At 53.2% G+C, this 138932-nt stretch overlaps 8 protein-coding genes across 19 annotated transcripts in view; 4 read left to right on the top strand and 4 right to left on the bottom strand.

Moving 5' to 3' along the window:
* The window catches only part of snap25a (synaptosome associated protein 25a), a 23429-nt gene extending 19074 nt beyond the window's left edge, over positions 1-4355 (top strand). For both annotated transcript variants that reach the window (XM_086166723.1, XM_086166724.1), the window contains exons 6-8: positions 1007-1126; positions 1860-2004; positions 2649-4355. In XM_086166723.1, the coding sequence (XP_086022849.1) occupies positions 1007-1126; positions 1860-2004; positions 2649-2717 (334 nt within the window). In that variant the 3' untranslated portion in view covers positions 2718-4355. The remainder of the gene's footprint in view (positions 1-1006; positions 1127-1859; positions 2005-2648) is intronic.
* Positions 4356-8326: 3971 nt separating this feature from the next.
* On the bottom strand, positions 8327-20351 carry cnstb (consortin, connexin sorting protein b). Its single transcript, XM_086167177.1, has 11 exons — positions 20261-20351; positions 19235-19603; positions 17709-17818; positions 16455-16485; positions 13676-13762; positions 13477-13585; positions 11719-11740; positions 11561-11627; positions 11249-11484; positions 9591-9735; positions 8327-9494 (listed from the first exon to the last, which is right to left on the bottom strand). Exons 2-11 carry the CDS (start codon positions 19311-19313, stop codon positions 9286-9288), a joined length of 1095 nt encoding a protein of 364 aa, XP_086023303.1. The 5' UTR covers positions 19314-19603; positions 20261-20351; the 3' UTR covers positions 8327-9285.
* An 801-nt stretch (positions 20352-21152) lies between these two features.
* LOC147223050 (kinesin-like protein KIF26B) lies at positions 21153-44199 on the bottom strand. Its single transcript, XM_086167621.1, has 15 exons — positions 44034-44199; positions 43185-43531; positions 40637-41077; positions 38940-39061; positions 38382-38556; positions 35484-35693; positions 34591-34684; positions 33138-33409; positions 32754-32931; positions 32478-32625; positions 32086-32245; positions 28507-31588; positions 26133-26247; positions 24648-24798; positions 21153-23236 (listed from the first exon to the last, which is right to left on the bottom strand). Exons 1-14 carry the CDS (start codon positions 44197-44199, stop codon positions 24711-24713), a joined length of 5598 nt encoding a protein of 1865 aa, XP_086023747.1. The 3' UTR covers positions 21153-23236; positions 24648-24710.
* Positions 44200-45735: 1536 nt separating this feature from the next.
* hnrnpub (heterogeneous nuclear ribonucleoprotein Ub) lies at positions 45736-54161 on the top strand. The gene is made up of 14 exons (XM_086166828.1): positions 45736-46302; positions 47680-47794; positions 49524-49603; positions 49720-49859; positions 50193-50292; positions 51171-51283; positions 51406-51669; positions 51745-51864; positions 51952-52080; positions 52152-52320; positions 52412-52693; positions 52775-53052; positions 53340-53471; positions 53578-54161. The coding sequence occupies exons 1-14, from the start codon at positions 45867-45869 to the stop codon at positions 53641-53643; spliced, it is 2424 nt and encodes an 807-aa protein (XP_086022954.1). The 5' UTR covers positions 45736-45866; the 3' UTR covers positions 53644-54161.
* A 3513-nt stretch (positions 54162-57674) lies between these two features.
* lft1 (lefty1) lies at positions 57675-59449 on the bottom strand. Its single transcript, XM_086167318.1, has 4 exons — positions 59182-59449; positions 58791-59037; positions 58472-58711; positions 57675-58123 (listed from the first exon to the last, which is right to left on the bottom strand). Exons 1-4 carry the CDS (start codon positions 59447-59449, stop codon positions 57799-57801), a joined length of 1080 nt encoding a protein of 359 aa, XP_086023444.1. The 3' UTR covers positions 57675-57798.
* A 3828-nt stretch (positions 59450-63277) lies between these two features.
* On the top strand, positions 63278-118410 carry cdc42bpab (CDC42 binding protein kinase alpha (DMPK-like) b). 11 transcript variants are annotated; one of them, XM_086166619.1, is made up of 45 exons: positions 63278-63305; positions 63899-64183; positions 88261-88352; positions 91897-91980; positions 92726-92821; positions 93649-93797; positions 97952-98045; positions 98486-98686; positions 98776-98914; positions 99173-99282; positions 99374-99453; positions 100316-100494; positions 100577-100699; positions 100771-100904; positions 101086-101207; positions 101520-101640; positions 103077-103187; positions 104333-104580; positions 105623-105728; positions 106352-106476; positions 107067-107172; positions 107262-107410; positions 107494-107585; positions 107848-107924; positions 108084-108131; positions 109029-109067; positions 109791-109907; positions 109983-110066; positions 110150-110255; positions 110342-110478; positions 110561-110700; positions 110826-110907; positions 111081-111300; positions 111449-111511; positions 111595-111848; positions 111918-112042; positions 112592-112806; positions 112881-112978; positions 113100-113184; positions 113504-113627; positions 113908-114025; positions 114282-114402; positions 114477-114634; positions 115108-115182; positions 116306-118410. In XM_086166619.1, the coding sequence occupies exons 2-45, from the start codon at positions 64006-64008 to the stop codon at positions 116435-116437; spliced, it is 5457 nt and encodes a 1818-aa protein (XP_086022745.1). In that variant the 5' UTR covers positions 63278-63305; positions 63899-64005; the 3' UTR covers positions 116438-118410. The 11 variants fall into 11 exon arrangements, with proteins under 11 accessions (XP_086022745.1, XP_086022741.1, XP_086022738.1 ...); XM_086166615.1 differs by lacking the exon at positions 63278-63305 and having other exon boundaries at positions 63683-64183; positions 101520-101589; XM_086166612.1 differs by lacking the exon at positions 63278-63305 and having other exon boundaries at positions 63683-64183; positions 114300-114402.
* A 60-nt stretch (positions 118411-118470) lies between these two features.
* fzd3a (frizzled class receptor 3a) lies at positions 118471-131217 on the bottom strand. Its single transcript, XM_086166755.1, has 9 exons — positions 131017-131217; positions 129894-130299; positions 123187-123383; positions 122347-122809; positions 121966-122265; positions 121638-121889; positions 120151-120299; positions 119613-119870; positions 118471-119509 (listed from the first exon to the last, which is right to left on the bottom strand). Exons 2-9 carry the CDS (start codon positions 130089-130091, stop codon positions 119257-119259), a joined length of 2070 nt encoding a protein of 689 aa, XP_086022881.1. The 5' UTR covers positions 130092-130299; positions 131017-131217; the 3' UTR covers positions 118471-119256.
* A 3594-nt stretch (positions 131218-134811) lies between these two features.
* Positions 134812-137366, top strand: sf3b6 (splicing factor 3b, subunit 6). Its single transcript, XM_086166895.1, has 4 exons — positions 134812-134943; positions 135728-135846; positions 136406-136544; positions 137125-137366. Exons 1-4 carry the CDS (start codon positions 134914-134916, stop codon positions 137212-137214), a joined length of 378 nt encoding a protein of 125 aa, XP_086023021.1. The 5' UTR covers positions 134812-134913; the 3' UTR covers positions 137215-137366.
* Positions 137367-138932: the final 1566 nt, after the last annotated feature.

The following is a 138932-nucleotide window of genomic DNA, read 5'->3' as shown; positions in this document are numbered from 1 at the left end:
GGACGCCAGAAGACAAAACAACCCAGAAGATCCATCCCTGCGGCGTCAGGCAGCTCCCACCAACCCGGCACGCCGCCGTCCTCCTCTGCTGGAGGTCACATGGAGGTCCAGGTCACCTTAGGAACCTGATGGAGGCAGATCACTTTCCCGCCTTGTGGAACCTAATTATATTTTCTCAGATCAGTCAGAGCAAAGCTGGTTAGAGGAAGAAGGACTTGGACGGAGTGTCCTTGTGTGTGTGTGTCCTTGTGTGTGTGTGTGTGTGTGTGTGTGTGTGTGGAGGGGGGTTCCCTCTCAGCAGAGCCTCCATTCAGGCTGCTCCAGGACCTTCAGAGGGGTTTGTGGTGTCCAGGGTGGGTTCTAGGTTCTGGGTCCCAGAGGATTGACTCTCTCTGAACTTGTTTCTTCAGTTTTCTTCTCTTGCTTTAGTTCCTTCTGTCGTCCCTCCCATTGGTGTGTGTGTGTGTGTGTGTGTGTGTGTATGTGTGTGTGTGTGTGTGTGTGTGTGTGTTGGCCCAGAGCGTCTCCTTTGTTCTCTGTCTGACTGCGACATTCAGACTTATTTTTTGGGGGCTGGGTGGGGTAGGGGGTCATCACACACACACACACACACACACACACACACACACACACCCTCACCTCGGAGGCTCATAAGTGCATGTTTTCTTTTTCTTGTTTCTTTATTTTTGTTCGATTTGTTTGACCAGACTCATAGAAGGTCTGCCTGACTGTGCAGCATGTTCTACCTCCCAGATAGAACCCCACACATAATGCCCCGCCCCCTGCCCCCCCCCCCCCCATGCCCCCCCCCCCCCAGCCCCTCCAGTCCATGCCTGCTGTGCTTTGCTTCATCTAGTCTAGTTCCTCCTGTGGCTGTGTGCTGGATGCATGAACCAGCTGGCCTGGAGCTACTGCTCTGTAGATGTGCCTGTAGGAGAGCAGCCTGCTTGAGGCGACCGCCGGCGTGGCGCCGAGAAGTAACCCCACCTTCGCTGTTGGCCTCCAGGATGAAGAGCGGCGCCAGCAAGGCCTGGGGGAACAACCAGGACGGGGTGGTTGCCAGTCAGCCGGCCCGCGTGGTGGACGAGCGCGAACAGATGGCCATCAGTGGGGGCTTCATCCGCAGGTGAGACCTCCGCCTCACACACACACACACACACACACACACACACAGGTCAGCCGTGGAGGACATTGGGGCGTACTCACACAGGTCAGGGCTGGAGAACTAGACCGTCGTCACGATCATCTCGCTGATTCCACGTCGACGTGTCGGCAGCCCGAGAACCTCCGTAGACCGCAAACCGCTCGCTATTGGATAACAATGATAGCATGCTAACATAGACTTTATTTAAAAAAAAAACGCCATGGCTACATTTTGTTATATACAGTTACATACACTTCTATCGTCATCGAATTATAGCACTAATATTTAGCAACATATTAGCATTATATCGTTACATATATTTGTGTAATCACATATAGCTATGTATATGATAAAATGCTTTATAGTTCCATTCAGGTATATTAAGTTATATAGAATCACATAATATATTCATATAGCCTTGACTTTGACACTTTATAGTTTTATTTATATGTCTTATTCTCCCCCTCTTTTTTTTTTTACTGTTTTTTACAATTTCCTACTATTATTTATTATTGTTATGTTTTTACTTGAAACTCTGGCACAACAATTTCCTTCGGGATAAATAAAGTTGTTCTTATTCTTATATATTTACATGTAGCGGTGCCTCCAGCAGCATTGCTGTCCGCCAGGTTTGAGACCTGGTCCTCCATACACAGGTTCTCCAATACGCACAATTTTTACAGCATGGGTGTGACAAGCGTGCATGTGCGTGCAGGGTAACAGACGACGCTCGGGAAAATGAAATGGACGAGAATTTGGAGCAGGTGGGAGGTATCATTGGAAATCTGCGTCACATGGCCCTGGACATGGGCAACGAGATCGACACCCAGAACCGCCAGATCGACAGGATCATGGAGAAGGTGAGTCTCACTTTCACACACACACACACACACACAACTCTCAGTGTTTTGTGCTCTGGGTTTGGGGAGGGAGGAAACTTGAATTTTATAAAACGTGGATTTTCATATACTCAGAAATCTGATTTAAACAGCCAACAACAACGACTGTTAACAATGTGAGCCGCTGTTTGACGCCCACACAGTCCCGTTCCCGTTGCTGGTGACTTAAACCCAGAGTCAGGTCAGGGAAAGGTCAAACCAAGGCCATGTGGAGGTCAGATCAAGGTCACATTAAGGTGAAATTAAGGTGACGTCAAGGTCAAATTCTGTCAAAATTATTGACAGATCATAGTGAAATTGACATTATATTAACCCTATAACACTAATGTTAAAATAAGTAACACCATTGGGAGTAACACAATAACCTGGATAAAATACAGTTTTCATCAATTTATAGATGGGGTTAGGGAGGAGGGAAACAAACATACAATTAATAACATCAGTGAGCAGCCTGAAGCTTGCGTGGGTGAAAATCACCTGACGTAAATGTTCTAGGGTTAAGGTCAACTTATGTTCCCGTGAAGGTCAAGTGAAGGTCAAGGCTAGTCAGGGAGTCGCAGCTCGATAGGTGAGCGACTGATTCCCCCTCTTTTTCTTCGTCCCAGGCCGACTCAAACAAGACCAGGATCGACGAGGCCAACCAGCGCGCCACAAAGATGCTGGGCAGTGGCTAAGCGCCCGGGGCTCCTCCGCCCGCGGCTCTTCGTCGCCGGGCGCCACCATGCTTCTCATCATGATATTGACCTTCTAGGTTTGCACACATGCACATATCACCCCGCGGGCTCGCCCGCCCCTTCGGCCATTGTAAATGTTGTTCTGTGTGTCGTCCGTCTGGCTTTTTCAAGATGATTGTCCTCGTGAAAAGATGATTTCTTAAACTCCACGTGTCTTTCTTTCCAAAGGTTGTATATAGTGCTGAGTTGATGGCTCTCTGGCTCACATGTCAAGTTTTTATTCTCTCTATCAATATATTTATATATATATATATACACATATATATATATATATATATATATATATATCATATATTATGACGTATCATATAACACACACACACACACACACACACACATATATATATATATATACACATATATATATATATATATACATATTTAGAAAACTGCTTTGGATGACAAGTATATAATAGGAATGATGTTTGTTTTTGTTCCTTTTCTGAGTATCTGAGTATCGTCTTAGTAGAGCTGTGTCATTCCACGTAGCGGCTGCTCCTTATTTAGCATCATGGCGGCGGAAGTGAGATGGCAAAGGCGCGCAGAAGGCTCGCCAGGCGGCGGTTTGGCGGACAGCACTTAGCAAATCGGACAGGCAGAACACTTGCTCCTCCATTCGCGGTCATACTGAGTCATACTGAGTTACTGTTTAGACGATGTGCAACTAGACTCTGTAGCTGTATTAGACATTGCATTCCAAGTGACGTGAATTGTGCGTTCTCTGCATGACAAATGGTAGATTTTAGTCTTATAAATAAACCTGTCTGAAAAAAAAGCTATAAAAAATGCTAACACGGCAGTAGCGAATTGACGAAAACCGCATGCTCAGTATTAGGACACAGTGGATCGTCCCATTACTCCTGCAAGTTTGCAATAGTGCCACTTCTTTCTGTCTCGATATATTTACCGACTGTGACCATCTTGTTGTAAAATAATAATAATAAGGGATCAAAAAAGCGAGGGTTCGAGAAAAAACAAGAGGACTCGGGGGTTGTATTGCAAAAAAAAACAAAAAAACAAAAACAAAAAAAAACAAAAAAAAAAACAAAAGACCTGTTTTCTAAACGATTATGCAGTTCAGCGTTGATCGATGACATTACTCTGAGAGTGGAGGGCTGGTCGTACTGTAACATAGGTTTTGGATGCTCTGAAAAAAATAAATGAAAAAAAAAAAAAACAAACGTTTGCAATGTAAAGCAAAGACGCATATTTCTGAGAGACCTTACTTTTATAAGAGACTGTATCTGTAAGTTTATTCTCCCCATGTGGTTTGTTATTGGTTGAAATAATGAAAAACAAAGATAACTACACACTGAAACAAAAAAAAAACATACAAAAGGGTTTTGTTTTCCTTCGGTTGCTTCTGTACTTTAGAGCTATGCACACCAAATCACCAAAATGTCAAGTAGTTAGAGTTACGGTGATTCGATTCCCAAACCTGAATGACACAATAGGTTCAACTGTGAGATTGATGTCCTCAACGCATGTAATATTAAAGACTCCCTCTGTATCCTGTCAGTGTGTGAAGTGGTGGACATTTTGTAGCTATAGCTGATTGATTAAAAGTAATAAACCCGACCGTCTTCTCTTTCTCTTCATTGCCGCCGTCGCTGATTTTGCAGATTTTGGTGCGGGATCGTAAAATCCCTGCAGGTTAACGGGGTGCCCAAGAATAACCCATTTACGGCGGCTCATATTCACCCATTCACACGCACGCTCGAGAGGCCACCGACCCGTGAACCACACTGGACTCACACTGGAGGTTTATTCTTGACAATGCTCCTCTGTCTTCAACGTCAACATTCTTCATCACCGTCGGTTTCCACAAAGAGATGTTACAATAAATATGAAATTCAAGTTTTACGAGATCTTACCCAAATACGGGCAGATCATATTTATTTCAACTCAATCCTAAACTTCAAATCCACTCGATAAGTCTCAGAAGAACGAGGGATGGATGGATTAGTCATGAATTCTTCTTTTGCTTTGGGCTTGTCCCTTCAGGGGTCCCCCTAGCCAATCAGCCTCCTCCATCTAACCCTGTCCTCTTTCACTGTGTCCACAAATCTCCTCTCTGGTCTTCCTCTAGACCTCCTGCCTGGCAGCTCCAACCCAAAGGTCCTTCTACCAATATATTCACCATCTCTATTCTGTCTTGCCGGCTTGTCCGTCACCACTACAAATAAGAAGGAGCTCAGAGTTGATCCCCGATGGAGTCCCACCTCCACCTTGAACTTCATTACACCTACAGCACAGCGCACCTCTGTCTCACAGCTAGCATACATGTCCTGCACCGACCGGTCTAATATACTTCTCTGCCATTCCAGATTTCCTTATACAATACCAGAGCTCCCCTCTTGGCACCATGTCTAGGTCTACAAAAACACAACGCAGCTCCCTCTGGCCTTCTCTGCTCTTCTCTACCAGTATTCTCAAAGCAAATACTTCATCTGTAGTACTCTTCTTAGGCATGAAGCCATCCCTCTGCTCTGTCTAGTTTTCACTACTCTTCGCCATAACTTTATAGTATGGCTCATCAACTTTATCCCTGTATAGCTGTACCCTAATCCATTCATTGGAAAAGTCAAAACCAAACCTAAAACATCTGAAAACATTTGACCTGAAAACCCTTCAAATGGTTGATCCCAACATTCCTCAGGGTCCCTGCGAGAATACCTTGGGTAAGTCTAGCTCCATTGCACTTCTCTCTGCGGCCATTCTGAGAGAAGTGTCCTCAGTTTGAACGTCCAGAACATTCTGAAACGCTGAGCGTCCTCAAACTGTGAGCTGTACTGCTGAAAGAGACACTGTGTTTGAACAATGGAGGTTTGCACCATTATGTCGGACTCAGAAGACAAACATTCAGATGCAAGCAAAATGAAGACGCACTTCCACGCAGCTGCTGAGTCCTTCAGGCGTGGTGAAGAAATTCATGCCTGGGACTGAATTTCATTCAGTTTAATTCTGCAAAAGCTCACCCTTCAATTCTGTTTTTGTGCAACGTCACGAAGAAGAAACAGGAAATGAACACAAAGGTGATAAATCATACAATTTTAGCATTGAAGCGTGCCACACCTGCAGCTTGGTCTCCTCTGGATGAACCTTCTTGAAGAACACTTGTCCCACCCAATGATCCAGAATGATTGAACGGTGGTCCACAAAACTTACCGATAGGCCTAATTTTTCTTGTTTGTTATTGGGTTTCTTATACATCCGTACGCAGATGACACCCTGTGTATTCTTTGTTTTCATTGATCAACGATTCCCGCTGTGTTTCCTTCCTGCTCTAATTTTTCACAATGTTTGTTTCTTTTATTTCATCATCATCCCACGTTTTTATTCCTGATGCATTTTCATACTGAGATCGTGACGATGTTGTGAAGATGCATGAAGCAGGTAAGTCTGAGCTTCACTTTGAACTACTCCCTGCATGTTTTATGAAAGAAGCACTTTCAAAATGGCATATATTTGGGGGGAACATGTAACTTTGTAGCATAGCTTGCACAAAATCGAACAAAACGCCCCCTGATGAGAACAAGAACCACAGGAGCCCCACAGCGTGGATCCTGGAAGGATCATCCCCGGATCTGCAGACCACGGTTGGGGGTTCACTCACCTCACATTGTCCCTAAACGCTTTCAGTCATCTCTGCATCAAACATGCATTCTGTGTTATTACAAAAGTAAACGAGTGAATAGTTGGAGGTGTTGGTATGCAGGTGTTTGCCTGTGGAGGCTCTGGAATCATTCTTGGCCAAATCTTCCCTGGTAACTGGACTAGAGATACAAAACATTTGGAAAAGAGCGAATGTTTTTGGCTTAATGTTGTCGAACATCTGCATGATTGTGACGACTATATGCAGCTGGCCGCCACCGCCGCTTTCACGCCTGCCCACATCATTGTGTGTGTGTGTGTGTGTGTCTGCACAGCAACAATGGCGGAGCAGTGATGTGGGGGGGGGGCAGCCAGGGGGCGGAGCTTCGTGGAGAAACCACTGCAACTCCCCCCTTCTGACACAGAAACACAGAGGGTGTGTGTGTGGGGGGGGGGGGGGGGCATACACACAACCAGACAACACACTCTGCACACATAATGGCTGCCGTAATTTGGAACGCAGAATCTTGTTTCCAAAGCCTCCTTCCTCGTCTCCCCATGGAGATCCGAGACCTTCTGCATCTTCTGCATCGCATTGCGTCCTCAAAGGCAGGGGGACGACTTCTGCTGTCCCACACACTCCAATCTCCTCCAGGGCCGGGAAACACCGGCGCTTGAAGGACGCATGGGTCGAGGGCACGTGAACGTTCCTCTGCTTTCAGAAGATCAGGGTTCTATGGATACAGGAACAGCTGATAGTCAGACACAGATGGTTCAAAAAAGAGGCTTGAATGTCTTCACTTGAAGACGTTTCAGCCCTCATCCCAGAGGCTTCATCACTTCTATGCTCTGTGGGGAGTTTCCAAATATACCTGCCAGCGTTGTGGGCAAGGTCAGGTTATGGTGGCTCGCTACGCAAAAACGGAGGAGTTGATGGGCAGAAGCTACATTGAAGGAGATTGTTATGCTAAGCTACGGGCTATCGTTGGGTGGGGACAAAGGTACGACTTTTGGGGGTTTTACCTGGATTAGAATGTGAAACCTGATGGATCCCATGGACTGAGGCTCAGGTGGAAGATACCGCGGTTGGTTCTGGTAATGGATCTTTCCTGGTGGTTTGGAAGGTGCGTATGGGCCCGGTCCATCTTCCGCCTCTGAGTTTTGTGGGGTTTGAAATGTCGAAAACCCCTATGGATTTTCTCTGAAACACCAGCACCATAGGGTATGAAGATGTTCTTCTATGGGCCTCCAGGCCCGGTGGTCTGGAGGTCTGATCACCCTAGTTTGTGCCCAAGTAGGGTGGGAGAGGAAAAACTGGTGGGTGCGTCGGTTTCCTGTAAACCTTGGTGTCCTTTCGGATGCGAACGCAGCCGTCCAGGGAGGGGGAGCTCGCTTTCGATGACGTCCTCCCTCGTGAATTTAATGTGGGTTGAGGTGAGCGGTGAACGCTTCCACTTCATTCTGCTTGATCTTGACTCATGCGTCCTCTCCGTTCCCGGAGGAGGCCAGGGCTTCGCTCGCAACCTCCTCCATGTACTAAGCTTTTGACTTTGCTTTGTTTATCTTTTCTTTCTATCTTGTATTTTCTATTTGTTTCGTTCATGTTTGTTAAGATTCTTTGCCCTTGTCGTTTTCCTTGGGAAAATAGTAGTAGGAATTCTGTATCGTGTACCGTGAACTCTTCCTTCTTTTGTCACCATTTTAAAGAATGTCGATCAGATGTTCGGCCGGAGGAACGGGTTCGGAATTGTGAGATCGTTCAGGGGAGAACGTCGAGGTGTGTGTGTGTGTGTGAGTGTGCTCATTATTAGTGAGTGGGTGTGTGTGACGTGTAGACTTCTTCTGCAGCAGAGGCTGTAGATACCCAGTGTGCACTGCCCCCTAGTGGTGAGTTTGGTTGAATTTGTGTTCCAACCGACATGGACACTTTCAGGTGGGATGAAAAACACAGCAGCTGGAAACACCAGGAGATTTAATGGGATTCTCTTACGTACAATCCAACGTGAACCCGAGCGCGGGGAGGCCGACGCATCCGTCTCCACGGCAACCAAACAGATCACAAAGCACCGGGGCTCAGGGGGGAGAAATTAAACAGCAAACGAGCAGATGAGTTCCAGGCAGCAGATCAGCCTTCTCACGTTATCATGATTATTTCTAACTCCACCGTTGACTTGGTCTCCATCGTGTGTTGGTGTCCATCTCGTCCGGAGACCAGAGGCGAGATGTTCTGCGCTCCTTCCCGAAAAGAAAAACCGGTGAATCCTCAGTATTTTTCAATTCTAGATTGAATTCTGGCTCTCGCCCTGAGGAGCACGCCGAAGATCAGGGCAGAGCTGGGGGGGTTCACGCCTGCACGACGGAGACGGGGTTCAAATATCCATCACGACAGAAAGAACGAATATCGAATCCCGGGGAAGCGGAGAGGGTCAATGAGCTACAGCTGTCGCACCTTTCTACGTCAGGATAAGGACGGTGTGACGAGCCGGACTCCACCGGGAGGTTCAGATATCAGGTCACACACACATCTATTCATCTGGTAGTTTTCAATAAGCGGTAAAAGAAGAAGGCAGGCCTTCTAAAAGGAGCTCTAAAAGGAGCTCCCAGAATATGATATCCTCCTCCAACCTCTGATAAAACAAAGACCGGGCAGGCCAGATGAATCGAGATGTTTGTGAAGGATCCAATAAAAGCTGCTCTCGGTATAAAAGTCTGCTGGTCATAAAAACCACGGAAGGAGAACTTTGGCCGGTCCTCAGACACAGAGGTGCTGCAGATGTGGATGTGTGTGTGCAAGAGCGGTGAGCGCTCACGTGCTCACGTGAGAAGCTCCTCGCCTCCCATCAGGCTCGGTGTACCTTCGACCTGACCCGAAGGTCTCCTGAGATCAGAGCGAGGAGGCCCTCTGGGCGGAGCTCTACGTCCGAGGGGGAAGCCACTGTCCCAGTCCGTCCAGGAGCCTCCTCACGCTTGTGACGTAGAAGTCCACTTTGAGAGTGAAGTCGGTGCAGATGTTGGAGTAGGTGTCCACCAGGGTGCAGTAGAGAGCCGTCCCGCCCACACTGATCACCACGGTAACCAGGCACAGCAGCAGCAGGACCAGGCAGGAATCCCCCCCGACCTCATCTGGAGGAGAAGGAGTGTAGAGCTCTTGAGCCTGGGCTGGGAAGCTGCCGTGTGGCCTTCACCCAACATGAACCTTCATCCTACATGAACCTTCACCTTGCTCGGCGCCGTCGTCCGGCTCGCTGAAGCGGACCTTCCGCTTGGAGCTCTGGGTGGACCCCGCCGGGCCGGGGGGGGGCAGGCCGTCCAGGGAGGCCCTCCTCCTCTTCAGGATGGACACCAGACCGTCTGGAGAAGAACTCTGACGGGCACAGCAGAAGGCACAGCGTTATTTACCCGATAACCCCAGGGTAGGACCAGCGAGCTGAACCTCATTGTAAAGGACACATGACAGGATGGACCATCTGGAAGCAGATTTAGTGCCAGAAGATTCTTCTTAGCCTGTCCAGAAGGGTGTAGAATAATGTTTGTTTTACATACAGGATTATAAACATGGAACGCATCTATACATGTATATTTGTACGGCACCGGCAGAAGGACGTATCGTAGCCTGTAGCCGAGGTGCAGCTTCTCCTCCAGAGCTCGCAAGGTCACGCGTTATTCGTGAAGCCCCGAAGCTCAACCCAGCCGTCTGAGGACCATCCCTTGTGAAGAAGGTCTGGACTACACTCTTCAAGGTATCAACACAGGAGCGAGCAATCGGAGACAGCGGCGAGGAAACCACGGCGGCGCAGGAACCTCAGACTGATCCAGCTCAGTGTGGGTGGCCTTCTGCCTCGACCGCAGAAAAGAGAGAGGGCAAGAAAGAAAGAGCTCAAGGGTCTTTTTCGTGGTCTTTCAAGCTGCCAGAAATAGTGAGTAGAAGAAGACCTGGTGGTGAAAGTGCTCCGGGCAGATGTGAGAGGCCAATGAGGCCTGGGTCATGTGAAGGTGCGGTGATTGCAGATGACAGGAACCAGGTCTGTAGTTTGACTCTCCTCCCGTCTTAAGAGTCCAAACATGAGGGACCAGAAACCCAGCAAATCAGAACCACGGTGCTGGAACCCTCTGAGCTGCTACGTATCTCCACGCGCTGAGCAGAAACAATGATTGAGAGGAGAAACATCTCCAAGGAGAGAAACCAAGTCCAGGTGCCTCCAGAAGATCTGACGAGGACTGACGGCGATAAACGAAGAAAGACCTCTGACTTCCTGTCTCTCGCTGAAAGTGAGATGGTCTGAGGAAGAAGGATGTCTTCACCCTGAGAGACGTGATTTCACTGTAAAGCAAAGCAGATCCTCCCATTGGAACCTCCGACGTTACATAACTGAACCCGACTCCACTGGACAGGACGTTCAGTCTGATTTGTGCGACTCCGATTCCCTGCCCTGAAGGACAACACCAGGCCTTCACATGAGCTCAGAGCTCCAGGCCACACTGACTGATCTCTGGCACTGAGACGCTCAGGAGAACGTGGGCGGAGGGCTTTGGACCACGGAGTTAGAGATGACCTCAGCAAGGGAGGTTCCTCCAGCAGAAGGTTGCAGTATTTTTGTGAAAAGAGAAGTCCAAGTGCAGACAGAAGAGTCAGTGCTCCTCGCCAGACTCTTCTGGAAACCAAAGAGGTTCTTACGGTCACAATCCAACGCATTCGCTGTGGTACCATTTTGAAACTCAGGGGGAGACACTGAGATGTTCTGAGTCCATTCCAGGGCCGGAGCAGACTTCAGAGGTGGAACCTCATGACCTTTCTCTCAGGACCCATAGCTGTCTCTGAGTTCAGAGAGAACCTCTGAAAGCTCCTCGGTGAGGACGGACAAAAAGAGTCTTCCTACCCCCTCGGCGTGGGACAGCTTGGCCAGGTCCTTGTCCGAGGCCTGGGGAACTCCCGCCGGCCACTCCACCTTCACCTCCTCCTCCTCGGGCGTGTCCTCACATGGCTCCTCTTCTTCTACTTCCTGTCCTTCTTCATACGTCTCTCCATTCTCCCCTTCCACCTCAGACTCGCAGGTCAAACCTTCTACTTTGTCTTCATCCAGGTGAGCCATTTCTGGATCTCCGGGTGAGCCACCTGCAGACAGGAAGGGGCTGGTCACTCAGAACCCGCTGCTCCTCCACCAGCCGGGTCGGATCGAGAACATCTTTACCTTCTTCCGGGAAGGACAGCAACGTCTCCTCCCTCTGGAAGTCGTTCAGAGCCGCATCCCGTGTTTTCTGTGGAGTTCAAGGTGACCGCCGTTAACTCGCCGCCTCCTCGAAAGACACGGGTGAAGCATCGCTGCGAGGGCGAACCGTCACGTCTTACCTGCTTCGGGCCGGCAGCGGGTCTGGAGGACAGCGAGGGTAAACGAGAGAAGAGGGAGAAGACAGGGGGAGACGGGAGACAATGGCCAGAGAGACAGAGTGAGGTCAGACAAAGAAAACATGTGGTCTCTCCTGGAATTGGACCTCCTCTGTCCTCTGCACGGACTGGCTGAGGAGTGCAGTGACATACCACAGACTCAGAGCTTGGATGGGACAACCCCGTCTGGCATCAAGACATGGAGGAAATACCTTCGTCACTCCGAGACCCTGACCTGCCCTCTGGTGAGTCTGGAGTCTGGCGATTCCAGGGCTGTGTTTACAGTACTTCATAACACAGAAGACAAACGCTAAGAGCTTCTACTTACAGAAGATGGTCTGGATAGGCATCTGGAGCACATTCTGAGCACTTCGGATGCTTCTTCTAGAGAGATGATTCATGATCGAGAAAGACCCAAAGAGACCCTGAATGTATACAAGACCCTGCTAGCGAGACGGCAGGTTGAGCCTGAAGATGGGCGGTCCTTCCAGTAAACTGCTTGAGGGGTCACCCAGTGCTTCATTTCGGCCAAAGTCATCTTGTTCTCTCTGCCTTGTCAAAAAAAAAACCCCGATCAGCAGCAATGAATGAAGCCTGACTCGTGGGAGCAGCAAGTCTAGAACAGAAGTTCAAGAACACCTCTGGGGCAAACAGAAGGCAGAAGACCGGCAGTTTGGCAACAATATTTACTTGGATCTTCTGGAGGCCCCTGGACTTCCGTGTTCCTCCTCTGATTACAGTGGTTCTTCAGTTCTCACAGATTGTGTGGCGTTTGTGGCGTGGGGTTGGCGTACCATTACGGGAAGATAGCTAGGAATTTGAGCAGGTGATCCCCAGGCTGATGTATTTTGGGAAATGTGTTAGTTCACTTGGGCAGAAGCTCAGGTGGGTAGAGGTTCAGGTGGGCAGAAGCTCAGGTGGACAGAGGTTCAGGTGGGCGTCGCCAGTGGCCGAGCCTCAGGCCCAGGGAATTATCGCCGGGATTTGACAGCAAAATGTCACATCTATGAAGGTTCTCAGTCTTCCGGATCACTTGTTGTCAAATTAAAGCCAAAGAAAAGGCCGTGGGGACTGAGAACCTCCACTGAAGCTCTGAAAGCTGCAGTCAGTGTCACAGCATGTGGGAGAGCCAAACTCTTCTCCAGTAACCAAACAAAGTTTGGCCACCTCTCAGAAAAGGAGCATACAACATCAGGGAACCTGACATTGTCCTCTCTACCTGAACAAGCTAGCCCTTGCTGGTTAATTTTGACAGAAGTCCAGAGTGGACGCCCCTAGTTTCTGGTGACCTTCTGCCCCTTGAAGGTTCCCAGTGTGGAACACGAGGCCCCTCCTCAGGTGGAACACAGTAGCTCCACACAGACTCGTCGGCTTTTAGGCGTCACTCAGTGTTTCATTAGCTTGCTGAGCACAGTGAGCTGCATGCTTCTGCCACCAGGACTGTGCCATCTAGTTGAGACTCAAGGTTCTGTCAACATTCTCCCCTTCAGTTTTTCTGAATGTTTGTTTGTTAAAGCAACCCAACCTTCTGATGACTGCAGCAAACCCTCACACTGCAGAGGCCCTCCATGGATCGAGACTGGAGACTTAAATGAAAACCGAGGGCCGGAGAACGTTGGACTCGGAAAGTGAGTAAAGAGTCTCTGTCTTCTCCTGCAGATCTCTGCTTGAGGAAGGAGGTTGACAGTGTGATGGATGTGTGCAGACAGCGTGGTGACTCACTGGAGGTGCGTTCTGCAGATCTCCCTGAGGGCCTCGATGTGCTTCTGACCGAAGATGTCGGCATCGGCGGGCAGGGTCCTCTCAGCCTCCCTGTCTCTCCACTGGCTCTCTGGGGACACAGAGGCAACACAGCAACTCTTTGAAAGAAGCCAAAGCACAGAGGTGGAAGTGAATGTCCACGGACAGCGGCGGGCAGTACCCCAGTTCTCCTGCAGGACGGTGAGGTTGGAGAGCAGACGCTGGTGGTAGAGTTTCTCCAGTTGCAGGAACTGGATGGCCCACGAGTCTGTGGTAGCCGCCAATTAAAGACAAAGCTATGACAGGGAGGGATGACCTTCATTCACAAGACCTTCTGAGCTCTATGATGATGAAATGAGGAGAGCGACCAGGTTTAAAAGATCTCACGAGTAGATACATAATGGTGTGGAGAATCAGCAGCGAGTTTAAGCTCTGATTTAGCCATATTGAACTGGGTGTACTCTCTGTTGATGTCCCTGTGTCTGAGCCGTCAGTGCCCGTTGGAGGACAGGGTGACCGGGACCTGGACACCACACAACCCTGGACACCAGGAGACCTCCAGGCAGTGCCACAGGTTCCTGGTCAAACACACTGTGCCTAATTTCAAGTTCTACATCTGCTCAGCATACTGTCTCCCTTTCTGTGACACCAACAAGCCTGAAAATTGCATTCCTTAGGTTCAGGCACACTCACACACACACACTCACACACACAGATGTCTTTCAGCGACGCTGTTCCTTCTCAACGGATGACCAGATCATGTGATGGAAGCACCCACGTCCTGGATGTTCTCTGCTCCCATTCCATGCCATCATGTCATTAGTCACCCATCTTCACGCCATCTCATTCACACTCTGTGCACCACTTCTTCCCCTCACATACATGCACACGCTGACAGGTTTGATCTGCTTACAGTAGATTTCCATGAAGAGGAACATGATTGGTTGATTGGGTGTGTTTTGCTCAGGTGTCATCCCCACTTCATTCCAGTGTGAATGAATGAGTGAATGTCTCTTCGTGGACCTGAGGGAGCTCCAGGAGACCTGGTTGAACCATACATAGTGGATGGGTGGATGATGGATGGATGGATGGATGGATGGATGATGAATGAATGTATCTTCTTCTCCTTTCGGCTTTTCCCTTCAGGGGTCGCCACAGCAAATCAACCTTCTCCACCTCACCGTATTCTCTGTATCCTCCTCTCTCACACCAACTACCTTCATATCCTCTCTCACTACGTCCATAAATCTTCTCTTTGGTCTTCCTCGAGACCTCTTGCCTGGCAGCTCCAGTTCCAGCATCCGTCTACCGATATATTCTCTATCCCTCCTCTGTACATGACCCAACCATCTCAGTCCGCCTTCTCTGACCTTCTCTCCAAAACATCTAACATGTGCTGTTCCTCTGATAGACTCATTCCTGATCCTATCCATCCTGGTCACTCCCAAAGAGAACCTAGGCATTTTCACCTCTGGGACCTCTAGCTCTGCCTCCTGTCTTTTGGTCATTTTAACAGTTTCTAGGCCATACAGAATCACTGGTCTCATCGTTGTCTTGTACACCTTTCCTTTCATTCTGGCTGATAGTCTTCTATCTCATAGCACCCTTGACACTTTTCCCCACCCATTCCAACCTGCTTGAACCCATCACTTCACTCTCCATTGCTCTGGACTGTTGACCCCAAGTACCTGAAATCCTCCAGATTCTTGATCTCCACTCCCTGGGGCCTCACTGTCCCCCCCCCCCCGAGTTCCTCTCATTCACACACATATATTCTGTTTTTCTGCGACGAACTTTCATTCCTCTCCTTTCCAGAGCATACCTCCACCTCTCTAGATTTTCCTCAACTTGTTCTCTGCTCTCACTACAGATCAGTGTCATCTAGAATCATAATCCATGGAGATTCCTGTCTAACCTCATCTGTCAACCTGTCCATCACCATTGCAAACAAGAAGGGGCTCAGAAGTGATCCCTGATGGACTCCCACCTCCACTTTGAACTTCTCCGCTACCGTTACAGCACACCGCATCACTGTCTCACACCTAGCATACATGTCCTGCACCAGTCTAAATTACTTAGAATACAGTAATTTGGCAGACGCTTTTATCCAAAGCGACCTACAGTGGTACAGTAGTACTTACATACTACTTACAGTGGAGATGCCGGGGATTGAACCCAGGCCCTCATGCATGCTCTACCACTGAGCTACACGTTCACATACTTCCCTGCCATTCCAGATTTCCTCAAAATTCCAGAGTTCCTCTCTTGGCACCCTGTCATATGCTTTTTCTAGGTCTACAAAATCACAATGCAGCTCCCTCTGGCCTTCTGTGTACTTCTCTGTTCGCATTCTCAAAGCAAATACTGCATCTGTAGTACTCTTCCTAGGCATGAAGCCATACTGCTGTTCACAAATGCCGACTTCTGCTCTCAATCTAGTTTCCACTACTCTTTCCCATAACTTCATTGTATGGCTCATCAACTTTCTCCCTCTATAGCTGCCACAATTCTGCACATCCCTCTTATTCTTAAAAATGGGCACCATCACACTTCTTCTCCATTCTTCAGGCATCTTCTCACTCTCTAAGATCTTGCTGAATGGATAGATGATGGATGATAAATGGATAGATGGATGGATGGATGGATGGATTATAGATGGCAGATGGATAGATGGTGGATTGATGGATGCACATTTTGTAAGCATAAATAAGAAGGTGGAAAATGTGAATTAAGTGTCTGAATTGCAGCTCAGTTACTTTTGACATTTTTGATGTTCTTCTCTTGGTAAACACATAGATAAAGTGTATATGCCGGCAAACCCTCACAGAAAAGGACAGCGTTCACGGTCACTCTCTATGTGTGGATGTCACAGAAGTCCACCGCGGCAGCAGACCAGGCGGTGGTTGTTCAGGGCATACTCTGAGGCTCAGGGTGAGGAGGAGACCAGCACGCAAGGATACAGTCCCCGTTGGAGCCGAAGGACTCCGCCATCTGAGGGAGGAGACAACCAGGTGAGAAGACAGATGGGGCTGTGACATCATCAATATCAGATGGACCTTGTGACTGTTTAAGATGAAGCCTGTCCAGGTGGTCATTAAAAGGGCCGGTCTGAAGACCCCCTGTGAGGTGAGGTCATGTGGTCGCCATGGCGCCGTACAGACAAGGGGTCACATGGGTCACATGCCCCGGCTTAGCATGCTCCGCAGACTTTTTCCCAGGAGGTGCTTTTTTTGCTCCCACGCCATGACACTGCCTTACCGTTCATTTCATGGTTCCTCACACACACACACACACACACACATGCACATGTCTTATGTTCTGGTAGGAACTGATCACTGATCCTGATGGTCAGAACTGATATGTTAAACAGGGACACAGAATGAGCACTTTCTGCTCGAGCAGATGTTTGGTGAGGCTTCATGACGGTCTAGGTAGAAGGTGTCAGAGCAGAGAGACCATCTGCATGCAGGACTGAGGAGGTATGTAAACACCACGTCAGTGTCTGCACAGACCTTCAGTCTTTGGCTTAACAACACACAGGTGAAGGTGTGTCCTTCATGAATAACTAGTGGACCTGAGGACAGCCCAGATATCTCCAAGAGTGGGTCCTCTACCTGTGCACACGGGGAAACCCTGCGAAGGCTTCACAGGGTTGCAGCCTTCACTCGAGGATCAGCGAGAAGGTGCATCACAGACTCAGGTCTGCTGGTCCTCAGAGGTGGAACCCTCCGTCCAGAGACATCAGCCTCTATGACCCTCCTACGTCTGGTCCAAGAAGATCCTCGGCTCAGCCGAAGCCAAGATCAACTCCCCACATCACGGCAGGGCAGCATCAGTCACCCTCTTTGTTTAGGTCTGGGTTTTTTTGACAGGCGAGCTGAAGAATGGAGATCTTCAGTGCAACGCACCTGCAGGTGCAGGGACACCTGACCAAATATGGGCCTCCACGTTTGACAGATGATGCTGAGCAGGTTTCTGAAGAACATTTTCCTTGATGAAGGGCTTTTCCTGTTTTTTTTTAGAATCTGATGAGCTCCAGCTGCAAGAAGAAGCTCATGTTCATGTGTGGAGATCTGGTTTACATAACAGTTGTGGTCTACCTCCTCAACACACTGATTCATTTTTACCCACTAACGAGGATCCTGGGAATCAAGTGTGACAAGCACACACACACATACACACACACACACACAGACACACACGTGCTTCCATACCCGGTGCAGGCAGAGCGGCAGCAGTGTGTAGTCCTTGTTTTCTCCGAGGGTCTGCAGGGAAGCCAGCAGCTCGGGGCCGGGGGTGGCCGCTCCGTCCCTGGAGACACTTCCTGCACACAAACAGCCTTTGAGCAGCAGAACAGCAGCCAGCAGGCACCCTGGCCCTCTGCGCTCTCCTAAAAACCCTAACATGGAAACGTCACACTCGTATCCACGTTTGCAGCCACAGCCCACAGGATGCTGCAGCCTAACTGGCTGGACAAAGCAGCTTGGTTCCAATAATCACATTAATGACTTGAGTTCAATACTGATGGAGGCCCATGAAGCCTGATGTGATGCTAATGCTAATGGGATGCTAATGTCACATAAAACTAATGCTAATGTGATCGATGCTAATGCTGATGTGTTTGGAACTGATGTGATGCTAAAGCTGATATGACGTGATGCTGATGCTCATGTGCTGCTAAATTATGTGACGTAATGTGCTGCTGACCAATGTGATGCCAATGCTGATGAGATGTAATGCTGATGTGAGGTGATACAAATGCTGATGTGTTGCTAACTGATGTGCCGCTTGTGCTAATGTGATGCTAATGCTGATGTGATGTCCTGCTAAATCTGATGTGATGCTAAAGCTGATGTGATGCTAAAGCTGATGTGATGTCATGCTTATGCGATATGATGCTAATGCCAATGTGATGTGATGTGATGTAATGCTAATGCTGATGTGTTGCTAAAACTGATGTGATGCTAATGTCATGCTAAAGCTGATGTGATGCTAAAGCTGATGGGATGTAATACTTATGTGATATGATGCTATTGCCAATGTGATTTAATGTGATTTAATGCTAATGTGATGTAATTTAATCACCTTCATAGCATATGCTTCATATCAAACTGGTAAAATTGTAATTTAATGATCATCTAAAAATCCCGTTCTGGACCTTCTGTCTGAGGTTGTCCCATGGATGTTGTAGAAGATACAGCAGAGTGTGTGTCCCCAGCAGACATCAGCAGCATCTTCTCTAGCTCGGTGTTGATGTTTCCTGATCTCCTGGCAAAGCCTCTTTCACACTCCAGCGTTCTTCACACTAAATCTTATCCGCTGTGCTGCTAACATGTTCTGATATTATGGTCTGTAATTCTTCTGCCTCAGGAGGATTTCATCACAAACAAAGCTTCACACACCCCTTTGAGACCCACTGTGTATGCGTGTGTATATATATATATACATATATGTGTGTGTGCGTATGTGTGTAGTATGTGTGTGTGTGTGTGTGTGTGTGTGTTGGGGGGGACAGCAGTGGATGTGGGCGGTGCTATAGAAAGAGTCCACAGTCATCGCCATGACAATTAGCTGTTCTTACATAAGGCAGATTAAGGATCCAGCTGTGGAACAAGAGACGTTCCTCTGAGCTGGAGCCCAGATGGACCAGACTGGCTCCAATCAGCCTGTGTGTGAGTGCGTGTGCGTGCATGTGTGTGTGTGTGTGTGTGTGTGTGTGTGAGAAGGAGGCATGAAGTACCTGCGATGGCATTGATGAGCTCCTCCTCCTCCCTCTGGGAACCTGGACCCTTCATGATGCCGCTGTTCTTGTTCCCCATCTCCTCCTCTCTTCTTCTCAGACCTTTTTCTCAGAGGTCCTCAGCGGGGAGGCGTTCACAGTCCCCGTCTCTGTAGGACCAGCTGCTCGGTGGACGTATTCCAGAATGATCAGGAGAGCGAGGTCTCCTGCTCCGTGACCGACCTTCAAGGACCATGTGACTCAATCCTCCAAGTTTCTCCTCAGTGGTGGAGAATGAGGGCAGGCTGTGGGACGGCCACGGCGAAGCAGCAGAGCTCCCCTCGCTCCCAGAGGAGATTAGTCCCTCCTCCTGGCTCAAATCTGAGCTCGCTGTAGGAGAAGATGCATTTGATAAGAGAAGAATGAAGCAGTGAGAGGAGAAAATGAAGATCTGCATGCACAACACCTCTGTCACTGCCCGTCATTGTGTCCACAACATGGAGGTCCAACGTGGACCTCACTGTTCTCTCAAAGCCCTGGTAGAATCAGACTAGATGTTTCTCCTGGACTTTGGACCTGCTCCTCCTCCTGTCACTAACATCTAGAAGCAGATCCAGAAGTTGGATCCAGATGTTCCTCCTACTGGCAGCATCAAGTTCCACAGAGAGGAACATCATCATGGATTCATCATCGTCAGAACACAAGCATTTATGGGACATTACCGGGTGATTGGAGGCTCGGTACCGGTGTATGAGCGGCACACGCTCCGGGGGTTGCTGGGTGGGTAGGGAAAAATTACCGGGAAAAATACCGTTTCGGCACCGGGATATCATCGGTGCAGGATCGGGACGTTACTACGACATTACGGTTGATTACCGGTGCAGGACCGGGACGTTTGTCGGCACATGACCGGGGCGGGAGCGTTACAGTAACGGCGCATCACCGGTCCATCACCGGAACGGCACCGGCTCCCGCAGCGGCAGCCGCTCTCGACGGTCCCCGCCGGTACCGACGTGTTTCATCCGCCGCGCCGCTAGGTGCACTCACCTTAGGCCGGCTCCGGTTCCGGTACCGGACCATCACCGCGTCCTCCGTGCAGCTCTCGTGCTCAGTGTTTACGGTCACATCCGGGGATTCACGGCCCCGACTTGAGGCGGCTGCTGCTGCCCCCTATTGGCGGATGAGAGGGGGGCGTTACGTAACACACACACACACACACACACACACACACACACACACACACACACACACACACACACACACACACACACACACACACACACACACACACACACACACTTGATGTCAGAGCTGCAGGCAATGATGCTGCTCCTCTTCTTCAGCAGGACTCTGGTGAGGCTCAGACCAGACCAGAACTTCGGACCTTCAAGGATCTGGTCCAAAGGGGTTTAAAGCATGGATAACAGGAGCTGGAGTGGACCTCCTCCACCCCATGTTCTCCCAAACACCAAACATCACTCCAGACACCACCTCCACCAGTTCACCGTGCGTCCAACTCGGTGAAGGATGGAGGTCACGGCTGGAGGTCAGACCCCAGATCTTTCTATCTCAGCTGACTTTACTTGCTGGTTGCTCCTTGACCTTCTCCCGGTCCTGCAACCCACCAGCCTCTGACCCTGTGAGTGTGTGACTGCTCCTCATCCTCACCAGGAGGACATCTTCAGATGGGCTCAGCTGATTGGTTGAAACCCAGGATGAGGCTCAACACAGAGGAAGTGGGGCAGAAGGAGTGTGTGTGTGTGTGTGTGTGTGTGTGTGTGTGTGTTTAATGAGTCATCCAGGGCTAAACTCTGCAACACACATGACCTTCTAACCCAGAGCTGGAGAACAGCCTCCTCCAGTACTTTGGAACACGTTTGAGAACCAGGACCAGGAGCAGGGTGGAGTTTAATGTTCAGACGTCAGGATGTTGGAGGTCTGCAGTTACAAAGAGCTGTTTTATTAACATCCATGGATACAAACATCTACAGGCTTCACAAAACAAACAGACAGTTTCTGTGTGTGTGTGTGTGTGTGTGTGTGCGTGTGTGTGTTGCCCATGCTCAGGTGAATTCTCCTCCACCGGAGGACCTCATGAAGTACATTTATCTCTAGGAGCAGTGATGGGTCAGACAGGTTCCTGCTAGAGGACTCAAACCTCCTGTCTCCTCCTTCTGGACCCAAATCACAATAATGATGGAGAGCACCGGGGACCTTCATGAGGTGTGGAGATGTTGTCAGCACCCAGACCTTCAGCCGGGGTTGTGGTGGGATCGGGATCAATCTGACGCCTCTGGATCAGGATGACAAACGGTTCTTAAGGCAAACGTCGGTTTTGAGAAGGTCTCTGGATCTGATGGCAGCATGGAACCCAGCGTGGAGGTCATTCATCCGCCGCCGATCAATGCTGGGTCCCGATCGCACGGGATCAATAATGTCTCCCGGCCGTATCTGCGCACGGCCCTCCTCCTGAACCATCTCGACGATTTCATCTCCGACAATCGATCGGGAGAGGATCGATCCCTGACGTCGAGAAGGACACCGGTGACCCGATGGCTCCGGGTGGACTCTGAGGAGGAAACATGCTGTGGCTCTGCAGGACCTGACTCTTGTTGATCCCTGTCTCATCCCACAGAAGAACCTGGGTGTGAAGTGGTCACCCTGAGGATGTGAGGGACGGCTGAAGGACCAAAATGTCTCTGAGAGAGCTTGGAATCATAATTATAGGTGAAGTCATCAATCAATAAGTACATCAATGTCCCAAATGTCCTTTTTTCCAGGGAGCTCACGTAGACCACATGAAGGTCTGCGTCTCCTCCCTGGAGAGTCGGGGCCTGGACGGCGTCCGGATTAGAGGACGTCTCATGGAGCGAGTGGACGTCCGGCATCTTCTGATCTCCGCTCTTCTCCAGTCCTGCATCCGGTCACTGGGATGAAGGCTGAAGGCTGCAGGAGACAAAGGCGAGGTCGTCCAGATCTCTCCAGGAAATAATCGCAATCCTCAAAGAGTCCCGGAAATAATCCTCCCCGATTCCTCACTGACAAATAATACCAGTGATCATTCGTTCTGATGAACCAAAGTGAATCTCCAGAATCTGTTGCTGGAGATCCCTGGGGGACATTCAGGGTCTCCTGGTGTCTCAGGACCACCTTTGAGAAGAGCCCTAATCTGAAATTGGCATGAAGGAAAACAGTTCATTTCACAAGCGGAGGCTGCAGACACTGATAAGAAGACGGAGACCAAGACGAAGACGAAGAGGTGGAGATGCAGCACTTCAAGCAAAATGAATCAGAAGCAGAAGGTTGAACCTGAAGATGGAGATGGACAATGTTGGAACCATGGAAACACAACAGTCTTGCGGCTCTGGAGAAGCAACCTCTGAAAGGAGGGGTCCAAGTTGGGGTTCTGTAGGTATTCAAGTTGTTTCCTGTGTGAGATCTTCACGAACTGAAGTTCATCATGTGTCCTCCAGTATCAGACAGAAGCTGAAGATCTTACCCTGTGTGGCCGTGGAGGTTCTCAGTCCTCCTAGTCAATCGTTATCAAATCTCGAGCTGGCGACGGGACCTGCTTTCTCCCCTAGAAGATGTTCCTCCTCTCATCCCAGAAGCTCGTTGTTCTAAGTCACGAGTGTTTGTGATGGTCACGTAGAGGAACCTCTGGGCCGAGAGGAGGAACTTCTTGGAGCTCCGTGGAATGGAGAACAGTGCACGTCCAGAGCAGCAGGCGGAGGGGAAGGTGTGGGCTCAGTGAAGTCAGTGATGGGCAGAAGGTGCCTCGTCGAACACGGAAAGGTGGAGGTGACCTATTAAACTAGCTAACATTTCAGTTCTCGCTACAGGAGCCGGGGTTCCTCAAGGATCTCCTCTGTCACAAGTCACCATCTCTGGTGGCATCTCCCGTCGATGTTATCCGAGCAGGTGACCGCCTTGGCGTTGGCCTCCTCTCCGACCCAGATGTCCACCCCTCCAGGGCCTCCAGGAGCTCCGGGGAGTCCACGTCCAGCGTCCGCTCCGTGTCAGCTGCAGGAGCACAGAGAAGACACACTTCACCCATGAGTAAAAAGGTCCACAGAGCTGGACGGATCCTGGATCTGCACTTTGAAGAACATCACACATTCACAGCAGAGCTGTCTGCATCCAGACATGGACTCCTCTTACATCCAAGAATATCTGTATGCTCTCTTCAGGAGCCACAACCAATCATCTGCCTCCATCTAACTCTCAGCAAATCATCTGCTTCCATCTAGCCTTCTCCTCTCAGATCACCTACATTCCTGTCCTCCTCCCTTCCATTCATAAACCTCCTCTCAGGTCTTCTTCCAGACCTCCTCCAACCTCAGCATCCTTCTACTTCAATCTTCTCCATCCCTCCTCTGTCCATGTCCAAACCGCCTCCTGAACATCTACCACGTGTTGTCCCTCTGATGGACTCCTTCCTCGTCACTCCCAAAGAGAACCTCCACATCTCCAGCTCTTCCTCCTGTCGTCTCCTCAGGGTCTCCAAAGCAGGTACCATGGCTGCCGTCGCCTCCGTCTCCTCCACCTTTCCTTTCCTTCTAGCTGATGCTCCTCGACCACCCTCACCTTCCCAGATGAACCTGGAGGGTGTATCTTCTGAGACCGATGCTGGCAGGTCCAGAGGCGACCCTGGTCTCCATCCAGCTCCTGTCGAGGGACACGCAGTTCCTGCATCAGAGTCTTCTATTTGTGATGGAACTACTGGGACCAGATTGTCTCTTTTAAATCTGAAAGTTCTTCTAAAGTTGCAGGAAACGTCAGACTTCTGCTGGTGACACTTCCAACCCCACTCCTTGAAGCACATGGTAATCCTGGAGGTCCCGTGAGGTGTGATGTTGGAGGGATCTCGGTGACTTAAGGACGGATTAAGTGGGACTGAGCCTTCAGGGTGCTCCTCTTGGGATCTCGCTCGGGATTTGTTCCAGCCTCTGGAAGATCACGTCACACTCATCTGACATGAACCTCCCGTGACCCGAGCTTGGAGCGCACATCCATCGTCTCCAAGGCTGGAAGCATCGCAACCTTCGCTGGCGCAGAGACATCACTGCTGGACACCAGAGGGTCAGCATGGAGATACTGGATGCCTGAGGACAGAGGTCCGTTGGACTGACACATCCCTAACCGTCCAACTTAACCGTCAGACCTTCATCACCTCTCCTCCGAGAGGGTGTATGGAGACGTTCTGCACCTCTGGTCTCCAGAAGCTCAGAGATTCTGGAAGCCACCTGTCAGGTCCTGGGCTGGACTCCTGCAGCCTCCCCTTGGTGCTGAGATGATGCTTGAGAAGGTATGGGACTACAAACCCTAACTCTGGATGGCTCCCTAGCTCACACACACACTCACACCCACCCACTCACTCACACACAAGCACACACACACACACACACACACACACACACACACACACACTCACAATCAGGGCTCCAGGCGTCTAGCTGCAGCTCGAGGAGGCTTTGGACCTTCTCCAGCTCGTTCCTCAGAAGGACGCGTTTGGCCCGAGCCTCGGACATCCTCCGCTGCCAGCACTCCAAACACCCCAGCCTGGTGCTGAAGCAGGGAGGTCCCTGTGAACAAGCACACACACACACACACACACACACACACACATTTCAATAATGTCAGTAAAGCAGTTGATTAATGAGGAGGCGTTATTTGAAAGATGTTCTCCTTCTTCCTGCCTAAGAAAGTCCTGCCCTATTTCACTCCTCTCATTAAAAACAATAACATCTGCTGCACTCACACAAACACACACACACACACACCCATATATGGAGAACACACACTCACACACACTCTCTGGGGACCTCCATGTCTACAGGCTAATACGCAACTTGACTATTATTCCACTTTGGTTGCAGTGAGCCTTCGACATGATTATCTCCGTCATTTAAAAAGGGACTAATGAAAGTCTTTGTGGAAGCAGGGAGAGCCTGATGTTGATGTTTCCCTCAATATGATATCATCATCAGCGCAGAAGATGGTCTCCTCCTTATAGTGTGCATCTTTGTTCTCCCGCATTGACCCAGTTTCCCCCATGTGGTCATTAAAATTGTATCAAAGAAGCCGAGCCTGAGTCTGGGGGAGGTGGGTCTCAGGAGGCCGGGCCTCGTCCAGGGGACATCACATCACCAGATGCACCGCGTTCTCCTTCCAGGCGTCTCCACGGTGAAAGCGGGGAGGGGCGGCTTGTCAAATCTGTGGCGCTGCCTCTCCTGACACGGCGGCACAGAGGCCGCTAGCTCACGGCTCCTCCGTGTTTGTCCTGTGGTCTTTGACTAGAGTTCTCAACAACGTCAGCCTCCATCCAGGGAAACACAATGAGGAAGAGGAGCGTGACTAAGAAGCAGAAGAGCTCGCCTGACAGTCAGCAAGAAATAAAAGAAAATGACAAAGAAAGTAGATACAACTCTCTTCCAAAAGTATCTTCCGCTGCAGGCCCCTTCAAGTGAAGGTGTCTTCAGTTAAAAGAGGAACGCAAATATCTGAATATACAAACAATATACAATTTTCTTCTGGTAAAAAAATTGTGGTTTTGGTTTCATGTGCAGAAGTCAGAAGGTGTGCATGCTTTCCCCCTGCAGAGACATCCTTCACTTCTAGAGGTAAAACAAACTGTGGAGATGCACGTCAAGCAGCTCTGAATTCAAATGACCCTATAAGAACTCAGATCAACAGAAGTCAGATCACCTAAAGGAGGTCACGTATGTACTTCACCCCATGCCGAGAGGTGCTTTCCAAACCTAAAGCGGAAACATCGAGGTATGGATCCCCGCTGGTTTCCGATAGAGATCAACGAGAGGTCGGGTTTGACACCAGGCCCGCTGAACCTCCTTCAAAAATGAGATGTATGGCAGCACCTGCTCCGTTCTGCATCCGCGGCGCACCGTCAATCTCGTACACCTTGATCTCATAGGCCTCGGGGATCCCACGCTCCGGCCAGCGGGGTCGCAGTCCACTGGTGGAGCGCCGCATGGAGGAAGGGGCGTCGTGGGAGGGGCGGCGCTGGTGGGACCCTGGAGCAAGAACAATCACAAAGCAGCGTGAGCGGATGGTATGTGGCAGATCTGTAGGCACCACCACCACCTCCAGGAGGTCAAATGTACATATTCTCTTCAAAGTGCACAATCTTCCCTATCTTTTCCAACAAAAAGGTGGCCTTTTTCAGTTTTCAGCTTGAGGGTGTAGCACAGCTCCAAGGGGTCACGAGCCAGCCTTCTCCTCAGGTCTGTCCAAAGCCCAGATGGATGCTGAGGGCTGAGTCAGGTAAGGCGTACAACCTCAAACCTGTGGCGAACTAAATGCGTGTGTCAGGCCAATGGCTTCTGTCCCGAACGATGGAAGGCATGCCCATAGGCAGAGAGAGAAAAGTCCGGGACAAAGAAGTGGGACGATGACAGGAAAAGCTGTAAACTGGTTGACATGATGAAGAGGAGGTCAATCCTGGTCTCCTGGACACATATTCCAGCAGACCAGGTGACCGGAGGTGAAACGGAGGCGATGTAGAAGTGGTGGGCAGGTTTGGTATCCAGGATAGGAGTGCAGAGGGACAGATGGTGGTAGACTTTGCAAAAAGGATGGAAATGGCTGGAGTGAATACTTTTTTCCAGAAAAGGCAGGAACATGGGGTAACTTATAAGAGCTGAGGTAGGATCATGCACACGGACTACATCTTGCATAGACGAGGTAACCTGAAGGAGATCAGTGACTGCAAAGTAGTTGTTGGTGAGAGTGCTGCCAGACAGCATAGTATGCTGGTTTGTAGGATGACTCTGGTGACAAGGAAGATCAAGTGGACAAAGTGGTGGAAGCTGAAAGGGAAGGAGTGTTGTATGGTTTTCAGGGAGGAGTTGACAAAGGCTCTGGGTGGTCAGGGAGAACTTCCAGATGATTGGACAACTACAGCTAGTGCTGTCAGGGAGACAAGTAGGAAAGTACTTGGTGTGTCATCTGGAAGGAAAGTAGCCGAGGAGACTTGGTGGTGGGATGAGGAAGTGCAGGAGTATAGACAGAGAAAGAGGTCAGCAAAGAAGAAGTGGGACATTGAAGGGACTGAAGAGAAGACAGGAGTACAGATGAAGGTAGGGTTGGCAAAGTCACACCGAGATGGTTTGGACAGTGACAGAGGAGGGATGGAGAAAATCTGGGGAGATGGATGCTGAGGTTGGAGCTGCCAGGCAGGAGGTCTGGAGGAGGTTTATGGATGGAGGGGAAGAGGACAGGAAGTAAGACGGTATGCGAGAAGAGGATACCGAGGAGAGGGTTAGATGAAAGGGATGATAACCTATCAAATGTACCCGCATCTGATTGCACAAGCTGCACACAAACACAAAGTTACACACACACTCACACACACACACACACACACACACTCATACATACGCATTGATCATTTTCCAGCCTCTGTCCTGCTGTAGAGGTATTAATGATTTGAGCTTGTACATGGTGAGAAGAAGGTGTGACTGCATTCTCCTGATGTCTCAGATCAGCCCATTAAAGTGTTATGAGTCTCATTTCACACACAGAGCAGAATGGTGAAGATATGGTCCCAAGAAGTATGTTTACACGTTGTTCAGAGATCATCGGGAGAATAAAAGATGTTATGGGTCCATGGGTAGTGAACCACAGCTTGTTTTCACAACAAAACATCGGTGTGAAAACTGGAAATGAGACGAAGGTCGTCTGGCTGCATTCATCTCATCTGCTCTCCGGTACACCTCCCAGGAGTGGAACCACACATTCATGCAAAAGGTCCTCCAGAAAACATTTCCAGATGCACCAGATTGACAAATGAATGAATGATAAATGAATTGACGGCGGTGAAGCGCAAACACAGAGCTGGATGGTCTCCTCTGAGATCATGGTTCATCACCCGGCGGCTTCAACGTGCTTCACACTGGATGGCATTCACCCGTTTACACGCCGCGCGAGGCTGAGCAAACCAGGAGCTACGCGTCCTGCCCTAAGACAGTTCAGCATGCGGACAGGAGGCGCCAAGGATTGCACCGCCAACCCTGTGGTTGGAGGGAGGCCCGCTGTCGGCTGATGCCTCCCCACAGTGAACTCACGGGCGCGTGTCCTTCAGGTTACCGCTGTTGGTTCTTCACACACTTCCATAAGGCTACGAGCAAGAAGACCTATCATCGTAGACCCGTACGACCTCATCATACTTCGCCGAATGTCTCAAGCTGCGCTCGGCGGTCGGATATGGAACCGTCTCTGGTGTTGAGCCGCCTCGACACCGGCCGCTTGTGACTCGTTTACGGAGGTCCTACCTGGGTTGCCTCTCCTCCGAGATGATCTGCTACTGCGAGCCACGCTGAGCAGGGAGGCGCTCCTGTCGCTGACCGAGTCTCGGGTAGAGGTGCCGCTTCCTGTGGTCTCGCTGTCCCGCAGCAGGCTGTCATAGCCGCTGCTCAGATTGCTATTTCTGTTTGAGAAATGCAGGGACGTTTTCCCCATGGCTGGCGGCAGATCTCCACTCAGCACACTGGTGGTGTCACTCGCGTGTCCGCTCGTGTGGCCGGGTGAGCGGGGAGAAGTGACCCGGCTGTACGGGGAGGGAAGAGCATACATTTGGTCCAGGCCGCCGGGGGGGGGGCTGGCGGGCTTCTTCTTGAAGAGGTCTGCGATCCGGCCATTGGCGAATCCCTGGATCGCCGATTTGGAGGAGGAGCAAGTGGAGCTTTGGCTAGGAGTCCGGCTGATGGAGTGATAGGACCGCGGCGGGGAAGAGGAGAGAAAGGAGGACATCCGCTCATAGTTGACACCTTTGCTGTCGGGGGAAAGGCTGGCGCTGCGGTTGATGGCCTGCTGCAGGCATTTGGTGGGGAGGCTGAGGTTCTTGATACTTGGGGCGGACAGACGACGGACTTTGGGGGAAGCCATCTTTAGCTTCCCGACAGCTGAGAGCATGGGACGAGCCGGCCTGGAGGATTGCGGGGTGTTTTCCGAAGGTAGGGGATCATGACTCCGGTTAGGGTGTCGGCTCTTCCGGGGACTCTTGCCGGCTCTTGGCAAAGTACAGTCCCCTTCAGTGCTCCCTTTACGAGCCACCTTGCCAGCGCCTTCGAAACTCCCCTTGGAGCTCATCGAGGTGACGCCGTTGCCCCGGTCCAAGGACAGGAAGTTCCTCGGGCTCCTCCCGAGGGAACCGGCCCTGCAGGTCAGCTGCTCGAGTTTGATGTTAAAAAGCCTGCTGCTGTCGGTGGGGGAACTCGGCGTCCCGGGACAACTGTCGGTCTTTGCGCCGGAGTTCGAGAGATCGAACCACGATCCGGTACCCTTCGCGGGGGGGCTGCCGGCTCTCTGGCCGCGATCTGCTCCATGTTTCGGGGAGGACACGTGGAGGCCGTGGTTCGCCAGGCGGTGTCTGCCCTGCCTCCTCTCTAGAGTTACCCCTGGGCTGCACGGGGTGGATGATGTCACCCCATTGGAGTCTCGGGGGTCGTCCGTCACGTGACCAACACGGTGGCTTGCCTGGTTGCCGGCATTTTGCCAGCCTCTGGGCAAGCTACCCGTGTGAAAGGAGGCGGAGGCAGTATCGTGGCAACCCGGTGAAGCACAGACGATCCCGTTATTCCCCGTACGCCCGCGGGCGCTTTCTCCCCCCGACGACCCCCTCGGAGTGTTACAGGAGTAAACATGCCCGGCACACCCCGGGGGGATCTTCTCTGAATGTCTTGGCCTCTTTCCAGATATTTTGTTTTTCACAGTTTCGTCGCAGAAGGCCGAGTCCTGAAGCGCCGTTTTGTCGCTGAAAACGGTGTCACGTTTCACGTCAGGTTTCACGCCGACGGTCTCGGAGGAGCAAGGGCCGGTTTTCCTCTCGAGAACTCGCTTACCGTCTTGACATTTGAATCTCTTTCCTTTGAGCTCAGAAAATGTCTGCTCCCCTCCTGGGACGCCGTCCCGAGGACCCGCTTTTTCCTTTCCGATGTCCATGTCCGCATTTATCAGCATCGGGTTAATAAATGATGGCAGGATACCTTTGTCCCTTCTCGATGGACCCTGGGGGTTTTCAGAGCTTGTCTCCGTGGCTCCAGGATGGGGAGGTGCCATCCTGGTGATGCTGGATGAAAACGTAGCGGCAGATTCCTCACCGACATTGCTGATGATTCTGATCGGCTGGGAGCTCGCAGAGCCTTGGACTTGCGTCTGAGACTGCATGTCTCTGATACAAATGATGTTTCCTCCCGTCCTGCCCGCGCTTAACGCTCCACTGATGGTCACCTCCTCCACCATTGAAAAGACGAGTTCGTCCTGACCCTTCAGGTCCAGAGGCTGTTGAACTGTCACGGTGATGGTGGCCTTCATCTCCTTCACATCCTCCGCGGGGCGATTAGGTAGGACGTCCCCGACCACGACGGTAGTGGCCAGGGAATGTGAAGAGGAGCAGGAGGACGGAGGAGAGATGGGAGAACTTTTTCCAACAGGTGAGGTCCTTTTGTCCGGTTTGAACCAATCGGCTCCTTCGTGGGTCCCCCGGCGCCCGTCGGAGTTTGCGGCCTTTTCCTGTGGATCAGAGCCCTGAGATGAGACTTTACCGCTGGACTTTTGAGACCCGGTTTTAGGTGTCTCGGTGTGACAGAGGCTGAGCGTTTGGTTGGACGGTTCCTCGCTGGAGCTGGTCGCACTGCAGTCCTCGCAGTCGTAGAGACCAGAGTCCTCCCTCTGGAAACTGTCTTCAGGGAAGGAGCCGTCGGTCGGTTTCTCTCCGACGCACGTCTGGTTGCAAGCGAGCCTTTGATTCACCGTTTGGGCGGCGTCCACCGTTTCGGACGGTTTCCCGGTTCCTGTCCGGGGTTGCGATTGGCTCGAGACCCTGTGGACAGAGAGGGCCTTCGAGGAGGCTTTGAGGATCTCCGTGGTTGCTTCTTTTCCATCAATGCAGCCCAAACGTTCCTGAAGCTCCGCAAATGTGTCACATTTGAGGCAGTCCCTCTCCGGCTGCTTCATCTCTGCTTTTAGTGCCTCGATATGCCCTTGAATGGCCTCCTCTTTCTTCTTCTCTCCGTGAAGCTGAGGGATTCGCAGCAGCTCCTGGAGCAACGCCGCGAACTCCGGATCGTCCGTGTCGGCCTTGTGGGGGGGCAAAGACGGTATGATGGGTACAAACTCCGGCTGCGCCGACCTCGGGGCGGCTCTGGCCTGTATCAGCCCGTCCGAGTCAATCTGGATGACGGTGTCGCAGGACTGGTCGCTGCTGGAGTGTTCGTCCAGGTCCCGGCGCAGATGGAAACGACACACGTCGGCATCCACCTCCTCTGTGGAGTGGAAAGCCCGCAGAGACATTGGAGGACGTCCCCGCTTGTCTCGGGTCAGACTCCTTCCACACGGGGAACAGGAGGCAGATTGCTGTGGATCAGGGATGAAATGCAATGTTGGCAGAGGGACTCAAGTGTATTTGACGTACAAAATGTTGACTTATGAAGCGATAGCGCTAATGACTACAAGGTCGATGGCGCCGATCAGCAAGGCAACCTGGCCAATGGCCCTACGTTCATTCCAGATATCCAGATGGATCTGAATCATAACCAGAGTCCAAACACGCTAGTGGACCCAGAAAAAGTGCTGCGGGTCCTCACAGTTAGACTTCCTGCTAGAAGCTTGAATTTTAAAGTGAGACCCAGAAATAGGTGAGAGATGACAAGCTGTGGCTAAACCTAGCCAAAGCAGCGTTGTGCATTATTTACTCACTATTGGTAAGCCCTTGTGTTGAACCCGCCCGGTCCAAACTTGTGATTGGCCAAGTGCTTTCACATAGGGCAAACAGGCTGGGGATTTAAATTTGCTTTTAAGTTGTCAAGATTCTCTTGTTTGACAGTTATGACTTAGCAGAACATCTACTCTACCTTCGTCCTTCTTTGTGTCCTTCGGATCCGAGACGCCAGCTGGATCGTGGAGAAGGTCTCTTGGAGGTTTGCGAGGGAATTTGCAACCTGAGCAACAACCGTGACGTGGCAGTTTACGTGACCCAGGGCTTCTTGGAGGAGCATTGTCAGCTTACTTCCCCTGGACAGACACACAGCCAGCAGTCAGAAACTCCATCGCCAACAAGGACAAATGGAAATCACCGTCAGTTCATAACTGACGACACAGTTTGCGCGTCGGACCCCAGATCAGGGCAGACGCGGCTGAAGCTTCAAACCATAAACCGCCTCCACAAAATTCATTTTCTGCTCCTGTCTTGTCGCAGATCTTGAGTCGAGGCCACAGGGCAAGATCATCTCAGCTAACTCCTTACCTTTTGGGGACTGTTTTCTGTCCGCTCAGCAGAGCCAGGACGACGGGGCCCAGTTCCGAATGGGGAGGCTTATTTTTGCAGTGTCCAGCCCCCCCTCTCATGCCACTGCAGACATCTACCAGGGTCAGCTTGGTGGGGCCACGAGAGCCTGGCAGACAGGAGCCAAGAAAAAAAGCGGTTCAGAACGTCGACCTATGTGAGCGATGGGTTTCGAAGGAAGAGGTTCTGGGGAACCGGCAAGTTCGGGGAGACGGGTGACGAATATCTGGTAGCGACCTTTTCCAACGGCGCTGCTCTCTGTGCGAGGAGGCTGGACGTGGAGGGTGAAGAACATGATGGAGCTGTGGCACAAGAACGTGGTGAAGTCACTGTGGCGGCGTGCCGTGATGGCTGCGTCCAGGAGGGAGGCCGCGCGCTCCGCGGTGGGAGCCTTCACCCGGTTGTGGTTGCGAAGCTGCAGCCAGAAGGAAAAGTGGAGTGAAAGCTGGTTTGAGAGCCTCCTCTGACAGATCTGTGGAGAAGGTGCTTCCTGGATGTAAAGCCTGATCCTGTGTGTGTGTGTGTGTGGTGTGTGTGTGTGTACACTCTATATAACCAAGAGGTCTTCCTGCATTCTTGTAATAAGGGGAGCCTCCTTGGACCCTCACAGTCGTCCCCCACCTGTACGCCGTGGACGGGGTCGTCCTGCACCCTGATGTGGGCCCTGGGGCTATCTTGGATGCCTCCTGAGGAGGGGACCACCTCCCCCAGCAGGTCTCTCAGCGTGTCCTCCTCACCACAGCACAGCTCCACGGCCGACACGGACACACTCAGGTCCGTCCACGTCTTCTCCCTCCGCCGCTCGATGGCGCTGTAGAGCCAAGAGATGGCGCAGGGGATCAGGCCGAGCCTCTGGACGCTCTCGTCACCTCCCACCATGCTGGACCAAGACCCTGAGGATGCAGCGCACACACACACACACACACACACACACACACACACGCATCTGGACGTGAAGGTATTGTTCACAGGATGCAAGGAGAACAGCAGATCTACAGGAGTCACCCAATACCGCTGACCCACGGAGCAGACCAGAATACACACACTTTCCAGCTGGACAAAGAACACACACTCCCATCCTGGGCACGTTAGGAGACAAATACTGGACAGGTAATCTACTGGGTTCACTCAGGAAACAGGAACAGGACCCTAAAATCCACTTCCACTGGTGAAGATGTTATTTTGGTTCCGCCGTGGGTTCAGACGCTGTTCACAAACGTCCATTCCCTCCCTGATCGAGTCCTTTTTTTCAGCCTGTATGTGTGTATGTAGTGGATTGAATGAAGAATGATTTATTGTTGTAGAAATGTCCCCGCCCAGCAGACACTCGTCCTGGACGGACTGCTGTGGCCTCATCTGTGGGTTTGGGGTCTGCTCCGCCGTTCTCAGCCCAAATCTAATTGAAGCGGAGTGGGAGAATTGGTTTAGGCCGGTTAAAGGCCGAGCCGGCCATCCAGCCCCCAGACCCGCCCGGGGTGGGGGGGGTGGGGTGGGGGGGGGTGATTGATACCCGTTGGCCGGGAGCCACATGCACCGGCCGCGTAATTCAATCAGACTTACGGAGAGTGGCGTCATGTGAAAAAGCAGCTCCAAGGAGACCCTGCCCTTCGTGTGTGTGTGTGTGTGTGTGTGTGTGCATTCTGCAAACCTATTAAATCCCTAAGTGCAGGCTTCCATATCTCTAATAGCAACATTTTACAGTCCATTTTGCCGGCTGTCCCTCCTGAACTCCCAGCTGCAGCAGAGCAGGAGGAGATGTCTGAGGTTTCCTGCAGAACACGCTCCGGACATCTCGCCCGTCACACACGGCTCCATGCATAATTGATGACCGGGTTTTTATTTATAAAGAAAAGGGAGGCAGATGAATGGCGGTGAAAAGGGGGGTAGATATAGTAAAAGTGGAAGGTAGAGGACAAAAATGCAGGAGGAGAGGAGGGCGGGGAGAAAATGGAGGGAGTTAAGTGATGAAAACCTGAATAACTGGGGGTGGGAGGGTTCAAGGGGGGTGCAGATAAAAGCTTCCCCCCCTCCCGTTTTAAGATTTGAACCCACAGCCCATTACTCCATTACTCACCCACATCAGCACATCCCAAGCCCAGAAGGCAGCCATCGCTCCCGCTCAGCACACAACGGATGACGTCAACCAGGACGCCAGCGCCAGCCTCGGCCTGCGGGGCAGACGACCGCCGGCGTCTTATTACTCATGAATCACCGAAGGTACGCTCAGCAGCAGATGGAGCCGGTCCGAAGGTCTCCGCTCCCCCGGGCTCACGCGCTGTAAGCGGAGCTCGGAGGATGGAGAATGGAATTGACGGACTGAGGCGGATCTTCGGCGCCGGATCGGTTTTCAGGTCACGGGAGCGTCCGCGGGATGGCGCGGAGCGGGCGAGGAAGCCCGGCGGCGCTCAGACAGAAATCCCGCTCAGAGGCCGAGGAGCCCGGCGTTTGTAAGACGGAGCGCTGCCGGACGCATCGGGGTGTTCTGCATCGGCAGCCTGGACGTCACACAACTCTGAGCATCAGTGCGACCAAAACCTCACTACCTCACTCATTCAAAGGCCCCAACTCAGTCGTCTGTCACCCCATTTGCATCCTGTTACTTTTTGTCATTGCTATTCTCAATGCGTTTATGCTCTCATCCTTCTTGTTGTGGATTTGGTCGTCTATTCTCACACTTGCTGTCATCTTTTTCCATTCTGTTGTCTATTCTTATCCTTGTTGTTGTTCACCATGCTGTTCATTTATTTGTGGTCGTCTCTCTATTTATATTCATACCCAAATTTATTGATACTGTTATTGTTGAATTCCCCCTATGGGTATCAGTAAAGTATATCTTCTCTTATCTTATGTTCTGCACAGGGACTGGGCCCGGTCCTTACGTCGATGCCACCAAAGCTGCCCCACGCGACCCATACCTGCACGAAACCCATCGGACACATTGAGATTATCTCCAGAAGCTGAGCAGACCTGGCTGGACTCCTGAGGATAAGCGGCGTCGAAGCTGAAGGTCTTCAGCGGCGTCCTCCCGTCCCTGCCCGGCACGGCGCCGCCGTGACTCTGGTTCTGGAAGGCCGGCTCCATGACGGTGACCCTCCTCTTGGACGGGTCGATGGCGAGGACGGGGGGCTGGCCGCGGTCCTCGGGCCGGGCGGGGTCCACCCTCAGCACCACTCTGAGCTGGGGACAGAGGAGACACCACAGCTAGCCTGCTTCATGGAGATCTCATGTATGGTTGGAGCTCCTGCCTCAATGTGTTCAGCTTAATTAACACCTCCACGGTCAGGTGTTACCCCCCCCCCCCCCTCCTGACTCTGCTGCTGTTTGCACTTATACTTTTCACTCTTCATTCTAAGGCAGTGGTTCTTAACCTGGGTTCGATCGAACCCCGGGGGTTCGGTGAGTCAGTCTCAGGGGTTCGGCGGAGGTCAAGACACACATTGGTGATGACATCACTGGCCGCAGGTGATCACGCTACATAGCTCGGCCTATCCGTGCCGCGGGGATTTTGGCGCGCTCAGTTGTAGTAACTTGTGACTGTCGTGATGGTACGTCATGTGATTTCTTTCTTAATATTTTAATCCCTTCATACTAATTATGTCGGGCAAAAAAAGAAAGCGGTCGGAAGAACACGTACGATACGGATTCACATGTATGACGGAACCGGATTGGAATCGATGTCCTAACTGCATGATTTGGAATGACAAGATGAGCAATTCTAGTCCGGCACCGGCAAAACTAAGGGAAGGCTTCCTTCAGCTGCGTGGAGATGGGAGCTACAAGAACATAGCGCTTGCTGAATTCAAGGTGAAGGGAGCCAGATTCCATGAAAAGGCTACTCCGCCTGTTCTTTGTACCCATCGACGAAACGATCCTCGATCCAATAAAGAAGGGTTCGGTGAATGCGCATGTAAAACAGGTGGGGTTCAGTACCTCCAACAAGGTTAAGAACCACTGTTCTAAGGGAACGCCTCTGGTTTTTCGGCACATCCCTATATCCAGGCTGCTCCTTGCCTCCATACTAACATCTGCATGAGGAGCCCAGGCTGGAGCACCTGCATCTCTAGCCCGTCTTTACTCCAAAGGTCCGACGGTCTCCGATGGAGGAGGTGAACGGGTATTTGGAGTGATATTCGGGCTTGGATATTAGGAGTTACTTCAGGCCGACGCCCCGCTGCTCGGCGGCACAAGGCCGAGCTTCTGCGGAGCCTCGTCGTCTTCCTGAAACGGGAGCCTCGTGGAACAAAGACAAGAAGGACGTCCGCATCCCGTCTGTCGGCTTTTAATCCGCGGTCGGATTCGCGCGACACAATAATTCACGGCTGTGTTTTCCCTCTGCGTCGGAGAGGAGAAGGAGCTGAGATAAGACCTTCTCCGTCAGGCACAAAGGCAGGCGGGACACCGGAGATCCGCGCTCTTCACGTGCACGCCGATGGATCCCGCCTGCATGTCAAGACATTAATTCCTTAATGCAGCTCCTTGCGGGGTGGTGGCGGGGGGGCGGCCCTTAAATCCACCACCATCCTGACTGACACGCACTTAAAGAGCCTCCCGCCCGCTTCCTGCCGCTCGCAGAGGCGGCAGATAAAGGAGTGAATCGAGAATTAAAGCCCATACATATTTGATGAGCGTTCGGCTCCCCGATCGTGCCGATGGCGGCGGGCTGGAGCCGTGCGGGCCGGCGGTACATCATCTGCCAGCTTATCGGCCCCCGTCGGAAGAGTCCCGACTGGAAAAGCTCATGCCAGACGTGTCTCCAGGTCCTACCGAACAGGTTTCACACTCTGTTTGTGAAGCTAAATTATTCAGGATGCGCTTCGACCGGCAAACACTCGCATTTGGCCACGCCGCGGAGCCGAGCCGAGCTGAGAGCGCGGCGGGATGCGGTCCGTCCCGCTCGTCTGAAATTCTAGAATTAACCCCAGAGTCCATCTTGGACCGGGCAGGCGGCCGTATCGATCCGGGCGGTTTCCTTGGGGGAGCAGACAAGATGGAGGCATTATCCCCACATAACTGTATCATAACAGAGCCCTGACACTGGATCTGCCCCAAATGCACGGTGATGTCTTTACCAAGCAATCTGAGGTTAGAAGAGGCTTCCCAGATGCTTGCGGGTGAAGATGGGAGGAGCCAGAGCCTGCCTGCGTCCGCACGTTAAGGACGTCCGGGCCAGCTCCGACCCCGAGCGCCAGCTCCTCAAGGAGCTGTGAAACACGTCATGTTCCTTGCACGATGCCGCAAACCGTGTTTTGCCATTACAAGACAGAGCCGCACCGGGTCAAGGTCCCTTCATGCCGCCTGTGGTGGACGAGTCCACCTTCACCAGCTGCAGGGTCTGACCCTTTCTTCTTGGTCAACCTCCATTTGTCAGCTCGGTTTGAGGGCGCTAGAGCCAATCCCTGCCCGCCAAGGGGCCGCTCTCACTCACACCTGTGGCAGGACGCAGGAGAACCCTGAGAGAACACGCTCCTCTCACAAAAGCCCCGGTGGGTTGGACAATGCGAGCCCGGAGCCCTAAAAGCGCGCGAGACCTCCATGCGGCCGTGCTAATCGACACACCCAGTGTTACCGCCACATCCACGACCACGACAGCTTCATCGCAGGGACAGTACAATGCAGGGTGGAGGTGGATGTTCCACCTTCATGGTGTCTGCGGAGATGCTTGACACTGCAAACCCTTCACTTCTTCTCAGATGGCTGATAACATATGAATGTTCCTTCTAAAGCGTGAACAAATGACAGGCTGAAGGTCTGAAGCCAAATGCGGAGCTGCAGAATGGAATTATTAGCGGCATGTTCACAACCGCTCCCGGCCCAGAGAGGCTGGAGAGGTTCTGACAGAATGTGTCTCCTGCCACGTGCGGCTACCTTGGCAACACTGGACGCGTCCTTGGTCCTGGTGGCAGCTTGCAGCAGGCAGGAGGGGACGGGCGGAGGGTTTTTCTGGACGACCTCCCTGAAACAGGTGGAGAGATGGGCGGGGGCGGCGGGATCCGAAGCCTGGCCTCTCCTCCTGGAAGTCAGGTTGAGCTTCTCGGCCGCCCTGGAGGATGAAGGCACCGAGGCGTTACCGTGGTCTCCTCACGGACCGCAAAGAACAGGCCCAGAGGCTCACGCTGGACCTGCTCTTTGAGCTTATTGCAGTTCCTCTGAAAGTTTGCAAAGCCTGGTTTCCGTGCATATGGCAGGAACGGCCGGGGGGTCTTTATGAAAGGGAATCCGCGATGCATGAATCCCACACACCGATAGCACCCTAATGATACGTGAAGATGGAGCCACAGAATATGGAAATACACGGCAAAGCTCGAGGATGAATATTTTAGGAAAGTTTCCCTGATGCTGTTTTATTTAAGGGGAGCGAAAAGATGGATTTGTGAAGATAGCGAGGAACCGCAGACTCGTGTCGATACCAAGAGAGGACCTTACCTGGCCAGGAAGGACATGGCAGCCGAGTTAGCAATGGTGACCACCCTGGAGATGTGAGGGATCTTGGAGGTGGACTGAACCATTCCAGCCTCTCTGCAGTTTGAAGCTCCTTCACTGGTGCCCTGGAGGGAGAGATTGTGTTAGCAATACCCCAATACACACTGCAAACACAGTGTATGTGTGTGTGTGTGTGTGTGTGTGTCCGCGTGCAGCACCCGGTCCATCAGCTCGTCACATGATCACATATTTCTGTCCCACAAAATCATTTAAAAACCCAACAGTGCTTTTCAATCTGTGGCTTCCAGTAATGGAAGCTCTTCTTCCCCTGGTGTCCTTCTGCTCCTGGAGGCTTCATGAAGCCGTGGAAAGCGTCTTCATTCAGAAGGATATCTGTCTGACCTTCCAAACCAAGGCCGCCCAGGCGCCGCCACCTGTGGTGTCGCTGTGATTCAGCAAATGGCGCCGATTGGCAGCAGAAGTCACCCTGATTGGTTGTTCTCAGGACAGGGTGGCTGGAAGCGTGGTCGCAGGAGGGGCCTACACTCATCTGCGCTAAAGAGTTGGACCTCCAGAACGCCGAGAAGCTCAGAGACATTTCCAACATGGCCGCCTCAGGCTCCCGACGGTCTGCAAAAGGCCGTTGGTAAACGCGCCCTCCTCCCTCGCAGGGCCACGTGATGCAATACAGCATTTGCAGCCACTGTTGTTGCGGTTATGTGTCCATGTGTGTGTGTGTGTGTGTGTGTGTGTGTGTTTTGAACTATGACTCAGATAATGAAAAGGGCCCTCTGACACACACGTGAACGCGCACGCACATCCACTCAAGGGTGTGTGTCTACACACCCACACACACACACACACACACACACACACACAAGGCTCATCAGCTATTCTGGCTGCATGTGCAGTGGCTGGGATGAAGTCATTGAGGCTGGAGGCAAAGGAGCCCAGCGTGTTCTCCAGAGCGGCTCTCGGAGCGCGATAACAACATCTCCTTCTGATCCCAACCATGAGCGGCCAATTAGAGCCGGAGGACGTCCAGCATCCAGCAGATGCAGGCGGTTGCTAACGTGAGCGGCCGAAGGCGGGACGGAGGCTATCCTGCGCCTCGTCCTACCGTCTCCTTAATACACGAGGTCGGATTTGGATTTTTACTTTCTTGTCCTTTCGTTTTGCTCCGGTCGTCCTTCTGTACCGCCTGTCTCCTCTCCAGGACCGACTCCTCCCTCCACAAAGCCTGAATACACTGCCTGCCGCATGGCTGTAAATCCCAGGCAGGCTAATGAATTAGCAGGACGGGGAGCAGCAGATCAGTCCCACTCCAGAGGACCTCAGCGAGGATCACGCTTTACATTTTGGACCTGGGAGGTTGAGATGGCTTCCATCACACTAATGCATATCGTTAAATATGACTGGCCCTCCACACACACATACACACACACACGCACACTATTGATCACAAGTGCTTTCTGACTTGCTGGCTTTTATGACAAGAGTAAATTATGGGCTGATTCCATCCCATTAGCAAAAGTACTTTTAAACAATGTCTGGGCCGTTGGGCCGTGATGAAATCAATCTGTATCTGGCTGACACCGTGGGGGGGGGTAAAGGCCCATATCACTCATTAAAAAGCCGGGCAGGTGGGGGGGGGCTTGAGGATCCTGTGATTTAATGTTAAGAGGAGGCTTTCAAGGTACCTGACGGTGGGGGTGGAAGGTGACACCATCACTGCAGGACTTCACTGCAGCCAGCTGCTGCTGCTCCTCCACCCAGCGGTCCATGGTGAGGTTGGGGAGCTTCCGTCTGAGGGTCTGGGGGGTCCTCTGGGGGGTCCTCTGGGGGGTCCTTTGGGGGGTCCTCTGGGGGGTCCTCGGGCTCTGCGGGCTATGAGGGCCGTGGGTCTGACCAGGCGGCTGATGTGCGGACGTGCTGGTATCCCTCGCCCCATCGCCGTAGGGGGCCTCGACGGGCCGGCGGCGGCTGACAGCCTCGTGGACCGCCTCCTGTTTGAGCTGCCAAAGGTCGGAGCCGCAGGAGCCACAGGGAGACGGGTCCCCCTCCCTGTCCCGATACTCTGAGCTCCAGCGGCTGTGGATACGCAGATTATCATGGAGAAACGCCGGCAGGTCGCACGAGTCCTGCAGGACAGGGGGAAGACCTCGATTACTGCTTGACCAGCATCACGTCATACACAGGTACACACACACACAAGGAGGTTCTCCTGAACTGCTGATTCTTTAGCCCTCCTAAGTGTGTGTGTTATCTGTGCGCAACCTGGAAGCCCTGAGGCAGCACACCATCTGTGACAACCCTGCCAGTGGCAACGCACAAGTTATCGTTCCCACCACCATCAAGATGAGGATGGAGATGGAGATGGAGATGGAGATGGAGATGGAGATGGAGATGGAGATGGAGATGGAGATGGAGATGGAGATGGAGATGGAGATGGAGATGGAGACTGGCCTGACCTGCTTTCGGTACATTGCAGAGCAGCATTAGTGCCTACGCGGTTCATCCAGACAAATAAGACCCAAAAGCAGACACGGCTCATCTGCATCATTCCTACCCGCAGCTTCACAAATGATGACAAAGCGTGAGGAGCCCGAGGCAGGAGTAGGATATCTTAGCTTGCGGGTCCCTGGGCCACGGGAATGGCTTCAACTTGTCCTGACACCCTCATGGACCTCCAACTTCATCTTCACAATAGCTGACACGTGGTGGAGAAACAGGCAACCACATCTGCAGGGCCTTCCAGAGAAGGACAGATGGATCTTTGAGTCTGACATGGACCTCTTCAGAACATCAGCTGGCCAGGGACATATAACCGCATGTGCTGGAGAAAAGTCATAAAAGTGAGAGCTGAGGCCGGACCTGGGTGTTACAGAGGCCCCTGAGGGTCCACACATGAGTTTGTGTGTGTGTGTGTGTGTGTGTGTGTGTGTGTGTGTGTGTGTGTGTGTGTGTGTCCAGAAGAAGGTCCTCAGAGTACTGATAGCAGATGAAGTGATGTAAAGTGACACCATTAGTTAAGTGCAGTCTGGACCAATCACAGACAAGACCCCAGACCCTGCCTGTTACTCAATGAGCGCTGAGAGCGTGTGTGTGTGTGTGTGTGTGTGTGTGTGTGTGTGTGTGTGTGTGTGTGTGCGCACGCATATGTGTGTGTGTGTGTGTGTGTGTGTCTGTGTCTGTGAGTGAATGTGAGTGTATGAGTGTGAGTATGAAAGTATGTGAGTGAGTGAGTGAGTGAGTGAGTGAGTGAGTGAGTGTATGCGAGTGTGTGTGTGTGTGTGTGTGTGTGTGTGTGTGTGTGTGTGTGTGTGTGTGTGCGAGAGAGAGAGACAGACAGAGGTATATATAGAGAGAAGTGTTTTCTCAGTTACTGCTGTCATGTTGAGTTGTTGGCCTGTTGTGACTCTGTTGTCAGATCCAGCAGGCCTGCATGCTAACATCTCCCCGATCGCCCCGTCCCTCAGCCGCCCACACACCCCCTGCCAGCCCAGCTCCAGGGGGCTGCAGGACTACAGTACCGGAACATCTCAAAGCGCTGAGAGTAATGTTCTGGTCCACTCTAACCATCGTGAGGTAGGAGCCGAGCAAATCGTCCCCTGGACGTGGCGGTCACGTCGCACAGCTTCTGCGAGCCGATAAGGAACGGGATGGACCTTCAAAGCCGCCGAGGAAAAGTGACATCAAACCGCCACGCTGTTTCTCCCACATCTATCCCAGATCAATAACCTGCCAGGAGGCAGCGGGCTTATCTCCTTCAGCCTGGTGGTGGTCTCCACCGGGAGGACAGCGGTCCCTGTTGAGGGACACTATCAGATATTCAGTCAGCTGAGGTGTGTGTGACAGACGCGGGCTCTTTCCATCTGTAACGTGTGTGTTCCTTGTCTGCTGCGTCTGGACCAAACCACCACACATCTAATGATCTCCATGTGCCGCAGGCTGAAGGAGCCTGACCCGCTCGCATCTCTGATGTCTGCTCCCGGTTGCTCCGACTTCTCATCACACGAGAAAATAGAGTCCATGGGTCCAACCCCTGGACCGGTTCCGCTCCTCTCGCCGACCGGCAACGGTCCAGGAGCAGATCCTATTTTCTAAGTGAAGCAGCTATTTACCAGTGAGAACATCAACTCAGGAACCTCAACCTAACATCAGCCAACCTGCACATTTATTTGTCCTATTTGTCCCCCGACTCTTCAGATGTTAAGTGGCAGAAGCTCCACAGCGGCGTGCACTGACCTTGCAGGAGAACTGGTGGTGGACGGCCAGACTCAGGGCTTGTTTCTTCAGGGCGACGAGGGTCGCGGAGCACTTTTCGCAGCACGCAACTTTCCTGTCGAGGCGTCCCGGTCCGGACCTGTTGGCCGCAGCGGGCATGGTGCGTCCGTACAGCGCGCCGCCGCTGCCGAGGGACAAGACGCGCTCCGCCGTGGAGGGCGGTAGGGACCCGTACGCCGGGACCGCGTCTGCTCTCTGGAACATGGTCCGGTGCGGGTCCGTTGCGGGACCGGCCGGCGCCTCCGGGGATGCGGGCTCTGGGCGCTCCGCGGCGGGGGGAGCTGCGCTCCGCGGCGAGGGAAGCCGCGCTCCGCGGCGGGAACCACACCCAGGGCTTACCAACAACACAACTCTGGAGCAAAGTCCTCGGTCCTGGAAGAGCCCCCCCCGGTCCTGGAAGAGCCCCCCCGGTCCTGGAAAAGCCCCCTCCGTAGCAGGAAGCCCGCAAAAACTCGCAAAGCGCGCTCAATCTGTGCGCAGTTGCGGCTGGGCTGGACCTCCGCCTGCGCCGCGGGTCGGCGATGACATGACAACTTGTGAATATTTCAAAGGCTCTCCGAACAAAGACGGGACGATCTTCCGGCGGACTCCACGGTGGCCCCGGGAGTGGGGAGCGCACACCGGACCCTCATGGAGGACCTGGACCCGGAGCCGGAGTCGGAGAGGCGGTGTGAAAGTGCGCGCCGGAGGTGCGTGTCAGAGATGGAGACGGTCCGGACGCCCGGCGGGATCCGACCGGCTGTTCGGGCCGAGCCCCGCTGGAGGGCGCTGTGGACGCGCCTCCGGGGACCGGCCGCGTCCCGTGGATACCTGAGGAAACGGCCTGCGCTCCGGAGCTGCCTTTGTCTGCATTCGGGGCGGACGCGCGGCGGAGCGCCCGGCTCTGGAGGCGGGGAAAGCCGGCTCCGATGCCCACGCCGCGCCGAGGACTACAGCTCCCACAATGCAACACCGGCGGAGCCCGAGTGGAGCGCATAACCCCCCCACCCCAGCGGCCCACACTGGGGTCTCATAAAACTACAATATCCATAATTCACAACAACAGGACTACAACATTTACAAAATACACTATTCATACAACGCAATAACAAGAACACGACAATGTCCTAACAACAGGACTAAAGTATTCATATCCCATGGCACTAGGAAGATGACAATATGTATACCCCAGACAACATTACTACACTATTGTGGCGACCGGGGGCTTAGCAAAACAACAATCGGAGTCAAGAATAAATTGCTGGTTTTAATTCAACAGACAACAAACAGTGGAAAACTCAGGGAGTGTCTCTCTTGGTTGTCTTAAGGTGGGAGTGCACCCTCAAGTTCACTGTTAGGGCTAACTGTGCAGGTTAGTGTCACACATCGAACACAACATTGTACAATCATTCAACCATGGAGTTCTTTAACAAAAAACCAAGAGAACCACCCTCGACAGTCGTCATCATCATCGTAATCCGCAAAGTATTTTGGGGTTCCACTGGCCAGTCCCCGTCCCAGACTACAACATGTATACCCCACGACAATGCGATGACAGTCATACCCCAAGATCATCAGGACTACAACATCCAAACCCCAAGAAAAAAGGACTCCTCTCGACATTCATTGGTCATGGCTACAACGGTGACAACGATATCCACAGGCCAAAAGCCACTACAATATTCGTGATCGCACTAATCAAATCTCTCGCCAGCAGGACAACGATATTCGTAACCCAAAACAACATTGAGGCGCCAGGAACCCCCAAACCAAACAAACAAACATGGATCAGATTTGTAAAGATGTTTTTGTGATCATCAGGGATTGATGGGTAATGTCTTAATGGGGGTGAAGCCATGTAGCCATTTTTCATCATTTATCAGACTGGCTAAAGTGTCATGATCTGCGCAGTTTCATCAGCAGAACCATCAAGTTGTATATTTCCACATAAATGAGGGGTGGCGCGGTGCAGGAGATTGAGCACTCCTAGAGCTGAGCATTCCTGGTTCAATTCCCGGCTCCTCTGTTAGTGTCAGAAGTGTTGTTGAGCAAGACACTGATCCCCTGGTGCCAGTAGACAGCAGCCTACTGCTCATGGCTCATCCATGATGGGTTAATTGCAGAGATCTTTAATAGTATTATTAAATGGCTGCTGCCAGAGTCAAACGCAACGACTTTTCTCACTTTCCCATTGGCCATAGAGTGCGGACAAAGTGCACAATAAACAAATGAACAGAGTGCTGCTCCTCCCAAATGGAAGAGAGCTTGGTTTCAAGTTGATGACGTCACTGTGACGCCACGGTCACAGCCTTATTACGTCATAGATGTCATACTGCTCGGGTTCCTCGGAGCGTCGACTAGACCCCTGACTCCCCAACCCAGCGACCCTCCGCCCCGCCGCTGAGCGGATTTCCCGGCAAAGGGTGTGCGCCGCTCTCCGGGTAAGTACGGTATCCGTGCGGCTCGGCACAGCGAGTGCGCCGCTGTCTGGGTGATTACGGTAGCGGGCGCCCTCCCCCAGCGGCCCCTCTCGCCCGGACAGCCGCTGCCATTTAGCGCACTTCCGAGCCTCATCCGCTGACGAAGGCTGCCCGCCGCCGCCGGTCCGACGTCGTGTTCGTGCATTTTATTTAACACGGTTATATCCCCGCCAGACGCCTCGCCATGAGCTCCATCAACGTGAAGAAGCTGAAGGTGAACGAGCTGAAAGACGAGCTGAAGAAGCGCAACCTGTCCGATAAGGGCCTGAAGGCCGAGCTGATGGACCGCCTGCAGGCCGCGCTGGACGACGAGGCCATCGCCGGAGACTCCCCGCTAGACCAGGGGCCCGCCGGGGACGACGGCTTTGACCCGGCCCCCGGGCAGGAGTGCATGGGGGAGGAAGAGGAGGGCGAGGGTCCGGTCGAGGAGAGCATGGACGCCAACGAGGGAGAAGAAGCGGAGAACGGGGGCGACGGCGAAGCTGTGGCCGAAGACGAGGAGATGGGTGAGGGGGACGAGGACGAGGACGACGAGATGGACCCGATGCTCAAGGAGGACGTGGATGACATGGAGAAAATCGAAACGGAGGAGGGTGAGCCGGGGGACCAGGCTGCTGAGGGTGAGTCGCCCATATTGTCGACGAGAGTGGTCGGCTCAGGGAAACGTGGCCGGGCTTGGAAGTGTTGCCGCGGCGTCCCCGTTAGCCAGCCAGCCTGGCGGCTGACTGTCGCGGGGGGGAGCCGGCCGGGAGCCCGGCCTCCATGTTGGGCTAGCCAACGACACCGCGCAGGCTAGCACCCCGCGTTAGCTCGACGCAGACATGCTAGCTAGCAGTTTAGCATCGGCTACTGACATGGTGTTAGCGTTCTATTCTGTAAAGATAAATAAAAGCGGTCCGGCGTCACTGTGTTTATTCGATTTAATGACGTTGTTGCGATATATCTGAAGCAGGAAGGGCGAGATAGGCGTCGTGTTATCGCTGTAGGTCAGGGAACGCCGCGGGCTTTCGCTTTCGTAGCTTGCTAGCTAACGTCTCCTTTGTCTGGCGCGGCGCTGGCCGGTCGTCCGGCCGGCCGTTGGCCGGTTCACTGGTTCCCGGCCCGACCCCCTGACCAAGGACGTAGGGCGAAACGTTTTCTCGATTATCATGCTTAAAACGGATCAGCGTTTCACGCGGGACCAGAGAAGTCTGCGACCCGGTCCTTGCCAAGCTCAGACGAGCCAGGCGGCTGTACGGCCGTTACACACCGATTTGAACCGCTACTTCCGGCGTCCGATCGGCCTTAAGAGCCCGCCGACACCTGCCGCAGATCCGGATGGTTTTCTCTCTCTCTCTCCTCTGTCAAACACACACACACACACACACACACACACACACACACACACACACACGGGAACCTGTGAACCGGTTAACGCCAGGTTGTGGGCAGGAATAGGATACTTGGTAGGTACTTTCCGTTAAAAAGAGCTGCTTCTTCGACGGTCAGGCCGGTACCTCGGAGGGTGGGCTCCAGGGCAGATCTCCTTAGGCCTCTCCAGTCCCTTGCATGACGCTCAGGCTACAGTAGAGTTTCCCCCCCTCCCCATTTGAAAGATGAGTTCCCTCTGAGTCTATATATTAAATATTTGAGCCGAAGACCTCTTTATCAGGGTTAACATCCCATGTTCTCTGCAGAGACTTGTTTTCCCCGCAGCCCCAGCAGATACCGTTGGACCAGCTTGCATTGTAACCCGTACCTGGTCATTAAAGCTGTTTCAGTTATCGGCATATGATTGTATTGTTTTAAGTGTAACCACGAGGTGTCGCCTCTCATTTGCCTTTTGCAATGATAATAATAATAGTAATAATAATAACAATAATAACAATAATAATCATCATGGTCGAGTTTCTGTAACTAATGAACGGGCTTTGTGGGCCTCAACCCCACTGCCAGTCCGACCTCTCTCTCACACAAAAAGGAGCACCTCATTCTATATCTTTGTTCTATTTTCAAAGGGGATGCGGACAAAGACACGAATGCTGATCAGAAGAATAAGAAGGGTGTTAAGAGACGCCGGGAGGAACATGGAAGGGGCTACTTTGAATTTATTGAAGAGAACAAATACAGCTGGTAAGGATGGGACAGAGCCAAATGGCCTTCAGCATTCCTGAAGTGCCATCCGTAGCTTTGTTGAACAGTATTGGCTTTAAGTGCCAATGCACATATAACTAGCTAGAGGAGACCCCTCGTTCTCAAGCATTATACCATTTATTAATAACCCTACTTTCTCACACATGTCTTGAGGGTCCTCCCTGACCGCTACAAGAACCTTACCATTTACCTTCTATATGTTTGAAATTGACTGCATTCTGTAGCAGAAGTGCACCTATCAAGTCTCTCTGAATTTCCACATCTGTTCCTCATGCCACTTACGTTTTTTTGGGGAAAGCCCATTGTGTCCTCAAGGTGAACGAAGGCTGCGAAAAGAACCCAGAGAGAAAAGTAGCAGGTGTGCCTTTTTCAATGGAGGGAGGGTCCGGAGGAATAGCCGGTCAGGGTGGGAGAAGGGGTCCACTGCTGCAGGGTAGCACACCAGAACAAAATGCCCACAGTTGGGACGTCCACGGAGGAGCTCGCTAGTGACCGTCCATCGTTTTGCCTCGCAGTGGTTCTTTGTTTATTTTTTTTTTTTTTTGTTTGTTTGTTTTTTTTTCCTTCCTTTTTCTGTTTGGCGTTTTTGTATTTAATTTCTCTGGGTGTTTGCCGTTAAAATGCTATTTCTGTCTCATGTATCATGTCTCGTGTGTGTGTGTGTGTGTGTGTGTGTGTGTGTGTGTGTGTGTGTGTGTGTTACCATGGAGCGAGTGGAGCTGTATGCATTTACTAGACTACTTCAACCCCTGCACAGGTGACACCATGCATGGTGTGTGTTTGTGTGCGCGTTCATACATAAACCCAGTCCCCGGTCAGTGTACGAGCCCAGCTGACAGGAAGTAAGACCCCCGTATGTAAAGGGCAAATTGGGTAAAGAAGATAAATGAGGGTAGCTTGGGTTTAAAAGTGTCCCATTCCCAGTCAACACTACACACTTCTGCATTATTGTGAATCTTTATGTGTAACCACATGTCACAGAATGGTAATCCGTGAAAGCAGCCGTAGTTGTAGTGTGGGACACTCCCAAACAATGGACACGTCCCTATTGACCTGTGGATTTGAATCATGATGGGAATTCTGAGGGTTTGCCTCAGCTCATATCCCCACTGGACTCTTTAGCCGGACTAATAACCTGCAGAATTCCTACCCTTCTTACCCGGTTCGTCCAGTTTGTTAACAATCCCGCAGAGGATTTGGGTCTCTAATCTCATGCTACAGAGTTGGTAAGTTGCTGTAGCTCCTTCCACCTGACGCCAATTAGTAGCAGCTTAACGCGGTCACATTGTTAGTGTTAGTCCTGTAGCAGAGTGTGGAAGTCCATACCTTATTCAGATGTTTTAATGCTTAGCCAGCAATCAGGCCGACTATCTATGGTGTCCAGGACTGCCATGGATCACTCAGTCAGGTTTTCATTCTTTTAATCTCACCAAGGATGGCCTTGCATGCTCAGTCTAGCAGAGGTGCTGTGTTTCTATGTGTCTCTTATATTTTAGATTTCACTGGATTTTGCAAGGTAAGTGTCTGCCAAGGGGCACAATAACTGTTACCACCCACTATGGTTGGAGGTTTTTCGCTTCAAAATGCAATTTTCATTCTGTTCTTAGGACATCCATAAACCTTTTCTCCCAAGTATTTTTCAGCAAGTGGCACCCCTGCCGCTGAATGTCACAAATCCTCCAACTGATTGCCTTGGGTCTCTTTCCAGGGCCTCTTTTAAGTCTCCAGTTCCCCCATTGGAGGAGGAAGATGAGGAGTTTGACGAGACCAAGGTCTGCCTTGATAACTGTGAGTGGATCTTGTTGCTGTTCAAACACACACACACACACACACACACGCACGTACTCAGATCACCAATTATGCATCAGTGGCTCTGCAGGCGTTAAGTGCGTTTTCTGCTCCAGACAACTGCGACCTGCACTTTAAGGTGTCACGAGACCGCTACAGCGCCTCGTCCCTCACGATGGAGAGCTTTGCTTACCTCTGGTCGGGGGGCAAGGCCACCTATGGCGTGAACAAAGGCAAGGCCTGCTTTGAGCTGAAGGTAAAGGAACCACGAGCAGCGTGTTTGCAGTTGAAACGAGACCAACATCAAGATACAAGCCGGTGTAGTGTCCCCTCAGAAAATAGCCCGATGCGTCCCTGTAATGTTCAAATTAGAAGTCTACAGCAATGAGCATGTAAAGCAAATGTACCTCAGGTTTCCTGCTTGGTGGGAAAGCTCTTTATCAGCAGCGCTGCTGAAATAGGTGTTTCCTTGTGATAAGGTTCGGGTCGTCCGTGTCCCTCCGGGAAGATCTTGTGTAGCAACAGGGGATTACCTCGACGTGTCCACACATTCCCTGACACCTTTTGCTTGTGATGTCTCTGTCTACAGATCACAGAGAAGATCCAAGTAAAGCACATTTCCAATAAAAATACGGACAACCATGACGTGCAGGTGGGCTGGTCCCTGTCCACTGGAGCGCTGCTGCTGGGTGAGTGTATCGATACTTCCGTCACTGTACTGCTGGCTGCGACCCGCATCGGCAATTGACGGCCGTTAATCTGAACCAAGATGATTCACACCCCCGCTGACCCGAAGGCTCGTGGTAAATGCAAGCTACGAGGAAGTCAGACTTTGTCCTTTACCCAACTCCAGATCAGCTTGTAAGCGGAACTCGGGGAAAAAGTAAATGGGTCCACAACCAAGTGATATGTACCCATCTCCTCGCCAGCACGGCTGAGGGCCTTGTGGGGATTTAGGTGCTCCGACACACAAATAGCTTGAGTGCCCCCCCCCCCCGTACCATCTGTCACCTCCACGGTGAGCCAATGGTCAGAGTGTCCAAAATGACCCCTACGGTTGGGAGTTGCAGCAGCACTCGGGGTTTCGGTGTGTCGTTCACTCTCATCTGAACAGGCCAGGAGGAGCGTGGGAATGGAACCAGCAGCTTGTGGTCGCAAACAGGGTTCGGCTCCCTGGGCCTCGCTTTAAGCCCAATGTCTGTGTGAGACGGGTCAGTGCTGGCTGCAGGCAGTCTGTGAGCTCTCCTCTGGGTGATGCCTCGGTGGAATCACAGATGATGCTACCAATGGAGGAAAAGGAACAGAAGCCGCCCGCTGGTGTATTGTGTGTTTAGGAAAAGCCAGAGACTTTGGTATCACGCTGGTCCTCCAGCACGTGTCCTGGTCTGGTTTCCAGCTGTTGGCCAGCTGGTTCAGGAGCTGCATCCTGTCACCAGAGCGGCAGCAGCAGCTTCATGCAGGGACACGCCTGCATGTTTCAGTGGCCTGGACCTCCAGAGCCTGAGGTGGTAGCGATGATGTTTCCTTGTCCGTCTGTATTCACACACACATCCCTTTTCTGTTCCAGGGGAGGAGGAGAATTCGTACGCCTACTCTGGGAAGGGCAAGAAGACCACTAACTGTGTGACCGAGGACTTTGGAGAAACCTTTGAGGAGAATGACGTCGTCTGCTGCCTTATCGTAAGCTCCAGTCTCAGCTGTTTGGTGTTTTCTAAATACTAACCAGATTGAAAGGCGCTTCGATGTGCCTTTTAGGCAGAGCGACGGTTCTCTCAACAAACCACTTCCTGTCCCTCCTCCAGGACTTTGAAGGTGAGGATGTGGTGTTGTCCTTCTCCAAGAACGGGGGCGAGCCGGCAGTTGCCTTCCAGGTCAACAAGGAAGCCCTGAACGGCCAGGCTCTATTTCCCCACGTCATCTGTCACAACTGCGCTGTGGAGTTCAACTTTGGCCAGATGGAGACCCCTTACTTCCCCCAGCCCCCCGGCTACACGTTCCTGCAGCAGATCGCAGTGGAGGAGCGCGTCCGGGGGGTGGAGGGCCCACAGAGCAAGGCCGACTGCGAGGTGAGGGCGACCTCCTCCTGCCTCCCCGTGTCGCGGAGGTTCTCGATCCGCTTTGACCTTCCCTGTTCCCCGCAGATCATCGTGATGGTTGGCCTCCCGGGCTCCGGCAAGACCACCTGGGTGAAGAACCACATCCAGGAGAACCCCGGGAAGTACTACATCCTGGGCAGTGACACCATTGTGGACAAGATGATGGTGAGTTTTGTGTCCAGCTGTTGGTAGAAGGAAACGACCCGCCGATCGCGGTGCTTCTAAAACACCTTCCTCCTGCTTGTGGAACAGATCAACAGCCTGAAGCGTCAGTCCAAAGACATCACTAAGCTCACCGCCATCTCCCAGAGGGCGCCGCTCTTCCTGGGAAAGTTCATTGAAATCGCCGCCCGCAAGAAGAGGAACTACATCCTGGATCATGTAGGTGGATCATAGTGGCCGGTTGGACGGTTACTACCGGCCGGGATCTAATGAGCAGTTCCCTTCCCCAGACAAACCTGTCTGCCCCAGGACAGAAGAGGAAGATGTGCCTGTTTGCCGGCTTCCAGCGTAAGGCGGTGGTGGTGGTGCCCTCTGAGGAGGAGTACAAGCAGAGGGTCCAGAAGAAGGTGGAGAGCGATGGCAAAGAGGTGCCTGAACACGCCTTGCTCAAAATGAAAGGTAAGCGCAGCCGTGAGAGTAGAAGTCATTCTTGTTATTAGAGCCCGTCGCCGTTTCACTCTGCTGAACCTCTGTGTCGGGGGTCCGCCAGGGTTCTTCACTCTGCCCGAGGAGGGGGAGAGCTTCGACGAGGTGCTGTTTGCCGAGCTGCAGAAGGAGGAGGCCGCCAAGCTGCTGGAGCAGTACAAGGAGGAGAGCAAGACGGCCCTGCCCGCCGAGAAGAAGCCCAACCAGGGGAGCGCCGCGCCCAAGAGAGGCGGCGGGCTGCGCAGCGGCGGCCGAGGAGGGAAGAACCAGTTCAACCGCGGGGGTGGACCCGGCCAGAGAGGCGGGGGCCGCGGAGGCTTCCAGAACAGGGGTGGCTTCAGAGGAGGTGGGCTCAGAGGGTCGTAGCGGCCGCGCCTGCGTTAGCTTCCTCCATTGTCATCCTTACTTTTGTTCTCTGCTTCGGCAGCTCCGGGGCCCCGCGGAGGATTCAGCCGCCCCCCTCGCGGCTTCCTGCCCCCTCCGGCTTACAGGGGCGGGTTCGCCGGCCGGGGCAACTACAGCAGGGGGAGCGGCCCCCTGCCCAGCCTGGCCGGGTCCCCCAGAGGCGGTCCAATGAGGGGCAACATGGGTCCCAGAGGAGTGCCCATGAACAGAGGAGGCCCCATGAACAGGGGCGGCCTGAACAGAGGAGGAGGAGGAGGAGCTGCCATGAGTCGCGGTGGAAGCAGGGGACATCCCAACCAGGTGGGTCTCCTAGCAGCTGCTACCCTTTAGGGCCTCCGGACAGGGCCCGGTTTAGCCTCTCAGACTAGGTCCGCGGCCCCACGGCCCGTGCCTGAGAATCCAGCCACATGGAGCCATTTAATAGTGACCGAAACAGGAATCCTCTTTCAGGCAGTTGTGATTATCCATCTGTAAGTCTTTCATCCCAGTCCGGCGTTTTCCGTTGATTTCCACAACTGGCCAGGACCTCTTGCAGGTGTCTGACGGCCTCTCCTCTAACGCTTCGGGCCTTCCCGTCCGTCTCTCAGTTTCAGAGGGGAGGAAACCGAGGCAATTTTGGAAACAAAAACGGCAACTTTGGCAGCAACCGGACCAGTGGCAGCTTTGGCAACAGGAACGGCATGGACAAGGCCCAGGCCTTCAACCAGAGCTGGCAAGGGGTGGGTATCGGCCGACCGCACTTCTTTGCCCGAGCAAAGACGGGACCGCGTTTCGGCTCGAGGCTGATCAGAGCTCAAGTGACCCTCCGTCTCTGTCCCTTTGCAGTTCTGGAACCAAAAGTCCTGGAATTTCAAGTCCTGGAACCAGCAGTACCAGCCAGGGTATTACTAGGACTTAGGTTGTAAGGGACTGGTGGCCACACTGGGAAATACACTAGCCACGGAACATCTCCACCCCCATGTTTCTCCCTAGAACCAACTTTTTAATCGGCTCTTACGACCCGCCCCTGGCAGCAGAGCAAAGCCGCAGGACCACATTCCACTCGACGTGAGCGAAGCATCCCTGTCTTCGTGCCATGGGTTCCTCTTCATCCTGTCTCCTCCTTTTAATGACGTGCTTTTAAACTGTCGTACTGTTTGTAAACCAGGAAGCAGAAGCTGCCGGCCTGGCAGATGTCAACGTTTTCTTTCCCCGAGGTTGTGCATTTTATTTGCCGCTTTTGTTTCTTTTCCCTTTTTTGCTTTTATTGTAAATATTTGCGTAGTTTGTATGAGAACTTATGGATTGGTTTCCTAGCAGACAATATCGGTGTCGGCCCGCCGTCGAAACGGGAAGCAGCACGTTCTTCTTGTTCCCAAGACGAGCCTGTAATTTCATGGATGACAATAAACCACTCTCTGGCCTTTTTACTTCCTCCTGCTTCGTGACTGAACGGGTTCAAGGTGTAAACCACCTCTGAGCTGTGAGAGCGAGACCTCCGCCCCCTCCGTCCCTCATTTCAAGCCCTCTAGTTCCTCCCAGTATTGTTTTGGGAGCGGTGGCCGAGCTGCCTCCTGCGCTCCCGTTGAGTCCTCCCGTGTTGACAGTGACGTCCTTTGGACAAGGCTCGGGCAGGACATAGAGCCGCGGACCCCCGCCGCGCTACTGTGGCGGCGACCCGGGCGGCCATGCCAGCAGGACCGCTCTCGTTCACCAGCAACCCCTCCCCCCCCCCCCCCCCCCCCAAAAAAAAAGGGCTACCCGGCAGAGTGTCGGAGCTCCTGCTGGAAGAAGTCCCGTCTCCCGGAGTGACTGCTGGTCACCCCTCGGCCCTCCCAGCCACGGCTGGGGTGGGGCGGCGTGGGCGCTAAGTCCGACACGCTTCCCCTTGTTAGCTGATATTTCACGTGTAAATACCCCCCTCCGGACCCCTCCCGTCATAATGTGTTGTGAGGCAGAGGGTTAGTTGCCCGAGTAGCTGCTGTGATGGACGTCCGCCGTATTTAAAGTGCGCAGATCCCGCCTGCTCCTGCAGAGCCGGGGCTGCCACCTTAGACTAGAAACTGCGATGCAACTGTTTTTGTTTGTTCTCGGAGCGGCAGCGGCTCGTGGGACCCCTGAGCTCTGCTGTCTTTTCTATCTGACTCTTTTTGATATTTTGTGTTTTAAACTCTGGGGTTGTTTCTTTTTTTATTTGTCTCAACTTTATTAAAAGGTAAAGCTGACAAAGACCGGCTCGTTGTTCATGTGACCGCCGGCCATGTTGGCCGCAGAGATGTTTGGAGATGTTTCCTCTTGTTTGTCTCAGGCAGATTTCGCCCGGGCCGAGAACATCCGGCACCAACGCTCGGAGAAATGAAAACCGAAGTTGCTCGCCGGGCTCCTGTCTGGAAAGTGACGGAAGCCGCGATGCATATCTGACTCGTCACCTGCACACCAATATTTGAGACCTCCACCTGTAGATGTCAACCAGCGCTCAAGAGGACTTTTGCTTTAAAATCCAACCCTAGGGATGAAAACGTGAGCCTTTTCCTCCCCGCAGAGCCTTGAAGCCATGTCCTGTCTGTCCTCCGGGGGGTGCCACAGGAGCCTGCCGAGGCCCCGGCAATCGCTGCAGCTTGGAAGACAAACGTAGCCGTCCTGCATTGAACTTCAGAAGCGAGGAAACAAAGTCCAGTCTGCTGAGACCTCCTCACACTCCGGGTTGTCTCGGTACTCTGTCTACCCTCTGGCTGACCCCATATGTGGACATCCTCTCACATTAGGAAGGTGGTGTAGGCCCAAACACCATTAAATCTAGCATTTCATTTACTGCATGAAAAAAATTGGGTTATAATCTGGTATAGTTAATATTTTGGAAGAATTTGAATTAATGATGAATATTTTGGAATGAGTAGAAATGACTTAATCCTTCAGAAGGACTGAAGATTACCTGGAATTAATTCTTGTGCAATAATTAGGAATTGCCTTGGAATAAGTCATTAGGAACAAGGATAGTCTTAGAAGGATTCCATCCATCCATCCATCCATCTTCCGCTGCTTATCTGAAATCGGGTCCGGGGGGCAGTAGCCTGGCCAGGGAGGCCCAGACTTCCCTTGGTCCAGCAACACGGTCCAGCTCTTCTGGTGGGACCCAAAGGTGTTCCCAGGCCGGCCTGGAGACGTGGACCAGGCGGTCATCAGTTGACCGCTCCGCCCCTCTCTTCACCCGAGTGTCCAGGACATGGCCACATGTGCAACGATGCCACCACAAGGTCGATCAAAGAACTGTGACCTAAGGTCCAAGTGTCTGTTGCTACCGAGTGTCCATATGAACACCTTCATGCCTGAACATGGTGTTCGTTATGGGCAATCCGTAACGAGCACTGAAGTCCAGTAACAAAACCCAGCACTGGTTCAGTTTTGAAGGGCTATTCCACCCAACCATGTCCTTCCAAGTCACACTGTCGTTGCCACCGTGTCTCCCAGTATAACAAGCGCTCTCTAGCAACCCCCCTAAGGACCCCAAGAAGGGTGGGTGAACTGAACTGTTGTTGGGTGCATAGCCACAAACATCAGTCAGGACCCGTCCCCACAACTGATGGCGGAGGGAGGCCACCCTCTCGTCTACAGGGTTGAACCCCAACATGCAGGGGCCGAGTTGGGGTGCAATCATTATACCCACACCTGCCCAGAGCCTCTCACTGGGGTGACAACTTCAGAGTAAAAAAAAAAAAAAAAAAAGGAGTCCAGCCCCTCTTGAGAGGCCTGGTTCCAGACCCCACGCTGTGCACCGAGGTGAGTCCGGCTATATCCGGTCGGACTCTCTCAGCCCCGTGCGCCAGCCCAGGCTCCTTCTCCGCCTGAGTGGTGGCGTTCCATGGCCCAAGAGCAGACTTCTGCAGCCAAGGGTTGGACCACCAAGGTCCCCCGACCACTGGCCGCCTCACATTGCACCCGACCCCCTTGGCCCTTTCAGTAGGTGAGCCCAGGGGAAATGGGACCCATGTCATCCCTTTGGGTTGTGCCGGACCGAGTACCATGGGTGCAGGCCCGGCCACCGGGCGCTCGCCACCGAGCCCCGCCCCTGGCGATCCGCGTCCAAGCAGGGGAAAACTGGGTTAAATTCAGTTACTCTTCATGAGGGTCTTCTGAGCTACACTTTGTCTGGTCCCTCACCTGGGACCTGTTTGCCTCGGGTGACCCTTCCAGGGGCATCAAGCCCCTGACAACATGGATCCTAGGATCAAACCCGGTAAGGTGGCAGCTCGAGGACTGGAACTTGAAATAACTTTTCCAGTCCAATGTGTGTGTGGACCACAGATGCGCTTCCTTGGTGGAGGGGGATACTTCTCTGAAGGTGGAGCTTCCAGATGATGGTCTGGATGTGAGATACTGGGATCTTCTCGGGTTCACCTCCTCCTGGTGCTCTTGACAGGAACTGTGTGACCCCCCCCCCCCCAGTCAGACCTCCACGGGTCCCGATCTGTTTACCCCAGCAGCACATTAGAAGATGACGAGACCCCCTACCCGAACGGCAAACAGCACGGCGGCTTACAGGGACCACACAGGGTGCACCAGAAGGAACCAGGAACCAGGGCTGCTCAGCCCCGGGTCCACCTCCTCCTCATCCTCCTCAGCACTGTTGTGTGGAGCTGGAGATCAGCGCATGAAGGTAGGAGCTGAGAACCAACATCTGATATAGGAACTTCATTCTTTTAGATGACAATTGCTAACAGACTTCTGCAGAACCCACAAACCTTTCTATGTGTGTGTGTGTGTGTTTGTGTGTGTGCGCAGACAGGTGAAAACAGGTTGAGGCTTTTAGTGAAACAAAATATTTAATTCTTCTGGACGTGAAGTCCTTCATATTAACCGGTGTGACGACCCTTCAGCAGACTGGCTACAGGTCCAACACACACACACACACACACATGCATCTTATGGACATTTACAAAATATATAAAAGTGCTCGTGACAGGAAGTGGAGTGTGACGGCAGGCGGCGGCGCTGCGAGTGACAATCTTCCAGGGTTTAAATAGAAAGTACTAGAAGCGTTGAGGAGCTCCTCCGAGGACGCCCGGACCTTCACACGATGGAGACGTTGTCCATGGCGCAGGCGCAGCTCTCTACGATCATGTTGGGGAACTCTGCCACCTCGATCTCGGTGTAGTCTCCCTTTTTAACCAGGTACATGATGGGCAGCGGGGCGCTGTGGGCCACGCTGCAGCGTCGCTCGCCGTAGCCAAAGGTCCTGCGGGGCTGCTTGCAGCCGCCGCCGCAGCGGAAGGCCTGGAAGCCCGCCGGCTCCACGATCCAGTACTGGGTCCAGGTCAGCGCCCGGAAGTCGATGTAGTACTGCTCCCTGCAGCAGGCGTCCCGGGCCTGGGCTGGGTCGCAGTCACCGCGAGACCTGGGTTGGAGAGGGAGCGGATTAGGACCACACACACACACACACACACACACACACATGTGACCCCCTGATCCGTCCAACTTCTCAACTCCCAGCAACCCTGCAGACCCCTTACGGCCATGGCGGTGTGATGCTGCTCCTCATGTATTTGTTGTGTAAATACCTCACAGTCTCTGACCAATGGCGCAATTCTCTGCAGTCATTTATTTTACTTTATTTGTTGATCATTCGATTCTAAATAAGGATAATAACTAATAAAGTTGATTCTGATTCCCCCCTCCGGGTCACAGGTCAGCAGGCTGATATGGACCTGGAGGACCACCCTGGACCCTATCTCGTCGTTCTTACCCGAACTCCTCCAGGCTGAGGGTGTAGAGGACCAGCTCCGGCTTCCCCAGGCTGTTGTCGGCCCGCTCCTGGGTGGTGAAGCGCACGCTGCGGGCCATCTCCGCCGCCAGCCCGCCGGGACGCTCGCCTTCGATCCACACCTCCAGGTGGATGGGGGTCTTCTGCTGCGCCCTGGACCAGTACAGCACCGCTTGCGTCACGTCAAAACTCCGCCAGCCGCTGTCGTGGATGGGAACCAACCTGCGAACGGCGGACGCACGTCGGTTAGCGGGGGGGGGTCTGGGGTCGGGGGTCTGCGGGCGGCGGCCGCGTCTCTTACCGTGAATCCACCAGCGACGTCCGGTTGGCGCCGCCGGGCAGCTCCTCCACCCAGTACACGCTCACCCTGGCGTGGCTGACGGCGCGGTGGTTCTTCCGCTCCGCCGCGAAGCGCCGGTGGTGAGACGCCTTCTGGAACAGCTTGAGCTCGGCCATGGTCACCTCGCTGTTGTCCGGGATCCGCGCTTCCATGTCGAACACCATCCGGTGGCGGGTGGCGTCCGAATACACCGACTCCCCGGGGATGTCTGCGGGCGGGAGGGCGGACACCTTATTAGCCGGCGCGCTTTTACGCACGGGCCGCAACGCGTATTGGCATTCACGGGCGCACATGCACACACACACACACACACACACACACGCATGGACACCGACACACACGCTGTGCTTACCGGCGCTCCCCGGGATGCCCCGCAGGATCCCCGCCAGGCTCGGCAGGGACCTGCGTCTGCGGCTGTGGTGCTTCTTGAGGAGAGACGCGTACTTGTTCCTGACGTGCCCCGGGATCACCAGGTTCTCCACGTCCCTCTTGTGGATCTCGGGGACGTCGTCCAGGCCCAGGCGGCGCAGCAGCGCCTCCTTCACGTCCAGAAACGAGGACGCCTCGGCCAGCGCCAGGAGGACGGAGGCCAGGACGCAGCAGGCGCGGAGGAGGTCCATGAGCGGATCTTCGGTGAGAGGAGCAGCGGGAGGAGAAGGAGAGGGGCCGCGTAGACAGACTGTGGCCCCCGACCCTCCCGGACCCTTATATTGTCGCGCCCCCCCCCCCCTCCCTGGGTGATGGGGGCAGGGGCCTTTTCTGAACAAAGGTGACACATACATCCCTCCAGGGTATCCGAGGGCCCGGACTTCAAACAGCGTCCGAGGAGCACCACTTTCACTCCGGAGGTTCGGGTTCGACGGGACCGGCTCGGGTTTTCGGCCCCGATCGGCCCAAACGTCTTCTCAGCGTGGGTTCTTGGTGCCCCAGAAGGTCCCAGAAGATCCCAGACCGGCGGAAGGCCCCCGGGAGGCCGGGCCCGGGTCTTCACACGTACGCAGACGCACACATTCCTCCGGACCACGTCGGACCGGCTCGGTCCGGCGGCCGGAATCCGCCGAGGCAGGAGATCCGGGAGGCAGGGCGGATGTTTATTCCGAGGCCTGCGGCCGCTCGGGCCTCTTCTGGAGATTACAATTATTAGCCAAACAGACAGCTAATCCAGGGCCCGGGGCCGGGGGGGCCGGGGGGGCCGGGGGGGCCGGGGGGGGCCGGCGGATGTGGATTGGGGCAGGCTCTTCACAGGTTGGTGATTATCTGCCTTTGCCTTTTTTGTCACACAAACATTACAAGAGGCCTCTGCGGCGGCAGCGGCGCTGCCGGTGTGTATTGGCCGCTGTTTGCTCTGAGATGTCAGACGGGCTGAAGGGGCCACAGGAAGAGCGGATGACAGATGAGCCCGGCCTCCGCAAAGCCCCGCGCTCTCCAGACGCTCCGCGCAGAGGTTCTTCGACCTGAGCGCACCAGGAACCCGACGGCTTTCAGGTGCAAATCCGGCGCGGCCCTCGCTCCGCTCTTCCATTGTCCCTTAATGAGCCCATAATCTTAATCTCATTCCCAGTTACTCCTCCTCCTCACAACAAACATCTGCAAGTTTCACCGCAACGCTCGCTTCAAGATGCGGATTCCGTGCATCCACGACGAAACAGCGGTCCAGAAGGAAGCCTGGACCAGGATGAACCTGGCCTGGGGCGCCGATCTGTTTCATTTCGGACGATCTATCTAGTCTCAACACGACCGGTTTTAGAGGTCAAGGAGGTGACGTTTTGATAAAAGAGCAGGCTTTCGGAGCTGGCGGAGGGGGAGAAGGTGCAGGTTGAGTTAAGGGGTGGAAGCGGAGTTGGACCGGTGTGCCGAAAAGCTCGGCGTCTCCCGAGAGCCTCAACGAGAAACTCGGTGCGTTGAGATGTTCAGATGTGAGTCGTGTAGATTCAGAGCACCTCCTGTCCAGTGGGTGTAGCAGCCCTGCAACGGGGACCCCCCCAAATTACAGCCCCTAATTGGGGAAATGAAGCCTCCCCTGTGTGATATTTCTCAGTCTTCCTTCCTTCCCCTGTCAGTCACAGACTGGGCTGCTGGTTCAAAGCCCCCTCTGATGCAGGAGGTGCCATTTCTGCTCAATCAAAGGTGGAGCAGCTCCTTCAATCAACAAGGCAGGTGTTAATTAACACGCACAAATTTGCATTCAAAGACTGCGGGTTCAGATCCCGGCCCTCCGTTTGGGAGGCGCGGTACTCCCGCCCGGGCTGCGGGAAGAGAAGCTTCCAGCCTCCGGCGACCGGCGGGTTTCCGCACTCTAATATCCACGCAACCTTCGTGGACCCCCTCCACCACCACCACCACCACCACCACCTATCCCACCCACCCACCCACCCCGCCGTAGGGGGGTCGGGAGGGGGAGCCGCCGCAGAGTCAATATTGGCGCAGTCTTCATTCCCAGGAGGGTCCGCAAGTTACTTCCGGATCTGCGGCTGCGGCGGCGGATCTCCTCTGCAAATATTTGGACACACGAACACAGCTAGTTTGCACCATAATTCCCCCCTCCCGACACACACACACACACACACACACACATACACTAACAATGTCGGTCTGCGCAGGACCTCCACTGGATCTTTGGAGAACCTCTGCAGGACCTCCGGAAGTGTGTCCGGTCGCGGCCTGGGGTCGTCGGCGGGGACGGGATCGGACGAGACGGACCTGGGTCCGGGGGCGGGACAAGCAGGAGGACCAGAAGATCTGCTGCGGTCTAAGTGACGGCCCGAATCAAATATATTAAAAACGGTTCGGAGAACCGGAGAAGGAGGCTCGGAGTGGAGCTGCATTGATCATTTCGTCCACCAGAGGGCGCCACCGAGCCGCGGGGAGGAGCGGAGCTCCAGCCTGGACTCAGACCAGGTCTTGTACAATTCCAGGCTCCATCCATACTCTGGGGTTCAACTGAGCCCAGAGGGATCCCAGCTTTTCCATGCACCTTTTACCTTCCCTGCACTGAAGGTCGGCATGGAGCTGGACCAGGTGACCGTGCACCCCTGGATCAGGTATGGACGGAGAGGAAAGTGTCAGAATGTTGGATGAGTTTAGATGGGAGGCGTGTCAGGCAGTGCTGGACTTCTGTCATTAGGTTCCTTCCTGGGGTCGCTGGGGTTCTTCTACCCCAATACCCCCTGCGTGCTCTGGTAGTACCACGGGACCTGCACCGAGCAGAGCTTCACACATGCAACACCCACCCATCCCGGTCTGCAACATTCCACCCACATGTGTGGAATCCGGGTGTTTGTGTATGTGTGTGTGACTGTCAGATTGGAGGAGCGTCTCCATGGGGTCGTCCTTGCCTTGGTGATGACGGTGTAGCTGTTTTGGTCCTGAACCTGCGCAGGACGGAGACCAAAGCAGAGAAAGGGTTCTGAGCTGCTCGAAAGCCTGTGTCAGATCTCATGATTCATGCCTCGCGCTGGAGTCACAGCGATTCCCGATCTCCATGAGGATGTTTCAGCGACTATCTGAGAACATTACTGTGTGTTAAAGAATCCCCCGAGTGTGTAAAACTTGCCAATGGGCAGAAATTCCAGTTTCATGGAGCCACAGGGCTGCACGTCAGTGCTGTGCTGTGAGGGACATCCAACCCGCAGTTTCCATTCACAACACCGAAACCCCTCCACACTTCCTCCTCCTCCTCCTCCTCCTCCCCCCCCGTTCCCTCTCTTCCTCTTCCTCCTGTTCCCCCTCTTCCTCCTCCTCCTCTTCCTCCTCCTCTTCCCCGCCGCACAGCAGATGCTGCGATGGGCGCCATGATGATGAGCTGGGATTTTGCCTGCAGCGGTGACCAGAGATACTAAAAGTCGTGAAGATTGCACGTTGGATAGCGACTCCGCTCCCATGGCGAAAGACGGCCAACTTGAAACAATGGATGCATGAATGAATAATGGAATTCGTTTTTCACCCGTTGATTATTTTCAGATGTTTAAAAATGTTAAAGTGTAGGCGGGTCTTAACGCGCTGTGGCGCTGCGTCCGAGTGTGCGGCCCGACATTCCTAGTTGACGAAGCGGCGTCGTTTCCCAGGATTCAGAGCGCCGTTACGGGATTGACGGCTTTTCGGTCATCTCTGCTCGGGAACGTATCCGATCGAGAGCCGCTGGTGGCTTGACTGTGCAAAGACCGGAGAAGCGAGCGGCCGGCGGAGGCGGCGGAGGGCGCGGAAGGGCAGGCACTCCGGGCTCCGTCCCGTCCGTGGAAGCAGCGAGCGGACCCCCAACGTCTCCCGCTGACGGGGCAGCGGCCTCTCGGTGACCTTCAACGAGACGACCCGCGTTTTGACGGTCGACTGGCGGCGCGTCCGAAGTCCAAGTAACCGCCGACGGGACGCCGGACCGCGGAGAAAGTAGACCCTGAGTTTTCGGCCGGACAGCCCGGGGGTGAGAGAAGCCGTCCCGAGGCTCCGAGCCGCGGGGACAAGAGGACATTTACCCGCCGGGTGAGAAGAGCGTTCCGACGAACCGGGGCTGAACCGGGGTGACTGCTGACCGAGTGGCGGCGAGACGGCGGAGGACACGGGCGATGACGTCCGGGGAGGGAGAGGAGTAACGCTACACCGCCAGCTAGCAGGCGGCTGGGCTAAGCTAGCAAGCGGCTGGGCTAAGCTAGCAGGCGGTTCGGCTAAGCTAGCATCGCTCCTCCGCCGGGGGCAGGGAGGGGACCCGGCCCGGGCCGCGGCGCTCTGCGGCTCCGCCTTGCGTTTCTGTGTCACCGCAGCGATGGCGCTTCCCGCTCGCCCGCCTCGGAGCCTGCGGACCGTCTGCTGAGCCGCACCGAGACTTGTTTTTCCGCTTCCACCGGGAGCAGAGCCGCGCAGAGAGGGGCGGCCAGCGTCGGCTCTTTCACCGGGGACCCCGCTCCTCTGCGCCCCGGGGGATGGGGATTGGACCATGCGGGGCCGCTGCTCGTCCTGCCCGCCTCCTGGATCCGGAATGCCCGGGGGAAGATCATGAATAGAGCGGCGGATTCAGGCCCCTGTCCTGAAGCTTAACTTTTTTTTTTTTTTTTGTTTTCCACTGGGGCCCGTTGAAGGTGAGAGAACTTGTCCTCAGGCCCTTGTGCTCAGCTGCAGGCCCGGGAGGTGCTTCCCGAAACCCTCTTCTTCGGCTTCGCTCCAAAGCCCACAAGACACCAGCACCATGTCGGGGGAGGTGCGTTTGAAGAAGCTGGAGAACCTGATCCTGGACGGACCGGCACGGTCCAACGGCCAGTGTCCCAGCGTGGAGACCCTGCTGGACATCCTGGTGTGTCTGTACGACGAGTGCAACAACTCCCCGCTGCGGAGGGAGAAGAACATCCTGGAGTTCCTGGACTGGGGTGAGGAAACGCTGCTTTTCTTCTGAGCTGTTGTTTGGCCTGTGCATCCAGCCTTCTTCCCCAGCTCGAGAGGCTAACCTGCTGGTGCAGTGGCCCTCCCTCCATCACAGGCCTTTTATAGTAGTGCTTGGGCTCGACGGGCCTGCTGCTCCTCCAGCTAGCAAACTGCAGCCAAAGCTGCTTTAGATGTGGGGAAACACACGCACACACACATACACATACGCTGGAACGGTTCAGCACCAAAACACCCGGTGTGGATAAAAGTTAACGGATAAACAGGAGAGAAGGTCTCAGAAGGACGTTCTGCTGCACGCTGGTGTGTTGTTGGAGAACGCCGCGGACCGTCTCTGCTCTTCTCGCAGAGTAAAACAACCCAAAGGTGTTTGGTTGCACTCCTCGCTCTGGGTTTAATCAGTTTATAGCCCGGTTATCTTGTGCAAGGTTAGACAGGTGGACCACACACACACAAACAAATACCTCAGTCCTGTGTGTGTGTGTGTGTGTGTGTGTGTGAGAGACATTGAGGGTTTGGTTTGTGCATGAAGCTGGAATGTGAACACCTCACCTTCTTTATCTGGCGCAGAGGCCCAGCCCGCTGCTGCGGCATGTCTGCCCGGTCTTTGAACGGCGCGGAAGAGGAGCTGCAGGTGTAGCAAATCCTCGGGACCGTGGATGGAGGCGCTTCACTTATCCAGCAGGCAACCCAACCCGGACCCAAGTAGTGTGGGCTCCCTTTGTGAGGGATTGTAAGGGTGAAATGTTTTCATGGAGGCCACCAGTGGTTGGTTTTGGTTAATAAGCCCCCCCCCCCCCCCCCCTATGCTGGCCTTCTAGATGGTGGAAGGGATTGGTGCTCCGTGCAAACAGGAAGGTGTCACCAAACTCACAGTATCTGCCGCTGCAGTAGAAACCTGTGCTGGAATAACAGCGTTCCCAAGGCTTGCAGACAAATGCCAAGTGGTGACTTCATCCTCACATTTCATTGTGTGGAAATGGAATGTGTTTAAACACACACACACACACACACACAGACGTCCAAGCCGTATATTGTAGTGCTACTCATTTCAAGCTGAATTCTACAGGTTTCAACAAAGACAAATAAAAAGGATGTCAAAATTTATGCGCAGTCTTAAGGAGATGGATTAGAAGTAGTTTATTTCCCTCTCGGGACGTGTTATAGGACACGCTGTTGTCCAGCGGAGACTGTCTCCTGCTCCTGATTCTTCACTCACACAACATGGATCCACATGATTCCTTCCACTTAGAGAGGGACCTGGTGAATAAATGAACAACAGCCTCTCTGAGTAAATATTTTGTGTGTGTGTGTGTGTAAGCAACTTGTGACTCCTGCACACATGATCATTTATTCAATGGTGTCCAATAAGGTGTTCATGATGCCCCCCATTATTTATCCTCTGTGCACGAATCCCGTCGGACAAATACTGGGTGCAGCAGAGCAGCAGACACTTGTGATGAGCGCACTGTGTCCAAACCCCCGTGTTCACTTCTCCTCCAGGAATGCTCTCTTGCCTAGCTTGTATTCGGACACACAGATGTTAAAGAAATTGTCACATCATTGCGACTTTTTACCGAGCAGGTATAAGCAGCTCCGAGTGTGTGTTTGCACGAAGGAGTTAGATCGAGCTCTATCCGTTGCGAAGCAGTGCAGCACGGGCCACGTGAAACCCGATCACCGGAGTTTGCGAGGGATGTGCCACGGTCAGCAGCTCGGAGGACGAGCGGGCGGCGTCGCGGCGTCGGCGCAGTCGTGAGCCTTCTCTTGTGGAGTAACGCGACGGCGACGAAGCGCATCGGCGTGGTCTCTCCTCGAGTAGGAGAAGACAAACATTTGGATTGAGTTTGCGACTCCTGTTGTTTGATGACCTCATTCCGGCTGAAATGGAGACCCCTATATGACCTGCAGCCACAGGGGAAGTGAACATGGGAAAGTATATTGTATCCTGATTCATCGCATTCACCCGTCTCACCGCCTCACACCGCCATTGTTAGCGACACTCAGTGAGAGGCGGCCATCGATGTGAACCGCTTCTCCGCATTTCCCTACCATTACCGAATACAAACGCTTTCTGTTGCTGTCGGGAACAGATACTCAACGACCCGAGGATGGTGGCGTGTCGGTCTTTGGAAAACACGGACTATTAACCGAACGCGTTCAGATGGAGGAACAATGTGTGTGTGTGTGTGTGTCTGATTCCACGGTGAACATGTCTCAAGTGAACTATGAGTGGTGTAAAATGTCCGTTGCTTACCGAATCTAGGCTGAAAACGTACCGACCTTAAAAACACACCATCGTGTTGACTCTAATGCCAACCAGTGTATTAGAAGATTTACACCCAACTGCTAGCAGGAGGTAGGACCAGCTGAGGAGAGAAGATGCGAATAGTATACAAAACTATAAATAAACACGCTGTAACTCGGGATTTTTCCCATCTCAGACTTTCCAACAGGCACAGATGGGTTAGCGGATCTTTAAGGGACGCGTCGACTCTTTTGGAGCACATAAATATCCTCCGGGGTGCGGAAAGGTATACATGTTGAAGCCACGCTTTCTGTCCCCCTTTATTTCCCGTTTGCCGACTTTCTTGCCTGTTCCTCCTGTGTTGACGGTGAAGTCCGGTGAAGGTGTCACCAATGGCAAACGTGGCGGTGGGTCGGGTGGGGAGCGTTAGCTCGCTGACCTTTCCTCAGTGTAGGCCTGCAGTGGCCAGCTGTTCAGCTGCAGCTGATCTGTGCTCCACCCAGGAAGACTTTCATTGGCAGCCAGTCTCACACACACTTAATATCACGATTCTGCCTAACTTGGTGACGCTGTGCAGGATAAGGCCGCCGCTCCCTTGGCACGGTTCAAACCAGGGTGGATAACTTACGTCCCGATGATGAGTGTGTGAGGAGAACAGCCCCACATTATGCATAATGCGTCCGCTCGCCATGATGGCCGTCATGAGACGGGGAGATAGATGGCCTCTTTGTGCTCCGGAGCGGAGCCTCCTGCCAGTTTGCCGAGCGAAATAATTTGTGAATGAAGGGATTGTAACCCCGGTCGCTACATGAATGAAGGTGGTGTGGCGTTCCCGGACAGTCATCTTTGAAGCCGATGCATCCACAACCTTGTGTACGCATATCCAAAGTGAGAAGAGCAAATGATGCCCGAGACGAACGAGCTGACGCCTTGTTTTTCTGAGATACTTTTGTGACTTTCGGTCAAGTTCACAATGCTTTCCTGGCTATATGAGCTCTTCCTCTCTTGGACGCTCCCTAATTGGGGGTCTAACGAGCAGATCATCCGTCTCCACCTTGCCCCGTCCTCTGCATCTAATCCTGTCCTCCCTGGTTACGAGACACACCCGTCCTCCAGGTGTGTCTCCTGTCATGTGGTCAGAGTGGCCGCGCAGAAAGGCAGGTCCCACCGTTACTGTGGTCTTGAAGCAGCCGCGATGGTGCACCTTCTCTCCGAAGGTGTTTTTTTGAAGCCGTGGATCCAGGCTGAAAACATTGGGTGATGGAGTGGACGCGGACGCTTTATCCTGTTTCCAGAGGCGTCCTCCGGTCAGAACCTGTCTCATTCATTGCCTCTGAGGCACGTGGCTGCGTTGGCGCGCAGGCACATAAAGCAGCGCTGAGTGGATCATAATGAAGCAGCAAAGCAGCCGCGAGTGTCGTCGAGCTGAGTATCATTGTTAGTGTTGAAGGTTGTGTGCGAGCTTGTAGGAGGACATCCTGTTAAACCCCGCACTTTCCTGTCTGGCTGCAGTTACGACGGTCACAGGAAGGAACCCGAAGGCCTCGCCGAGTTCGGACCAAACGGGTACATGATGTCATGAGGAAGCGGGACAGCCGGACGCTATTGTGTCATCGGTTTTGTCTCCCGGCCGCGTCCATCGACGGCGACGCTCGAAACGAACAAGGTCGCCGGCGTGTTCGCTTCCTCCCTGATAGATCCAACTTGAGTCCCGCAGGAGACTTGGACTTGTCCTCTGCTCTCAGACACCCTGGGTCTGTCACATGGAGGATAATCCTCCTCTGCTCGGATTAGATGTTCAGGAGGGGGTCCGCTCGATTCTGAGACTGAAGGGATGGGAACAGTCTGTGATGTTACAGAACCGTCTTTTCAGTGACACGCCTATACAACTATTAACCTGAACACAAATATAGCGGAAACTCACGAGTGCAGAGTTTGACGGTTGAACTGAAGGAGGAAACACAGGAATGGCTGCGAAGACAGGCCGAGGAGGCGACGCTGGTCGAAGGGAAATCTAAATAAAAAGGCGCTTCCGGTTGGAGTCCGGTTCTTTGGCCTTCATGAGGGAAGGGGTAGGCGTATCACAAGAGCACCTCCGTTACCACCTCGACACAAAACATGTCGAGGCTAGCATGCAGGTCGGTGGCGTTGGCTCTGTACGAGCACGCCGTGTCAACACCCGACCCACACGAAAGGGTTCAAATTCCGAACAAAACGTCTTTGTCCTCCCCTGGAGAATTTGACCCGTCCGCCGGCCAGATGGATCGGGACTGACCGTAGACCACTCTCGGCGGTAGAAGATCGGGATTCTGCCGACGCAAATTACAAACCGCCATCCAGAAAGACGATGTCAAGATAAACGCAGCGGCTGCGTGACGATGGCAGGGAGGTAGAACGGGTCCCGGTGAAGAGAGACCACGGACCTCCACTGTCTTCTATGTTTGACCAGGGATATTTCAGGGAGTCTTTGGCTGAAAGGGTATCATTTGTTTTTCCCGGATCTTCATCCAGAATGTTTGAAAAAGTTGAATTTGATCAGTACTTCGGTATTTCGGTCATAATTTCCACCAACCCTTAAAGTGTTATTTGCGCTCAGCTTCTGGTGTGTGTGCTGTAGACTGTTGGGAAAGTAAACCTCACAGAAGAGGATTCATTCTTCGGCAAAATTTCCGGTGTCCAATGTCGTGATGTCATTATTTGCAATTAAGTACGTGTGAAGTGCCCGACAAATCCTTGAGGATTCAAGGTGTGTGTCATCATTCGCATCATCGGGCATTGTTTCCTTGTCTGATAAAGTCCTAGCTCTCCAGCGAGTGCCAGATAGTATGAGTTTGAAGACCCTCAGATGATGTCGCCGTGGTCCCCATCTGATGGAAGTCAAGACGTTCCTCATGGAGGTGGTCCAGCCCAGTCGTGGTCGGACCGATGACGACGGTCCGTCAGCCGTTCCCCGACCTAATGAGAGAAACGTGAGAAGGTGCAGGCATTTGCGGGGCAAACGCCGTCTGACCTCTAATTGTGAAAAGCCAACGAAAAGCGCCGCTCGGCTTTCTCCGGCTCCCAGAGGACCCGACCTCCGTCTCCGGCGGTGTTTTCACATCACCTGAGAACGAACCCGCACCGCTCCTGCTCCGCGATGATGTTTGCTTCCCGACCGCCTCCCTTAAGAACAGCTTTCCCCCGGAGTTTAGGATGAAGCGCATTCTTCAACAACCACAGCGCCGCCCTGTCCATGTCGGCATTAGCTTGATTTCCATGCAATGACAACAACCGTACCTTGACTCCCTGCTAGCGATACCCTGATCAGGATGTTTGCAGAAGGCTCTGTAGCCTGTGAGTGAGTGTCTTTCTCTACACGCGGGACCAGTAATGCTTCGCCTCCGCCGTGACTTTTCATCTTAGCGGAGCGATTAGAAAGGCTACGTGTTCGTCTGCAGTGACACCCTGGTGACTCAGTACCCACACGGACGCAACAAAGTTTTCTGAAAACATTTGTCCGTGCAGGGGGAGGCCGCTCTCCCCCTGCACCGGGACCAAGAGTCCCTCTTCCAGCTGGCCGAGGTTCTCGCTGTCTCTCGCTCTCTCTCTCTCGCTCGCCGCGCTCACAGAGCGAGATGTAACGGTGCCAGTTCAAAATGAAGTGGAAAAATAGAGCATTCCACCGTCTTTCCTTCTCGGTCATGAAAGTGCGCAGGATCCAAAGTCATTACGGCGGCGGATTAAAGGAAACTCCCGCCTCAAACTTGGTCTGGAGGCCGGTCATGGGTCTCTGAACGTTTGTGACCTTCCTATCCTAGAAAGTAGTGGAGTACAGAAGCTCTGGCACGTTTGAGAAGAGCCAAAGTACGGATGTTTCTTTGTCCAGTCAGACGAGGCCACGCTGGATGGCAAAGAGGTGGATGCCTTGGATAAACACCGCTGGCTTTCATTTCCCCTGTCTATGTTGATTTATTTGTGGAAATCTTTCCCTGTGTGTGCGTGTGCGTGTGTGTGTGCTGAACCTCATGCTGGACCATGTCCAAGCTGGAAGTATTAGACGCACACATGATCCTTGAGCACATTAGCAAACACCACGTCTCCATGCCATGAAGTGTACAATCTGGCGGACAAATTGCGAGCAGGAAGCACCTATTCGGCGTCCATCACAATGTTTCCGCCTCACCTTCTATCAGGCTCCTCTCCTGAAGCGCAGCAAGGACAAATGGTTAGACTTGATGCAGACAATCCGTGGATCGCGCAGGCTGTGAAATGATCATTTCAGTCCAGGGACAAACACCCGCTCCGCTCTGAATGAACATGTGCCTCAGATCCAGGAATACGTGCATCGCTCTACCAGAAGGAACCAAGTAGGGTCGGTTATGGGGGTCGAATATGTAGTCATAAGTTGTGTTGTCTGGCTCTTCTGAGTCGTCTCCCACTTTCCATTTGCATTTGAAACATCTCCAGGATCGAGACGCGGAGCTTTTGTGAAGTGGCCTGATCTATTCAGAGAGTCTTCGGAGGCTCGAGACATCTCCTTTCGTTGACGGGTCTTATAAAAGGTAAACCCTGTGGACGATCACAATGGGAGTGTGACCACACATACTGGATCGGGGCGTTCATTCAGTCCATCAAGTTCTGCATGGTTAGATCATTGGTCTGCATTGAAATATAATGTCCTACAACTACACACCGAATGGTAGATGTGTAGATCCTCATTGTAAAGCAGAAGCAGGGCACTCCAGGCCTGAATTTAAACACAAATGCACTGCAAACCATTGTTTAGCCATTTCCCCCTAGAGCAGATGACGGACGGAAGGCTGCAGTGGATTTCAACATGTCCAAATAGTCCCCTCCTATCTGTTCTGCTCCAGCCAGCAACATTTTTCTAAAATGTGTCTGTGCCGTCTCCGACTTTGCCAAAAACCAAAGGATCGGTGACGTCGAAAGCCAGCTGCCCTGCTCCGATACAGAAACGGCTCCTGTATTGGACGGCGAGTCGGCGGAGGACCGGGAAGAAATGGGCGGCTGGCGGAGGAACCCGGCTAGCTTAGCTTAGGGGAAAGTCTGCTTGCTTGACATTGAACACGCGCCGCCATAGGTGACTGCGGGATGTTTCGGTAACAACGTCCACAAAGAGTTTAGACGTAAAACAACTCTAACCGTGCGAATCGGTCCAGAGACAGGGAACACTCTGTGCCGCCGTGCTCCAGTCATTGCACTTCACCGCAAAGCAAAGAGGCCGCACTTTGTCGAGCACAGCTGTTCTCAGTGTATGAAATATGACCAGGTGAGTTCGGAAGAGATCCGGTCACTGTGCAGCAGCTTGAGGTGCACCCCTGCGTCAGTGCAGCACGGACGTGTTTCAGAGATGGTGGCGGAGAACGACGTCGGCTCAGAAGTCTTACCGAAGCATTCAGAGGGAGACTGAGGCAGCGTCACCGATCCCAACTCTCTACGTGCCAATGCATTTTTTATGAATAAGAATTCAAGATCTTCTGATGTTTTCTTGGAACTGCTCTCTGAACTTCCGCCCCTGTCCTCTAAAGGACCTCCTACAATAGACCCACTGCAGAGTTTCATGATTGAGATGAAATCAGTCAAGAAATTTGTCGATGATTTTCCTTGACCTGCTTGGAGTGCTAAACTTCCAGATGATGGTCCACGAGCTGCAGAGCCTCTGGTTCTTCAGAGTGGGTTTCATACTCTGCATCAGCGCCTTCCTTATCGACTGTGTTTGTCTGTTTGACCAACAGTCTGCATGTTGCATGTCTGTTTTTTGTCAATGAGGATTTAAAGTATGAGAATTATGAAAAGAAATGTTTCTTCAGCAAGCCTTAAGATGACACGCGGTCCAAACATCTTGCTTTGCATACAGTCGTCTTACCCCTGGAGTCCGCTCTGCCTCCGCAGTGTGCTACTCGCTTAATGAAATGCACAACATTTCCAAGTTTGGAGAAAACCCATCCAGCTTTATTTAACGGTTGCATCTGGAGATTAGCGAGCCGAGCAGGCCGTGGGTCTTCTGCCACAGATGCACTTTGGCTCTGATGGCGTTCCCCTCCATCCCACTAAAACCATGTGTACACAGCATTATCTCGCTGCCGCGGTCGTGTCGGGCCAGATATCCAGACAAGGCAAATAACTCAAAAAGTTATAAGACAAGGTAAGCCCGTTGTTGTACCGATGGAAATATGTCAGCGAGGCCGGCCGTTCGGAGATACTCCGGATAAAACCTATTTACGCCTCGTAAACAATGTGCAAGGAGAGGCCGGCGTGCGATCCCCTCCTGCTGGCCCTGCACTCCTTCCTGTCGCAGGATGTTTATTTGACAAACTCCACCGTGGTCGTAACCGGGGAATCCGCTCCGGCCACGGCTCTCATCCCCAGAAGGCTGGAGTCCCAGCCTCACCGGTCGTGTACTCGACGTATTTCAGTTTTGCGGAAGCTCTTTCCAAGCGTCTTCCGCAAGCTGCTCCTCCGTTGTGTCTGAAAGTAGGTTTCCAACTGCTTCTAACTGCTCCGATGGTGTTTTTGTTTGTGTGGAGCAGATTAGCAGGCAGCCAGAGACCCCCCCCCCCCCCACACACACAAAATAATCCAAAGTAAGTATGGGTGTACAGCCAAAAATAAAAGGAATGCTCTTAAAAACAACCAAGGATTCCTCAGATCAAATCTGAGGAAAGACCTGAAACGGTGACAGTAGCTGCTGACATTGATTCAGCGGCTGCTACTGAAAACGTCCAATTAGCTGGAATTATTCAGGAGCTGATCACCATTTCAGTGGTTTGGCTCAGCGGGTTGGGGGTGGGCTGGGTGGGGCTGGGGGGGGGGCTCGGGGGCTCAGCTGTGTGGAAAAAGTGCCAACTCAGGCCCCTCATAGCCGGGCTGCTTGTGGAATTTGGAGTTGAGGTGCAACGTTATGGAGAACAGCAGCTGTTTGGATGAGGCCAGCTCTCTTTGTCCCGCGGGACATTCATCCTCCCTGTCCCCCATACATCTGCATTGTGTGTTTGTGTGTGTGTGTGTGGACACCATTAGGCTATGTCCCCCCCCCCCCATACATCTGCATTATGTGACCCAATGTGTGTGTGGACGCCGTCAGATGTGTCCCTCCCCCCGTGCGTCTGCCTTGTGGTGATGTTGCTGCTCATGGTGTCCATGCTGCCCGTGGTTGAAATGTTCCTTTGTCTTCAAGAACTCCTTCTATCCTCAGCTGCTTTCCCTCTTTTATTTCCTGTTATTCTCCTCCCCTTGTCCTGCTCTCCCCTTCCTGTCCCCCGCACACACACACACACACACACACAGCACACTCCTTCCAGGACCGCTGTAGCCCAGTTTTGTCTCGTGATAGTGTTGGTTGGTATGTGGTAGTATTTCCTCTGAGTAGGACACACAACAGTACTGTGTGTGTGTGTGTGTGTGTGTGTGTGTGTGTGTGTGTTTAGGGGGTTATTGCCCTGTTTGTATGCATTTATTTTGCCTTTGAGTGTATCCGTGTGGAAGCTGAGTCAGCTTGCTATGTTAGATGCAGCGCAATATGACTAAGTTGCAGACTGGTTTAAGTGTTCTGTTGCGTTTGCACAAACACACACATACACACATACACACACACAGAGCAGGTAACTTTTCAGGTTTACAGAGTGTAAGTGATGAGCTCCCTCACCGGTCATTGTTGTAGCAGATAGGGGTCAGATGATGGTTCGGAGGAGAAATGTGGACGGGCCCTGACCCCGCGGGCTCCACGTCACTGTCGGTTATCATGTCGAAGCACTCAGACGTTCCCATGGTGACCACGTCCACGAGAGACCGGCTGCTCATGACTTGTGTAGGCTGCAAACATTCCTGGGTTTACACACGTCATGGTTCTGGTTAAAATGTCGTGAAAACAAACCGCGCATTACTTGGCCTTTGTGATGGTGCTGCTTCTAGAAGGACTTGATGGCAGGCGAGCTTGCAGTCAGAAGGCTCCCACAAGGACTATCCCCCCCCTCCCTCCCCCCCCAGGCTGTCACTTGTCACTTTGCCCCCCCCCGACCCATCCGGGCGGCACCGTACTGACCCTGCCACAGTTTATTTGGCTTTTAACAGCCGTCCGCGGTCTTTATATTGTCTTTGACATGTTATAAAAACAGCAAAGTTCACGTGTGGCTTCTGAAAAATACCCCTCTGAGTAGAATCAGTCTTGATGTGAAGTGACACACCGGCGCAAACATTTCCCCGGTTCCTTGGGTTTTCCTCCGTACGAAATGATTAACTCCGACTCGCCGTTCCTCCTTTGTGTGAAAGAGGTCATTTCCACGTTGCCTCGGAGGCAAACACAAACACCAAAAGCACTTTGGCCCGCTGGCCGGGAGCCGTCATACAGTCACCGAAGACGCGGCGAAGGTTCGCCACGCCGCGGAGGAATGTCCTGGGTGTATCACAGCGGGAGGAACGTCTATGAACCTCCTCAGGTCAAAATCACACGCTGCTGGATCTTCTTCGGCAGACCATGAAAGTAGAAACTCAGCAGTAACATCTGATTAAGGTTCTCCCAGCTCATATATTCTCTCTCTCTCTCTCACACACACACACACACATGGTTGGGTCAAACCACAGATAAGACAAAAAGTAACCTATTATCATACACAACTTCATTCTTTCAGATGAGAATTGCTCACAGATTCTGCAGAACCCACAAACCTCCTTTCTACTTGCGTGCGTGCGTCCGCCTATTTCAGAAGCACCTGTTCCAGAAGGTCCTAAAGTTACCTTCCCACTTTTGCCAACCACGTGTGGGGTTTTGTTTTGACTTCAGATAATTATCCTTCGTTAAGTATTTGTATTCGCTAAGAAGAGCGCGTAGGCGTTGTCGTCACGGTCCAAAGCTGAGAACGACTGACTTGGAAAAGCTCAGACAGAACGTCAGACGGTTTGGACGGAGGCCACGAGGAGTCTGCCGCTTCGGGCTCGGGGTCGGGACCCAGAAGGACCTTAACCGGAGCCAAACCCGACCGTGGTCCCGCGCGGGCTCGCTCGCCGCCCTCCCGTGGCCCCGAAGGTGCCATCTGGTTTCAGATGTATTCCCAGCAGCCGCCCGTCCCGGCAGAAGGTCGTGACACAGACACGGCTGTCTGCCACTGTCCTGATGAGGAAATGTCATCACCCAAATCAATGGTGTCCTCCTTTAGGCGTTTGAAACAAAGCTAATCAGTGTCACAGCAACTTAATTTCATTTTCTCCCTTCCTGTCTACTGATCACCCACCACTTCAATGGGAGAGGGGTGGGGGGCAGTCGGGTTGGTGTTGCTTCATTTGCTTTAGAGAGACTTTTTGGTCAATATTTAATTATTGTAATGAAGGACAAATATCCATCCGCATTGGGATTCATTATCGCTAATCGCCGTCACTTTTCGGACACACTCCTGGTATATTCCGAGTAGCCGGAGCGGATCCGTCCGGGCTGCTCAACACCAAGTCGGTCGGAAACCGAGACGCTGACTCGTGTTTGAGGAGGAGGCTCCGGAACGTGACCTCGATTGTTTCACACATGAAATAGAGCCAGTAGCCTGAGTCTGAAGCGACCAGGCCCTGCAAAAAGTCTGCAGCGGCAGCTGGCACGTCCACAAGGATGCACGGAGTTTGTGTTCTACTTAATAGAGCGATTCCTCTGCACCGCCGTGTGTTCGTGTTAGCCCAACCCGGAGCCATCGCTGTGGTAAAAACGGCGGATCGGAAAGTGACTTCTTCCTATAGATGTAGATTCTAGACGATAGATAGATCATTGACTCTAATGTGTTCTTCTTTTGTAGACTTTCCCGCTTTCATATGTCACACAAGTGACACATTTCCATGACCATGCAAGGATCTGTTTTTTCTTCAAGAGGGTATCAAGCTTTAATCACGCTTTTAAGTGAACGGGGGAATGTTCCGTGCGTCTTCGTAATAACATGAATTGAAAGACAAACTCTCTCGGTGGAGTCAGGCGGTCACCGAGTGGCAGTCACGGTAACAGATGCTACGGTGGGATTGTCGAACCATCGATGATACGTTGCCCGTGATCGGGACAGGAAGTCGTGATGCGAACGGCCGAAGGAATTTGCAAAATCGGCGCGTACCCCAGATTACAAAGCAAACGAAACACTCTGACGGCGTTGTCGCTTCATCGTGACAAAACCGAAGTGCCGGCAGACGCAATTTTTTCAGAATTAACAGTTACTCACACGGATCATAACAATTTATTGGCCGCTTGTGGAATCTCCTCGTGGCGTCGGCGCCGTGCTTGGCCGGGGCGCTCGGTGTGTCCGCGGCCGAGGGTGACGGCTCTCCAGAGGGCGTCTCCAGTCACCTACATGTCTCGTGACCTCGCCGACACGAGGGCTTGTCTCGCCGCCGCCTCCCACGCCAGCTCAAGCTGCTTATCGGTGAGGTCATTGGACTCCTGATCGTTCTCAAGGTGTCTGTCGTAGCTCCGTGTACTGTACATGAGTAGTGCACGGATGTGCAGGTTGTGTTTGAGTGTGAGCTGGCCTTTAACTGCAGATGGCCCATAGGTGGGAACGCCCTGCACGATAAGTTGTAAGGAAATGTAAATGGTTATATCAACTGGAAAGAAAACCAAAAAACAGGCCTGGACTCTAGATCATATTCATATCTTCATACGCAGGTTGTAACAGCTGTGCGTGTCTGTCGCGCACACCTGTAATCTGCGAAAATGTGACGTTTTTTCCAAGCACGGAGGGCTTCGGCAGTGAATGAAACGCTCGCGGTCCAAAGTCTCAGACGAATGAAGTATCCGCCACGTTTCCTCCAGTTTCCCCTCGGGGACAAATCGTTTTCTCTCGATTCCGCCGAGGCCGGGCGGGGCGGCCCTGCCGGTGCGTGGCCACCGGCTGCCGACCTCACCGGCGCTTGCGTGTTTTCTGCAGGACGTTCCTGCGAATCCCCCGCCTGCATCTCCTCCCGAGATTCAGAGCAGGATTTACAACACGAGGTAATGTGAAACCGCCGTCCGGGTCACGTGACCCGAGCCGTGGCGCTCGCCCTCCCTCCGTTCTCAGCGGCGGCGTGTCGTAACACGCCTAGCCGCTGCCAGATGCATATTTTCCGGATACTTTTGGTTACAAGCTCCAGCACTAACACCTTCCTTCTGGAGGCTCTAATTAGAAGGCCGGCCGGAGTTTTGCTGCGACGAAGACTGTTTGCGGCCGAGGAAGGGCTTGTTGTGCACGACTGCAGCAGGGAGTCGGGTGTATATATAGCGCATCACTCCGGTCCCCCCAATTATTTTGGGAGCGAAAGCGGTAATTTGGTGGTTTTGTCCATATTTAAGTGTCAGTTGACTTGACGGCCTACCCACTTCTACTTTGGTCGCAGGAGAGGCCCCCAACTGCAATGTAAAGTCAACCTTGGAGCAGCTTTTTCATTTTCATGTCAATAAAATGCCGTCTGTCAGTTCTCCTTCCGTTCCGCTGTGCCGTAAGTTGTTTTTCTCCGCCGCTCCGCCTGGATCCCACGGCGGCCTTCGCCGATACCCATCCGCGTACATTCTACCCGCAAATATCCCCCAGTTTCATCCTTTTGAGGGTTTCTTCTCCCCCCACTATTCCTGCACCACAGGATGCCACCATCTCCGAGGACGGACCCGGTCTGCTTCCATTTTTAGATAATCGCCTTATTTACACGTCACCTTTTTAAACGGCGGGTCCCGTTGCCCTCGTCAGCAGCGAGACCGGTGTGTTTGAGATGTCCCAAGTGCCGCCGATGATCGCCGAAGAGAAGCTGGACGCACGACTCCGCGTTAGGATATAGATTCCGCAAGCAAGCTCCGCTTCCACGCATGTGTTTCTTCAAGTAGCCTCAGCAAACACCTCGACCGTGTACCAGCACTGGGGGGGCTTCTCTTGTACTCGATAAGGATCCCTCGAATGTCCGTGCCGTATGACGTATATACACTGCTCAAAAAAATAAAGGGAACACTTAAAAAACACATCCTAGATCTAAATGAATGAAATTTTCTTCTGAAATACTTTGCTCTTTACACAGTTGAATGTGCTGACAACAAAATCACACAAAAATGATCCATGGAAATCAATTGTATCAACCCATGGAGGTCCGGATTAGGAATCACACTCCAAATTAAAGTGCAAAAACAAACTCCAGGCTGATCCAACTTTGATGTAATGTCCTTAAAACAAGTCAAAATGAATCTGTGTTGCTTCCTGAGTGGACACTATGATTTCACACAAGTGGGATTGACTTGGAGTTACATTGTGTTGTTCAAGTGTTCCCTTGTATAGTAACTGCTCGACGTTTCCCGTGCTAGAAGTGGGCTCCCGCTCGGTCCCGTCCACCGTGGCCGCCCGCTCATACTGGGCGCCCGTGTTCGCTTCTTGTGAGGAATCGCGGCCGCTTCCGTGTCCAGCTCGGGGTGTTTCCCGTCGTCCCGGAGAGAGGAGCACCTAGAGAATGAAAGGAGGCTTGTGTTTCAGGCACCATGACACATCCTGCCAGAGGGGAGCCTGCAGCTCCAGAGCTCTGGGTGCTGAATAGAGCAGACCTGGGTCATCTGTGAAGTAAATGACACTGCAGTGACAATGGTGGGGGGTGTGTGTGAAGGCTTGTCAGTGTGTGAATAATCTACCTTTGCAGTGGTGTATGGGTCCGAAGGGTAGGCTTACCCCTCCGACTGTGTGTGTGTGTGTGTGTGTGTTTTCAGCTCCAGCTCCTCTTTGTGTCCCGCCTCCTTTCTTCCCCCCGTTGCGATCCCTCCTTCCCCCGGCCAACTTCTTCTGCCTCTCGGTTACAATCTATTTCCCCGCCTTTCTTTTTTTTTTCGGAGGTTTCCCTCGACGCTCCTCGTCCGTCTCGGCTCCGCTCTTTTCTTCCTCGCCCTCGGCCATCCCGGCTCAACCCCCGTCTCGCCCTTCCGGCTGAATCTCTTCATTACGGCTTCGGATGTCTTAACAAATGCCCATGAGAGGCTTCCATCCATCTGGCTGGATCCATTTATAGAATGGGTGGCCCCAGTGGGAATCAAACCCTTAAATGGTGCAGTGTCAGCGCCGGGCTGCAGAAAGTACCCCCCCGTATTTTCCACTGTCCGGGGGAAAAAAAAAAATGCACGCTGAGCCCCGAGGAGGCGGCAGGAAAGCTGCAGAGTAATATCCGAGAGGACGCCGCGTTGCCGCAGGGACCTCCGGCAGGAGAGCGCGGCTCGCGGCCGACGCCAACGTGAACCGTCTCTCGGTGTCAGCTTTAGGCCGCACCAGAAGCTGACGAGGCACTCCAGCTCAGACGCGTTCTGGGGTGACTTTTCGTCACCCGGCGTTTCGGAAGGTTGCAGAACATTCCCACAGCTCGTGGCCGGTGTTCCTCCCCCGCAGGACTGATGTGCGGATCCTCGAAATGATGCCGGACGGCTCAAGAAGCGAGCAAACAGTTGTCCCTGTCCGTTTCATCGAGCCTAGAAACACCGCGCTCAGCAAAGTGTCGTCTGGTTTTTTCTTGTCACATCAAGAATCATACAAACGACAAAAGAAAGTCACCATATCGTGAGAAGAAATTAATTCCTCACAGCAAAAGTTCGAATATAGAAAATACATTCCACGTAGAACAGCGAACCTTTCTTTTCTTTCCGGTCAGATTGAATCTGCAAGCGAGCAGCATGATGTCTCACATCAAAATAGTCTGTGTCCGTGTCTGTGTCGAACACCTCGCGAAGACTGCACTTTACACTCCGTCCCCCCAAAAAATCCCGACTCTGATAAAGATCTGCTACGATAGGAGAAAATATTCCGTCCAAGAAAAACCCACACATTTTAAGAAGCGCTCTTTCTGGAACGTCTCTGATATTTGGCGTCTTCTTCATGATGCAAAGACGGATGGTTAAGAGCACACGGTCAGGATCATCAGTTGCCCCGCGGGCCCTTCTCAGGTGTTTGCTTGTTTGTTGTACTCATGGACGCATCAGAGATTGTTCATTACAAACCAGCCTGCTTTGTCTTTGCTGAGGATCTTCAGCCACACCCTCCCGCTTTCCATACGCCCGGATAGGATCAGGACACCGAGAGAGCTCTAGTTTGAATTCTATCGACATCCCTTTTCAAATATTTCACATGAAACATTCAGACTCTTCCTTTTTCGATGAATACTCCTGCATATTTTTCCTTTGACACTACGGTGAGTGTTCTCAGTGTTCGGGAGCGCGATGCAGGAAACCGCTCAGTTTTGACGAGCTGGATACTCATCTTTTTTGATTCGACTGACTTTGACTGTGTGAGCCAGCTGGTTTCATCTCACGAATCAGCAGAAATACCCCGGAGAAGAAGCGTGTAGGACCTGCGGGTGAATGGTCCACCCGCAGCAGCGGAACCCCCCGGGAACGCCGGCGTGCCGACCTTCTCGCTGCCGTTCCAGTAGGATTTAAACACAAAAAGAGCAGCCGGTGCTCCTGACATCTGCGTGGAGGAACGGGCCTCGCAGCCTCTTTGATATTCTGTCCTTATCTCATGAGGGTATGCCGGTGTGTTGACACACAACGGTGTAAGTGGGGTTGTTTGCCGTGCGGCCTCAACGGGACGGCGTGCGGGTCAGAGGCCTCTTTGAACGCTCGCCGTACAGATAGCGACAAACACAACCCCCTCGCCACTGGTGTTAGTGGTTTCTCTATATTTAACTTTCCTTTTTGTGTGTAAAGTTTTAGGCTCCAGATTGTTATGTCAAAGCCTCAGACCGTCTCTGCCCTGTCATTAGCGTGACCGGCCCGAAACGGAAGAGACCGACCAATCCGGAGGCCGGAGGGGTTCGGGCCGTCGATCGCGCGGCGGAACGGGATCGGTCGGCGGATCAGAACGTTGATGAGAAATCAAATGCCCATAGAAAAGTTGCCCGCACGATTCCAAAAAAAACGCAAAATCCGACCAACTATTGACCGAGGGTCTATTGACGGGCGGGAGAGAAGTACAGTTTGAAGAAGGACCTACTTCTGGATTCACCGGTGAACTCTGGGATTCACAAACATTCCACTAGGATGAGGCAATCGGACGAGCGGGAACGGTCGGAAAGGCAGAGGAAAAGCCAGGTCGAGGGAAACCTGAGCCGGCCGGGTTGAGAGACGGGTCCGCTTTCGGGTTTGGCGTCGGCCCTCCGTTCGCGGGGTGCGTCCCGACGGCACGCGAAGATGCTGCCGAAGGAAGGCCGTCCGCCCTCAGAGGCATCATCTCAGGGTCCGGCAGCACTCCGGTGCCTCCGGCGTCGGGGGAGGGTCGTAAGCCCCCGGTAGGCCAGCGGTCGGACACGGAGGAGGGCTTTTATTTCCATGAGCCCAGCCTCCTGCACACATCTGCTAAGAAGTAAAGGGCCACGCTTCTATTTCCAGCTATAATTTTGGTCATTTACAGCATTTATTTTAGGTACCAGCAATTGAATCGCTGAAAACACCATTACCTCCAAGTGCTGCTCATTGCTCACTGCTTTATTAAACGGCAGCTTTAAATTGCCCTTCGGGTCCAGCCCTCAACAACGGTTCCTCTTTCAGCCGTTATCTAAATAGGAAGCGCTTTTCCAACAAGGCGGCTGTTATTTCTGAGCCCTGCGATTAAATCAATCGGAGGAACGGTCCGGACGGGTTTACAAACTTTGACGATATCCCCGAACATAGCGAATAGGTCCTGGCTCGGCCTGTGAGAAGGTCAGAGACGCGTCTCTCTGCGGCGCCGGAAGCCTTCGGTGTCAGTCGGGATGAGAGCGAGGGCCGGCGGCCCGGAGACGTCGTATCGGGCCGGAGGCTAATGCAACACGCAGCCAGGCTGTGGAATTCGAGGCCACGTGACCTCATACGAGAGAGCAGCTGCTACATGATTCAGACATTTACAAAATACAGGGAAAATGTTGCGTGGTCACCGAACGTTCATTTCAGCCCGACGATTTATCACGTCTGACTGCAGATAACCGAGGGAACGTGGACCGAACCCGTATTTCGTCTTCTCTCCGAGTCCGCGGCACGTCCGCCGGAGACGAGGCTTGTCGTCATGGCGGTCCTCGGTCGATACGGGCCGCTCACAGTTAGGCTCCTTTTTCAGGTTCGCTCTTCCTCAGCAGACCCTGCGTTGTCTTGGAAACCTGGCGGGCTGCACGGGAGGTGTGATGACTTGGGCCCCGGGTCAGAAGGAGGACGAAGAAGCCCCCGTCTCCCCACATCCCCCTGTCTCTCTTCGCGAGCAGCATTTTTGTGTGGTTACCTCATAGCGGTTGTAAATAATCTCAATTATGGCTTCCAGATGTCCCTCTGTCCTGCTGTAGATATGGACGGCGCCGCAGACGGCTGCGGCTGTAACGGTCGGACACTCGCCGACCGGGCCGAATGCGAGACGTGATCTCTGCGTCTCCGTGTTGTCAGCAGTCAGCTCCTCTACTCGCCACTGTTTTCCAGCCGTAGCGCTCACAACCAAGCTTCTCCACAAATGAAGAGATTAAGAGGCTATTTTAACGAAAAATGTCAGAGTGTGTGCGTTTTGGAAAGGGAGAATCTGCACGAGCGGCTCGCCTATGCTCTAGAACAGGGGTGGGCGATTATTTTGACTGGCGGGCCACATTTCTTATTTAATTTTTTATATGCGGGCCACCTGGGTGAAAATTGTAAATTGAACAAAATTCAAATTGCAATTTAAAATTTTTAATTTTTTGACACTTCATTTTAACTTTAAAAATCATTGATGATCATATACATGTATATACACGTACCGATATTATTTTGTATAAAATCATCCAACACAAAATTAAACGAAAGGAAAAAATCAGGTGTTTGTAAATTCAATATCGATTAAAAATACTGAAAATATTCAAAGAAAATAGCTCGGCGGGCCGGATAAAAAAAGCAAAACGGGCCGCATGTGGCCCGCGGGCCGTAAAATGCCCAGGTCTGCTCTAGAAGATGACCGCGCATCTCCGCTCCTGACGGATACACCCGCTCAGGATGCGGGCGTGTCGTCCGTGTCAATCATGGAAGCGGCCTCAGATCCTCCCCGTCCGGACAGAAGCAGCCGCTGAACTTCAGAAGCCTAGAATAAGGGTAGGTTCCGGGATTGTTGTGTTCTCGCGATGACCTAAATGGGCTGGAATTAAAAGGTTGTGCCGGCGTCGCTTTCACGCGCCCGGTCTCTGCATCGCCCTTCGCGGCTCATCCGCTCACCTGAACGCCTGCGGAGGAGGCTGACCCGCTGCGGGAAAGAGAAAACCCAGCGGGACGGCGATCCGTGGGATTCCCCCTGTCCCGGGGTCGCAATTTGTCATCCATTTTGATCCTCCCACTTGTCTCTGTTTTTGATTCATTGTCGAACGTGTCCTCTGGCCTGCGCCGCTGCCCCGATGGGGATCAATAAGTGTCATCTTGATGATGAAGGTTTTCTCCGTCATCTCCGTCTTCCTTTGTGCCGTGATTAAGTTGCTGCTGGATTTGCACGCCGGAAGTGCACGTAAAGCCCGCGGTTGCCGTGTCCCGCAGGCTGTCACACTGCCGCCGCACATGCTAGGTGACGGCTGAGCGGCGACATGTTTGTTTTTGTGAATATTGACTGAAGCGGAGGGTGTGACTCTTTGCAGTAAAGATCACGGGACACACCCAGAATGTCCACCGCTCAAAGCGTCGAGCTTTTTCTTTCCGCTTGCCTAGTTTGTCAGAAAAAAAGCCGTTGTGAGCCGGTGACATGTTTGCACGCCCAGAGGTTCATGCTTCCCGGCTCCTTTGACACACACACACACCCCGAAGCAGACCTTGTTTGACGAAGCCTGTGATTTACGGCTCGCCCGTCCGTGGACACGGGTCGCCTCGGTCACGCGTGATACTCCCCGTGACTCGTGTATTAGACCTCTTCGGGGTAAAACCCGTCCGACTGTGCGGATACGTTGGCATTCCTCGTGTTTTTCCAGTTTCACAGGAACCTACAGCCTACTTCTCGGCGTGTGTTTTTATCCCGCCGCAGATGGAGCGTATGTTCGATGTACGCGCATACGCGCTCATGTCGTCCTTCCCGCAAAGACCGCTGCGCGCCCATGTGACTGACAAGGCATCTTTTTCCAATCTTAACTTACATATTGCAAAACCTTGTGGAAACAAAGAGCCTCAGTCATGCTAAAACTTGGAGCGTCACCTTCCCCGGGTTGCCAGGGCTTCTTTGTGCACTCTGTCATAGCAACAGTTTCTATGTTTGGGTCCACCTGTATATTTTACTCGTGAGTTAACATGTTTGGTATGTCTTTGGATGCTGCGTGCTTGTCTCAGCTGGAGGAGAAGCACATTGATCCCTGGGCAAATGAGGCTGAGCTTAATGACCACAGGCACTTCCTGTCTGAGTCGGGGGTTTCTCTGTTGACCCACACACTCTCACTCACATGCTCACACACACACACGCACACACGCTCATTCCTCTTTTAAAGCTAAAAGGTACAACTCACCTGTTGAGTAGTTTCCAGATGCCGGGATTGAGCTCTCAGTGTGTGTGTGTGTGTGTAGGTGTAGGTGTGTGCACATTTTTGTACGTGTCTGTGTTTGCATGTGTGCTTTGTTGTGGCCCAGGCTTATAGGCTTGTGGTTCACAGATGAAAGCTGTTTCTCATGTGGCTGCTCAGAGGAGCTCCAGAGTCAGCGTTAAGCTCCTAAGCGGGGTTTTTTCCTCTCAGCTAGTCCGGCTCTGTGTCGCGCCCCCCCCCCCACCCCCACCCCCACCTAACACACACACCGACATAAAATTCTAAATGAAACGAGTGCGGATTTGAAGACGTCGCCCTCCCCGTCGGGCCCATTTCCATGGAGGTGGTGGCCGAGGTGTCCGTGACAGCCTCTTTCTCTTCCTGTCAGCTCCCGCTCTGCGGTCGCAGGACTCGAATACCACCTTCAGGATTGCGGTGACAGCTGAGTATGAAGAACGAGCGATGTGCACCGCGGGTGTCAATATGGAAGCGCATCACAGCACGATATTCTTCGCGACCACATCAGGGAAGTGATCATCTCCCGGAGATACTGACGTCCATTCTCGCCGTGGCTTTTAATCGCGAAGCAGGCCACCCGGTGCACTTTCAATCCAGTGCTGACGTGGACTCGCCGTAGCAAAAGTAGCCATCGTGAATCATTAAACTGCGGGCGGTCAGTGCCTGATACTGACGGGACAACATGCCGAGGTGGAAAAGTCCCCTCTGAGCCGAGTTTACGGCGCGGCGCAGCCACAGTGCAGCCGTAGTAAAACCCCCCCCCGGCGGGCCGCTGGACGACCTCTGAATCTACCTCAAGAGTTTATGACCGAATAGTTTCTCCGATTCATCTCATGATTCAACACTCGATGCTCGGGCGCCGCGTCGAGGCCTTCGGACAGCTCCTCGTTTCCCTGCTCGGGGTCAGGGGAACATATTTCTGCAGAAAAAGGACAGCGTGTGCTGCAGAAAGCAGGATGGGAGATGATCAGTGACCACCAGCCAGTGCTGGACAATCGCTGGATCATTGTGGTGAGGGCAGAGGCACAGAGGAGCTCAAGAACCTGTGGGCATCACACACACACACACACACGCACATTTCTCCCTTGTAGACTCCGCAGCAGACAGCTGGGCCTGGTCTCTGAGGGACGTCCCAACTGAGTGTGTACTCAGGAGGTGTTATTGGAGTTGTCGCGCCATAACTATTTTTGATGGACGACCTATCGTTGCAGAAGCGATTGCAACAAACCGCATGATAGCTCTTTTTAGACCCCGAAGGGTCCACCAGAGGTTACCACGGTAACATTGGTCCGCCCGCAGGACGACCCACTCCTTAGGTGGCACGTCTACCAGAACTTCACTTGATTCAGTGACGACGCCGGCAAGCTTCCCGTCCTGTGCATATTCTGGCTGTGGCATGATGCAGACTACTGCCTTATTGCTTCATTTTCAATATCCAGCCACACGCTAAATGTTTGCTACCTCGGTAGAAGTAAGAAAGTGCGTGTGTGACCAGCCAGTTGAATCAAATAGTCGTGCGTCACTGGTGCCGGAAGGAGTCTGGCATTCCCATGCTCTCCTTATGGTCATGACTGACCGCAGACGTATTTTACACTCAAGAGGAGGAGGAAAGTGACTAGGCATCCTGCCTCTGGTCATCTCCTCCGCCTTACTCACTCGAATGAATGTGTGTGTCTGCGTCCCAGACGCGGCGGCCCGATTCACAGCCACACACACCGGGCGTGTGTCTGCGGAGCAATGATTGAGCAATGATTGTTTCATTTCAGCAGGCACTTCCCTTGTTCAGTGTGAGAATGAGCGTCAGCCTAGAGGGTCCAGAGGGCTGCTTGGCCCATGATGGGTCGCAGCCGGCTTCAGTCTTAGTTGGAAACACACACACACACACACACACACACACACACACTGGTTTCTATATTCTGTAATTGAGGCTGGACCAGCAGTATTTCCAGCTAACCTTAACCTAGTGAACCCTGTATGTCAGCTCTGATCCGACCCCGGCCGTCAGCCCAGTTTGTTTGTATCTGTCTCCCGGTGCCGCAGCGCTGCTCCGTACGTCCCTCTACCGTAGCTCACGATGAAGACATCCAATGCGCACCGTACGCAGGAAATGGGATGTCATTTTATGATAATGATAATTATAACCTGTATAAATGAGAAGAAGTAAGAGCAGGAAACGGTGGAATAGTAGATCATTCACTCACGGCCCGTTCAGACAGTGCCGCAGTCAGAGACGTTATGGTGTCAAAGATTTCCACGCACCTCCCGCGTGTGTTTGGACCGTGGAAGGAATCCGGGGAACCCCGAGGAACCCCACGCAGACACGGAGACTCCACACAGGAAGGCCTCTGAAGGAGATCTAACCAGGGACATTTTGCTGTGAGGAGGAGGTGCCAAACACAGGGCTCCACCGTGCCTCCCATCGGGGCGTTGCTGGGGTCATGCCATATTACAGTATTAGCTTAGCATCACAGCTCGACATTCCCAGTCCACAGCAGATGAGTGGATCTGCAAACACCCGGAGCACAATCATCTCCCTACTTTGGCAGTGGTGATATTTTCTTAAAATTGGAATCATAAACGGTAATATATTCAATTTCACCTCTTTTTACTAAACTCCACCCACACACACACACGGGCAACACTTCAGCGAAATAAGCTGAGCGCGGCTCCGGATTCGATGAAGGGCCGGTTTGTGTTTTCATGCGTGAGTGTCACCGATACGGCGACCTCCACGACCCCGCTGCCAGGCCCTGCTGCACTCCTGTAAACCAGGAAGCGGTTGAATGGCCCCTCACAAACGGGGGAAACGCCGACTTTGTCAGCGAAAGATGGAATCTGTCTGTTTTCTGAGGTGGTCCTGGAAACCCCTCTCAGAGCCCTCCCCGGCCCCACTTCCACCAGGAACCGTGACCAGCGGGAAAACAATAGGTGGCTTTATCTTCCAGCTTCTCCGTGTCCGGTGACCGAGAACCAGGTGGCCACTCACGCTTTGGCCCAGTAGCCTGTCATTAGTTGGGTGAAGAACTGTGTGTCTGCGCTGGGTGGGTCGGGTGAGCGTGCCTATGCGGCGACGTCTCGCCAACACCTCAGGATCATACATCTGTCTTTTACACACCTGTCACACGTCTCAGGGCCGGGATGAGTGTGCGTTTGGGCGGGTTCACCCAAGCGGGCCTGGAGTCCTCCAGGTCTGCCGGTCGGGATGCTGCCTGCAGATAGCGCTTTGCACGGAGGCCTCCGCCCGCTGCGCACCGCTTCCCTTCAAACTTCCACGAGCCCGATAGACATGTCATTTAACGATGTTTCTGGTAAAATAACACCTCTCAGATCTCCATTCTAACTGACCCCGTGTCTTCTTCCCTTTTCCAGCCAAACCATTCACCTCCAAAGTGAAGCAGATGCGGCTGCACAAAGAAGACTTTGAGATCCTGAAGGTGATCGGGCGAGGAGCCTTCGGAGAGGTAACTGGCCTTTCGTCACTGTTTCTCTTCCGCGCCGGGAAATGTTGTTTCGCTGTCCTATTGATCTGAAACCGCACTAAATCCACCGGGAAAGGTTTTGGCCACGTGACCGTGACACTTCGGCCGGCAGTCGAAAAAGGCTTTGATAGAAGACGACTGCGTGCTGCATTCCGGGCTGCGGGAGCATGATCACACATGCAAAGGGAGCGAACGCGATCGGCGCGTTTGCGCACGAAACCCGTGGCCGGCGTTCACGTCTTTATCGTCAGAGGCTCCGCTCTCCTCCCGTGCACGTGAGGCCCGTAGACAGGAGGAGCACACCTGGGAGCGTCCCTCAGGTGATGTCACAGACAAGTACCCCGGTCCTCGGCGCAGACCCTCGCGTCACGGGCGTCCAGGTCCAGTGGTCGCCTGGCCGAGCCGAACGGCTCACAGATTCCCCCCGTGACGGATTTAGCGGAGGAACCCAGGTGGGAGGATTCCTCCTGTCAGAGAGTCACTGACAGGCTGGAGGTGGTCACACCCACATGCAGCGGCAGGACTTCCACATATTCATTTGAGCCGCTGCAAGGAGTGCTAGTATGCGCGTGTGTGAGTCATGTGAGGTGTGTGTTCAGCTGCCACGGTCATGGGCGGCACATGCAAAAGGAAATACAGAGTGGAGTCCGGCTGTCAGTCGCCTGATGGAAACCCAGACCTTCGCCGTGGCGTTTTCATCCGTTAGCACGTTCTCACAAGCAGGACCTGCCGAATACGTAGGTCCCGTCTGAAGCCGAGCGTGATGCCGGCCGCCATCCGGTGGAACAACCGCCGGGCTGCCGTAGCCTGCCGTAGCCTGCCGTAGCCTGCCGCAGCCTGCCTCGGTGTTGTAGTTTGGAGGAATAAGTACCTGAATCATTCACAACCTCCTCACCTGTTCGTAGAAATGAAAATCTATCACACAGGTGGGCAGGATTGTCTTCTCCTGCTCTGTACCTGCGTTCTTCTCAGTCTTTGGGCCTCATGAGGTCAGGGTACCTCAGCGGTGTCTCAGCTGCTGGCCCAGCTAGGATGAGCACCATGGCAGCGGTCTGACTGGAATGCTCTTCTATCTTTACTTGTATGGATTTAGGCAGCGTTCAGAGAAGGGTTCCAGCGGCCCCGCCACGTAAAAACACCTGCGGTATGCTGCATTGGTCCATTGAGCATTGAGCTCTTCAAGAAGGATAGGGGAGGGACAGGGGACTACTGGAACCGTGGGTCCGATCCACTTTTACTGCGGGAACACAAGAGCCCGAGCAGTGGACATAGAGGAACCCCTGGTAGATGCACTGGAGAAGACACAACCAAGGGTCCATGATGGAATTAAAGGATTACAGGATGTTTTCTCAACCTCATCCTTCCCTTTTCCCCTTCCCCGTCGGTGACAGTGGAGAGTCAGATGGTTCATCGGAGAGGAGAAGCGTCGGTGTGCCCACCACCTCGGTGAAGTACATGAATCTGGATGTGTTGCACATGTTCTTCATGGCCAATTTGAGTAACTACAAGTAGACAGCTTCTACTGGGCCTGAAATTACCTTCTCAACTATTCTGGTTCCCTGGTTCCACGAGTTTGGTCCTGTGACATTCTGGAAGGCCGGGAAGTCACAACATGAGGACGTTCTGTCGCCGTCCGTGGACTCTGAATATCCGCGAACCTGCAGCAGGAAGGCTGAACCCGGATGTCCGACCATTTCTGTATCATTTGAGTCTGAGCAGCTTCTGCATCCACGACCGGCTGCCCAGCGGTACTTGGTGGACCGGTGGAGCTTCTCAAAGCGAGGATCCAGGGTCTGTCCCGCAGCACCGCTTTCCCCACCGGCCAGTGCCCATCGGCGGGGCTTCGTCCCTAAGGAGACACTCGCTTTGCCTCTAAGGTGCCTTAGATTCAAAGTGGAAGGTTTTTGGAACAGGCAAAGAGACTCCCCCTCTCTCAGTAGTCTCCAGGAGCTGGGACCACGACGGTCATGGGGGACGACTTTTGACAGGCCTCCTCCATGCCCCATGAGAGATGTCCAGTCAGCACCTGCGATGCTATTTCCTTATTTGTGTTTTCGCCACAATGCACTTGGAGGTGCAGGGAAGTAATGATCCTCTGATCTGGAGTCAGTGACTTCAGAGCTGTGAGCTCTCTCCATGACAGCCGCCATGTTTGCATCCTAGGATGCCAAAGAACAACTCTCATGTCCTAGAGATGAGCTAATAGGAAGAAGGAACCCAGAGTCATAATGGAACTGAGCAGAACAAGGCAAAGGCACCCTAAACAGCAACCCCTCGCTGGCAGGATAGGATTTCCTGTGTGCGCCTGTGTGCGCGCGTGTGTGTGTGTGTGTGTGTGAGAGAGAGAGACCTTTTCTCTGACTGCAGTGTTTGAATGCTGCTGCTTCATCACAGTGGAAACACGGCACAAACCGAGAAGGTGACCGAGAACGTCAGAGAGACGAATAAAAGAGCAGAAAAAGGAGACGTTGCCAACAACAGCGAACAATGTGCCTCCCGTCCTCCTGGTTGTCGTCGTCCTCCTCCTCCTCCTCCTCCTCCTCGTCCTCGGCTGCTGAGGGATCACTGGGGGAAATCCAAACACTGCAGGAATGTTATCATTGCATTGCATTAGCAGCATTCCCCAGCTCGTTTAATAGTCTGCAGACCCCTCGCTTACATGGACGTCCGCCTCCGTCGCAGCTCATCCGTGTGACTCGGCCGCTTCCAAATTCCCACCGTTTCTCCTTTTCGATCCTTTCTCGGTCTCCCCCGCGTCCTCGGACTTCGCTCCGCTGTGACCCGTTCCGAGAGGGAGCTTTGCTCGGCCGATGAAAATAGTACCGGGGTCTGAACACCCGACGGATGTCGGCGCGGCACTCGCAGCCCGTGCAGCTCCTTTTTTGGTTAAATGTGAAGCCGCGGAGGTCGGTGGTGCAATTATCACCGCGGGAGAAGCTGGCACTCGCTGGTTGTTGTGGAAGAACAAGAGTGGAGCTCAACCACTGGAAGCCCTGTGTGATACCGGCCGGCACACTGATAACACCGGCCGACCGGAGAAGGAATGCGTTTTGTTTCCTTCGGCGGCAAAATGCCACATATCTGACAAATCTGTCCGTCGGTGCCGCTGGTGCCCCTTGGGGACGGAGGGAGGGAGGGAGGGATCCAGGAACTTCTTCTCCCAGAAGCCACCTCAAATCCTCTATCGCGACGTCCTCGTCCCTGTGTGTGTGCTGCATTCGTGCGCGTGCACACTCAGTAGGTGACAGCAGAGTGTGTGGTCAGACAGTGAAGTTCTGAATTGGAGCCAGGAACGTTTAAAAGTATCCGCCTTTATTCCACAGAGCCCCGAGCTGCTTTAATTATAGAACCACTCCTCATCTTTGGATACACCCTGGAAGGCCTGATATCAGGGTCTGATGTCGATTCCTGCTGGTGCTGAAATGATTGCGCATGACTGCCGTTGTCACCTTTGCCCGTCCCGTGTTTGCCGACCCCTGCGACCCCCAGCCTCCACGCAGGACTAACCGTCACTCTCTGTTCGCAGGTCGCCGTGGTTAAGGTGAAAAACACGGACAAGGTGTTCGCCATGAAGATCCTCAACAAGTGGGAGATGCTGAAGCGAGCGGAGGTGAGCGCCGGCTCGGAAGCGGAGCGTCCATCGGCCTCCTCCCACAGACGGGCACACACGTCACAGATGCAAATGCCCTCCCACACTGCCTCAGATGTCACAGGCCACCTGTGTGTGTGTGTGTGTGTGTGTGTGTGTGTGTGTGTGTGAGGCCCTTAAACACGGCACCATTTCCTCAGTAAACTATCAATCTCGTACCCAAACTCCCTATCCTGCTATGCGGTCCACTGGCAGTGAATCTGATCCCGGCTGCTTTGTGAAACTCTACTTTACTTTGTACGTGTGTGTGAAATGTGAGCCTGCAGTCGGAGGACAGGTGAAGGTTCTGCGGACGAACACGCCCGTGTTTGCCTTTCGTACGTCGCCCGCTCTGCAGCCATGAGCCGTATGGGTCCGAAGTGTCCTCCCTGCCTTTGTCATGTGTCTGCATCCATACATCGTATTCCACAAATGCCGACAGCCTTTGTCTTCTGAGAGGGTCTGATCGCCAGCGGCAGGGCTCTCCTCAGCGTCACGTTAGAGGACGACATCATGTCGAGATGTATTTTAATGTATTTTGGTTGTTGAAAGATTCAACCTTTGGAGACATCCAGAGCTTCTCAAAGTACCCGTTTGATCTCCGATTCTGTCGAAGTCATTCTCTCAGGGACGGGATCAGAGCGTCGACCGTATGGAGGAGGAGTCCGACATCCCCTGCCGTCTGTTCACAGCGTATATCAATTGAGATGTGGCAATGTGTCTCCAGACGGCGTGTTTCCGGGAGGAGCGGGACGTGCTGGTGAACGGGGACTGCCAGTGGATCACCACTCTGCACTACGCCTTCCAGGACGACAACAACCTGGTGAGACGGGGCTTTCTGGCCGTCATCACAGTGTATCAGACCAATTTCAAACATTGTTGCAGAACTACGGCGGGCGGCCCTTACCGCCAACATGGCCACTCCCCCCCCCCCCAGCTCAAGCCCCTCCCCGGGAATGCCACTCACCGCAAAGATGTTGAGCGGCATGCGGTTTTTGAATTCGGTTTGAATGACAGGAAGTGGGCCAACGGAGAGGAGGCGTCCCGCGCCGCCGCCGCCGGCCCCGACCCCGACCCCGGAGCCGGGTTCGCACGCCACGGCTGCTTGTCATTCCATTTCACTCATTCTCACAACAAATGCCGCGGCCTGGCCCGGACACTCCCCACCGCCGCCGCTCACCAGCTTCGTAAAGACAGAGAGAAGGGGAAAGAGGGGGAGGAATGTCATGGTTTCATTTATGGGTGTTGTTTAAAGAAAAAAACAAATAAACAAGGTCCTCCTCATTACAGAGTTAGAGCTCGACTCCTCCATCGAACATCTCCACTCATGTAACCCCTTCATCACCTCGGGGCTCCAAGTGCTTCACATCACATTGACCCATTCACACACACACATGCACACACTGATGGGAGCAGGGCGCCAACTACACCATCAGGACCGTCTGAGGGTTAGGTGTCTTTGCCGAGGATGCCGAGGTAGCAGACAGGAGACGATGGGAATCGAAATCTCCAACCTGCACCAGAGCACAGCAGTTCTCGGCAGGAGACGAACGCACGAACGCCACCCTTCACTGAAAGAGGCGGAAAGCCGAGCCCCTCGGGTGTTCTGCCCCTCTTTCTTTGCCGTCTCACCCGTCCTTCTCTCTGCAGTACCTGGTCATGGACTACTATGTCGGCGGGGACCTGCTGACTCTGCTCAGCAAGTTTGAAGACCGGCTTCCCGAGGAAATGGCCAAGTTCTACCTGGCTGAGATGGTCCTGGCCATCGACTCCATCCACCAGCTGCACTACGTCCACAGGTGAGGAGTGCGTACGTGGGTCTCGAAGTCTGTTTTGAAATTTCTTTAACAGGGTTGGAAGTGTCCTTTCCAAGCACACGCTGGCCCAGACAGGCAGCAGCAGAAACATCCGGAGCACCTCACCTCACGCTCAGCACCCAGAGGAGTAGATAAGCGTGCGCGCCCGCAGATGCAGGCTCAGCGGCATCCCAACCCGTGAAAGACCGATAAAGCACCTTCAAAAGAGAAGGTCTCCCTGAAAGGCAGAAGGTCCCGGTCCCGAGAAGCAGCAAAACTTCTTTCAGAGCATCCAGTTGGGACTGATGCAACTAAAAAGAGCATCCTGAGACCTGAACCATCTCGTCTTTGGATGATAAGACCTCCAGGTGTGGCGGGAGCAGGTACTTTCATGGTAAAAGAGAGCCAGTGTTGACAAGAAGGTGCCTCCAAGATGGAAGAGAACCGCCATGCAGGAGATAAACAGAGTGGAGCAGAGACACCATGTGAAGTGGCGCTCCGTAATGGACAACAGTCTCTCCTCAGCCCGAAGAGAAAGGAGAGACCTTTTCCGAAACCCAGTCCCAGCTTCAGTTCAGCTTCTCCACCAGATGCTGGAGAGAGCGTCGGGGCCGTAGGTCCCCAGTAGCTCCCTCCAGCTGATGAGATGATTTCAGACAAAGACACCGAGGAGTCCCGGCATAACCGTGGTGATCTTCTGCTTTGATTCGGAGAAAGCATGGGGTCACATGCTCCGGGATTAGTACAAACCCTGGGAAGAGGCCCCTTCAGATGGTCCTGATCTCCACCAGTGTGCAGCCTGAGGAGGCACTGATCTTCTATCTGACCAGGTATCTCGTGCAGGTTGAGATGAGGGAAGAACAGTTCCTGGTTCCAGGGAGAGCGTGAATGTTTAACGGATCTCCGTGACGCAGAAGGACCGGGACATGGAAACTCCTCATCTGCCTCCAGTGGAGGTGCTGTCACACCTGACACACAGGGAGGTTATTTCACAGTCTTTATTTAGCGGCAGCAGTCAAACAGCGTCCATCAGCATCTCTCAGGACCTTTGACCTCCAGCTTAACAGGTACTGAACCAGGAAAACCCAGAGTCTGTGTGGACTTGCATGTCCTCGTCCTCAGACATGCATTAAAGGAATCAAAGATCAGTCCATCCTCGTGCTTTCTGTTGTTGAAAAAAAGGGTTGCAAGCCGATGTGACCTTTGACCCATGAGTTCCCCTGCTCAGGAACTCATGGAGGAAGTCCTCAACTCCATAGATGTTTGATGTGAGGTGCTTCTTCTCCTCATTTGTCCCATCCTGGCTATGGAAGCGCCCTCGTCATCCCTGAGGGAAGGGAAATAAACATGAACAGCCTGGTCACCCCTACCCCCAAGGACAGCCCCGAGCCCACCCTCAGCCTTCGGAGGGGTCTCACATGCTGTGTGTGTGTGTGTGTGTGTGTGTGTGTGTGTCTTTCTTTCTTTTCTCCCAGAGAGCCCTGACAGATGTATCAGTGTGACTCACCATTTCTTTGTTATTCTGAGGTCCACATCTGTCCACCCCCAGGACAAAGACCTTTAATACATTGTGCGTGTGCGTGTGCGTGTGTGTGTGTGTGTGTGTGTGTGCGTGCGCGCGCGGATGCGCATTTGTGTGTGTGTGTGCGCGTGCGTGCGTGTGTGTTTGTGTATGTGATGATGATGATGACGCCCCAAGGCACCTGCACGATGGCATTGTACCACTGTAGGGTGTTACATGCAGGTATGCGGCGGTGGTGGCCCCATGGAAGTGTGTGTGTGTGTGTGTGTGTGTGTGTGTGTGTGTGTGTGTGTGTGTGTGTGTGCGTGTGTGTGTGTGCATTGATGTGCAGATGGATTGATTTGACCCCCGCTGGCTTCCATTATTGATCGGGACCATGTGTCTCTGCAGCCAAGATTTAAGAGAGAATTGACTGCCACCCCCTTCTGTGACACACACACACACACACACACAGATCTGTTCCTGTCTGCCCATATGTGACCGTCCCTCCCAGCAGAGCAGAGGTGTCTCTGTCACTAAGCCTCGCTGTGTGTAATGTTAAAGGCAGGTTGCAGCAGCAGCAGGGCCTGCAGTGCTGGCCTGTATTGGATTTGGTTTGTTGTTTTGAAGATGAAGCCCACATTGACCCCCTCTCGCTAAGTCCTTTAACCTCCTCTGCCCCCTCTCTTTTACCCCGTCCCTCTGCCCCCCCTCCCTCCCACGGTAAAACAAGCCAGAAGCCACACAGTGCAATATTTCCTTGAACCTTTAGTTGAAAAACACTTCAGCAGACCGCTATGGACAGACCCTGCTCAGCGTGTGTGTGTGTGTGTGTGTGTGCGTGCGCGTGCGACTGCATTGTGAGGTGACGACCAGATGGCCCTCACAGATGGATGCTGTGGTTTTAGAAGAGATTACCTCCCTCTATTCCCGTCTCTGCTGTGCTCCTTAAGACGGAGGAGCCCTGTGACACAGAAGCCCAATTAGCTGGACTAACTAGCCGGGCCTAGCAGGAGCGTAGCTTAGCGCTGACCACTGTTTCCTCTGAGCCGCGCGTTGGCGCAATCGCGCACTGCTCCGGCGTTCTCCGCGCACAACAAACCTGGTTGATGGAGGAATCTCGTACAGGAATAATAGTGGTTACTCAGGGGGAGAGAGAGAGAGAGAGAGAGAGAGCACGTGCAGTCTGGGGCTTTGCTGAGCTCTAATTGGTTTATCAACAGCAGCAACAACACACCTCCCTCACTATTCCATGCTTAGTCTGGGACACACACACCCTGCTCTTTGACACAATGCCTCTTCACACTCTTCATACATTGTCCAAGTGATGTAAAGAGTGTGTTAGAGGTTCGTCCGCACACCGCAGTGTCTCCTTCACACGCTCCAGGAGTAGACTGTCAGCCGTGGCGATGAAGAGAAGCCGCAGTCGGTCCACGAGCCAGCCGTCGAGCTCCATCACAGCCTCGGGATGAAGATCCATGTGCTAATGTGTGACTCGCTGCCACCATAAGAGGCTGTACTTGGGATGTCTTTCACAGGAGAGCAGCCCGGCACCGGAGCTTCACTTCCGTAGCCGGGGAAAGAAATATCAGAAATCCTCCTCCGAGCCACCATCATAGTTTCTGCCCGGTGTGTGTCAGGACGCGGCGGGCTGACCTTAGACCCGACAGGACCGCCTCATTTCAGTGCTCCACGTCTGGAGGTCTCCAGGGCAGCGCATGAGGCGTGACTTGTGTCAAAAATAGTCAATATAAGACTGAATGTTGCTACTGGAGCGGTTACCAATAGACACAGACCTTCCTATGTAATCTTCACATCTTATTCCCCATAAATCTAGAACCGTCCAGAGCAGCAGCAGTAGAGATACGTAACAGCTCTAATAGCTGGAATGTATCCTGTCCTAACTCCAGTGAGCTTGTTTCCCCGCAGTATAAGCACTGAGCCCGGTCAGGGGTCACCCTGCTCACGGGCACACATTGTTGCCGCTATATTTAGCCAAGCTAGAGGGATGCAGGGCATCTGCAGAGCCCCCCTTTCCAGCCACTATCACCGTTATTTGAGCCCGGAGCACGGACGGAGCACGAGGAGGTCCCCTTCCGGCCTGCCGTGGATGCGAGCAGCTGCGCAGGGGGAGCCTCTCCCCCAGTTCGGGCCGCCGCCACCGCGGTCCATCGCAGGGCGCCGACAAGTTCACCAAGATGCAGATGTCTGCTTCTTGTCCAAATGTACTTTTCAACCCATTTCTGTCGCAAGGGACCGGCACTGAGCCTAGCTCCTGACTGACAAACACACAGCAGACAGAGTGCAGAGAGGGACGTGTGTGTGTGTGTGTTTTAAGCACAAAAAGCTCGTAGTTTATGAAAAGCCCAGCGTGCACACTCTGAGCATCTCCCTGCTAATGGACGTCTTGAGGGACACAGCCCTCCTTTGGCTCAAACTTCAAGTTGTGATTATGATGATCGAACTTGACAAGCTTGGTTTTCTCTGGTCATTTGAGTTTGCCGATCATTCATCACGGAGCTGGAGGGGGGGGTTCTAGTGAGGTTGGATCCCGTCTGGTTCCAGAGGTTTTTATTTTGTTTGGAAGGACATGTTTTTCTTCTCGGAGAATTCCCGCCTGCTCCCGCCTTCATTGCTTCTTCTCGTCTTTTTTCAGAGACATCAAGCCCGACAACATTCTCCTGGATATGAACGGCCACATCCGCCTGGCTGATTTTGGCTCCTGCCTCAAACTGATGGAGGACGGGACGGTACGTTTTCCTCGCCGTGCTGCCGAAGCCTCCTCGGCTCCAAAGCAAACATACCAGAGCTGCGGCGGCCTCCTGCCGTTCTAACGATCCTTCAAAGAAAGCCATCAGATTTCTGCGGGAGCTGCCGGTGAAAGGCCGAAAGCGGCTGCTCCGTCCATCCTGTGCAAGGAGGGGGGAGATGACGGGCCGTCCCGTACCCCGCGGAGGAATCACGCTTCTTTTCTACCGGGAAGCGATGACTCGACGATGTTAAATTCAGCCCGTATTCCCCTTTAACTCCAGCCAGCCTCATTAGCGGAGACCTCTGGATCGGTGTTCACAGGGCAGGGTGGCAGACTTTGAGAGAAGTTTGTTCGCAGCTCTCGTGGAACGATTTATCGACTCACGCCCCGCTGGAATCCTCTGTCTTTGTCCACTGACTCCGCGCCTCCTCTCACCAGGTCCAGTCCTCGGTGGCGGTGGGAACCCCAGACTACATCTCCCCGGAGATCCTCCAGGCCATGGAGGACGGGAAGGGGAAGTATGGCCCTGAGTGTGACTGGTGGTCCCTGGGCGTGTGCATGTACGAGATGCTGTACGGGGAGACCCCCTTCTACGCAGAGTCCTTGGTGGAAACCTACGGCAAAATCATGAACCACAAGGTGAGCCCACGCAGGACGGGAGGAGCGGACGGAAAGAGAACCGTGCCGATCCGCCGTGCCCAAGGCTTACCATGGCTCTGCCCCCCCAGGAAAGATTCCAGTTTCCGCAGCAAATTACCGACGTGTCCGAGGACGCCAAGGACCTGATCCGCCGGCTCATCTGCAGTCGAGAACACAGACTGGGTCAGAACGGCATCGAGGACTTCAAACAGCATCCCTTCTTCGTCGGTACGTGGCGTTTGCGGCGGGTCGTTCACTTATTCCCCTCCCGCTGTGGGACGTGCCGTCCGTGTGAGTCCATGCAGCAGAAGAGCCAAGGGCTGCTGTCCCCCTGGGCGTCCCCGCCGTACGTGCATACCCTGCGTCCCACGGGCCGAACGCATTTAACGGTTGTGTGAAAGTGCGCCGCGGTCCGAGAATGTGCGTCCCCGCTCGGCGGCCCGTCCCGGATGTCCACACCTGAGTGTGTCGTCGTTTGTCCTCCAGGCATCGACTGGGACAACATCCGCACGTGCGAAGCCCCGTACATCCCCGAGGTCAGCAGCCCCACCGACACCTCCAACTTCGACGTGGACGACGACTGTCTGAAGAATTCGGTGGGAAAGCCGAGCCTGCCGGACGTGGACGTTTCAGATGTGACCCCCAGTCCAAAGTTATTGAACGCACGTTTCTGAATTGTCATTCCAGGAGACCATGCCCCCTCCCACCCACACCGCCTTCTCTGGACACCATTTGCCCTTCGTGGGCTTCACCTACACCAGTAAATGGTAGGTTCCTGGTAAACCTGGAGAACACCTGGTGAAGTAGAGCAAACTATTTTCCAACCTTTGCTAAAAAGTGTCCACCTGTAGTTTTCTTGTCTTCGTGATCTCGTCACCGAACCTTAGAAGCCGTCCCGACAGAGCCTGAATGTCAAAAGGTGGAAGGAAATAGCGGGTTAAAGATGGAGACACAAATGAACCAAAGCGGTGTGTAAAAGGTTAGTTAGTTCTCATGAAGTCACCAGGAGAGATCCTTAGAAGGATCCAGAAAGAGCCAATCAGTGACGAGGCCCAGTTTGAGGGCATCATCACGCCGTCGTCTCTTTAACGTCCACGTGTCTGCTCTAGTGACGCAATCCCGGAGAATGTCTGGACCAAGTGGCCTAGTGATCTATAGGAGATGGTTGCGTATGATTGTGTCCTCCATGGTGGAACGTACAGCTGTCGAGAAAGATGCTAACGGAGATATGCGACTGAAAGTCAGTCGTCTTATGTCTTGGCGCGTTCCTCTGCGCCGGGGAACCTCTGGGCTGAGAAGCGTAGGTGGTAGAAGTGAAACGTGCCACCTCATGAATTAGCATCTCCAAAAAAGGATCTTCTCGGTCGGAGGTTTTCCGCCCGTGAGAGGAGTGTGCCTCCTGCTTCCCTCCTAATAAGGTGATCTGCAGACTGTGGGAAACCACAAACCCTGGTGTTTCCTCCTTATCTCCTCAGGGTTCACCGATAATGGCTTCTCCCGCCCTTTCTTCCTCTCGTCCGCCCGCCGTCCGTCACTCTGTCCGGGACTCCGCCTCCTCCCGTCCTCTATCTGCCCGCCGTCTCCGCTTCCTGTTTCCCTCGGCCTAATGTCGTCTCCTTTTGCCCCCAGCACCCTCTCTGACCGTGGGTGTCTGCGCCAGCTATCGGGGGAACCGGGTAAGGCGGGTCAGGATCAGATGGACCTGGACGTCAGGCGCACCCTGGAGGACAGTCTGGCCACCGAGGCCTACGAGAGGAGGATCCGGCGTCTCGAGCAGGAGAAGCTGGAGCTGAGTCGCAAACTGCAGGGTGAGCTCCCGGAGTTGTCGGGCCGGACGGGGGGGCAAATGTGAAAGGCGGGGCGTAACTCAACGCCCGTGCGAACCCGCAGAGTCCACGCAGACCGTCCAGGCCCTCCAGCACCCCACGGCCGAGGGGACCGCCGGCACCAACAAGGAGGTGGAGATCAGGAGCCTGAAGAGCGAGATCGACATCCTCAAGAAGCAGATTGCCGGTGAGGACGTCTTTGTCCGACGCTCGGCGAGCGAGAACCCGAACAACGAGCCCTCTGTGTTGGTGTCTCAGACTCGGGACAGCTGGAGAAGCAGCTTGAGGACGTGTCTCTGGCTCGGAGGGATCTGGAAGACTCCTCCAAGCACATCAAGTCTCTGGAGAAGCAGATCAGGGGTCTGACCCTGGACAGGGACGACCTGCAGAAGGTAGTGATGGGTGACATGAAAAGTGTGTGTGTACATATATGCATATATATGTATATATATATATATATATAATCAGATGCTTATAAAACTGTCACATACTTAAATTAAACCCCGTGTCCATGAAATGGAAGGGGACCAATGTCTCCTGTGTGAACACCTGATGTCCCTCTGTTGTCTCCAGGAACTGGTGGACGCCAATGAGAAGATGAAGTCCCAGTCTAAAGAGCTGAAAGAAGCTCATAGCCAGAGGAAGCTGGCCATGCAGGAGTTTTCAGAGCTCAACGAGAGGCTCACAGACCTCAGGTAGCTGCAGGAGATCATTGTGTACACGCCGTGATCACGTCTCACGGCATTATTTGCTGGTCGCAGTCAAAAGAGCGGGATGTGTAAAAAGCAGAACATAAGGCTAGAACCACCTCAGCAGCTAAAGGATGATGATGTCGGTCTTCCTGACCAAGCAAAGATGTGACAGCTAGTTAGACGTCCTGACCTGAGCTGCAGTGTCCATCGGACTCGTGGCCGGCAGATGTCCACTTGTTGCCTGCGTGGTCTCGCCGTTTTCTGCTTCGGCTTTTCTTCTCACACCTTGGTTCCTAATGAAAACGTGTCCTTCAGGTCGGCCAAGCAGCGCCTGGTCCGCCAGCTGCGCGACAAGGAGGAGGAGGTGGAGAGTCAGACCCAGAAGGTAGAGGCTCTTCGCCTCGAGGTGCGAAAGGCCGAGAGGGCCAGGAAAGAGGTAGAGTAGATCCCCGTGGTTGCTAGGAACCCTGCTTTGTGTATGTGTGTGTGTGTGTGTGTGTGTGTGTGTGTGTTGGAGCCATTGTCGTAGTGAACAGCTTTCCACGCTAGGGTACTGGTGTGGAAAGCTGTTGACCCACAGCTGAGCAGCTCCAGGTTATCCTGCCCAGAAGGGAGCTGCTCAGCTTCCTCGCGTCTACAAGGAGGGCTTCCAAATCAGAGCTGCTGCACCTCACTGGACTGCGGTGTCAAAGCTGGAAATGAAATCCTGTCTATGTTTGTTGGCTCCAGCTGCTCAGTGGGGAGGGGATGAAGATCCTTCGCTCGCCGTCAAAGTGAGATCTAGCAATGAGAGCGGTACCACAGCCGGCATGATGGATTTATCTTCTTATGGACACAACAGCACCGCTCCGTCCGTTCGGTGCTTTTATTGGTCAAAAGCTTCCACTGTGGTGGTCCTCTGGAGCCCAGAAGCTCTGCCTCACTCTCAGGCAGCTCCAGATCCCAGGCCAGGTCCTTTGGTTCACTCTGCAATCCCATTTGGTTCAGAAGGAGCATCCGGTTCGGGTTTGCTGAGGTCCATGAACGGAGTCAGCCGCATCCTGCAGACGGTCCTGTGGAGTAAAGGACGCAGTGTTGGTGGTTCTTCCAGTCCACTTCTTCCTTTACGACAAGTGTAGCCATGGTTGTTAGAGTCACGGTTGCCCCGTCCGCTGAGGCTGCCAAAGCAGCGACCTCTTGTTCAGCCAATGCCCAAGGTAAGTTGGACATCCTAACACGGCAGCGGCGAGGGCCCACCTCTTGTCCTGATCTCCTAGGTAGCATCCAAAGTACAGGTGGTGTTCCTCTTTCCACTGCTGTCATAGTTCACTCCTGAGATGCGGCCGGGACCTCCACACAATCTAAGTTATCTGCAGAGTTCTGAAGCATCTCAGTCTCAGAGGACAAACACCACCTGACCGTTGTTGGAAGTGTCCGCCAGTGCACGTCCCTGTGACGGTGCATCTGGACAAAAGACCAAAGGTTTGCAGTAGTCGGGGAATACCCTACAGTCTCATGGTGAAGGGGAAGGCTTAAACTCCCACGTGGTACCGTTGTCATTGTTCTCCCGGCCTCGGTGGGGATGACCCTTGTTGGCCAGTATACTGGGCAGGGTGAAGGTGCCGGATTCTTCCGGTTAAAATATCTTCATTTCTCCTCCCAGTCCCGTCTTCAAAATTCGGTCGGGCATCTGTCCGTCGACGCGGTCGCGCCTGTAGGGCATCCAGATTCCCACGTACCGCCCCCTTATAGTGCCGACCTGAGGGTCAGGGCGGAGTCTGGATGGCAGCGAAGGGACCGGGCTGCCTCCTGCAGACGTCCTGGTTTGGAGGTAGAGGCGGGGAGACGGGGTTCCATAGTGCCGTCCAGTGACCGAAGCCGACGTGTGATCAGATGGAGGCTCAGACGGAGGAGCAGGCAGCAGAGACCCAGAAGGAGAGGAAGCTGAGGGAACGGAATGAGCAGTACAGCCGGCAGCTGGAGGAGGAGCTGGAGGGCTTGAAGGTAGGAGAGACGCCTCGTCTGTTTGGTTCCTCTTCTCAATTCACGTGTGGTTCTGAAATGTATTTGCGGTCCAAGGATTTCTCCTGGTCCTCGGGTTCCTGAAGTGGTGTTCCTTCCTGGAGACACATGAGTTTCACATGACACATGAGTGTGATTTAGAGAGGAGGCTATCTGTTAGATCCACAGCTTCACTCCACCACCCTCAGCCATGACGCGCACAGCTGTTTCTGATCAGTTTATCTGCAGAGCCCATAGATGTCCTACACTGGCATCTGTAGTCTGCCATCAGGCTTCCTTTGGACTCTGCTAAACTAGGGTTTTAGCTCCGGATGCTGAGAGAACATCACGGCAGACGCATTAAAACGCACACAAAACACACCGTCGTTTCCGAACTATAAGCCGCTACCTTTTCCACCGGCTTAAAACACTGCGTCTTAAACAACGAGGCGGAGGATTTATGGATTTTTGGGGGCCGACGAGTTTCATTCCGCCAAAAATTTACCCTCGACACGTCGGACAGATGAATTGACCGTGAAGTTCCGAAGCCGTTCAATTCCGACACGGAAGAAGACGACTTTTATGGTTTTAGTGCGCAGGAGGAAGACCCAGATAGTGACAAAGCGGGGATAGACAATGAATGGACTTTTCCTCGTACTATTTTTTATTAATCCTTTTCATTGGCCGCGCTACAGGCACTATTCGGACATAAGCATTTCCAGTGCGTATTTGTGGATCTATGTATTTCATTAAAAGTTTAAAAAAAGGCTCCCGTGTAAATATATCGTGTTACCAAGTGGATACCTGCAGGTTATAGACAAGGGTGGCCGCACCCGCTGAATTTTGATTGGTTGGCGTGTGTGCGTGCGTGTGTCGATCGGTGTTATATTAAAGACACACACGCGGACGCAGACACACACACACACACACATCAGAGCAAGAGAGCTCACTAATTTCACACATAAGTCGCTCCAGAGTATGAAAAAAAACTGCGACTTAAAGTCCGAAAAAAAACGGTACTCTTTCCTCGTTGACGGGGCGAGGCGGGTTCTCGCTGCACCATCGGTGAATTAACATATTTAAGCGAATCCCCTTTTTGGGTCAGAAGCGAGAAGTGCCCATAGATTCCTGTCAACTCTTCCCTCCAGCTGAAGCAGACGGGCCCCTCCCCGCCCCCCGCCTCAGCAGACCAGTCCCAGGAGATGGTGCGCCTGCGGGGTGACCTGGAGAAGAAGACCCTCCTGTACGAGGAGGAGCTGGGCCGGAGGGAGGCGCAGCACGCCTCCGAGCTGAAGGCCTTACGCAAGGAGCTGCGTGACGCCGAGAGCCAGCAGCTGGCCCTGCAGAAGGAGATCCTGGTGCTCAAAGACAAGCTGGACAAGACCCGCAGAGAGAGGTGCGCTCCTTCCCGCTCTCTGGGCCGCCGATTGGCCAGTATTGAACATAACCGCATACGTGTCGTCTCTTCCAGTGACGATCGCACAAGGTGATTCCATTCGACTCCATTTTACTGGGTTATAATAGCGCCGTCCCTGTCCGGTGCGAATGTGTTTCACCTGCGAGGAGAGGTTGGGCCACCAGTTATAGCCCCTCTCGACCCTCCAGATCAGGGGTGGGCAAACGTTTTGGCTCAGGGGCCGCGCTGACTTTTAAAATTTGCCAGACGGGCCAGGTCAGCACAAGATAAGATGCATCTATAAAAAAGAAAACGACGCATTTGTTAACCGTTCTAAAATAAAACCGGCTCAGGCTCTGAAGGCTCTGAACTTTGCTTGCATTTCTTGCGCAAACCGTTTTTGTCCAGCTTGTTCATGTGTGTCAGTATGTCCACCGTGAAGGCTAAATCACAAAACCAATCTGTGTCATTACGCTCAGGAAAATTCTCAAATAGCACCAAAAATGAAATAATCTGCTGTTTTAGCTCCAACATTCATTGCCATCCAATCATTCTATCATTCACGTCAAGTACGAATCGTGTACCGATCCTTAGCGGGCCGGATTAAAAAGACCAACGGGCCAGATGTGGCCCGCGGGCCGTAGTTTGCCCGCCCCTGCTCTAGATGTAGACAACAGACAACCTGAACCCTGCTTCCGTAGAGGAGATGACCCGGTGCTCGGGCGGCGGCGGGCCTGGCGGGTCGAAGGAGTTCATCACATCTCCTCCAGGTCCTGCTCGTGCAGCCTGCAGTCTCAGCGTCCTGCCTGCTGCCGCTCACGCGCTTCTCCTCGCTGCTTCTCCTCGCTGCTTCTCCTTCTACGGGGCCGGACGGCGCGGAGGGTCGGCTTTCCGCCGGCCTCGACCGGATTTCCCGGAGCGATAACTTTGCCGTCTTCGGATGTTTGGTGGCCGCTGAGGGGTGGAAGGTTCTCCGCGAGGAGGAGCCCGCAGGGCCCTCGGCCGAGAGTCTGACCGACCCCGTTTTGCTTGTGTCCCGCAGCCAAAGCGAGCGCGAGGAGTTCGAGACGGAGTACAAGGAGAAGTACGAAAGGGAGAGAGTCCTCCTCATCGACGAGCACAAGAAGCTGTCCGGCGAGCTGGATAAGGTAGGCCCCGTCCCGTCTCCTTCTCCGGCGCCTCCGAAGACCCCGGGTAACCCCGCCGGGCCGGCCCGCACTCTTCGTCACGTTCCTCCTCCCTCTGCCGATGAAATCGGTCGGACCGAGCGAAAACCGCCCGTCTCCTCCCCCGCGGCCAGGGGACGGCTCTGGATTTGCTCTGTTGACGTTGGAAGTTCAACACGCCCCCGTTTTAAAACAGGGTCCCGTGCGTAGGAGGCCTCTGGCCGGGTTCAGAGTCTGCCACCGGTCTAAAGAACCCGTCTAACAGGGACCTGACGTGAGGTGCCTCTGGAATCTGGCTGTTTATCACTAGTTTTTATTTCGCTCGCTGAAGAACCCAGCTCTTCAGAGCCAAGCCAACAATGTCCACACTTTTGACCCCAATTTTGGTTCAGGCAAAGGTTCACCAAGTACCCCATCAGTTCCTCCTTAGCACCGGGGTCACTGTGGGTCTATCTTCTCACACCCCCTAAAGAGGCCAGCTGCAGCCTTTTCCCGAGTGTGTGAGGAACCCGTCGCTCAGCGCCTCCGGCCTGTTGCGGCTCCCCGGCCGGCGGCCGCTCGGCCGCGCCGCCCGCTGACGTGGCTGTGCTTGTTCGCCCCTCCAGCTGACCTGCATGTTTGAGAAGGTGAGCGGCTCCAACCGGCAGCTGGAGGAGGAGATGAGAGAGCTGGCCGACAAGAAGGAGAGCGTGGCTCATTGGGAGGCGCAGATCACGGAGATCATCCAGTGGTGAGACACAGGAGCACACGTGCACGCAGCTAAGCTCTCAAACGCCCTGCATGTCTGCTATTTTCACTCTCCGCGCAGTAACAGGCCGAGACGCTAACACACACACACACACACACACACACACACACACACACACACACACACAGGCGCGCAGCGTTCCATGTTGTCTGGCAGTGCAGTGGTAGCTGCAGCATTTTCTACATTCCTACAAAGATCTTACAGCCCCTTGAACCACCCTCCTGCCCAGATCATTTCCCAGTGCAGCTGACACTGTAGCAGCAGCAGGCTACTCATGTAACACACACACACACATTGCATTCCAAACATGCACGCAAAAGTGTCGAGTCTGGAATGTCCTTCCAGAAAAGCTCTGCGATCCACACTGCCCTCAGGCGGTGATTCTGTGCTACTGCCACCGAGATTGTGGCAGACGCTCTTCTACCACACCTTCCCTCCTTCCTCTGAAGGCACCACCGCTCTGCCCGTGTCCCTTGTTCCTAACGATCCTCCATCCTCAGGTTCCTGTCATAGACCTCTTCTCACGTGGGTTGACGGCGTGTGTTCACGAGGTGTGCATTTGTGCGTCTCAGGGTGAGCGATGAGAAGGACGCCCGAGGTTACCTGCAGGCTCTGGCCACCAAGATGACCGAGGAGCTGGAGGGACTGAGAAACACCAGCCTGGGAGCCAGAGCCACGGTGAGACTCGCTCCTCGCTTTCAGAGGAGATGCAGGTCCTCGCCCGCAGGCGTCTCAGTGTCATCGTTTGGTTCTTCTCTCGCCGGCAGGACATGCCGTGGAAGATGCGGCGCTTCGCCAAACTGGACATGTCGGCCCGCCTGGAGCTGCAGTCAGCCCTGGACGCCGAGATCAGGGCCAAGCAGAGCATCCAGGATGAGCTGAACAAGGTCAAGGCCAACAACATCTCCACAGAATGGTATGGACACGTGTCCGAAGGCTTCGCGCCGAAGTGTCAAAGATGGTTGTCTAACGCGTGACCGGGGCTCCACGCCCTCCCAGCAAACTGCAGGACGTGGAGAGTAAAAACCAGGAGCTGCTGGCAGAGATCGACAGGCTGAAGAAGGAGATGGAGGAGCTGCGTCTCAGAAGAGGTACGAGTTGAGCCGGCGGGTTTCCACAGAGCTGTCTCACAAGCGTCGTCCACGTCGGCCACGTATCCGCGGATCGTGAATCGGCGTTTCGATACGGACGAGTCGCCGGCCTTTTCGCTGATTTCAAAGTAAAACGAGTGAAACTTGAAAAACGACAGCCCCGAAAGCGGAGCGGCGATTTTCGAGCGTCGGACCCGCATGTCCTTCCTCTATTTTGATATACGCCCTCACATGGCGGCTGTGCTCCTGGCTCTGTCCGCAGGGGTCAAGCACCAGGACTCCCAGAACTCCTTCCTGGCTTTCCTCAACGCTCCCACCTCGGCTCTGGACCAGTTCGACGTGAGTCTCCCTCCAGCGGAGAAGATCCCCGGCTCCGAGCCCTCGACTCGGGCTCTGCTCACAGCCGCGTTGTCGTTGAATTCTTTCACGCGTGAAAGTTCCCAGGTGTTTATGTCGATGTTTCTGGTTGTTTCCCGGCTTCACTTCCTGCCACACCAGGACTCTTACTCCTCGTCCTCCTCCTCTTTAATTGAGTTCTGGGAAGACGTAAGTTTCTCCTGCTCAGGGGAGGTTCCTCTGTCTGCGAGCGTAGCTTAGGCCCGAGAGTCGGCAACGCGGTGCGTTTGCGTGCGCGTTGGTGTACGAATGTGTCTGTGTGTGTGTGTGTGTGTGTGTGTCGTAGCTTCACCGTGTTCAGAGGATCCACCGTGGATGTCAGTCCTGTGTTTTTCTGAGGTGCACTGGAGAGCTCGGCCCAGCAGATGGAGTCAGTTGCTGGTCCGACCCCAGTCCAGCTGTGTCTTCTTTCAAGGAAACATCTGAACACCCTTTGTTTTGTTTGCATTCATGTCCAGTAAAGCGGGGATAGCGTGGAGCCGCTCAGACCGTCTGCAGACAGACGGGTCTCCGCTGAGCTCCGGCGGATGATCGACAGGGACCCCCAGCACCTTCGGTCCACGCCGGCGGACGTCCAAAACTCAATCCCGTCGGTGTGTTCACTTTCCTGACGCGAGCGGGGTTCATGATGCCGTATTTTTGAATCGAGCCCACGCTTTTTATCAAACACGGTCCAGGAGAGGCTCTGAGATTGTCAGATATGCTGGCGGTGCTCTGCTTGGAGCCAGCGGTCCGGTCGGCGTCTCTGTGCTCCAGACCTCAGAGTCCCCAGATGTAGACAGGAGCTGAGGTGCACCCGTTGAACACCGGCTGACATCCTCCGCGTCGTGGCGTGCGGGTCCCGGCAGCCCTGTAGATAGTGAACCGGTAGTGAGTTTCTCCTTAGAAGCCCTTGGATCCGCCCCGGCCGTGCTCCACACTGACCCCTCCGCCCCCTCCTTCAGCCCCCCGGACAAGAAGCCGTAGATACCGTCGTGATGACCTGTGTGTGTTTGCAATGCCTGTGACTGACAATGGTCTTCTCTGCGTCTCTTCCTGCCACCGAAGCGCTCGCCATCCGTCGGCCCAGCTAGCAAAGGCAGACGCGTAAGCCCCCCCCCCCCCCCCCCCCCCGCCCCCCCCCTTGAATGTGCCGTCCCGTCTCGGTTCCTGCATCCTCTGTGTTTGCATGGCTGCCCTGTCTTTCCCTTTCCACCCCTCCCCGGTGACGGTTGTGTGTCGGTGGCGGTGGACGTCGGCCCGCGTGCTGCGGGCGTTTTGGCCGGTGTGTTTCCCCGAGGCCGGAGCGTCCCCAGCCTCCCCCGAGCACAGCGGTCTGTCCGCCCGCCCCGAAGAGCCTGTATTAACCATGAAAAGGGGAGCGCCGGCGTGCTTCGCCCAGCTCCCTGGGGGAAAGCCCTCCAAGAATAAATTTGCATCGGGTCATTTCTCAGACACGCTAAATTCTCTCGATTTGCACCACGTCACATTTCCGGGGGAGAGCTTTCGACCCCGAGCGAGGCAAACGATCAGACGACGAGCAGACGGGCCACATTATAGATAAGGGTGGCGCGAGCGCTACTTCACGCCGCCAGCATGTGGTCCACAGGGGAGGCGTCTCCTCGCTCCGAACCAGGTTTCATGAGTGGACACTGTGCTCGGTCGAAGGGAGAAGGTATCTGAGCGGGTCTCGAGGGCTCGGAGGGTCGATCGGGTAGAAAACGCTCCCGCCCCGCCGTCCTAGCATGATGCCGGTCCGTCCCTCTGTCCCCTCCCGACCTCCTCGGTCGTCCTCCGCTCGTCCTCCTCACCGTCGCCGCCCCTCCTCAGGTGGACTCCATGGATAACTTCACTCCCTCCAACACGCCGTCTCGGGAGGAGGACAAGGCCCACCTGAAGTCCCGCTCGCGCTCGCCTTCCACGGCCAGCGACATGGAGCCCCTGGAGGTGAGGCCGGCGTCATATCGGAGCGGGGGGGGTGTTGTCGAAATCCAAACCGACGGTTCCTCCGTTCTCCCGCAGCTGATGGACCACCCGCCCCGGGCCATGCAGACCCCCACCATGCGTTCGGGTTGCTACGGCAGCATCGGCCGCTCCTCGCCCAAGGTTCGCCCGCGTTCCCCCGCCCGTCCCCGCCGTCCCGCCGGTGTCGGTAACCGCGACTTTCCCGCTCTGTGTTTCTCCTCAAGCCCAAAGCGCATCAGTTTGTGGTGAAGTCCTTCAACGCTCCCACCAAGTGCAACCAGTGCACGTCCCTCATGGTGGGACTCATCCGCCAGGGCTGCACCTGTGAAGGTGAGGGAGGTGGCGGGCGTGGGAGGGTTTCGGAAGGCACGCGCCCGTACTCGGCTTGATCCGGCATCTCTGCCCGCCTCCTCCAGTGTGCAACTTCTCCTGTCACGTCACCTGTGCGGACAAGGCCCCGGCCGTGTGTCCCGTCCCCCAGGACCAGACCAAAGGGCCGTTGGGCATCGACCCCCAGCGAGGCATCGGCACGGCGTACGAGGGCCACGTCAGGGTGAGTTGCCGCCGGCCCGGGCTTTCCGGGAGGCTCCCCGGAGGGATGGCGGTGGATATGGATGTCGCCCCGTGTGCCGCAGGTCCCCAAGCCCACCGGCGTGAAGAAGGGCTGGCAGAGGGCCGTGGCGGTGGTGTGCGACTTCAAACTGTTCCTCTACGAGCTGGGAGAAGGAAAGGCCACGCAGCCCAGCGTGGTGGTCAGCCAGGTCATAGATATGAGGTGAGCGGACGCCGGATCCGAGACGTCCGCGTCGTCTCCGTCCGGTTTTTTCGTGACCGACACCGTGAGACGACGGAGGAGGTTGTTGCGCCGGCGGTAACGGAAGCTCTCGCGTCTCCGTCCAGGGATGAGGAGTTCTCGGTCAGCTCCGTGCTGGCCTCGGATGTGATCCACGCCAGCCGAAAAGACATCCCCTGCATTTTCAGAGTGAGTGAACGCCGCCGACCTCTTCCGCCCACCTTCCGGAAGGCGCCGCGGCCCATCGCCCCGTGCGGTTCGAGCGGCCTCCTCCTGTGTCGGAGGCCTCCGTCCCCTCCGGCGCCGAGCCGCGGCGCTTCCGAAAAGGCGGCCGTCCGAACCCGCTCCGCTCCTCTCCTCAGGTGACGGCGTCCCAGCTCTCGCCCTCCGGCAGCCACAAGCCCTCCATCTTGATCCTGGCTGACAGCGACCAGGAGAGGAACAAGTGGGTGGGGCTGCTGAACGAGCTGCATCGCATCCTGAAGAAGAACAAGCTGAAGGAGCGCTTCGTCTACGTGCCCAAGGAGGCCTACGACAGCACGCTGCCCCTCATCAAGACCACGCAGTCCGCCGCCATCATAGGTGCCCGCCTCTGCTCGGAGAGCCTGCAGAGACCTCGGGCCTCTGAGGACCAGGCTCTTCTTCGTGTGTGTGTGTGTGTGTGTGTGTGTGGTAAGGGCAGTAGCTCCACGCATACTCTCCAATGGACGCCCTCTCAATGTTTCCCCAGATCACGAGCGCGTCGCCCTGGGTAACGAAGAGGGCCTGTTCGTCATCCACGTCACCAAAGACGGTGAGCTTCCGCCCGTCCGCTCGTCTCTCCGGCGTCGGTCTCCTTCCTCCGACTCACCGGCCCTCCGTGCCCCCCCTCCTCAGAAATAATCCGGGTGGGGGACAACAAGAAGGTGCACCACATTGACCTGATCCCCCAGGAGCAGCTGCTGGCCGTCATCTCCGGCAGGAACCGCCACGTCCGCCTGTTCCCCACGCAGGCGCTGGACGGCCGGGAGATGGAGTCCTTCAAGCTGGGGGAGACCAAGGGCTGCCAGAACGTGGTGTCCGGCTCGGTGAGGAGCGGCTCGCTCACCTGCCTCTGCGTCGCCATGAAGAGACAGATCATCTGCTACGAGGTAGGAGGCCCGCCGCCCCGCCCCGCCCCGCCCCGGCTCCCCGCCCCTGACCCGGCCTCCGTCCTCCAGGTCAACAAGAGCAAGGGGCGCCACCGCCGCCTGCGGGAGCTGCAGGCCCCGGGACTCGTCCAGTGGATGGGCCTCCTCAGCGAGCGCCTCTACGTGGGCTATCAGGCCGGCTTCACGCGCTACAGGTAGGACCGCCGTCCCCGGGAGTGAGACCCGGAGATGTCCTGTCACCCGGAGAAGATTTAACTCTCAAGTTAGGGAGACTAGAGACGAGTTAGACCGCGACGGAGTCGGACAGATGGTTTGGACGTTTACGGCGGAGGGATGGAGAAGATCTGGGTAGGATGCTGAGGTTGGAGCTGCCGGGAAGGAGGTCTGGAGGAAGACCAGAGAGGAGCTTTATGGACAGGCCAGGGCTTAGATGGAGGCAGGCGATCGGGCTTATTCCTTGGCGAGTCACTGCAGCCGAAGGAAGGGAAGAAGAATAACTAGCCTGTGAGCCACATTTGCGTCCTGGAGCCGGGATGATGGATCCGAGTGCGAAGCCCTTGAAACGGTGAGCCGCTGCTCTGAGAACGATGAGGACATCACCTGAACCTTTGGTGAATACCTTAAAAACCAACGACCCGAAGGTTTGTCAGAAACCTCCCCGAGGCTCGGAGGCGCGGACGCCTGCTCCCTCGCTGACACCCCTCCTCGCGGGTTATAAATCTGATGTCCGCCTCTGCCCGCAGCGTCCACGGAGACACGTCCCCGGTGAATTTGCTCCACCAGGAGGACCACACCCTCGCCTTCATCCCCCAGCAGAGCCTGGACGCCCTCTGCGCCGTGGAGATTTCCAGCAAGGAGCTCCTGCTGTGCTTCAGCGCCATCGGCGTGTACGTGGACTCTCAGGGTCGCAGGTCGCGGCAGCAGGAGCTGATGTGGCCGGCTCCTCCCAACGCCGCCTGTAGGTGGTCTTCACGCGGGCGGCGGGTTTGTCGGGAGACGGAACGGAAAGATGACGGGACGTTCTCTCTGCAGGCTACAACGCCCCCTACCTGGCCGTCTACAGCGAGAACGCGGTGGACGTCTACGACGTCAACACCATGGAGTGGATCCAGACCATCCCTCTCAAGAAGGTCAGCAGGCATCTCTGGCTCCACAACCACCTCCCCTCTCGCCGGTCCTGCTGGGGGGGGGAGGGGATCCCGCGCGGACCTCCCGTGCGCACGTCTGAGCCGGAGGTCTTTGTCTCCGCAGGTGCGACCTCTGAACGTGGACGGCTCCCTGAACCTGCTGGGCCTGGAGACGGTGCGCCTCATCTACTTCCGAAACAAAATGGCAGGTGAGCTCAGCTGGAGATCCTTTCGGTCCCGTCGCTCGAGACGCAGAATGATTTAAAACACCATTTATTGAAGGCACTCGTGGAAAAAATTGGAAGGCATACCTTACAGATGATCCATCGCCGGTGGACATTTGAAGCCCGCAACTCAATACAATATTTGAATGATCAGTGTTTAAATTCACCTTTTTATGGAAATATGAAAAGGAAACCCGAGTAGTGATGGTATGCTGTGTGTGTGCAGGCGTGCGCGCACGCATGCGTGTACCACTTTGTCATGCTGGGTGTAAACAGCCTGTGTGTGTGTGTTGTGATGTTCCAGAGGGGGATGAGCTGGTCGTCCCGGAGACGTCAGACAACAGCAGGAAGCAGATGGTCCGCAGCCTAAACAACAAGAGACGTTTCTCCTTCAGGGTGCCGGAGGAGGAGCGCATTCAGCAGAGGAGGTAAACACACACACACACACACACACACACACACACACACACACACATGCAGCAGCAGCCTTCTCTGTTCTCTATTCACACCCATTAACATCCGTCGATGTCTGCTCTACCTCTGGATGTTCTACGAGAACTCCCATCTTCTCTCGGTAAACGAAGACATGAACATTGCGTCGCAGCGGCATCTGTGTCAGCAGCCTGTGTGTGAGGAGCGGCACCACGCGCACGTCAAACCACCCTTGATGGGCCCAATGTGTGTGTGTGTGTGTGTGTGTGTGTCCAGAGAGATGCTCCGAGATCCAGAGATGAGGAACAAACTCATATCCAACCCCACTAACTTCAACCACGTGGCCCACATGGGGCCGGGCGACGGGATCCAGATCCTCAAAGACCTGCCCATGGTGAGGCGCACACACACACACACACACACACACACACACCTACACCGGTCACGTGTGTGTCTCTGGCATGCAACACTGAACGCCTTTGTGCACAAGAGTGAACCCACTGTGTGTTTGTGTTTGAGCACCACACCAGCTGTGTCACAGACACTCAGAGACACCTTGTGTGCGGCTGCACCTCCTCACTTCCTGCCCCTGCATGCTGTGTGTGTGTGTGTGTGTGTGTGTGTGTGTGTGGTGGTGTTGTTGCTAAAAGCAGAACGTGCGTGTCCAGGAGAGCCGCGCCGGCTTCAGTGGTTCTGTCAGCATCCCCTCCATCACTAAGAACCGTGCGGAGCCGGGCCGCTCCATGAGCGCCAGCAGCGGCTTGGGGATACGTGAGTGTCGTCCTGCTCTCCTTCCTCCTCCCACCACCCGTTCGCCCCCTGACCTCCTCCGCTCTGCTCCTCAGGCTCCTCGTCCCAGAACGGCAGCGCCCTGCGCAGGGAGCTTTCGGGCGGCAGCTACGGCTCCAAGCGTCAGACCATGACGTCTCCGTCGGAGAGCTCCCTTTCCTCCGGCGGGGGGATGGACTGCGGCGACGCCCCGCTGTCCCAGTTCGACCGGGAGGTGAGTGGGACGCCGTATCGCTCCTCCGCCCGGGAGCCGCAGCTTTCCCGACGGGGGTCGGCGCTCGATCCGCCCCAGGCGGCGGCGTCTGATTGGCCGGTCGTGAAGAGTTAAAGCGGCAGCCGCCGGTCCCGTCGGGCGCCTGCCGGTCCGAGAGCAGGTCCCGCCGTCCCCCCGTGGATCGACCCGCTCCTCCCGGCCACACCCCCCCCGTTAGCCGCAGCGCTGTTCTGATTGGCCGGCCTTCCGTGACCCCGCCCCCCCCCCCCCCCCTCCCCCGCGGCAGTGCTTGTCAGACGTCCTCAGCTCCGTGTTTCTCATCAAAGCTCAGCAGCTTCCTGTAGATGATACCAGCTCCTGTTAGTTTCTATGGCAACCCCAACCCCACCCCCGCGGCCTCAGCATGGATGCCGCCGAACCCGTTGCCCCCCCCATGTGTGGGTGGGACGCTGAGTGTGCCCTCTCCTCTGCAGTGGCAGGCGGTCTCCCCCTCGGAGAAGACCCCCGATCTGAAAAGGGCTTTAAGGACCCTGCTTAGTAAGATGAAGGTAACGTCCACCGACACTCTTGGCTCTGACACACACACCGCCGGAGCCCCGGCCGTGTGTGTTCACCGCACCACATGCTATCACACTCTGCCGTCCGGACCTCCCCCCCCCCCCCGCACCATCTCAGCCCCGTCGGCCACAGCATGTCCCTCAGACTCCACCTCTCCACCACCGCCGCCCCGGGAGGGACGCCCTCCGGGCTCCGCCCGTGCACGTTCTCCGGGGCTCAGTGAGCGTAGGGAGGACGGCCGGCGGCCTCCGCTGACTCTGAGCTCCTGAGAGCAGAACGCTGCTTCTCCTGGTGGCCCTGAGCAGCAAACAAACGCTCCTCACTAAGTTTCACCGCACCACCCCTGGAGGCCAGCAGGGGGCACTGACGTTCCTCTCGTTGAAAGGTCACAGGCGTACAGACGGACGGATTTGCAAAAGCAGCTGTTAAGATACACACACCCACACACACACACACCGACTGGAACAGGACACTCTAGTTGGGTTTGCCTCAGTGAGGATAGTTGTCACCTTCCAGCTGCTGGTCAGCCACTGGGTGGTGACGCCATCAACCCTTCACCCGCTCATCTGCGCTGTCACCCCGTCACCCCAGGGGGACTCCTCATACAACGGAGAAGACTGCTCATCCACTGTGTGTGTGTGTGTGTGTGTGTGTGTGTGTGTGTGTGCGTGCGTGGGCGGGCGTGTGCATGCTCATCTGTCCGTCAGCTTTTTGAGCATGTTTGTGAGCTCCAACATCAGCTCATTACTTACTGGAGCACAAAGAACACATGAGATGATTACAGCACATCTGTGGTCTCACAGACACACACACACACACACACACTCACTCACGGTCTCACACACACACCTCATCTTCTCCCTGCATGTTTGTTTTCTGCTCGCCGATCATTCATGGCCAATTGAGCTTCTTCATGTCCAGATGAAGATGGCTGTGGTGGGAGAAGGTGGGGGTCCAACCCCTCCAGCAGACCACACTTTCAGCAGAACATGTCGGAGGCAGCCTGATGCAAACATCCGCACGTCGCTCACCTCATCTCCTAATGTCTCTTTCCCCTCCTGAACTTCCCCTCCACTATTTCCCTCCTCTTCTTCTTCTCCTCTCTTCTCACAGGACTCCGACTCTCCCCGTCACTCCACCGCTTCCAACAGCTCCACCTTCAGCAGCCCCCCGAGTCCAGCCTCCCCCCACAAGACCAAGTCCCTGTCCCTGGAGAGCACAGACCGGATGGGCTGGGACACATAAGCCCCGCCCCCCGCTGCCCCGACAAACACACACACACACACACACACACACACACAGCAGAGCCCCACCACCACCACCACGTCAGCAGCCTTTCCACCTCCCGCTCCTCGTGCTCCGAGTGTCAGACGGACAGCGTCTTCTCCTTCACCTCCAGCTCATGAGAAGCTGTGCACTTGCCAGCCTGCGTGTGTGTGTGTGTGCGTGCGTGTGCGTGCGTGTGCGTGCGTGTGTGCGTGTGTGTTTTGAAAAGGGCACATGATGTAAGGTGTTGGTGTGTTGTTGTCCTGGAAGCCAGTGAGATGATGGCCCTCCTCCTGCAGAGACTCCAAAGAGGATGGGATTCTTCTAGAAAAGGATTTGTACTTGTAAATACATCCGTCTGGGTTTTAATTTATTTATGGCTCTGAGTTGCGGGTGGGGGCTCCCGGCTCCGGGGCCCGGGGCCGGGGGGGGAGGCTCGACACCCCCGGAGCTCCCGGACCTCCGTCGGAACCCGAAGAAAGGACGGAATGACACTAAACGCAGTGACTTAGAACATTTTCAGCAAAAAGCTCCGACCAGCATTAATCTCACGTCACGGCTCTCCGCTGGGAGCGACACCGCCCCACAATAATGTACATACGTAGAGAGTAATATATGAGCAGAAGGCCGCTGTAGGAACCACACAGGAACGCAGGTCCTCCTCTTCGCTCCTTCGTCTGCAGTGATTGGGTTTGTTTTCACTCGGAAGCCATTTTAACCACTTTCCTTTTGTTTTTATGCATTCGATTTTAGATTTGTTTGTCCTTCAGCGTCTCACTCGTTTTATCTGCTCCGCTCTTCATCTGGCCGGAGACGTGACCGACCCCACCGGGCTGCAGACCTGTCCACACAGCCCCCTGTGTGTGTGTGTGTGTGTGTGTGTGTGCGCGTGTGTGTGTGTGTGTGTGTGTGTGTGTGTGTGCGCGCGTGCACAGCCGCTGCCTTCCCGCTCTTCCCGACAGGCCGGAGCTCGGCGTCTCCACACCTGCTTGAGCTGTAGCTCCATTTTACCAAAACCAGAAGGAAAGACAGACTTGGCCTTTCTGAAGAATGTTAGACGTTCCTTTCAAAGACAGTCGAGAAGGTCCACAGAACTAGAATGTATAAGCACCTGACGGGTGTGGACGTCCGGCAAAGACCTCAGAGGCGGTGTTTCGGGAGCCACAAACCAACCCGAGGTTCTAGTCCCTGGACGTTCACCAAACACTAACCGGGTCATCACACTAACCCCCCCCCCCCCCCCCCCCCCCCCCATGGTCAAAGCCTCCGGATCCTTCCAGATGGTCTCCCAGGCGATCCGGACCACTCGTTCCAAGCGCTTGATTCCGAGTTCCATCGTCGCGGAGATGGAGGTTCGGACCTCGGAGCTCCTCGCGCTTTGGACCACCACCCCCGGAAGCCTCTCGGCGTCGCGGATGCGGAATGTATGTTTGTTTGGCCGCTGCTGTGGAGAAAGCAGCGGCAGGAGAGAAACTCAGGAAAACGCGAGACGACCGACGGAGCGTCGGCGGCGTTCTGATGGACGCCTGAGGTTCCGGAGTCCAGGCGGAGGCGCTCGGAGGCGCCGCGACGGAAATGGGACAGGAGGCCGCAGTTGGGGAGGCCCGTGCGTTTGAGCGAGGTCTTCTCTCCGACACCTACTATTATTTGCTTTCATATCATCTTTCTTGTTTTCTAGGTTGCTTTGTAATAATTTGTACAGTTTTGCATGTTCTAGATGTAATCATTTGTTTTGGGTTTGTTTCTTTGGACTTGCTCTTTTTTTTGACCGGTTTGGGCGTTTTACTGAGGATAACCCACTACAGCTGATGTAGATTCTTTTTTGCACAAAAAATATTTAAGGTGTAAGTTCAAGCGAGAAGATGTATGGAACTGGCTGCCACTTCTGTGGAGAACTCATATTAACCCGACTCCGATGTATTTCAATAAAGCGGAGGGCTGTTATAAATACAGAGCTGCGTTTTTGCGCCTCGTCTTTTCCGACAAGAAAAAAAACCTTCCCCTTCGGCTTCGTCAAAACTTTTATTACAAATTCCACAAACGCGTCGGCCGTGGCCCCTCCGCACGTCTGAGGAGCAAATATGAGGACTCCTAACCAAAGGACACAAAACTCAGGACTAAGTTCAACTCACTATCTGCTAATGTCCGGCGTAAGGCGGGACTCGGCACCCGGCTTCTCTTTCTCGGCCCTTTCCTTCGGATCGGGGTCGGACGTTCCACAGCCGGAGACGTCTGAGCGGAAGACCTTGGTTGTTCTGCCAGCGATCTGGATCTAGTTTTTTTTCTGAGCTGCTCTTAGTTTAATCGCTTTCTAGTGTTTCATCTGGTCCAGCTGTGACCATCACTAACCAGCTCTAAATCTATCTGGAGGTTAGTCCATCGGTGCGGCTTCGGTTTTGAATCCACCCTCTCACCTCAGTAGACCGGCAGGAACCCACCCCGCCGCTCCTCACCGGACAGAACAGAGTGAGAAAGGAGGACGTCGGCGTTTCATCGGGTGATAAACGGAACCGAGGAACGCGTTTGCCTCCGGGGCGAGCGTCTCTTCATCCGTCCTTTACAGGTTCCCCGGCAGAAGTTCACGCACCACTGTGGACAGGAATCGTCTGTACAGATGGTTTTGGGGTTGTGGGGGTGAGGAGAGTAAAGCTGAGGGCGTTTTTTTTTTTTGTTTTTTTTTTAAGGCGTGGCTCTCGCCCCCAACGGACGCCTCCGCAAAGTCCACCGCCGGCAGCCGCCACTCCGGTAGGCGCGGCGTGTTCTTCGGCCTCTATCGTAGGAGTCCGGTCCGGGCCGCTTCAGGCGGTGTCCTCCTCCAGCACCCTATGGATCCCGTTCCCCGGGACGCCCAGGACGGCCGGGGGGGCAGAGCAGAGATCCCTGATGCTGCCGTGCCGCGATTGGCCGTCCAGCCTGTGGACGGAGCCGTGGCGGGACTGGCCGTCCAGGCGGCCGGCGCCGCAGTGCCGGGACTGAGACAGGTCGTTGAGGCGGGGAAGGCTGCCGTAGGGTGCCAGGTCGTCCTCGGCCCTGAAGCCGGAGGCCGCGTACCTGCGCGAGAGCGGACCTTCAGGCTGCAGCGGGTTTGCAGAAGGAGAAGAAGAAGAAGGAGGAGGAGGAGGAGGAGGAGGAGGAGGAAGAGGAGGTCACCCACCTGCTGTCTCTGGACCGGCGCAGGCTGCTGTGGAAGCTGCTCGTCTTGGAGCGGCCGCTGCGGACCGAGCCCGCCCTGCTGGTGCTGCCGCTGGGGGGCTCGTCCAGCATGGCCAGGTGGGTGGAGGACGCGTGCGTGGACGTGCCCTGGGTGGAGGTGCCCCGGGACTTCCTCACGATGGGGGCGTTGGGGTCCCTGAGCAGCAGCTGGGCGAAGTCGGGCTCCTGGAGCACCTGCCGGCTGCCGTTCACCATCCCGCTGCGGACGGAAAGAGGGGAGGACGAGTACGGGGAGGGCGGAGGCAGGGAGGGCAGGGACAGGCGGAGGAGGGTGGGGAGGGAGAGGGGGAAGGTGGCGGGGCGGTGGTGGAGGAAGAGGAGGATGGAGGAGTGTGTGGAGCAGGCGGTGGGAAAGGGGGTTAATGCTCTGAGTTTGGGGGGGGGGTGATTGTGGAGAAAGGCCAGTGTTCACCAGAGTCTCTCTCACACACACACACACACACACAGTCAAGGAGGTCCACGAGGAGGCCTTCACTTACTCTTTGTGTCTCCTGCCGTGGAAGAAGCCGGCCCACTCGAAGCAGGTCTTCTTGCTGCCCACCCAGAAGACCGACGGGATCCCAACCACCAGCATCATCACGTACTTCATCAGGAACAAGGCCAGCTCAGGGCGGCTGGTGTGCTCCATCTACACACACACATACACACGAGAATTGAGAGGACAATCAGTACGCTCAGCAAAGTGTTTCAATTTTGGGACCCCTGGAGATGTTTCATGTTTGAAGGCCTCCAGCTCCTATCTGGAGAAGACCTCTGCAGGATTCATGTTTGGATCTCGTGTCAGAAATGAGGTCATCTATTTCCAGCTGAGGAGAAGAAGCCACTGCAGAGTCACTGCTGCCTCTGTCCCTCCTGGCCATCACGGGCTCATTATGGGATGAAAGTCCACACTCGTTATGCAGGAACCGGAGCTCCAACTTTCAACCGATGGACAAATTCTTCAGCTTTTCATCTGCGTGTGTGTGTGTGGGTGTGTGAGTGCATGCGTGCATGCATGAACGCATTCCGAAAATGAGTGCGTGTGGACTTTCACCCATGTTTGTGTGTGCGCCTGAAAGCAGCAGAATGTCTCTTTGGGTTATTCGTGATGAAGTTCTTCTACAACAAACGGCTGCAGGTCAGATGTGGAGCAGCTCGACCTCAGCGACCCCTCCGGCTCACTAAGTCTGATCTTCCGGACACCTGAGACAAAAACCGCCCGGGTCGTCTCCACGTCTAACTAGTTCTAGAGGAGCGTCACGCGACGCTGGGGGAGCGACCGGTCTCGCCCGTCGCATCACAGGAACACCACCGTCGTCAGCATCTGGCTACGCCGGCCTCCTCGTGAAGACGACGCTCATCTCCATGAAAGCAAACTACGGTCTGTGGAAGTTTACGCCTGCAGCTTCAACCCGCTGAGAAGCTGCTTTGAACAGGTGGTCACATGAGAAAGTAGCACAGAGGAGGATCTTTGAATTATTAAATGGCCTTTCATAGGAGCCCAACTGCTGGAGGGTGCGTATGTGTGTGTGTGTGTGTGTGTGTGTTCTCCTTCATTCAGGGTCTGAGCTCTTACATCTACCCGACTGCCATCAGACTCTTAAATAGCTGACACTCATTCTTCGTGCACATGTAAAGTCCGCTGCCCACTTAAATTGCACTCATCCTTGCACCTGCACTTTGTGAGTTGCACACCAAGCGGCACTCAAATATCTTATTGCACTGTTCATATTCATATCTATATTTATGATCATGTTCACACTCCTCCGATCAGCGCATATCCAAATGCACGGCAAAGTAGGAATTTCACTGCACGGGGAAACGCGTTTCTACACTGCACATGTGACATGAAGCATTTTGAATCTTCTCGCTGTCGTGACTGGTGGGAGAAACATCTCAGACGAGGTCCGGCAGGATCTGCTGTGAGAAGCTGGCAGAAGATGTCCGATACTGCGGAAGCGGAGCTGCCGTCCGGCGGCCGCCTCACCTGGAAGGGGCAGGGGATGTGGTAGTCCCGACACCTCCGCTGGACCCAGGTGGTCTCCCAGACGGGCCGGTGGATGTTCTCGTACAGGTAGCAGGCCAGGACCGTCAGCAGGGGAACCAGGTAGAGAACGGAGAACACGCCGATGCGGATCATGAACTTCACCAGCTTCTCCTGGTTCTCCTTCTCCAGGGGGATCTCCATGCGGACCCGGTTCAGAGCCGCGATGCCGGCCAGCAGCAGCACCACGCCCACCTGCGAGGGACGACGGGTTAGACGGCCCCCGGCGGCGCGGAGCGGGTGTCCGCCGGGGGCCGGGAGGTCTCCTCACCACCACGTCCAGGCCCAGCGGGGCCAGCAGGAACCAGCGCAGGGCGGTCAGGTCGTAGAGCCCCACGAAGCACACGCCGCTCACGCTGTCGCCCTCGATCCTGTTCATGGCCAGGAGGGCCACGGTGAGGAGCCCCGGGAGGCCCCAGGCGCCGGCGTGGAACAGCAGGGCCTTCTTCTCGATGGCCTCGCTGCCCCACTTGGGGACGGCGGCCAGGAACCAGGTGATGGTGAGGATCACCCACCAGACGCTGCCGGCCATGGTGAAGAAGTAGAGCACCATGAAGAGGAGCGTGCACGCCTGGAGGAACGCGGGAGAACGGTGAGGAGGGCGGCGACCGAGAGCACCAGGGGAGGAGAAGAAGAAGAAGGAGAAGGTAACCTTGTTGTGGGAGCCCTGGGTGACGGTGGACGCCCTGAACCTGCCCGGACTGGCCGCGTTACAGGAGACCCTGTCCTCCAGAAGGAAGCCCAGGAAGAAGACCAGGGACACCATCATGTAGCACACGGCGTAGAAGATGATGGGACGTTCGGGGTAACGGAAGCGGGAGACGTCGATGAGGAAGGTGAGGAAGGTGAAGAGCGTGGCCGAGAGGCAGACGATGGACACCACCCCGATGAAGTAGCGGGCGAAGGCGAGCTCCTCCCGGGTGAAGAACATGTTGGGGCACGGCGGCGAGCAGTCGCGGACTCCCATGAAGGAGTACCCCAGCTCGGGGTCCATCTTCAGCTCCCGCGGACACCAGAAGCCGTAGTCCCTCTGCACGGAGACGGGGGAGTCGGTGGCTTCGGCGCCGGACAGAAGGTCTGAAGGTCGAGGGTAGGAGTCGTCACAGTCCGGGAACCTGCGGGGGGGGGGGGACACACCACATGTTGTCGGCAAAAGACCGAATGCTCACCGCCGGTCGCCAGACCTCATCCGATGAGCTTCTACATTTCAGATCTAATTATCTCGGTCGCCTCTGACGGCGGACAAACATCTGACTCTGCAGACGGGGAAGCGTGGACTTCCGGTGTCGGACTTCCTAGTCCGGTCAACATCTGATAAACTAAACCGGGGGCCGATAAAACCTTCACGCCTGAGGGCTGGAGCACACCGGAGGTCCACCTCCAGCCCGGAGGATTGACGGGAAGGTCCTCCCCGGTCGCCTCCGAACATCGGATGCCCTTTCAGCTGCCAGAAGGCGCCGAGGACCGTCGCGTGTGCGGTTGATGCACCGACCTGCTGCAGAGCATCTCCTCCGGCCAGCTAACTCCAAACATGTCCATCAGCTGGTAGCAGTCGCTCCGAGCCTGCAGGCAGAGGCGGCGGCAGGGCAGCGTGACGCGGCCGTACTCCGTGCACACCGGGGCGTACAGGGCGCACAGGAAGGGACGCAGCTCAGGGGAACACTGGAGGTTCACCATAGGGTGGAAGGGCTGCAGGACAAACAGGAGAAACATCTACACGTCACAGAAGCAGAGAGAACTCACGGAGCTCGGATAGCCACATGACACTGGCCCAACTGGCAAATATCCCACACACACACACACACACACACACACACACACTGTCCTACTCCTTCCCCCTGATCCCCAGAAAGACAGCAACTTGACAGTTCCCCTCCATTATGACACACACTCGCACACACACACACACAAAGTCCTTGGCTGACAGGGCCTTTGTGAAACGGAGTGACTATGGTGCCACTGACACACACACACACACACACGCATACGCACACGCACACACACACCAAAAAGCATCTGTGAATCACTTTGTTAATGTGCAAATCTACTGAAGTGTGTGTGTGCATAAGCATTTGTGAATTTATGTCTCCATGAGTGAGTGTTTAAAGGTTTATGTATCTATTTGAATACACACAAGTTTGACACAAGTGTGTGTGTGTGTGTGTGTGTGTGTGTGTGTGTGTGTGGACGGAGGTTCTCGGCCCTGCCCAAGTGGTCTGATTCTCCACCCGCCCTTGACATGAAGGGAGAGGCATCTACAAGTATATGTGTGTGTGTGTTTCTGTGTGTGTGTGTGTGTGTGTGTGTGTGTGTCAGAGGAGGATGTTCCTCCAAAGCCTGCAGAGATCCAGTGTCAGAGCGTCCTCGGGTTTCTGCCCCAGATGTCTCAGATTCCAAACACAAGCCCGGAATAGAACCTTTTAACGCGCTGTGGCCAGAACCCACACACACACACACACACACACACACACACACACACACACAGAGCACACTGAAAGCAGTGATGGTAAACACAGATTAGATCCATTGGATTAAGGAGGTGAGCAGCTGAGATGCCATCATGGAGACATGTATGCTCCTGAAAGTCAGTCTTCAGTGAGGTCATTGTTCTCCATCACGTTCCTTCAAACCAATCAGGATTTAAGGTTCCTATGTGTGAGTTGGACTTCTGGAGATGCTTCTACAAAGCAGGAGTTCCTCCAGGCCTCGAGGACAGAAGCTCCTGCTGCTCACAGTGGTGACCTCATAGAAGGGAGGAGTGAGTCACATCTCCTCTCATCTCCTCAGCTGACGGCCGCTGGCCACGGCTGCAGATAGAGCCGCCTCTCTTCCCTGGACCGTGGAGTAATAGATTACTCAGAGCTGCCTGGGGGGAGCTGGACCGGCGGACGGGCTGAAAGGAGCGTCATCTTCCCATTCTTCACAGTTCTTATTTTTACCCTTCTCGTCCTCTTCCTTTCACGCCTCCCCTCCCCCATCTCCACCTCCTCCATCCACGCCGTGAGGCGGGGCCGAGTGGCCCGGGAGCTCAGACAGCCGGTCTTTGCACACACACACACACACACACACACACATTGAGGGTGAAGGGTGTGCGCCATGATGAAACATCTGACTGGCTTCCTGATGAACCAGGTTCCTCATGTCTGTCCTTCTGATGGAGGCTGAAGGCCACGTCTTCAGTATCTACTTTCCCTGGAAAACTGCTCTGAACTCCCAGCTCTTATTGAATGATGGAGCGTTCGGAGAAGACGGAGCAGATATGAATGACGGGACGCTGGATTCGTTAACTCCGACGACTCTCCGGCTCAGTTGCCGTGGTGATAGAGAAGCCCCTCCCCCCTCTGACCCCCCTGGTCGCCACCGCCTCCTTCCTGCGACGTGTCCACGCTCCCCGCACCATCGCGCCCTCCTCCGCCGCCTTTCCAATTCCCCAAATTTTCAAGCTCAGCGCCATGGCAACGGCGACGCCTCACACAGGGGGGAGGGTGGGGAGGGGGTCAGGGAGGTCAGGGCAGGGAGGGCGGATGGGTGGAGGGGGACGGCTGGGACGGAGGGGAGGGGAAGGGACCACCTCCTGGGAGGCAAGAAAGCTTCTGCTCCCTTTGTTAGCAGCACAATTGGGACGGTTTCCCGGGCAACGGGTGAGCCCTACATGGGGGAGGGGCATCATTCAGCACTCAGAAAGTGTTTGGAAAACCTAGTACTCTGACAGTGGGTCACACACACACACACAGACACACACAGACAGAGATCTGGATGAGCTTCTCATTCACTCTGTTGCCAATAAACACGGTGTCGGACATTAAAAAAAACAAGAGGCTCTTTTACGGCCGAGGTCACGCCGGCTGGGATTTATCAGACCACTTTGTGTGTGTGTGTATTTGCGACATTAGCGTACGTCTTCACTAACTCCCTAACAAAAACCCCGGGTAAATGGGGCAGACCACTCCGCTGCGATGCAAGAACAGCATCTGCGTGCTGCAGACACACACCTCCGTGCAGCAAGGTGTGCGTCTGCTGTAACAGGATACCTTGTGAACCCGAGAGGCCGGGCTGAACCAACCTCCTGAAAGGGGGGGGAAATGGGACCAAACCAAGTAAAACAGGCTTGTGATTAAGTCTTTGTGTCAACACACAACAGGAAGACAAAACGTGGCGAGGGTGTGGAGGTAAGATGGAGGCTGGAGCAGCGGGAAGGGTGTATCCCAGGTCACACGCTTATTATCAGCCGCCACCTGCTTCTACAGGACTCTTGGGACGCTACCTTCCGATGCATTTCATCTCAATGAGAAATAAGTATCTTCTTCAAGCAGGTTCATGTCAATTTGTCCTCCTGTGGAGGTGATCTTCATGTCTAACCCTCTGGGGATACTGACGGTTCTACTGCCGCTGGTCTGACCGGGTTCTAGAAGTTATTGTTCCCTCAGCCGGTGCCTCTCGGTATCGGAGCAGCACGGGATCAGGCGGATCCAGGGGAGGATGACCTGCCTTCAGCCTAGGACGCGTGCGTGTCACATTCTCATCCGAGGGTTCTGAAGGTTCCCCAAACCCCCGATGAACCCGCTACCATCTCCATTTCTCAGGGGGGTTTCGTCTCGCATCCGTGCCGAGCCCCCGGCGGAGGGGATCCACCCCCGGCTCCTTCTCCGTCTTTTCTGTGAACGCCAGTCAAATCCGCCACGCTCACCCTTATCTGGTGAGAATATGGCACAGCATCTTTGTGTGCAGAAATAGACTCCCGGCCCGAGGCAGCGTCCCACTTCAGCTGCGAGGGAGGTCATCGGCCGGTCACACACACATCCTGGCTTGGGTGTGTATGTGTGTGTGTGTGTGTGTGTGATGGTCAGGATCCAACAGACACGAATCCAAGAAATGTGAGATGTCCCTGAATGCATTGAAACGCAGACCTTCACCATGCTGAGGAGCTCTGAATGCATCGCGACAGAATACTTTCAGCGCTTCACAACACAAAACCCAGATGACCTTGAAATGCTTGACAAGGAATAAGAAACCGGGAGACAAAGGCCTTCAGGCAGGGCCAGGCCCTGGTTCTGGTCCAACTCCCAGCTCCTCGGCGGAGAAGCCTTTCATGGTTATTGTCACGCCTCTTCACTCGGCTTAAGTCCTTTAAAAATCAACTGTCAATTCTCATTTGGCCTCACTGTCTTACAGGCTTCCAATCCCCCGTCAACTGGATCTGGGGGCGGTTATCTGGAAGACGGGAGGCCGACAGCAGCCCCGTCACATCCCTCGGAGGCCTTTGTGCGTCCGCCAGTCCTCCACGTCCAATGGGCTCTAAGAGAGACCTAATTGAGGACCCGTGACCGATCCGAGCGGACGCGTCTCCACCGGAGGAGCTCCTTCCTGGTCTTGGCCTCCAGATGGCTAAGAGGGGAAAGGGTGACCGCGGAACACTTCCGACTTGGCTTGAAGGAAACATCTACACCCGCCGCCCGGGTGTCCACCGGGGCGGAGTGCAGCGCATCCCGTCTCAGAGCGCGATGCGGCGAGCTTTGCGGCGAGGCTGCAGCTCGGAGGCGGGCGGGCACGAGCGTTACATAACCCTGGATTTCCGTGGCACTCAGCTCCCCTGGCCCCTCCGCCCGGTGAGGGGGAGCTGACACAGATGGCAGGACACGGCAGCGACATTGCTCCGCCAGACGGGAAGGGGAGGGGGAGGGGGGGGCAGGGTGGCGTCAGCAGGGAGCGATGGAGGAAAAAGGACGCGGGATTGGATAAACGCAGATAAATATAGATGTACAATTATTGAAACTGGCAGAGCGTCCAGTGTGATGTTTTTGTGCGGCCGGGCAGTAATTGCTCGATAGATTGAGCTCGAAGCAGGATCAGCCCATAAGAGATAGGATTAGGCTAACGAGGTGATGCATCTGCTCCCTGATTGTATTTAAATGCCTCACTCGATGTTTCCAAGAGGATCAAGCGACAGCAGTCAGATGCAGCGGCTGGGAATCTATAGATTATCTGAGAGGTAGAAACAATAAAACAGACTTAAGTCTAATCCGCCACTGTAACAAAGAGACACTGGAACCCTGACACAAAGAGCAGAGTGGCGTTTCCACTGCCGCAGACAAGCCGAGGCCAGCCTGGCACCTATAACGCAGTCCGCAGACGTAGACCCGTGCCGAGACACGGCTCCGTGGGCCAGAAGCACCGGCGTCTCCGCTCGGCAGAACGTCGACTCGTCATCGACCTCTCCGTGTTCGCTTGCTGTCCTCCCCTCACCCTGCACAGGACCCATCCTGCTGAGGGACGCCATCGACATCTCAACCACACCTCTAAACGAACAGGTGTCTGCAGACATACAATGTCACCAATGTCCAACCACTGCAAGGCACTTAGCTCAACAACAACTAATAACAGCGGGACGTGATTGTCATAACGTAATGGCATATAAACATGTAACGCAATATGGCATCAGAACTTAATTCAATTATATAACATAACATAGAATAATCTGACATAATGGAATAATGAAACCTAACATAATAATATAACATAATAGACTAATGTAAGCTAATTTAACAATGTAACATTTTAGAATAATGTAAGCTAATACAATAATGTAGCTTAAGAGAATAACGCAACCTAATGTAATAATAAAACCTAATATAATAATGTAACATAATAGATGTTACCAGATATATTGTAAATAATGTAATATAATAAAACAACATAACCTTGTATAATAATGTGACCTAATATAATACTATGCAACATAATGTAATAATGTAACATAATACAATAATTTAACCTAGTATAAAAATGGGACCGAATATAATAATGTAATACGATATAATAATAATGTGGCTTAATATAATAGTATGTAACCTTATACAATAGGTTAATACAATATAGTAATGTAATCTAGTATAAAAATGTGACCAAATATAATAATGCAACATAATGTGATAACAATGTGACCTAATCTCATAATGTAATATGATATAATAATTATAATGTAACCGAATATAATTGTGCAATGAATGCCTCCAGGTTCTCCCTGCACTGAAAAGGCAGCAGAGGATGTATTTGACTTCATCAAGGTTATTTTAGGCCCAATCTGATCAGTTATCTAATCTGAAATATGCTGACTGAGTGCAAAGTAATCCCGGAAGCCTTCCTCCACCTCAGATGTGTCAAATATGCGGGACGGAGGGTTCGCGGACACAAAGGAGGGAGCTCTAGACAGGTCCTGGTCCTCACCGTCAGACGGATATACGACGGGAAACATCTCTGTTTTTATTCATTTGTGATCATAAAAATGCATCACTTGAAGTCTCCTATTTCTGAAACCGTGACTGCAAACAAGTGGATCAGGACACGGGAAATTCAGAGACACCGCAGCTTCCCGTTGACGTCCACCATTCCTATTTCATCCATTAATGGAGGGTTTCTACCATATTTACTGATCACTAGACTGATCATTTCCCTGTAACTGGATATCACTGGTGATCCATTAGGAGAGAACATCATCGAACGGAGGAAAGACTTCAATCATAAATAATTAGCAGAAGATAAAATCTAATTCACCACTCGAACCTCTCTGGTACCAGAAGGTCCACTCTGGGTTTCTGAATCCAGACATCCAAGGCTATGAAGGTTCTGGGGCTCATGATGGTCCACGCTGCCAAAGTCCAGTTGCCATGACAACATCTGACAGCGACCAGAGACTAATAAAAACACTACTACTATTCACAAGAATAGTAATAATAACTAATGATAATGACAACGATGATGATGACGACAATGATGATGATGATGATGATGATGATGATAATAATAATAATAATAATAATAATAATAATAAGAAGAAGAAGAAGAAGAAGAAGAAGAAGAAGAAGAAGAAGAAGAAGAAGAAGAAGAAGAAGAAGAAGACTAATAATAATAATATTAATTGTCATACAGAGGTCAGAACATTAGAAGACAACCTCTAGTTTCTGCTGAATCTACGTTAGGAGCCCAAACTGACCAGACCTGTCTCTCGATGAAGACAGACAACCGCTCCTCTATGCTTCTCCCTGTTTACAGACTCCATGATTGGACGACAAAGCTTTACTAAATACTGACCGAGCAACTAGAAACCGGTCAAAGGAAAGGCCCTGGTGCTAAGAGAAGACACGCCCAAGCAGGCAAATGTTACCGAATCCTCTACCTCGCGGCCATCGAGTCGAAACGTACCTCCATGGCGAGAGCCGCCGTCTGCTGGTCGTAGTGGTTGAGGACGTTGGGCATGAAGGTGGAGTTGTAGGGCAGCCCCTGACACATCCTCAGGGTGATGGGCTCGCAGGTGAACAGGCTGTGGCTGCCCGCCGCCGCGTCCAGGGGGACGCCCACGCACACCGTCAACATGGACACGGACATCCACAGCAGGTCCATGATGGAGGGGAGAAGGACCGGGGACGACCACGAGGAAGACCGTTGTCCACTTGGAATCACAGAGAGAGAACACGGGTGAAGAAACACCAGCCAGCGGCGCGGCGGTCGAAGCCGTCTGCATCCATTGTGGCGTCGACGGGCCTCGCTCCAGATGCTGGGACGAAACAACCTTGGTGGAGATGCCGAGGAGGGATGGAAGCTTCGCGACCTGGAACAGAAGACCGGGAGCAAAGTCCAGATGAGCACGCCTCGTGGAGATGGAAATAAAGAAGCGGCACATTCAAAAGGTTGTGAGGTGGAGAGAGACGTGGAGGCCAGAAAGATCCCAGCTCAGGAGCTGATGGAGATCCAGCAGGATCTTCATCTCCTTCACTGGTAATACGCTCACCTCCACCCGTGGGAGGAGAGAGCCACCCCCTCCAGCAGGTCGGACAAGGGTTCTAGACTGATGTCATCCCCTCTGCTTCACAACGCGATACTTCCACGGGATCGATTGATTGATCGATCGATCGATCGATTAGAAACAGGGGAACGAGGAGATTTAAGTGAACGCGCCCTGAAGAGCAGACGGCTGTCCGTTAGCTGACACACACACACACACACACACACACACACACACACACACACACACACACACACACACACACACACACACACACACAGGGCGCTTCCCCGGTACGGATGAGCCTGCCGGGGAGGTGACGGTGAACGGTTAGCTAAAACCGTTGCTCCGTTAGCCGCCGACTCAACCGGTTAAGGAGCTCCGTTCATGCCGGGTAAAGAGCTGGAAAGAAGTCAGTCCGTACCGGGGCTGGAGCCTCTTCCGAGCCGGGTAAAGCGCTCCGTCCGAGCCGGCTGAGGCACCTCCTCTCCCGGCTGTTCGGAGAAACCGACGAGCGAAGCGGTCCGGCGGAGGGAAGTTTACCTGGTCGCCGAGGCGAAATTCACGTGTAGCCGCGGGGTCGTCACCGCTCCTCAAGCCGATAACAATGAGTGTCTCCCCCTTCTCCTCCTCCTTCTCCTCCTCCTCCTCCTCCTCCTCTTCTTCCTCCCCCTCTTCTTCTTCCTCCTCCTCCTCCTCTCTCCTCCTGTCCGCCTCAGTCCGTCTCCCCCTCTTCTCCACTCCCTGCTGAGCGTCAAGCTAAACTGTACGTTGACAAAGTGCTTCCGCTAAAGACCGCCATGCTAAAAGCACCATTAGCATACAGACCGGGCCGGTGATAGCTCGGTCCTCCGGCCCGGAGAAGTCTCCACATGAACCCGAGTAGATGTTTTTCAGCGCGGCTGGCTCACATTTCCAGACAGAAGGTCCACGACGCGCCGCTAGGAGCGTTAGCGTGTCGACGATGGAAGCGGTAGCCGCCATTACTTTGAAGGGTAACGGAGGGCTGTTTCCGGTATGCCCGCCTCTTTCCGCCACCTTCACTAATTGGCAGCCTCACTCCCAGCGGGAGGCGCTGCCTTCTGCTGCTGCGTTTGAATGGAGGCGCTGAAGGGCGGGAGTCCCGCGCAAACTAGCTGAACCAGTCAAACCGATCGACTACCATAACTATCCATAACGACTAATTAGCAGAATTGGTCATACTGATCGACTGCCATAACTATCCATACCGACTATTTAGCTGAACCAGTCATACCGATTGACTACCATAACTATCCATACCGATTAATTAGCAGAACCAGTCATACCAATCGACTACCATAACTATCCGTACCAACTAATTAGCTGAACCAGTCATACCGATTGACTAGCATAACTATCCATACCAATTAATTGGCAGAACCAGTCATACCGATTGACTACCATAACTATCCATACCAATTAATTGGCAGAACCAGTCATAAATATCGACTACCATAACTATCCTTACCGACTTATTAGCAGAACCAGTCAAACCAATTGACTGCCATAACTACTCATAAGGATTAATTAGCAGAGCCAGTCATACCGTTTGACTACCATAACTATCCATACCGACTCATTAGCAGAACCAGTCATACCGTTTGACTATCATAACTAGCCATACCGACTCATTAGCAGAACCAGTCATACCGATCGATTGCAAAGTGGCAGAAAAGAACGCTGAGCAGAAATTAACTTATTTTGTATTATATCACCATATTGTACATCAGGAAGTGTTGCCCAAGTCAGTGTTAAAAGTGAATCTTGTTCTTGAAGATGTCACTAAAACAGTTAACTTTATCAGAGCAAGAGCTGTGAATCACAGACAATTCGTTGCACTTTCAGAGGAAAACGAGACTGACCACCGTGACATAGGCTACCATACAGCTGTCAGGTGGCTCAATTTGGGAAAAGTGCTGAAAGGCTTCTTGGACCTGAGAAAGGAGATTCAGGAGTTTTGTGAGAAAGAAGGGAAATGCCATCCCTCAGCTTTCAGAGGGAAACTGGTTGGCAGATCCTGGTTTTACTGGTGATGTGAACTATGAATGAACTAAATGCCAACAAAGGACTTTTTGTGTATGAAATGTACAGTGCAGTCAAAGCTTTTCGTAAAAACTTGCAGCTTCTGTCAAGCTAAGCAAGAGGTAATATTCTCACTCGCACGCCAACACTGACGCAAGCTACACCATCAGAATATCAGCTCCACAGGTGCTCATCCATGATGAGTTTTCGAGGCGATTTCAAGACTTTAAAACATTTGAGAGTGAAATGCTTCTATTCCCTTCATTTGTCATGCTGATAATGCATCCGGTGATGCTCAGATTGGACTTATTATCTGACACTTGGCAGAGCACTTTGTGTCAGTCCCACTGCTTGACTTCTACTCTTCACTCAAAGAGAAAAGCTTTGCACACATGAGGGGACACGCTAAAAAGATCCTTGTGCTCTTTGGATCTAAATATGTGTGCGAGCGGACATTTTCCACGATGAAGTTTAACAAATCCAGATCCAGGTCTTCCATTACTGATGGTCATCTCGCAGCTGTCCTGCACATAACCACATTAGACATTGAAACAGGTTTCAATGCACCTGTTGAAGCCCAAGACAGACTGACTTTTCTCACCGAATAATTTAACTGAACTATAAACATGATTAAAATCACATATTGCCAATATAAGTTGATCAACTGTTCATCTTTAAGATAAGATAAGATAAGATAAGATAAGACTTTAGTGATCTCACAATGGAGAAATTCACTTTGTTGCATAATACACACCATAACAGTGGTGAAGAAATTAACATGTTAAAAATAAAATTAAAATGTGATAGTTTGATTGTGTTTTATTTCAACAATTAATTGTATAGGATTATTAATAATTCCCCCCCTTCAACCTAAATGACAATGTATACATTTTTATAACAATTTACAGAATGTTCTCATTTCTTAGTACCAAAAGAATCTGATGTAAGTAGTGGGTGCATAAAAAAAAAAAATGCATGAGAAAATGTATTTGGAGCAGTTTTAAATTATTAAAGTCATTGTTGGTTCGGTCATCTAACACATTTCAGATTTTTATGTGGCCCCCTGTGTAAATTAATTGCCCACCCCTGCTCTACATGTACCCTGAGCACAGTGCACACAGTGGACACGACCACTCTACATGCACACTTTTACACCATCCGAGCATGCTGAGCAGAATGCACGCCCCTCCTGTGCTCACCGGCCTGTGACAGCCTGTCCATGGGGGGGGGGGGGGGGGGGGGGGTGCATTGGCCGTTGTTATGGAAACAGGTAAATGTTGCAAATACGCCTGAGGTGAAGGGCAAAGGGAAGAGGGAGATAGTGAAGGACTCGGAGGTGCTCCCAGGAGGACCTGCAGCCTGCTGGTGAATCAAACGGGCGCTTGTGTTCCACCTTGTGTTTAACCTGACTAGAACCATCTGTTACAATCTGACCTGGTTCCAGGCCAAAATGTCAATCTGAGGTGCAGAATTTGGGTGTGTCCCGCCACCAACGTCTCCATTGTCTCCAAATGGGTTTGGAGAAGCACTGAACAGGGGGATGAATTTGGGGTGTGTGTGAGAGCCAGTTTTCAGCTGGGTTACAGGATGTACAGGAGAGCCCCAGGACGGAAACCAAGCTGAGCACCTGAAGATACAACTCTGGCCAGAGACATAGAGACACGTCTGCAGCAGCTGCACACTCTCCCATCTCGAATTACATGGACGCTCAAGAGATACAGGAACCACAACAAGGCCTGGACCCCAAGCCTGTCAGATATATTATATTTGTCATATATTCACATATATATGTATATGTTTGTGTTATATATGTACAATGAGAATATACGTATTTATAATGGGAATCTGTATGGAATCAAATGTAAATATGCATAGATTATTGAATTTGGATTTATGCAGACAAAAAGTGAATAGTCCCTTTATTTATAGTATAAGAAAAACTTATGTAGATTATAAAGTGAATATATATAGATTATAATGTGAATATATGTAGATTATGTAGTGAATGTATATGGATTATAAACATGAATATACATATATTATATGATATTATTATATTACTGTCATATTATTGTTATTGCTAGGTGAATATATTTAATTTTCGAAATGAATATATTAAGATTATCAGAAAAAATGAAGATTATAATGTGAATTTTTGAAGAACAAAGTGTGACTAATAAATAAATGTGTGTGTGTGTGTGTCAATCGACGCCAGTGGGCGACTTGTAATTCCCCGGTTGTCCTATAGGGGGCGCTACGGCGCTCTACGCACTCAACTCACCGTGACACCGGATGTGCGTCACGACCAGCCGCTTCCGCCATTTTGGCCCGACGAGTGTCGGATCTTGCGTGATATTGTTACGGCGTCTCTTCTAAAGTCCTTAAAAAACTTCCATCATGGCGATGCAAGCGGCCAAACGAGCTAACGTGAGTGTCTAAGCCTCTGTTTCATTGTGTCCGCCGAAACATCACTAACCAACTTTAGCTCATGTGCTCGTCTCCTGGTCGGCGCACACCGTTAGCCTATTAGCTCGCCAAGATCAACAATGGCAGCATTTCTGTCAAAAACATTTTTTACACTTATGAAGAACTCGGAATTTTAAAGCTTTTCGTCAGTTGGCGCCCCTCTATTATCCACATTTAGGTTTATTTCTCTGTATGATCGTTTTATGTCCTAGAGTGTCATTTCACAAGTTGGCTATGTGTATGACTGACTAATCTTTACATCTCAGTTTAACTGTTCTCGCAGTGAGTTATTTCAACTTTCATGGAAATGATCATTAGCTCACAGCTGAAATCTATTTTATCAGTTATATTTCTGGAAAATGAACCACTTTCGGATCATTTTAGTACCAACGTGTGTGTGTGTGTGTGTGTGTGTGTGTGTGTGTGTGTGTGTGTGTGTGTGTGTGTGTGTGTGTTTACGTATGTAGTCGAGTCGTATCTAGATTTTTAAATTGTAATATTTATGTCACAATGTTTAAATGAAAAGTGAATAGATTTTTTTTAGCGAGTAAAAACAATGGATCTATAATTATCATCTAACATCAGATGTGTCTTCCTCTTCATTTTTAAGATTTTAGGAAAGCACACGATTCAATAATACACGTGTTCATTTGTTCTGCAACTGTTGTGTAACAGCATTTATGCAAAGTTGGAAGATGCATTTGCAGCATGTCTTGCTCATCTGTTTGTGTCTCTGCTGCTGCAGATTCGATTACCTCCCGAGGTCAATCGAATCCTCTACATCAGGAACCTCCCTTACAAGATCACAGCAGAGGAAATGTACGATATCTTTGGGAAATATGGGCCAATCCGTCAAATCAGGACGTAAGTGCAAACATTTTTGTATTTTCCTGCTAGGGGTGTATTGACATTCGATGGGTTAGCTCTTTAAGACATAATCGAAGACTCTACATGCCAAGATGTCTTGACAAAGACTTTTCAAACATGTCTTGAATAGAATTACATTTATCTTAGTTTCATATTTTCCAGATTGCTCACATTTGTGTGTGTGATTTATTAACAAGTAATTTCATCTGAATTGACTAAGAATTACTGCTTTATTTCACATGGAACTCTCCTTTTGCTCCCAATGCACATATGTCTTCCATTCCGTTAAATTTAGTATCGGTTGTTGGTTTATATTGTTGGGATTTCAGGGGAACAGGCAGAGATTCCCTTCGAGATAAGTAAAGTTGTATTTTTTCTTGACGGTTTAAATGGGTAGACAGTGAAAACATTTTGAGCCTCAAAAAGAATACGGTCGCTTTTGTGATCCAATCACAAAGAGAGTAGACACAATTGTGTAAATTTTGTGGAACACATTTAAACAGCTGGGCCATGCTCACAATGTTTTTTTTTGTCATTGGACTGCTCATGCTTTCAGAGGAAACACACCTGAAACGAGAGGAACGGCATATGTGGTTTATGAAGACATCTTTGATGCCAAAAATGCCTGCGATCATTTGTCAGGCTTCAACGTGTGTAATCGGTACCTGGTGGTTCTGTACTACAACGCCAACAGGGTAAGTTACTACGTTGGCCGGACATGTTTTTACAATGTAGCTCCATATTCTAAATCTCCAGATAGCTGCGTATTTCTTGTATAGCCTCAAAGCTGTACAGGGGATTTTTGTGGACCCTGATTTAGTAAGTTATCAAACATTTTAAGCGGCAGGAAGAGTGACGACAGATAATGCTGTTTTAATTATATTGGACGTGGACAAATATACCGTTTGATTAATTAATGGTTAACTATAGAAGCTGAAAATATCTTTTTCCAAACTAGACTCTTTTGGAAATACACAGGGTGGTATGGAAAATGTTAGAAACTAGAACAGCCAGTTATTTGTGTTGACAAAAGAAACCTATTTTGGAAAGAACTGGCTAGGTTGTCACGTACCATGAAACATAGAGTTAAATCTGTTATTCTCCAAGCAGATCTGAAGCTTTATATTTCCAATAGAAAAGAGAATTTGCTTTTTTTTAGTGTGTAATGAATATGAACCTATACAGAAGAGAATCCGTCCTCAGACATTCACAGAAAGCATCTCTCTTTTTTTATTCATCGCGTTGATTGTCTTCTTTTCCTGACATTTGTTGCAGGCGTTCCAGAAAATGGACACAAAGAAGAAAGAAGAACAGCTGAAGCTCCTGAAAGAGAAATATGGCATCAACACAGACCCTCCAAAATAGCATCCAGGACCCCCAATGTCGTGTCAGATTTATTGTTCTTATTATTTCGTAAATGGTGGTGTTCTTGTCCTTTTGTGAAAATATTTTTTTCTCCTATTTTTTATGAAGCCTTTTTTTCCCCTTCTCTTATACAATAAATTGGGTTTAATAGAGGTTTATGGTGTGAAATCCTTAAGACAGAATTCTTTATAGTTTGATTGACATGACTGAGGTCATTCTGAGCCACATGTTAAATATCTGGTCGAAATGATACGCACAATCTACAGTAAGAAAGTTTATCCTGGGCATATTCCTGGATTAATAACGATAACATGTTATTTAAACTGTCCTGAAATTGACATTCACTGTGATCTGGGTATTGTCAGTGAATGAGGGAATATAAATTCCAGCTTTTGTCTTTTTCAACATGTGGATTTAATGGGCTGAAAAACACTGCAGACAAGTAGAGTGTGTGTGCTGGGGTCCTACAAGTCTGTGTTTCAACCATTTTGAGTAATGGCACATTTCTTTGATAGAAAAAAATGTGACATTATTCCACTCTGGAGCTTCATGCAGCTGCTCTCTGTTGGAGTGGAAGCGTAATTCACTACTCTTCACAAGACAGCAACCTAACCATGACACATTCTTTGAAGTTGCTGAATATTTCTTTAGACCCAGTTTGGTAAAATCAGACAGCTCCCCATTGTTGAAAATCACTGACACGTGCACCATGCGGAGCGAGTGGCATCCTTCAGTGGAAAACATAAAAAACATGGCCATTAACTCTTGCAGAGCCGTCCTCTCAGCAACTCATCATAACTACTATGGGACACAGAAGTAAAAAAAAGTTTTTGTGGCTTGATCGGGTTGCAACTGCTCATCAGATGTTGAAGTTTCTACAGAAAGACGTATCAGTAATGCCATCTTGTGGACAAAGTGACCTTTGTTATCCCTAATCTTTAGTGAGCAGTTCCTGGAGGTTGAGACCGCTTAAAGTGTCATTTTTAAAATGTGGAAACGATACAGGCGATCAAAGAGGTGTTTGAAATGCATTTGGTGCAAATCCTCTAGAAACACTGTATTTCACTGTGAGATGAGTGATAACTGAAGTGACCTGAAAGCCATCCCAGATTGTCATAACCTTTCCAATCTGTGTCTTTGAGATGGCTCTCAAAGTGATCTTGATATTTGCAAGAAACAGTGGAATAATTGGTTACCCAACAAAATGTTACGATCTTCCTTCAGCCCGAAGGGAATATTCAAATCTTTATACTTTTTAAGACCTTAAAACACTTTATAGCCTTAACTTTGACACTTTATATTTTATTTGTATGTCTTATTCTCCCTCCTTCCTACTATTATCTAATATTGTTATGTTTTACTTGAAACTCTGGCACAACAATTTCCCTCGGGATAAATAAAGTTGTTCTTATTCTTATTCCTATTCTTAAAATCTTCCATATGAAGCCTTACACCGAGGGAAAAATACTATCAATAACTTAAAAATAACAGCAGGAATATGTGGGTGCTGACCCTGCTAAAATAAAGAGACACAAAAGAAGATGATTAGAATCTTGTCTCGAATCGCCAAATGTAGAACGCACACAGGAATTTGTCACGTTATGACTAGAGAAGGAACGTTATGAGAAAAAGAAATGTCAACTTGGCAAAGAAAAACAGACAAATACTTTGTTTAGGAAATAAACTGCTCAAAAAAATAAAGGGAACACTTAAAAAAC

This window comes from Fistularia commersonii, chromosome 20 (assembly GCF_037954325.1).
Source record: "Fistularia commersonii isolate RoL2024-O1a breed Wild chromosome 20, RoL_Fcom_v1.0, whole genome shotgun sequence".
In the NCBI taxonomy this organism is placed as follows: domain Eukaryota; kingdom Metazoa; phylum Chordata; class Actinopteri; order Syngnathiformes; family Fistulariidae; genus Fistularia; species Fistularia commersonii.
The sequence above is the reverse complement of the archived record's forward strand: the minus strand, read 5'-3'. Positions and strand labels throughout refer to the sequence as shown.

Bases quoted from the DNA above. Each gene is read 5' to 3' on its own strand.
- cnstb (XM_086167177.1), bottom strand. From the start codon at position 19,313: ATGGGGAACAAGAACAGCGGCATCATGAAGGGTCCAGGTTCCCAGAGG. The intron at 17,819-19,234 runs GTACTTCATGCC...GTTTGTGTGCAG, and splicing joins GCTCATCAATGCCATCGCAG to GAAGTGTCTCCAGGGACGGA. The intron at 11,741-13,476 runs GTGAGTCACCAC...GCTGTCCTCCAG, and splicing joins ATCTGCAGAACGCACCTCCA to ACCCGCTGCCGGCCCGAAGC.
- LOC147223050 (XM_086167621.1), bottom strand. From the start codon at position 44,199: ATGCGCTCCACTCGGGCTCCGCCGGTGTTGCATTGTGGGAGCTGTAGT. The intron at 38,557-38,939 runs GTAAGGTCCTCT...TTCATCCTCCAG, and splicing joins GCCATGTCCTTCCTGGCCAG to GGCGGCCGAGAAGCTCAACC. The intron at 32,246-32,477 runs GTAAGGAGTTAG...GTGTCTGTCCAG, and splicing joins CAGAAAACAGTCCCCAAAAG to GGGAAGTAAGCTGACAATGC.
- hnrnpub (XM_086166828.1), top strand. From the start codon at position 45,867: ATGAGCTCCATCAACGTGAAGAAGCTGAAGGTGAACGAGCTGAAAGAC. The intron at 46,303-47,679 runs GTGAGTCGCCCA...CTATTTTCAAAG, and splicing joins GGGGGACCAGGCTGCTGAGG to GGGATGCGGACAAAGACACG. The intron at 53,472-53,577 runs GTGGGTATCGGC...GTCCCTTTGCAG, and splicing joins TCAACCAGAGCTGGCAAGGG to TTCTGGAACCAAAAGTCCTG.
- lft1 (XM_086167318.1), bottom strand. From the start codon at position 59,449: ATGGACCTCCTCCGCGCCTGCTGCGTCCTGGCCTCCGTCCTCCTGGCG. The intron at 59,038-59,181 runs GTAAGCACAGCG...TCCCGCCCGCAG, and splicing joins GGGCATCCCGGGGAGCGCCG to ACATCCCCGGGGAGTCGGTG. The intron at 58,124-58,471 runs GTAAGAACGACG...TCTCCAACCCAG, and splicing joins CTCAGCCTGGAGGAGTTCGG to GTCTCGCGGTGACTGCGACC.
- cdc42bpab (XM_086166619.1), top strand. From the start codon at position 64,006: ATGTCGGGGGAGGTGCGTTTGAAGAAGCTGGAGAACCTGATCCTGGAC. The intron at 100,495-100,576 runs GTGAGCTCCCGG...GCGAACCCGCAG, and splicing joins GCTGAGTCGCAAACTGCAGG to AGTCCACGCAGACCGTCCAG. The intron at 112,979-113,099 runs GTCAGCAGGCAT...TTGTCTCCGCAG, and splicing joins AGACCATCCCTCTCAAGAAG to GTGCGACCTCTGAACGTGGA.
- fzd3a (XM_086166755.1), bottom strand. From the start codon at position 130,091: ATGGACCTGCTGTGGATGTCCGTGTCCATGTTGACGGTGTGCGTGGGC. The intron at 122,266-122,346 runs GTTACCTTCTCC...GCGTTCCTCCAG, and splicing joins CCCAGGGCTCCCACAACAAG to GCGTGCACGCTCCTCTTCAT. The intron at 119,871-120,150 runs GTAAGTGAAGGC...TTCCGTCCGCAG, and splicing joins CACGGCAGGAGACACAAAGA to CGGGATGGTGAACGGCAGCC.
- sf3b6 (XM_086166895.1), top strand. From the start codon at position 134,914: ATGGCGATGCAAGCGGCCAAACGAGCTAAC. The intron at 135,847-136,405 runs GTAAGTGCAAAC...TCATGCTTTCAG, and splicing joins CCAATCCGTCAAATCAGGAC to AGGAAACACACCTGAAACGA. The intron at 136,545-137,124 runs GTAAGTTACTAC...CATTTGTTGCAG, and splicing joins TGTACTACAACGCCAACAGG to GCGTTCCAGAAAATGGACAC.